Below are 140,164 nucleotides of genomic sequence, written 5' to 3'. Positions count from 1 at the left end.
TTCCACAGAAGCTTGTCTAAAATGTGTTCTGTATGGGTCCTTTAGTAGATGTTTCATTGAAATTTGCAAAACTTGTATGATGACACAAATCAATAAAACCATATTTTGTGTTTTAGAAATCAATTTCTATTTATCAGCAGCAATGTTCTAATGGTAGATAGATACAGATTTACAGATTTGGAAATGTGATCAAAAACATTACAATAACACCAAGCTCATCACTTACTTGATGAGGTTTGTACATATATAATGTCTGGAGACATTATGTATATATAATGTCTGGAGACATTATGTATATATAATGTCTGGAGACATTATGTATATATAATGTCTCCAGACCTCCTATTCCGACATTTCTACCTCCAGCTCCTTCTGCCCCTCCTCCACCCTCCATCCAGGAGATCAAGGATGATGTCGACCGCATCCTGGCAGAGAATTTCGGCAACATGGTCCCCATTGCCTGCAATGTCAAGGAGGAATTTCTTCCTGGAAATGTGCTCCTTCTTTCTCCCCCTCCTTCTCCTCCCGTCTGGCTTGGTCCCCCACAGCTCCACACTGATACTTTGGTCAGTCCGGGTGGAGCTCCAGATAACATGCACAAACCTTCAAGTCCATTATTTAGGTTTCAAAAAAAAAATTTAAAAATCCCAATGTTTACCAAATAGTAATTAATAGCTTAATTTTTAGTTTAGTGTGAAAAATGGTGACATTAAATAAAAATAACAATTCTAACACAAGGTGTGTGATCTTTGCTTGGTGCAGGAAGCTGGGTCGCAGTCTGGTGGTTCTGTGTTTGGTTGTGTGGCACCAGTAGCTGCGTTTCCATTACAAATTTAACCGAATCCTTCTCCATATTTATCAAAAATAAACAATTTCGCAATTGCTGTCTTTTCATGAACTGAGAAATACAGCAATTTGATGGGGCGTAAGACTGTTATGACTCTGTCATAAACATGACATAACATTTGTCATGTACATGAAGGAGTCTTTATGAATGTGCCATTCGGTAAATAATGGCACTTTTAATGAAAAGTGGCTTTAAACGTTTTATTAAAAGTCCATTAACGCGGTGCTGTTGTGGGTAAGGGGCAAAGCGCGACACGTGTACTGAGGCTTTAGTCCTGGTGGCGGAGGTCGCAGGTTTGAAAAAAAAAAAAAGACAACATTTTAGACAAAATATCTACTTTAGAATTTTATTTTACTTTTTCTATTGTTTAGGATTTAAAATAAAGAACATAAGAGGTTGTTTTCTTTTTATATATATATAAATAAAAACGCTCAGATTGTAACCTAATGTAATGAGGAAAACCTGCCTAAAATCATATTACTGATACTGTTAGTGTCATTCTTTCTGGACATTCAGTGCAAATATTGCAAGAAAACATTTTTTAAAAATGGCCCAAAACTTAAAACATAAAAAAAAAATCCTGCATTTGTTGCTATGTCTTTATTTGAAAACACCAACTGTTTTTTTTCTAAATTTTTTGTCAGAAGTTAACAAGAGCCATTGTGGAAGGTGTAAAGACTGGCACCAGAGCCGCAGGTTCCAGCCCCCCTGTCAGGGTTTTTGTAGGTTTCATCAACTTAAATTTAAGACTTTTAAGTTCATTATGACAGGAATTTAAGACTTGTGTCTTCGTAGGAAGGTATGAACATCATCCAGACAACTGGCGATAAGTCTGAACTTTCCCATGATGGACCCCAATAGAACTAGTGAGCTAGCAACGTTATGTTAGCACTTAGCAGGTAGCCTCCACTGTCTCAAAAACACAAAAGAAACTCCAATGGTAAATGACACTCCCCCTAACTCCAACTCAAATCCCCTTGTTGCTATTTTACTTATTATTATTATTATTATTATTATTATTATTATTATTATTATTTCTTATCAATATTACTTTATATTTCCATTTTGAAGAGGAATTTTTGAAATTTGATTGTGGTGCTGAAATTTCATATACTGTCCGTTTTTGGCTTCTCTCGCTGAGATAAAGCGTTTTTGGTCACTAACAGTAAAAAAGCTTAAAACTCAAAATTTTGACTTGGCTCCAGCTTCAAACAACCAGAACTACTGCTTCTCAGCATTTCTATGCTGTACCAAAGCAAATTAGGCTGAAAATTGAACGTAGAACTGAAAATTCACATATTGTCCGTTTTTCACTTCTCTCGCTGAGATAAAGCTTTTTTGGTCACTAACATTCAAAACTCATGAAACAGAATTTTGACTCTGTTTCACTTTCAAACAACCAGAACTACTGCTTTTTAGCATTTCTATGCTTTTCCACAGATAATAAGGCTTAAAATTGAATGTAGTGCTGAAATTTCACATATTGTCCATTTTAACATCTTTTGCTGAGATAAAGCTTTTCTGGCCTCTCAGCTACAGCCGTCATATAACAAGATTTAGACTTGGTTCTAGTTTCAAACACCCAGAAATGACGTTTTCAGCATTTGTGAGCTTTTACAAAGCAAATAAAGTGGAAAATTGATTGCCAAGCTGCGAATGTACAGATTCTCCATTTTTCATTTATTTATTTGCGATAAACCTTTTTGGCCTCTCAGTTGCTGCTCTCTTGAAACACAAGATTTAGACTTGGTTCTATTTTTAAACAACCAGAACTTCTGCTTCTGAGCAAGGACTGCTCTTAAGTTGCATTTTATATTTTACAGCACTTTACGATTTTACAATTTATAGCATTTTATATTTTATTTTATCTACAACTACTACTCTGTGGTAGTTGTTACTGTGTCTTGTCTCAATGCTGCAACTGCGAAGTAATTTCCCTGCTGGGATGAATAAAGTAGAAGAATAAACTTCTATTCTATTCTATTTCTGAGTGGTTACATAGATAATAAAGTTGAATGTTGAATCCAGGGCTGCAAATCTACAGATTTTCCATTATTTTGTATCAGCAGCTCTCATGAAACACAAGATTTAGACTTGGTTCTAGTTTCAAACCACCAGGACTGTTGTATTTCAGCATTTTGAATTGTTTCAAAATTTGCAGATTGAAGTCCTTCCTCTTACAAATACGGACCTTTCTTATGGAACGACTCAATCCCTCTCATGCAGCCCTGAGGGGAGCCTGTACTGAGGGTGATAACATCGGAGGTGTGTTGTCCGATCCGGACTGACTGAGGTCTGTCAGTGAGGAAGTCTAGTAGCCAGTTTCGCAAGGGGGTGCTGAAGCCCAGGTGTCCCAGTTTTCCTGCCAAATGTTGTGGGATGATTGTGTTGAACGCTGAGCTGAAGTCCAGGAACAACATCCGCACATGAGTGTTCTTCTCCTCCAGGTGAGCCAGGCTCAGGTGTAGGACGGAGGAGACGGCATCCTCAGTGGAGCGGTTTCGGCGGTAGGTACTGTTCAGTGCCTCGAACCTCCCATAGAAGTTATTGAGTCCATTTAGAAAGTTGGTATCAACTTCGCCCACTGGAGGGGAGGATGGATTGTAACCTGTGATGGCCCGTATGCCTTGCCACATACTCCTGGTGTTGCTGGTGTCGTGGAAAAACTCCTGTATTTTCTGACTGTGAGTACGCTTTGCTAACCTGATAGCACGGTTCAAGTTGGCTCTTGCTGTCCTCAGTGTCTCCTTGTCGCCAGACTTGAAGGCTGAGTTCCGTGCTTTTAGCATTTTCCGTACCTCCTTAGTCATCCAGGGTTGTTGGTTGGCCCGGGTGATGATGTTCTTAGTGATGCTGACGTCCTCTGTGCACTTATTGATGTAGGCTGACACAGTCATGGCGTACTCATCGATGTTGATCTGGTCGTTGTAAGTGGCTGCTTCCTTGAACATCTCCCAGTCAGAGCACTCAAAGCAGTCCTGGAGTGCCTCCATGGCCCCCTCAGTCCACACCCTCACCTGTTTCACTGTAGGTTTAGTTTTGATCAGCAGGGGCTTGTATGCAGGAATTAGCATGACAGATAGGTGGTCTGAAGAGCCAAGGTGGGGGCGGGGGAGCTGCTCTGAATGCTTCTTTGATGTTGGTGTAGGCCTGGTCTAGAGTATTCCCTCCCCTGGTTGGGAAGTCCACATACTGGTTGAAATGAGGGAGAACAGTCTTCATGTTGGCCTGATTAAAATCCCCAGCAATGATGAAAACGCCCTCTGTGTGTGAGGATTGCAACTCACTGATGGTCCGGTAGAGAACAGTCATAGCCTCTTTAGTGTTAGCACTGGGGGGCACATACACATCAGTGATGCTAACAACAGTAAACTCCCTGGGCAGGTAGAATGGTCTGCAGTTAACAGTCAGAAGCTCGATGTCCGGGGAGCAGTAACTGGCGACAGTCATGGCATTTTTACACCAGTTGTTGTTGATGTAAATACACAGCCCCCCTCCTCGGGTTTTACAACTGAGAGCGCTGCTCCTGTCTGCGCGGAATGTAGCGAGTCCCTCCAGGCTAACCACGTGTTGAGGTCTTGTGCGAAATTCTGTTCCCCTGTGAAAATCTGTTCCCCCTGTGTCGGGAGCGCGCATCGCAGCCAGAAAGGCGGATCTGAAAATTTTCACGGCGCTTCTGATCGATTTCTCGGTAAAACAACTCATATAATCATGTCAAGGTTGTAACATTCAGTTTAATCGGCAGCTGTTATTTACAAAATTGTAAAGTAATTAAATAAACGAGGTCTTTTAACGCTGTTTTGTGTTATTTTAAACGCCAAGAGAATCGGTCTTTCTTCAACTATTGTCACTTCAGCTTGACAGAAATAAAAGTCAGTCACCAAACACAATTTTTCAACACGTAGTATGTATTTATAATTTTTCATTGCTGATATAAGAGGATGGTAGCTGGCTGATAGCAAGGCACAAAAATTAAGACTTCCTGAAAAGATGAGAGTGTAGACTTTCTGGTAAGTCTTGTTCTAATGTAAAATATGACAGATCACTGGATTGAGGAAATTTCTAGTATACTACATGCTACCACACATAACAATTTTTGAGAATTTGGAAACAGTTGCTCTTTATTCCCCAAAGTTATGGGAGAAGGAGAGGAGAGATTGGATATTTCAGCTGCCTGAAATAATCCGTTCCCCCTCTATAAAATGTGAAAGAATTAACTTACCAGAAAATATTTTACTGTGCTTATTCCTTTCATCATCAACAATAAATCATGTAAGTTTGAAAACATGTGCTCTTTATTTGACAAAGTTATGATGGGGGAACCATATATTTTAGCCACCTAAAATAATCCGTTCCCCCACAATAAAATGGGAACAAATTAACTTACCAGAAAATCCTTTACTGTGCTTATTCCTTCCATCATCAACAACAAATCATGTGAATTTGGTACCATTTGCTCTAAATTTGACAAAGTTATGAGGGGGGAACCATATATTTTAGCCACCTAAAATAATCTGTTCCCCCTCCATAAAATGGGAACAAATTAACTTACCAACAAGTCTTTAACTGTGTTTATTCCTATTTTGTGATGTTGAACTGTATGGGTGCAGTGCAATAAAGATACATACCCTGTTTATGTTGCCAAGTTGCACTGGGAAGGGTAAATTACTGCCACATCCCAGTATAAACAGGAGGCTTCAGGCAGCTTCTGAATTTAAACAACTTGAATTAGCCAACTCAAATTGAGATCTTGTACAGAAAGAGAAACATTACTTACTATACTTACTATTTCGGATTTTGAGTTTGATCACTGCAAATTAACCAAGCAGACATTCAACTGACGTGTGACCAGATGCAGGCATGAAGAGAGAAGGCTAGGGCTCCCTAGTAGGGAGTCTGCCTTTATGCTCCCACCCACTCAGGTGATTAAGTGCCAGGTGACTTCAATCCTGAAGCAGGCTTCATCCTGCTACATTACATATTCATTTTTAAAAAGTCATTTGGTTCTTTAACATTTTTAGCCACAATTATTGTTACTATTGAACCTTGGAAGCACTAAAGAGACACTTGTGGCTCTGGAGCTCCATGCTGCAGATCTCTGCATTAGATCGTCCAAATTCTCTTAAAATAAGGCGTAGAAATACTCTTCCAAATAAAAGCCTTAATATTTCATTCCATCATATACATTGTTGCAAAAGTTCCATAAAACTAGAGTGACCAAACCTGTAATTAAGAAGATTTTGTTTGGACCCTAAGTTCTTCAGAAACCTAAAAACAAAGAAAATAAAAAATGATTTTTCACATCCACCACCAAGCAGGAAAGTTGCTCATCAAAGGAGCAGCTCTGGCAACCTGGAGGAGGAAAGAAGGAGGTGAGGAGGTTGAGAGAGACCATCAACAAGAAGATTCCTCAAACTTCAAGTCCATCCCTTACAGCGGGAACCAACCGGCGACACAAAACACATTAAACAGCAGGAAACCAAAACCTGAGGCGCTGAAGAAATCCATTTAGGATGCAGAGCCTTGAAGAACATAAAGTCCCTCTGCTGCCTTATCCCAAACAAAGACATGAGAGACTGAGCTTATCCAACCTGAGTGTTGTGCTGCCACGGACACAAAGCCTTGTGACCAGAACCAGGACTGGGACCAGAACCAGACGCAGGACTGGGACCAGAACCAGAACCAGAACCAGAACCAGGGCTGGGTCCATGTCTGGAACCAGAACCAGAACCAGGGCTGGGTCCATGTCTGGAACCAGAACCAGAACCAGAACCAGGGCTGGGTCCATGTCTGGAACCAGAACCAGAACCAGGGCTGGGTCCATGTCTGGAACCAGAACCAGAACCAGAACCAGGGCTGGGTCCATGTCTGGAACCAGAACCAGGGCTGGGTCCATGTCTGGAACCAGAAACAGAACCAGGGCTGGTTACATGTCTGGAACCAGAACCAGAACCAGACCAGAACCAGGGCTGGTTCCATGTCTGGAACCAGAACCAGGGCTGGTTCCATGTTTGAAACCTGAACCAGAACCAGGGCTGGGTCCATGTCTGGAACCAGAACCAGAACCAGACCAGAACCAGGGCTGGTTCCATGTCTGGAACCAGAACCAGGGCTGGTTCCATGTCTGGAACCAGAAACAGAACCAGGGCTGGGTCCATGTCTGGAACCAGAACCAGAACCAGAACCAGGGCTGGGTCCATGTCTGGAACCAGAAACAGAACCAGGGCTGGTTACATGTCTGGAACCAGAACCAGAACCAGACCAGAACCAGGGCTGGTTCCATGTCTGGAACCAGAACCAGGGCTGGTTCCATGTTTGAAACCTGAACCAGAACCAGGGCTGGGTCCATGTCTGGAACCAGAACCAGAACCAGACCAGAACCAGGGCTGGTTCCATGTCTGGAACCAGAACCAGAACCAGGGCTGGGACCAGAGCCAGGGCTGGGTCCATGTCTGGAACCAGGACCAGGACTTGGTCCATGTCTGGAACCAGAACCAGAACCAGGGCTGGGTCCATGTCTGGAACCAGGACCAGAACCAGGCCTGGGACCAGAACCAAGGCTTGGTCCATGTCTGGAACCAGAACCAAGACTGGAACCAGAACCAGGGCTGGGTCCATGTCTGGAACCAGAACGAGACCCAGGGCTGGGACCAACCAGTAACGAGTCCCATTGACCAACCTCAGGGTACAGAGGTACCTGATTTTTGCCATGAGGCTCCAGGTGGCGGCTCCCAGAATTGGACCCCGTACCAGGGAATGCCCAGCTCGGTGCCAGCTGCCTGGCGAAGCCCCAGTGACCTTCGTTCTGGGTACACGGTTCCCAGAACCCAGATCTCGTCCAGGGACCACCGACTTACCTTCTGCCAAGTAACCGTCACACTAAACCTGCCAGGTTTAGTGCACCCAAAGCCCACATGAAGCTTGGCTGGACCCCCTGGTTCTGGAGAACCAACATCGATACCACTGGTTCCACTGATATCTAGGAAACAAGAACTGTCAAACTCCCTGGTTGGTGTTAAGGCAGAGTTTAAAAATGCCTTTTCTCTGGGTCAGATATAGTGCAGCTTAGTGCACTTCAGCTGGTGGCTCCATTAAGGTCCATTAGGTCCAAGGGTTTCCCATAGAAATACTGCCCCCACAGCCATCAGACCTATCCCGATTCCTATTGCAATGTCTTGTAAGGCCATTATCACCTGTGGTTTAGCCTTAGCCTGTGATTTCTTTGATTCCACGTACTCCTCATGTTTTGTCATGGTCGCTTCCAGAAGATTGATCGATCGTTTATACATTTCCAAACTCTTCATTGAACGTCCAAGACTTGATGTTATTTTGTTGACTCTAAATCTGGCATCTCTAATTTGAAACCTAAGTATTTTTATATCGTCATCGGACAACGTGATCGGTTTTTTCAAAATGACTCTTATTTCATTTATCCTTTTAGTTATGCAATCCAACTCTCTCTCAGTCCACATCGGTGGCTCAGGGGTTCCATCCATTTTTGTAGCACTCCGTACGTTTTTAACAGCAGTCTGAATTGTCGAACTCTTCTTCACTGACTGAACGTGTCTTGTGGTCAACTAAAATTCCAGATTGCAGTTTTGTGATGTAATACAGAAAAGCGTGATGTCACAGATTGATGTCACAGATTGATGTCAGAACAAATGGCAAACTCATCAAGTTTGAATGAAAACAATTTGTGTGTGCTTTTTTTTTTTTACTTTATTTCAAATGAATAACATGAGCATACATACAGATGTTAACTCAAAGTCAAATATTAAAATATAATAAAAACAAATAAATAATAATTACAGATATTGAGGGTGTTGATGTTAAAGTCTAGAAAGACAAGAGTTAAATAAATATATATACATTGGTAAAAGAAAATGATGTGTACTTTTTCAGTTAGGTTTTCATAACAAAATGTCAAAAATATATTTAAATACATATAAGATTGTATATTATAGCAAAAAGAACAATAAAGGCAACAAAAGAAAAAAAACCTCTATAAGAAGTCAATTCTAGATTGAGTTGAAAAGCTTTTGTTACTCCAGGTGAATTGTATGTCAGTAGGATGACGATGTCTCCAAATATCTAGCAGGAATTGTTTTAGCAGGAATATTAGCATTTAATGAGGTGAGCAAAGGTGTACTTTGAGGTGCTTCTGAACAGGTTTTAGCTACTAAAGCAGCCCGGCCTTGTAAGGTAAATTTCTTCGACTGTATCTCGTCCTGCTGCAGCACGGCTGTGTGAAGGTCAAAACCACAGCCCAGCAGGAGGAGGAGAAAAGGAAAGAGCGGGAGAAGAAGCTGAAGGTCCATGTGTCTGCTCGGGACGCCTGCTTTTCCAAGGTGATGTCAGCAACACAGTTTTAAAACTCTTTTTTTTAATTATGCGTTTTTGCAACTTCATAACTCCGTAATGAAGTAACTCATTGCGGAGTAACTTCATCGTTTTAGTCCGATTTATCATTAAGCAAAACCCTGTCAGTCGGCCATCAATTAAAATCATGTGTGCTGAATTAGGAAATTATCTAAAACTTGCAGGGCAGTGTGCTTGGAGGACCAGTGTTGGGAAAAAACACAGGATTATACATTACATCAATACACATCAATAGAGTTTGACTAGAAAACAACATTGATTCAATGACATATTTTCAACTTTAGTTAATTGGCTAGAATTGGATGATTGTTTGAAAGTTTATCCACCATCAGTCATCAACCTTCGCCATAAATTGAACTTTTGGGATCATAATTCAACGTTGAATTACCATTGTGTGCTATCTGGGAAGTCTGTAGTTTTGTAGAAAGCAATTGCTTTGGATAAACTATGTAAATGCAGTGTTGAAATAAGCAGCAGAATCCTGGTGCTGTGTGTGTTTTTGTTTGGATTTTTTTTTTGTTTTGTTCTGGAATAAATTTATTTACAATGTAATAAATCCATGTTTGTACTCCTGTTTCTCCTCCTTCCCCGTCTCCTCTGTGTCAGAGGAAGGATGGTGTTTTGGACGATGAAGCCCTGCAGCTGACTCAGCAGCTCCTCTCTGCAAACCCTGACTTTGCAACTTTAAACATGGCCGTACATGAGTTGGACCTTGACAAGGAATAGGACAAAAGTGTGGAACATCTTAATAGACAATGTGATTAACCTGTAACTTTCAAACTTTTCACTATATGTCAAAAGCAAAAGCTGCAAGAGCAAGAATATTAAAAATTGGAAAAAAGAATTACCCAAAGTATCAGATTGATGGTCTTGCCAAGGCAATTTGTACTCAGCTGGCCTCTAATGGAGTTGATATAAAGTGTAGAAGCAATTGCATAAGCTTTTCTGTCTACAGAAGGAAAAGCTTTCCTTGGATGGTTACCTCGTCTTGGAAGTCACCAAGGTGTATTGTATTTGTACCTAAAACATTCTCACTGTATGATCTCTGTGTCTGGCTCATTTACTAACACCGACATGACACTACGCTTCCAAAAAGACCAGGATATTACCATTAAAAAATAATGCTTCAATGCTTTATTTTTTAAAACAGTTCAGTATTGTTCTTACTACACTTTGAACCCCTAACGGTTTTTCTTTTTATTATTTACACTAGAACAGTCCAGTCCAGTCTGGATGTGATTTTTATGACATTATCTGTTTTAAATATGCACCATGTATATGTAATCTTCTGCTCAGTCAAAATTAGGTTCAGATCTGGACTTTTCACCTTACTTTTTTTAATCCAAAGGGTTTATTGCAGCTTTTTCACAACAGGATTTAATTCTTATTTGGATAAATTGTTCAGATCAGACCATTGTGAAAAATATTACAAAATGTTTAGAAAATAAATTCAAATAAAATTTATTATCAAGTGAGAAAGACAAAAATTTTGAGCATGTTTCATATATCTGCAAACATTTTCCAAGTTGTCAGGATAAATAAAATAAAATAAAAACTTAACATTTCTATTAATGATTCATTTTATATAGTTTAATCTGGTTGCAATGATCTTTTTAACCTTTTTATTCCTCTATTGCAGCGACGTCAAACTCCAGTCCTCAAGGGCAGGTGTACTGCAGCTTACACTCCTGCGCCACACCTGAATAAAATAATTAGTTCATTAAGGCTCTGGAGAACTTATCTACACAAGGAGGAGGTCATTAAACCATTTCATTCCAGGGTTTTGTACATGTGGCACATCTATACGCTGCAGGACATGGAGGACTGGAGTTTGACACTTGTGCTCTTGGCACCTGTTGTGGACAGGCGGAGCGTGGGATCACGTGGGGTTATTAGAAATTATAGATCACCTGTTGTGCACCTGGTGGGAAATGAGTGGGTGATGGGGGAGGTTTTACTTTTGCTGACCGCTGCCGCCGCCGCGCCGCCACCTTAAGCTACTATGGTGTTTTTTTGTCCTTGATCATTATTAAACTGTCGGATCCGTTTATTTTTTGCCCTTTGGACACTTTTCTGTTTTTGGATGTTGATAAAATAAAACCCTTTTTAACTGCATCCTGCCTTGGCGTGTTGATCAGCTGGCGCGTCAACAAGATTTCCCCATTCAGCCGCTCAGCGACTTTATTTGATAAGTCGCCTATATTGTCAGCAAAAAGAAACTAACGACAATGGAGTCGCACAGCTGGACGTTAACGCGAGCCCACACACCACCGCCACTATAACTACGAAAGAGGATCGTTGACAGAGAAGTAGAAGACGACAGTGGTATGTAACCTGAATGTTTGGTGCTGCGTATTGCTCTTTTAACGCAGTTTGGTTCTGCCACGAGAAGCTGTTGTTGTGACACGCCCCCCGCTATGTTTTGCTCTGCGGCTGCGACATTTTGGTGTGCGAGTGTGTGCTGTGGCTCTGCGTATGTTCAATAAAGTTTAAGGAGTCGCTGTTGCCTGCAAGCTTCTTTTGTTTTGGATTAAAATGAGTGGATCGTCTGCTGTATCAGCTGTTGAGAAACCTGAAAGGAATAAAAGAGCGATCGTTCTCACTGAAAAAGCTCTCGCAAATAAAATTGAAACGATCCAAACAGAGCGGAAAAAGTGTGTAAAGAAAACGAAAGGTGTAATATCATCTCTTAAAGAGCTAATGAAAGATGATAAAAATTATTCACAAGTAAAATCATTACTGGATGAGTTAACAAACCTGTTTAAAGAGGCCATTATATTGCATGAATCTTTGCTGCCTTTAATTCCGCTTGATGAGCAAGATAAACAAAATACATGGTTTTCAAGTATCACTATCACTAAATACAACAAAGAATTTATTGAGGATGTTGAAATATGGCTTTCTGAAACAAATAAATGCTCAAGTAGATCATCCTCTGACATGTTAAGGACACAGGAAACTCCACCAGGAGAAGAAGTGGAGGTTCAAGAACAAATGGAGCCTCAGTTACCTGCTAATCTCCAGCCTGACGTTCAAGATGATGTGTTGCCATCTGACAGCGTTTCAAATCAAGGAAGCAAGTCAAGCTCTAAAATATCATCAACATCATCTGCACGTCTCAGGGCAGAAGCTGAAATGGCTGCCTTGCTCACACGTCAAAATATGCTCAAAGAAAAACATGCTATTGAAGAGCAAGAGGAGCAACTTAGGAAAAGGAAAGAACAGCTTCAACTTGAAGCGGAAATAGCTGCAACTGCTGCAAAAGTAAATGTGCTGAAAACTGGATCTGCAGTGCAAAGCTCAACTTCAAGAAAATCCAATGGTATGGAATCCTATTTTAAAACAAAGGACAATACTGTTAAAACTCTTAATGCTAATACCTTTGTTCCACAGACAAAGAAATGCAGTTAATGAAAATGCAGAGCTTCAAATAAAGCCAGTGCAACAAAATGTGACAAAGAAAAGGTTTGCACCTCTTCTTGGATCTTCTCATCCTGTAAACAGAACAATATCAAATATGCCTCTGCAGCAAGCTGCTCAGTCAGCAACCAATGAAAATCTGTTATCCATTATGGAGAAACAAAATGAATTAACTTGCATGTTGGTTCATCAACAAAGTCTCTCTTTACTACCCAAAAGAGATATTCAACCTTTTGATGGAAATCCCCTTCATTTTCAGGCTTTTATGCGCTCATTTGAACAGGTCATTGAATCAAAGGCTGGTGATCCTGACGATTGCCTGCATTACCTCGCACAGTACACCAGGGGGCAGCCCAATGAACTTATCAAAAGCTGTCAACATATGTCAGATGGTGGTGGATATGTAAAAGCAAAGACTATGCTGTATGAGCATTTTGGAAATGGACATGTTATTGCATCTGCTTACTTGAATAAAGTTCATTCGTGGCCATTGATTAAATCAGAAGACGGAAAAGCTCTTCAGGCATACTATTTGTTCTTACGTGGGTGTTGTAATGCAATGGAGGACATTCATGATCTTTCTGAATTAAACACACCTGCTAATATGCTTGCTGTGATTAAAAGATTGCCATATAAATTAAGAGATAAATGGCGAACAGTAGCATGTGACATCCTCGAGAAGCAGCATCGAAGAGCAACATTCATTGACATTGTTTTCTTTATTGAACGTCAAGTCAAAATTATTACAGATCCTGTCTTTGGAAACTTAAGTGATGCTCCATCAATAAATTCATCAGCCAAGAGCACAGATGGAGGGAAACGTTTTTCTCGTCCAAGAATTACAGGAAATAGCTTTGGCATCACTACCTCTGCTGTTGAGAGAAATAATCCGTCAGAGTCTCAAGACCATCAGACTGATGTGAAGATTTGTTTGTTTTGCAGAGGTGAACACAAACTGGAATTATGCTCTCTGCTTGAAAAGAAACCTCATAATGAGAAGATTTCATTTCTTAGGAGAAATGGCGTCTGTTTTGGTTGCCTGTGTACAGGGCACATCAGCAAAGAATGCAGACAACGCCTTTCATGTAAAATCTGTGGTTTCAGACATGCAAGCATTCTCCATATTTATAACAAGAAGAAGAATGAAGTTCAATTTGATGCTGAAGCAGTCAAATCTCTTGAAACAGTTCAGACTAGTGGTCTTACTGGGGCCGGTGAACAGGACTGCAAGCTTGCCATCGTGCCAGTCAAGGTGAAATCAAAGAAAGGTCAACGAATATTGTAAACATATGCCTTTTTAGATCAAGGGAGTTCAGCATCCTTCTGTACAGTGGGTCTTTTGGATAAGCTGAATCTCATTGGGAGAAAAACAAAGATTCTCTTGCGCACCATGGGACAAGAGAAAGTTGTGGACAGCTTCATTGTATCTGAACTTGAAATCGCTGGATTGGACAGCGACATGTATTATGACATGCCTGACCTCTTTACTCAGCACAAAATGCCTGTAGACCTGAGTAACATCCCAAAGCAACAAGATCTGGATATCTGGCCACACATGAAGCATGTTCATTTGCCAGAGATCAACGCACAGGTGGAGCTTTTGATTGGCATGAACATGCCCAGAGCTCTAGAACCTTTGAAGGTCATTAGAAGCGAAGGTGATGGACCTTTTGCCACTAAAACTGTGCTCGGCTGGACAGTGAATGGACCGATTGACCGAGAATTTTGGGAAAGAACGGATGGTCTGTCAACTGTCACCATGAACAGAATTTCTGCTGTTACACTGGATAACCTATGGAAACAACAATTCAAGATGGATTTTCCTGAGAACAGCCATGAGGAGCAGATGGGGCTGTCGAAGGAAGACTCCAAGTTTTTGGAGTTGACAAGTAAGACAGTAACCTTACTTGACGGACATTACAACATTGCATTGCCTCTGAGAGACCGAGACTTAAGAATGCCTGATAACCGCATAATTGCTGAACAACGTGCTTTAAGCTTAAAGAAAAGGTTAATCAGAGATAAAGACTTCCACAAAGACTACATTGCCTTCATGGAAGATCTTCTATCCAAAGGTTATGCAAAAAGAGTGCCAATCACAGACTTGGAGCGCAGTGATGGAAAGGTTTGGTATATCCCTCACCATGGGGTGTACCATCCTACCAAGGGAAAGATTCGGGTCGTCTTTGATTGTGCTGCATCATTCCAAGGCATTTCTCTCAATGCACAGCTCCTGAGTGGCCCCGATTTAACAAATAGCCTGGATGGCGTGCTGACTAGGTTCAGAAAAGAGCCTGTTGTTTTGATGTCTGACATTGAAGCCATGTTCCATCAGGTGCATGTGCCAAAGGAAGATGCGGACCTATTGAGGTTTCTGTGGTGGCCTGGTGGTGACTTCAATCAGAGCATGCAGGAGTACCGCATGGGTGTTCATTTATTTGGAGCAACATCATCTCCAAGTTGTGCTAACTACGCTCATGGAAATGTGCAGAAGACAACAAAGCAGATTTCAGCCAGCAGGTGATTGATACCATTTTGTATAGTTTCTATGTGGATGACTGTCTTGTCTCAATAGACACTGAAGAGGAAGCTATATCTCTTTATTCAGACCTCAGACTCATCTGCGCCAAAGGTGGCTTCCACTTAACAAAGTGGATAAGTAATAGTCGCAGCGTCTTGGCAGCAATACCTGAGGAAGAAAGAGCCAAAGAGGTTAAAAGCCTAGATCTTGATAGTGACATCTTGCCTGTTGAACGAGTATTGGGAGTATGGTGGTGTCTACAGTCAGATGCGTTCAAGTTCTGCATATCCATCCCAAACAGACCCTTGACCCGAAGAGGGATCCTTGCCACTGTTAGCACCTTCTATGACCCCTTGGGTTTCTTAGCTCCTGTCATTTTCATAGCTAAAAGAATCCTTCAAGACCTGTGTCAGAAGGGAATAGGATGGGATGATGCTATTCCAGAAGCAGTTGCTCAAGAGTGGAAAAGTTGGCTGGAAGAATTGCAGCTGTTGGACAAACTCAGCATCAAAAGATGTTTGAAATCTACTGATTTTGGGAAAGCAATCACCGCTCAGTTACACCATTTTGCGGATGCGAGTGAGAAGGGGTATGGTGTTGTTACCTACCTCCTGCTGCAGAACAGTTTTTCCCAAATGCACAGTTCCTTCATAATGGGGAAGTCCAGGGTGGCACCTTTAAAACCAGTCACAATTCCCCGTATGGAGTTGACGGCGGCTGTGTTGGCAGTTCGCATGGACATACTGTGGAGAAGAGAACTAAGGCTACCCCTCCAAGATTCAGTGTTTTGGACAGACAGCACTTCTGTATTGAAATACCTCAATAACAAGACTTCCAGGTTCCGTGTTTTTGTGACGAATCGAGTGTCAGAGATTCTCAGGGCTTCTGGTGTCTCCCAGTGGAGATTTGTGAATACAACAAATAACCCCGCAGACATTGCCTCCAGGGGTATGAAGGTAGAATCATTTCTTCATAATACTACATGGTTATCTGGTCCTGCATTTCTTACACAGGCAGAGGCAGATTGGCCTGTAAACCCAGAAAACATACAGGAAATTCCACATGAAGACCCTGAAGTCAAAGTGTCTGCTTTTATTGATGTTTTCCCTGCACAAGATGATGATCATCCTTTGACGTTTTTGATTCATCGTGCTTCATCTTGGACTCGTCTTCTCAGAGTGATGGGTTGGATTTTGAGATTCAAAACATTGCTCTTGTATTACAAAAGAAATAAAACACATTTTCAGTCTGCATCTGAAGCAACTCAGTCTGAAGGTGCTCATAGGATTGAGCTACGTACTGGTTTTCTGTCATTGGGAGAGATTGAGGAAGCTGAGATGCAGATAATCAAGTTCTGTCAGAATGAAAGATATTCTGAGGAAATCTCCTGTCTCCAAAGGGGAGAGAACATTAAACGAAGCAGTCACATATACAGGTTAAATCCTGTTCTGGTGGATGATGTGCTACGTGTTGGAGGACGTCTCAGCAGGGCTGTGATGTCTGAAAATTCTAAACACCCTATCATTGTTGCTAAAGATTTTCACATTGCTTATCTCATTCTCCAATACATCCATAAGGAGGTGGGTCATGGTGGAAGGAATCACATACTTTCAAAGCTTCATCAGAAATACTGGATTCCTGGTGCTGGTACATTGATTAGAAAACTCATATCAAGGTGTGTGATCTGCAGACGGCTTCATGGAGCTGCAGGCCAGCAACAAATGGCTGACCTGCCTGAAAGCAGAGTAACCCCTGAAAAACCCCCTTTTAGTTTTGTTGGAGTGGACTATTTTGGTCCATTTGAGGTGAAGCGTGGGAGAAGTCTTGTGAAGAAATACGGAGTTATCTTCACATGTTTGGCGATCAGAGCAGTACACATCGAGGTTGCCTCATCTCTTGATACAGACTCTTTCATCAACGCTTTACGGCGTTTCATTGCGAGGAGAGGTCAAGTACTAGAGCTGCGGTCTGATAATGGTACCAACTTTGTGGGCGCAGAGCGCGAACTGAGACGGGCTATCGAAGATTGGAATCAGGGAAAGATCTCTGATGCGCTTTCACAAAAGGGAGTGAAGTGGATCTTCAATCCTCCAGCTGGGTCGCACCATGGTGGAGCATGGGAGAGATTGATTCGTTCCATCAGAAAGGTTCTCACTTCTACCCTGCAGACACAGCATTTGGATGAGGAAGGACTTCAAACTGTTCTTTGTGAAGTGGAGTCAATCCTCAACAGCAGACCTATTACATTGGAATCCACCGATCCAAATGATCTGGAAGCTCTAACACCAAACCATCTTCTCCTATTCAAGTCTAACCCAAGCTTACCACCAGGCTTATTTCAGAAGGATGATGTTTACACACGGAAACGATGGAAACAGGTCCAATATATATCTGATCTGTTCTGGAAGAGATGGATTAAAGAATATCTGCCTCAACTTCAACAGCGTCAAAAGTGGATGAAGATTAGCCGCAACTTCGTTCCTGGAGATGTGGTCCTTATAATGGATGACTCTGCACCTCGTGGTTCCTGGATCATGGGCAGAATCACAGAAACTGTGCCAGACAAAAATGGACTTGTACGTCAGGTCAAGATTAAGACCCCAACCAGCCACTTATGTAGACCCATTACAAAGATATGCCTTCTTCAAGAGACCTCCGAACAATGAAAACAACACATTTGACTTAACTCAACTTTTGACTTGACCTTTTGACTTGACTTTACTACAACTAGATGTACATCGCAGACTGACTATGTTTAGGCTAAGTGCTGGTAACCTCTGGCCTATGACTGACTGACTATTGGACGGACAATTTTGAGGAAAAAGGAGAAAATTACTGTTTGACTATTTGAAAATGACTTTCATGGACTTTTTGAATGTGTTGTCTCAATGTGTGTTTAATGTAGTGTATATCTTGTGTTATGGTGTTATACATGTAATTATTACTGTGTAATGATGTAATAATTAGGGGCCGGAATGTTGTGGACAGGCGGAGCGTGGGATCACGTGGGGTTATTAGAAATTATAGATCACCTGTTGTGCACCTGGTGGGAAATGAGTGTGTAACAAGCAACCCACAAAAACAGGTTAATTAATTTAGTATATATATATATAGGAAGTTGGGCCTAATCAGAAGATTCTAAATTCGAGGGAACCCAGGTGTGAGCAACAAAGAAACACACAGTGTCTACAAGAAAACAGCAAAATTTAATATAATAAACAATGGTGGATCCACATTTAAAACAGACAAACAAATACTGCGCGCTTTTAAAAAATAATAAAAAAATAAATTGAATACTTCAGTCTCCAATGAGTCAATTGTTCAGTCTCAGTCTCTCAGCTGGTGACCAGTCGGGTCACTATCTACCCGTGCGCCTGGTCCTCTGGGCTGGGGCTCGCCATCCATTTGTCCTCTGATACATTTTGGTTACATACACCTTCACTATGTAGGTTAGGTTCACTTTTACAATCACTACCATGGGTCAAACGTTCAGTACTTGCTACTGCTTCAAACTTCTCTTCAGAAGGAACTACTGGGTCACTGCCAGGAATGTCATCACAATCGAGTACATTGTTGAACTCAGGTAGGTTTTCACATTCAGGTGTGTTGTCACATTCAGGTAAGTTGTCACATTCAGGTAAGTTGTCACATCCAGGTACAGTGTCACATTCAGGTAAGTTGTCACATCCAGGTACAGTGTCACATTCAGGTAAGTTGTTAGGCCATGTCTGTTTTGGAATCTCATAAATACGTGTGAATTTGATTGGCTCTGAGACAGGTTGTTCTCTAAGCCAATAGAGCTCCTCATTTTCAGGTTCAGGAAGATTGAATTCTTCATTTTGCTCAGGGGACTGCCGTGTTTTAGGTTTGCAGACCCGATTTGGCGGAGTTGGATTTTCTTCTGTGGGAGCAAGGAACCCGCAAGGTAGAAGAAGGTCACGATGGACAGTGCGCACTGACCCATCTTTAGTTTCAGACTTAATGGTGTAGACTGGCAGATCACCAGCTTGTTCTACCACAACATAAATGTCTGTCTCCCACCTATCGGCTAGTTTATGCTTACCCCTAAGACGAACGGCTCGCACCAAAACTCGGTCTCCGGGTTCTAGTTTGGATGGTTTTACATGCATGTCAAATCTGGCTTTATTTCTGGCAGCCATTTTGTTAGCATTTTGGGTTGCTAGTTTGTAGCTTTCTTGGAGAGTTGTTCTCAGTTTTTCCACATATTGTGAGTGGGACTTAAAAGTTTTGTTTCGGAGAGGTAGGTTGAATGCAAGGTCAACAGGTAATCTGGGTTGACGACCAAACATTAATTCATAAGGTGCAAATCCAGTTGTGTCATTTTTCGTACAATTGTACGCATGGACCAATGGTTTTACAAAGTTGCGCCACTGCGTTTTGTCTTTATGTTCTAGGGTCCCAAGCATACTTAACAAGGTGCGGTTAAAGCGTTCCACAGGATTCCCCCTAGGATGATAAGGAGTGGTTCGAATCTTGTGAATGCCCATGATCTTGCAAAGTTCTTTTATTACGCGTGACTCAAAATCTGGCCCTTGATCACTATGTAATCGTTCAGGGATGCCATAAGGAACTATAAAGTGATCCCAAAGACATTTTGCCACGGTTTGGGCTTTTTGGTTAGAAGTTGGAATGGCTATGGCATACTTAGTGAAGTGATCAGTTAGTACGAGCACATCCTTTGTGTTGCTTTGATCTGGCTCAATGGATAAGAAATCCATACAAACCAGTTGAAGCGGTCTGGTAGACTTTATGTTCTAGCGCTGCAGCTTTTTCCGGAGGGTCTTTCGCCCGCACACAGCGGTTGCATGTTTTGATTCTGTTCTCGATGTCAGCTGCCATAGGCCAATACACCCTTCCTCTGGCGAGATCGAGGGGACGCTCAATACCTAAATGGCCCATATCATTATGGAGACTGTGAAAAACTGCCTCACGGAGCTGCTCAGGTAGGACGAGCTGATGAGTGACATTGCCATCATCTTGGCGTGTACAATATTTGGTTGTGCAGCTCAAGACGATTTAGTTCTCGAAGCAACAGACTTATATTTGGAAGTTCTGTTCTGACTGTAGGTGGAACCTTTTTACCAGTCTCAATTTGGATAATGACCTCGCGCAAGCAAGGGTCAGCTCGTTGTTCTTGTTTGAGTTGTTCAGCTGACAGATGAGGCACGACTGGAAGACCACCACAATCATCTTCATTAACAAAGTCATCTGGTAAGGTGTTTACCGAGATGGCTAATGAGTGCACAAGAGGGGTAGGTTCATCGGAGAAACTACAACATAAGGGTCTCTCACAGATGGCTGACACCACCTCTTGGCTTAAACTGGTGTCTTGCTGTGCCAAATGAGTTTGGGTGAACTGCTGTATCCTGTCAAGCTCTTTTTGTGACACAGCATCATTTAATAACTCACCATGCGGTCGCCTTGAAAGACCGTCTGCATCAGAGTTGAGTTTTCCTGCTCTATATTGGAGCTTAAAGTTAAAGGTGGAAAGAGAAGCTAACCAACGGTAGCTCATTGCATCCATCTTAGCTGTTGTCAGAATATAGGTCAGAGGGTTACTGTCAGTAATGACAGTAAACTGGTTCCCATAAAGATAGTCTGCAAACTTTTCGGTTACAGCCCACTTTAGGGCCAAAAACTCTAACTTGTGGGCGGGGTAACGAGCTTCGCTCCTGGATAACCCCCTGCTGGCATAAGCAATGACCCTTGTTTGTCCATCCTGTTCCTGATAAAGGGCGGCGCCAAGCCCTGTGGTGCTGGCGTCGGTGTGAAGTGAGTATGGCAGCTTAGGGTCTGCAAATGCCAAGATAGGAGCGGAAGTGAGCTTCTCAATGATGTCTTTGAAAGCTTGCTCACAAGAGGGAGTCCACCGCTCACCAAAGGGTTTTTTCGGATCATGGTACTCAGCAGGCTTAGTTTTGGGTTTTGTGCTCTTACGCAGCGGTGGATAGCCTGATGTTAGATCAGTGAGAGGCTTAACAAGGCTCGAATAGTTCTTGATAAAGCGCCTGTAGTACCCCGAGAAACCTAAGAATGAACGAAGTTGTTTAAGGTCTCTGGGCACAGGCCAGCTACTCAGAGCTTTCACTTTCTCTGGGTCTGTCTCTACCCCTTTGTGGGATACTATGTGTCCAAGGTATCGCACCGAAAAAACTTGCATTTTTCAGGAGACAGTTTAAGACCGTACTCTTTGAGGCGGTTTAGAACCTTCATTAATCGAGTTTCATGCTCCTCAAGTGTCTTGGAAAAGACAATGATGTCGTCAAGGAACACAAGAACTTCCTTTAAGTTCTTCTTCCCACCTATAGCACCTTTGCCAATAAAGATTGGTGAATTGAAGTAGGTAGAGCTACTCTGCACAGTGGCACAGTAGGTAGAGCTGTTGCCTTGCAGCAAGAAGGTCCTGGGTTCGATTCCCGGCCCGGGGTCTTTCTGCATGGAGTTTGCATGTTCTCCCCGGGTTCTCCGGCTTCCTCCCACAGTCCAAAAACATGACTGTTAGGTTAATTGGTCTCTCCAAATTTTCCCTAGGTGTGAGTGTGTGTGTGAATGGTTGTTTGTCTTGTATGTCTCTGTGTTGCCCTGCGACAGACTGGTGACCTGTCCAGGGAGTTAGGCACCAGCAACCCTCCCGACCCCATTAGGGACAAAGGGTGTAAGACAATGGATGAGTTGAAGTAGGCATTTTACACATCCACTAAAGAAAATAGTTCCAAAGAACTTTGGAATAAGGAGGACGACACTATTTATTTATTTTTGTTTGAGCACGTTTTTGAGTGTTACATCGGTTTTACATTTGTTAAACCGATGTAACACTCAAAATTAATCTTGTGTTTCTTGGAAAACGTAAAATTAACTGCGGATGGATATGCGGTTTCACACTCCAACGTATTCTCCTCATCAGTCCGTTTGCGCGGAATCTGCAGGTTCACTGTCCTAAGAAACAATCTGTAAGTACCTCTCTTCTGTCTGTTTTACCTGCATTATATCAAATTTTAGGGAGATTTTAAATCGCCAGTTAAAGAAATGTGCTGCTCGTAACAGATCGGATGACCGGCGTACCCCAAAAGATTATTTATGTTTGGTTTTTTTATCCTTTCCTGTGACAGTTTTTTCTGATATTGATAAAAAAAAAACACACAATAAGTTCTCTACCATCATTAAGGTAAGAATATTTTGGTGCAGAGCGATTTCAAACTCCGTATTGTTTTGGGCCATAACATTTTCAAATATTGCGGCGCCATTATTTGCTGAGCATTTGAACGCTGACGCGGCAGAATAAATTCGGTTCACTAAAGAGTAACTATTGTGATTTCATTCGATGTACATGGGCTTTTAATAATCTTTCTCACAGTCAGTTAAACCAGCATGCATGGGTGGGTCTCATGCATGCTGGCTTGGCTGGGACCCGCCCATGTAAGGGTGCTTTTTTAAAATTATTATTATTATTTTATTATTTTAAATGAAACTGCATTGAATGTTTTGTTGTGGGCTAGATTGGTAATGATTGGGCATGGGTTTTATGTGGGTGACTGCATGAGGCCCATAAGGTTAACCTAAAATGGGAGCCATATTGTTGACCCATTTGGGCTAAATGTATGGGCCTTATTCAGCATTAATGTGGGCTAACTGGGAATGGGACAGAAATGGGAATACCATATGGGGCCCACGTCATTTCAGTATATTGGGCCTAAAAGCTTTTTTGTAAATAAAATAAAGGCATAGCAGTTAATGTTTTAAATCATGTTTGTTTTATCTTGTAAGTGACACTTTAAAGTGTTTTGTTCTCTCATACTTTGTTTCAGTCTGCAGTTGTTGTGTGATGGTCTATAGACTAGTCTTCAGTGGCGAAACCTGAGTCAATGATTGAAAGATGAAGAATTTCTCTGATGTTTTTGCAATATTTTGCTAGCACGTATGTGAAATATACTTATATTTAAGTGTAGCTCTTGTTCTTTTATGTGTACAATATTTTAGGATTTATTAGTGATTTTTCTAAACTACTCTTAAGATTAAGACTACTGTCTTAGTCCTGTCACAGTACCAAATAAATGAGGATAATTGCATTAGTGAAACTGTTCACTGTTTACAGCATAAGGTTTCAGTGATTAATCTATACAAAAGCTGATTTGCCTTAAATATATATATATATTTTTTAAAAGCCCAAATGTTATATTAGCTGCACTAATATATATTTTTGCAGACTTCCAAGAGCATCAGCCTGTGAAGATTGCCTTTTGACGATTTGAAAAAGGTAAATTAATACATTAGCAAAATTAAGCATGCTGCTGCAGTCTGTTGCTGCTGCAGTCTGCTGCTGCAGTCTGTTGCTGCTGCAGTCTGTTGCTGCTGCAGTCTGCTGCTGCTGCTGCTGCAGTCTGTTGCTGCTGCAGTCTGCTGCTGCTGCAGTCTGCTGCTGCTGTCTGCTGCTGCTGCTGCAGTCTGTTGCTGCTGCAGTCTGTTGCTGCTGCAGTCTGCTGCTGCTGCTGCTGCAGTCTGTTGCTGCTGCAGTCTGCTGCTGCTGCAGTCTGCTGCTGCTGTCTGCTGCTGCTGCTGCAGTCTGTTGCTGCTGCAGGCTGCTGCTGCTGCAGTCTGTTGCTGCTGCAGTCTGCTGCTGCTGCAGTCTGTTGCTGCTGCTGCAGTCTGTTGCTGCTGCAGTCTGTTGCTGCTGCTGCAGTCTGTTGCTGCTGCAGTCTGTTGCTGCTGCAGTCTGTTGCTGCTGCTGCAGTCTGTTGCTGCTGCTGCAGTCTGTTGCTGCTGCAGTCTGTTGCTGCTGCTGCAGTCTGTTGCTGCTGCAGTCTGTTGCTGCTGCTGCAGTCTGTTGCTGCTGCAGTCTGTTGCTGCTGCTGCAGTCTGTTGTGGCGCTTTGCTGTGATTTATAGACCAACAGAGGAGCTAATTGCACTGTTTCTACATTGACCACCAATTTCCAGTACGCAGCATGAGTGTTTATGACAGGATAAATTGACGAACCTGTCACTTATATAATATTCCGAAAATATCACCGGCTCAAAAGCAATTCTTATTTTCTTTGATAACTGGTAGAAAGGTTTTCTGTTTATATCAATTTTTCCTGGTTTCACAATTTGAAAACGAAAACACAAATAGCGGTTGAGTTTCATTCTTACATCTTTTTCTGGCAATATTCCTGGTTATAATTGTGATTCTTTAAATATTATTTTCTCAAAAGAGCTGGAGGACACCATGTTTTGTCTTGGTACTAAGTTTCCATCAGCAAAGGTTATTTTAGGGGGCGATTTTAATGTGGTCTTTGCCACTCAACTGGATAAACGTCCTCTAGATTTACAAATGGACAGAACCATCTTTTGAACTTCTCTAACCTGCTAAATTTATTAGATATTTGGAGACATCGTCATCCTACTGACATACAATTCACCTGGAGTAACAAAAGCTTTTCAACTCAATCTAGAATTGACTTCTCATAGAGGTTTTTTTTTCTTTTGTTGCCTTTATTGTTCTTTTTGCTATAATATACAATCTTCATATGTATTTGAATATATTTTTGACATTTTGTTATGAAAACCTAACTGAAAAAGTACACATCATTTTCTTTTACCAATGTATATATATTTATTTAACTCTTGTCTTTCTAGACTTTAACATCAACACCCTCAATATCTGTAATTATTATTTATTTGTTTTTATTATATTTTAATATTTGACTTTGAGTTAACATCTGTATGTATGCTCATGTTATTCATTTGAAATAAAGTTTAAAAAAAAAGCACACACAAATTGTTTTCATTCAAACTTGATGAGTTTGCCATTTGTTCTGACATCAATCTGTGACATCAATCTGTGACATCACGCTTTTCTGTTACATCACAAAACTGCAATCTGGAATTTTAGTTGACCACAAGACACGTTCAGTCAGTGAAGAAGAGTTCGACAATTCAGACTGCTGTTAAAAACGTACGGAGTGCTACAAAAATGGATGAAAGGTTTGACACAACGGAAGCGTTGACTATGATATATGAAGGGATCTGTAAAATACGTTTAGTTCATAGAAAAATATGTGAAATAATAAGAGAAAGAAGGGACAAAATATGCAGTCCCATTTTATTTAAAAAAATTGAAGTACTTGAGAAACAACTTGAATCTTTCGATGTGACTATAAAATCAAAGATTAGTACATTAACGGAAGTAGGACAAGAATGGGAACAGCTGGAAAACGAATTGGAAGAAGTAGAAAAGGCTTTGGTGAAACTTAAGGAAGAGGCAAAAAGGAAGGAGCAGCCTGAGAAACCAAAGGTGATAGATATCTTAAAAGGTTTTGGAAAAGGCTTTGCAGCAGGATGTGGCTTAGGTCTGATGATTGCGGGGGCAGTAAGTATGTGGACTCAGATTTAATGGACCTGGAGCACCACAGCCGAGATCAGGTACCTCTGGACCCTGAGGTTGGTCAATGGGGTTCGTTACTGGTTGGTTCCAGCCCTGGTTCTGGTTCCAGACATGGACCCAGCCCTGGTTCCGACTCTGGTTGCAGATGCGGAACCAGCCCTGGTTCTGGTTCCAGCACTGGGTTGTGTCTGTTTCCGGCCCTGGTTCTGGCACTGGTTCTGGGCCTGGTTCCAGAGATAGAACCAGCCCTGGTTCCAGACATGGATCCAGCCCTGGTTCTGGGTCTGGGTGTGGTTCTGGTTCCAGACATGGATCCAGCCCTGGTTCTGGGTCTGGGTCTGGTTCTGGTTCCAGACATGGATCCAGCCCTGGTTCTGGGTCTGGGTGTGGTTCTGGTTCCAGACATGGATCCAGCCCTGGTTCTGGGTCTGGGTGTGGTTCTGGTTCCAGACATGGAACCAGTCCTGGTTCTGGTTCTGGTTCCAGACATGGACCCAGCCCTGGTTCTGGGTCTGGTCCCAGCCGTGGGTCTGGTTCTGGTTCCAGACATGGACCCAGTCCTGGGTCTGGTTCTGGTTCCAGACATGGAACCAGTCCTGGTTCTGGTTCTGGTTCCAGACATGGACCCAGCCCTGGTTCTGGGTCTGGTCCCAGCCGTGGGTCTGGTTCTGGTTCCAGACATGGACCCAGCCCTGGGTCTGGTTCTGGGTCTGGTCCCAGTCCTGGGTCTGGTTCTGGTTCCAGACATGGATCCAGCCCTGGTTCTGGGTCTGGGTGTGGTTCTGGTTCCAGACATGGATCCAGCCCTGGTTCTGGTTCCAGACATGGATCCAGCCCTGGTTCTGGTTCCAGACATGGACCCAGCCCTGGTTCTGGGTCTGGTCCCAGCCGTGGGTCTGGTTCTGGTTCCAGACATGGACCCAGTCCTGGGTGTGGTTCTGGTTCCAGACATGGATCCAGCCCTGGTTCTGGTTCCAGACATGGAACCAGTCCTGGTTCTGGTTCTGGTTCCAGACATGGACCCAGCCCTGGTTCTGGGTCTGATCCCAGCCGTGGGTCTGGTTCTGGTTCCAGACATGGACCCAGTCCTGGGTCTGGTTCTGGTTCCAGACATGGACCCAGCCCTGGTTCTGGGTCTGGTTCTGGTTCCAGACATGGAACCAGTCCTGGTTCTGGTTCCAGACATGGACCCAGTCCTGGGTCTGGTTCTGGTTCCAGACATGGATCCAGCCCTGGTTCTGGTCTGGTTCTGGTTCTGGTTCCAGACATGGACCCAGCCCTGGTTCTGGTTCTGGTTCCAGACATGGACCCAGCCCTGGTTCTGGTTCTGGTTCTGGGTCTGGTCCCAGTCCTGCGTCTGGTTCTGGTTCCAGTCCTGGTTCTGGTCACAAGGCTTTGTGTCCGTGGCAGCACAACACTCAGGTTGGATAAGCTCAGTCTCTCATGTCTTTGTTTGGGATAAGGCAGCAGAGGGACTTTATGTTCTTCAAGGCTCTGCATCCTAAATGGATTTCTTCAGCGCCTCAGGTTTTGGTTTCCTGCTGTTTAATGTGTTTTGTGTCGCCGGTTGGTTCCCGCTGTAAGGGATGGACTTGAAGTTTGAGGAATCTTCTTGTTGATGGTCTCTCTCAACCTCCTCACCTCCTTCTTTCCTCCTCCAGGTTGCCAGAGCTGCTCCTTTGATGAGCAACTTTCCTGCTTGGTGGTGGATGTGAAAAATCATTTTTTATTTTCTTTGTTTTTAGGTTTCTGAAGAACTTAGGGTCCAAACAAAATCTTCTTAATTACAGGTTTGGTCACTCTAGTTTTATGGAACTTTTGCAACAATGTATATGATGGAATGAAATATTAAGGCTTTTATTTGGAAGAGTATTTCTACGCCTTATTTTAAGAGAATTTGGACGATCTAATGCAGAGATCTGCAGCATGGAGCTCCAGAGCCACAAGTGTCTCTTTAGTGCTTCCAAGGTTCAATAGTAACAATAATTGTGGCTAAAAATGTTAAAGAACCAAATGACTTTTTAAAAATGAATATGTAATGTAGCAGGATGAAGCCTGCTTCAGGATTGAAGTCACCTGGCACTTAATCACCTGAGTGGGTGGGAGCATAAAGGCAGACTCCCTAGCCTTCTCTCTTCATGCCTGCATCTGGTCACACGTCAGTTGAATGTCTGCTTGGTTAATTTGCAGTGATCAAACTCAAAATCCGAAATAGTAAGTATAGTAAGTAATGTTTCTCTTTCTGTACAATATCTCAATTTGAGTTGGCTAATTCAAGTTGTTTAAATTCAGAAGCTGCCTGAAGCCTCCTGTTTATACTGGGATGTGGCAGTAATTTACCCTTCCCAGTGCAACTTGGCAACATAAACAGGGTATGTACCTTTATTGCACTGCACCCATACAGTTCAACATCACAAAATAACAATTATTTGTACATAGCTTGTATTGACAAGTGGATCCTCCCGCTTTGGGGCCAGAAGGGGCTCTCTGGTTGAGGTGGAGTCATCCAGCTCTGGTAGGTGACCATGGTTTTCTCTGCCTTGTGCCATGTTCCCAAAATCACCTATTAACCAAACTTAATTTCAGGTCTAAAGCTGCTGCAGCTCGCTGGAAGCCCTGCTGCTTTGTTTTTACCTCCAGTTTGGCTGGGTGTGACTGCTGTGATTTTTTTAGACCACTTAATCAAACTGCTGATTTTAATAACTGGATGTATCAGAGGGTAACCTCATTTTAGCACCCCTGTGTAAATTGTAGTTTCTTTGTTTAACCCCACCCTTTTGTCTCCAGGCTGGGAGCTGAAGGCAGTGGGGGGGCAGCCAGAGGGACTGGACCAGTGTGCTGTGCGAGTGACCGGTGTCGGGATTTCTTCACAGATTGAATGTTTATTCACAAGTGCTTGGGGTGATTTATTTTGATTTATTAATTTGTTTAGGTCCAGTTCCCACATTTGGATTGCCCTCCCCCCTGCTGGTAGGCCCCAGCACTGCACTCCCTTTCCTATTGTGCTCCTTGAATTTTACTGTTTTTTTTTAAAAGAGAGAAACGATAAAGTTAATTATTTTTTGCTTTCAAAGAAGTCTTGCTCTCCTTGGGTACAAACCCGTCTATTTCCTTGGGTGCAATTCCCAAGGTGGCGCTGTGACACCCACTGGCTACCCTGCTTATCTATCGATATATATATATATATATATATATATATATATCTATCTTTGAAGGGCAGAGTAGCAGCTTCACCCACTCGTGCTGCCACAGTAATAAATCCAGGTATTAGAAGTTGATGTATACGTATGGAAATAATTGCTTTGTGTTTTTACAACAGAATAACATTAAAATAGTTGTTGGTTTTTTGTTTTTTGTGTTTTTTTTTCAGATATTCCCCAAATGTAAAAATCCCATAAAGGAAAAAATGGATCTATATATATATATATATATGTATATATATATTTATAAAGATATATATATATATATCTATATATCTATATATAGATATATATCTATATAAAGATAAAGATATATATCTATATATATATATATATATATCTATATATATCTATCCCGCAGCTCTAGCACGTAGGATCCAACTCCGTTTCTGAGTAGGCGGTTGACTCCGAGCAAGCAAGAAGCCATCTGATTCTTATCAGACAGCTGCATCCTTTACGCTCACATCTTCAGTCGTTTGGTGCCATCATTACAACCTTTTTCTTTCTTTTTTTTAAAAAAATACAGGGATTACACCTCAAGTAAATACAGAGAATACACATTTAATATTCAGCATTAATCAACATACAAGGCTGCGACAGTCTCTTAGGCCTTCTTATGATTGTTTTTCTGCATGAGCCTGGACAGATCTCACACACATACCAGATTTATTGACACCCCCTCCTTGAGATCAGATAGTGCTCAGCAGAAATCACACATTCTTACTCAAAGAGATCAAGATCATCATCCAGTCCATCATCACAGCAAAGAAATAGAATATCCTCTTCATGCCAGGATGCAGGAGAGGTAGACGGTGTCCACGCATCCACGACGTCGTACTCCGTCAGATTCGATGGTGGAGGGGGCCAGGTATCCGTGTCCATATCCTCACCAGACGTCAGGCAGGGCTGGGATGTAGGATGTGGTGGACTCAGCTGAGGTGGAGGAGTAGGGTTAGGGTTAGTGTGTAGAAATCCATGGAAGTCGATGGAAAGTTACCACACAAGCCTGTGTGTGTGTGTGTGTGTGTGCTGAAACCAGGTGCAGTGAAGTACCTGGAGTGCTCCGCTCTGACGCAGCGCGGCCTCACGGCTGTGTTTGATGAAGCCATCAGGACGGTCCTGCAGGCCCCCAAAGTCCAGAAAAAACGCAAGTGCCAGATACTCTGATGGAGATCCAAGTGGACCATGAGTCAGAATCCACACGAAAATCATCGTCTTTACAAACAGAGAAGATGTAAACCTTCATTTTCATGTAACAATAATGTCCTTTTCTCCTGCTCTGGTCCTGTCAAACTGATTTCTTTTTCAACAAACATGGTGACAAAACCTAAAAGAAAACTGGGAACAGAGCAGAAAACAATTCATGAAGATGGGAGATATTGCATCTGGTTGTCTGGGGATTGTGTGTGGAGAACCTGAAGGGTCAGTACTGGGTCCAGTTTTATTTAATTTGTATATAATCCACATAAGCAAAGTATTAAAATTTGTGCTATTTGCTGATGACACAAATATTCCAGTCTCTGGTAAAAACTTACCTCAGAAATGAGTGAATTAAAGAAATAGTTTGACAATAGTAAATTAACACTAAATTTGGAGAAGGCTAAAAATCATGATTTAAAAAAAAAACTGTTTCAAAAGTTCTCAAATTAAAGTTCAGACAGAGGGCGTAACTCTGGAAAAGGTTTCTGTGAATAAGTTTCTTGCTGTAATAATAGACGACAAAATCAGTTGGAAACTTCATATAAAACTTTTACAGATTAAACTATGTAGAAACATATCAGTCCTGGCAAAAACTTGATATATTCTGTATAATAAATCATCTCATATTCTGTATAACTCTCTGATTTTTGCCATATTTATTATATTATTCACAGATGTGGGGAATTAATTACAAAAGCTGTTTACAACCATTGAGAATCCTGGAGAAACATTCGAATCATCCATAATGTCGGTTATTATGAGAACACAAACCCTTTAGGATCTTTAGTTTATAAACAACAAGAAAGAGCTTTTGTATTTTAATTCATGGTGTAAAATTATGGAACAAGTTAAATGAAGAGTTAAAGCAAAGTTAAAAATGGAATAGAATTTAAAAAGAAATATGGGGAGATCATTTTTGCAAGATATAGAAATATGGGTGAGAGATAGCACTAAAGTGTTTATGTAAATTGAGGCTAATGCATATGAGTGTGTGGAGGTATGTTTACATATATATATATACATACATATAAGTTTAGAAGTTATAGATAGAATAGAACATTCATTAACCTGTGTTTATTTTTTATTTGATTTAATAATGAGGGTCCGTCTGAAAATATTACATGAGTTTATGGGATGGGAGTTTATAAGTTTCTAACTCCTTCCTGCTCCTTGTTAAGATTATTGTAGTACCAAAATGTCTTTTGCATTCCTTGTTCGTGTGTGTGATCTCCTACTTCTATAGTGTTTGAAATAAATAAATAAGTAAAATAAATAAATGAATAAACCTGCAGAGTCACTTTTTCAACAATGTTTAATGGAAGTTATAGTTTGGAAACAAACTGAGTTCAAAAATAATGAATTAATCCCAAAGGAAACTTGAAATGTTACTCATAGTATCAAGTTTCTTCAAAGGGTTGTTAAAACCAGGGGAGTAATAAGTTACCCTCCTCCGACACAGTTACTGGTAACCAGTAACCAGTTACTGGTAACCAGTAACCAGTTACTGGTTACCAGTAACAGATTACTGATTAACCAGTAATCAGTTACTAAAAACTAACCTATCATAAAATCTAGAAAGGTGTATTATGATAGAGAACAATGAAAAATTAAATTGCCACACAGAATCAACATGTTCACATCACTGTGTCTGATCAAACATTGGGCCACATTTGTTGATCTCAGTAAAAAATCTCTCATACAATAAATATTCGTACATCGTTGATCGGAACTGACAACTAATAAAAATCCCAAAATCATTATCACTTTTACCAGCAGCAGCAGGTCAGGATTCCAGAGATTCTCAGGTTGTTGGCGGTAAATCAAGAGGAAGTCCTGATGGTTCCTGTAACAAAATATAAACCAGAAACTCCACAACAGTTTACTTAGTTTGTTGCACACTTCAGACAACACAAGGACTCTGGTTTACTTCACCTCCAGGTCGTTTGTCCAGGTTAACTCACCATGAATAACATTAAGTGTGTGGTGGTGGGAGATGGGTAAGTTAGATTTTTATTCTGACTTCATTCAGTGTTTCACAGTGTGAGCTAGAATCAAAGTTAATGTGAATTGAATCACATTATTAGTGATTCAATTCAGCATGTTTGCATGGATACAAACCAAAAACATTTCTAGTCTTTGTACACAAGAAGACTTGAAGGAAAATTCTTGCATGTTCTTCAGCGTAGACAGTTGACGTTCTAACCTCCTCATAGTTTTACTTTGAGTCAATATTGGAACTGTTTTGCCTGAACTTTTTAATCATATAAGTTGATTTTAGAATTCGTTTTAAAGTTCTTGTGTTGACTTACAGAATTTTACACGGCCAGGCTCCTGATTATCTTTGCCAGCTTTGAACTAAATATTCTGCTGTTCATGGTCTTCGTTCTGAAAGGCTGAATCCTTTGGTTGTTCCACGAACACGGTTAAAAACTTAAGGGGCCCGGGCCTTTCAGTCAGTGGCCCCAAGGCTGTGGAACAGCTGGCCCTTGCAGCTTTGCTGACTCTGTGGAGGTTTTAAAAAAAACAACTAAAAACATTTTTTTTTCTCCCAGGCTTTTATCTCTTGATTTTCTTGTGTTTCCTCTGTTGGTTTTGTTTTGTACGGCTTTAATGTCGATTTCACTGTGTGATTTTATGTGTGTGAAAAGTGCTTTATAAGTAAACTTTATTTACTTACTTTTTCTTCATATGAATGAGCAATTTTGTAGAATAGAAATCTGGACAACAGACTGGACTGGAGACGCAACAGTGACTATGTAACCTATAAGTGCAGACAGACGAGTCGAGCCTCACAGAGCAGTTACTACTAGTGGAAAAAGGCCAAATCAGAGCGATATCCTTCTCACTCACCAAGGAGAACACTTGTAAACAGACTCCTAATGCGAGGCGGGGAAAAAAACAGATTACAGTTGTTTTTTTCCTCACCTGAAGAATTAAACATGAGCTGATAAATCTATGTGATTAGTATTACACAGACAAACACGTACAGTACTACTTCAGAATGGTCAGTCATCATTAGAGGACACTCTTTTTAAATGATAACTCTCATTGTTGTCTTATTTCTCTCCTCAGGTCTGTGGGTAAAACATGTCTGCTCATCAGCTATACATCCAGCGCCTTCCCTGGAGAATACATCCCCACAGTGTAAGTCCCACACAGCACCAAGCACAACCTCTGATCAGACGTGGTCATGTTCAGTAGAGAGCTGGGTGAAGTTTGAGTGAACAGGGCAAACAGAGATATAGTATAAGTGGAACACTATGTCAAAGACAGTTTGCTCTGATTCTAACGTTTGGCTGTTTTCCTCCAGGTTTGATAGTTATTCTGCCAATGTGATGGTGGATGGGAATCCAGTGGCCCTCTGTCTGTGGGACACAGCAGGACAGGAGGACTATGACAGACTCAGACCTCTGTCCTACCCTCAGACGGTGTGTGTGTGTGTGTTCAGGACGTCTGCTCACACTGGAATGCAAACAAATAATCGATTGTCCAATAATGGTTTACCACATTAAAGTTTATGACATTTGATTAGCTGATAACGTTTGCAAGACAAAACAGTGGTGGGATATTTGTAAAACACTGCATTCAGTACAAGTCCAACAGAGTTTTCAATAGTTTACATTGAACTGTAAAACTTTTGTGTTAATAGATTTTTAAGAATATTTTTTTATTTTGCTTCCTTCTCTGTTAGGACGTGTTTCTGCTTTGCTTTTCTCTCGTCGGTCCATCTTCCTTCGAGAACGTCCGTGCCAGGGTAAGAACAGCCCGCTCTGGGCAACAAGGCCAGCTGTTCACATCTGCTCACAACTACGTAGAAAAGAAAACCCAACGTCTACTTAAGAAATAAAGTTCATTTATATTTCTGTATTTGGTTTTAGACGTAAGAAAAGCCTGTAAGATACCGAAGGTTGGACGGAAAATGTTCTTCTTCTTCCAGAGCTTTTTATAACCTGTTTTTCCTCTGCAGTGGATCAAGGAGCTGCAGCACCACTGCCCTGAGACCCCGGTAGTCCTGGTGGGCACCAAGGTGGACCTGAGGAATGACAGTGAAGCTCTGGAGGAGAAGAAACTGACTCCAATCACCACTGTGCAGGGCTTTGCCATGGCTAAAGAAATCGGTCAGTTTTTGGTCCTCCTGTTTTCTGTTTAAATGTATTTAGGTGCTACAGACGTCCTAACAGGCCAGACAAAAAAACAAATGACAAAAATTGAAAGGTCCAATTTTTTTCTTTTCTTTTTTTTTTTTGGAAAGGAATGTTATTCATTGTAGATCCAAAACTTTCAAAGGATTTTGCACATTTGCTGTTCTAAAAAGAAAAGTATCAGGTTTTTGTTTGTTTGTTTTTTTACCATTTTAGACTCAGTTGAACAATTTTATTGTCAGTTGTAAAAATAGAATTGGAGTCACTTTCTTTCAAAACCTTTGACATATTTAGCCAAGTCGATAAATGAAATAAAAACTGATTTGGGTGGAGCACAGTTGGCATTTCATATAGATGTGTGTGTGTGGTGTGTGTGTGTGTGTGTGTGTGTGTGTGTGTGTGTGCTGAAACCAGGTGCAGTGAAGTACCTGGAGTGCTCCGCTCTGACGCAGCGCGGCCTCACGGCTGTGTTTGATGAAGCCATCAGGACGGTCCTGCAGGCCCCCAAAGTCCAGAAAAAACGCAAGTGCCAGATACTCTGATGGAGATCCAAGTGGACCATGAGTCAGAATCCCCACGAAAATCATCGTCTTTACAAACAGAGAAGATGTAAAACTTCATTTTCATGTAACAATAATGTCCTTTTCTCCTGCTCTGGTCCTGTCAAACTGATTTCTTTTTCAACAAACATGGTGACAAAACCTAAAAGAAAACTGGGAACAGAGCAGAAAACAATTCATGAAGATGGGAGATATTGCATCTGGTTGTCTGGGGATTGTGTGTGGAGAACCTGAAGGGTCAGTACTGGGTCCAGTTTTATTTAATTTGTATATAATCCACATAAGCAAAGTATTAAAATTTGTGTTATTTGCTGATGACACAAATATTCCAGTCTCTGGTAAAAACTTACCTCAGAAATGAGTGAATTAAAGAAATAGTTTGACAATAGTAAATTAACACTAAATTTGGAGAAGGCTAAAAATCAGGATTTAAAAAAAAAACTGTTTCAAAAGTTCTCAAATTAAAGTTCAGACAGAGGGCGTAACTCTGGAAAAGGTTTCTGTGAATAAGTTTCTTGCTGTAATAATAGACGACAAAATCAGTTGGAAACTTCATATAAAACTTTTACAGATTAAACTATGTAGAAACATATCAGTTCTGGCAAAAACTTGATATACTCTGTATAATAAATCATCTCATATTCTGTATAACTCTCTGATTTTTGCCATATTTATTATATTATTCACAGATGTGAGGAATTAATTACAAAAGCTGTTTACAACCATTGAGAATCCTGGAGAAACATTCGAATCATCCATAATGTCGGTTATTATGAGAACACAAACCCTTTAGGATCTTTAGTTTGTAAACAACAAGAAAGAGCTTTTGTATTTTAATTCATGGTGTAAAATTATGGAACAAGTTAAATGAAGAGTTAAAGCAAAGTTAAAAATGGAATAGAATTTAAAAAGAAATATGGGGAGATCATTTTTGCAAGATATAGAAATATGGGTGAGAGATAGCACTAAAGTGTTTATGTAAATTGAGGCTAATGCATATGAGTGTGTGGAGGTATGTTTACATATATATATATACATACATATAAGTTTAGAAGTTATAGATAGAATAGAACATTCATTAACCTGTGTTTATTTTTTATTTGATTTAATAATGAGGGTCCGTCTGAAAATATTACATGAGTTTATGGGATGGGAGTTTATAAGTTTCTAACTCCTTCCTGCTCCTTGTTAAGATTATTGTAGTACCAAAATGTCTTTTGCATTCCTTGTTCGTGTGTGTGATCTCCTACTTCTATAGTGTTTGAAATAAATAAATAAGTAAAATAAATAAATGAATAAACCTGCAGAGTCACTTTTTCAACAATGTTTAATGGAAGTTATAGTTTGGAAACAAACTGAGTTCAAAAATACTGAATTAATCCCAAAGGAGACTTGAAATGTTACTCATAGTAACATTTCAAGTTACTATGAGTAACTTGAAATGTTAACTGGTTGTTAAAACCAGGGGAGTAATAAGTTACCCTCCTCCGACACAGTTACTGGTAACCAGTAACCAGTTACTGGTTACCAGTAACGGATTACTGATTAACCAGTAATCAGTTACTAAAAACTAACCTATCATAAAATCTAGAAAGGTGTATTATGATAGAGAACAATGAAAAATTAAATTGCCACACAGAATCAACATGTTCACATCACTGTGTCTGATCAAACATTGGGCCACATTTGTTGATCTCAGTAAAAAATCTCTCATACAATAAATATTCGTACATCGTTGATCGGAACTGACAACTAATAAAAATCCCAAAATCATTATCACTTTTACCATCAGCAGCAGGTCAGGATTCCAGAGATTCTCAGGCTGCAGTTGGCAGTAAATCAAGAGGAAGTCCTGATGGTTCCTGCACTGTAAAAAATGAACTTAGGGGGTTATCACGTTAACTAAAGAATATCATGTACTTTTAACTAAATAATTTCATGTTTCAAACTAAAACGCGATTTATTCGTGCCATCAAATCAACGAACATGATCTGATGTTATTCTGAACTCGTACATCACAAATACAGAATAACATCAAAGTTTTGCTAATTGCTGTTGGCTAGTCTGAAGGAGCTGAATGTAGGTTGTAGGTCACAACTGCTCTGTGAGGCGGAAGCTCTGAAGTTAGGAAACTACAGCTCAGAGGAGGAGCTTCGTCCTAAAAAGGCAGAGCTAGGCCCACCCAGGCATTTTGCACACCATGGAGATTTAAGGATTTCTCCAATATTAATGAAAGAATCAAGACAACACTCCAGGTGTGTTTTTCGTGAAAGAATATGCCGCAAAGCTCAAAAACGTTGAGTTTACTTGATTGACACTGCCCCTTTGATGAGCATCACAGTTCAATGCTTGTCAGACATTTCGCTTTGTTCTGTGAACTGTACAGACATGTGCATGAATGAAATTCTTGCCAAAAGACAACACCTGAGCAAGATTCCAGAGATTCATCAGAGTGTTTGTTCCTGGTACAGGAGAGGAAGTCCAATAATTGGTGCTGCAGTCTCTCCTCCTGAAGCAGAGCATGGATGAGTCTCTCCAGAAGCGTTTCCTCCGGTCACTTCGCCTTTAGGACAACAGATTCCTGCTCATCCACCTTTTGTCCAGGCGGCCTGTTCGCTGTGTCTGATGCAAAATTCCATTAAGTGTGTGGTGGTGGGGGATGGGTAAGTGACTTTCAGTTTTCCCTTCTCACCTGTAAATCATAATGTATTTTAGCAACATGTTTAGCTATGTTATAGAAACAGAAGCCATTTTTCCCCTTCTCTAATATTTACTGTAAAAATCCAGCTGATTTGTATGTAAAGCAAAGCCAGACAAAAGGCAAAGAAAATGGTTCTCATATCTAATAATCACAAAGAAGCTCCAATTGATGTAAAATGTTGTATTTTCGCTCCTTATTAGATATTAAAGTGCCATTTCTGAATGTTTTCTGATATTAAAGAGCCAGAGAAAGAAAAGGCTAATTAAACTGTTTTTCTGGGTCACAAAACAGCGCTCATGAAAACGGTTCCTCCAGTCCAAACCAGTTTATCCTCCTGTCGTACAGTCATGGTGGAACAGGTTTCTTCTCTTACTGGAGGAGCCGGGCTGAACATTAATAGACTCCATTACCTGCAGCTCTTTACAAACATGCTTTAAATATTTTCTGTCAGGTTAGGTTAGTGACATCAACTGCAGCAACATTTGCAGCACAGACAACATGTTGCCTCTATTCAGTGACAACTGCATAGTTTTACTTATAAGAAAAAAAATTCAACTTCAAAAGAAAGATTTTACATACCTTCACGTTTTCTTATTCTTATTGTTTAGCACTAGTGGCCTTTGATGACGGGACTCAGACAGGAAGTAGGCAGACATAAGGTCCAGCCTGCTCTGTCACTGTTCCCTACAGCAAACCATAGTGAAAGTACAACAATAATCAGGTTCTTTTCAAGTTTTTGTGAGGCTTCTTCTATCTCACAAAATATTATATTTTGTTTGTGTATATATATATAATATATCACAATTTATATAATACCGTTTATAAATCGCGATATAAATGGTGCCATCAGTGATTTGATACTGCTGATGGTACCAAATCTCAAAAACAGAGGAGGGTACTTAGACTCTCTTTGGGACACAGAGTCTTGACTTTGGATTGTTTCCCACTCTCACTGTGGGACTTCCAGGCCATTTCCTTTGGCTTAGCGTGTAAAACTTTGGACATAGCAACAGTTTGTTTCTTTATCACATAGCGTTAGCATAAAACGGAGGCCATGTTTTTCTATCTTAGTCATGATCTTACCTCCTAGGTCATCTGCCGTGTTTCACAGCCCCTCATTGGTGTTTGGTACCAGTTTGTGGATGATAGAGATTATAACAAATCCTGCTTATAACAGAAAGAAACTCTTGTAGACATTTGAACACTAGGCCAGAAATTATTTTCAGAGTGAATCTAGAAATGTTGAAGCCTTCTGTTGATGTGCAAGTTTGTCCATCGCGTTCCTGTGCAGTTCCACTGGAAAAACTGTCTCGCTTCCAGCACAGTCTGGACTCTCTCCTCTTGATTCAGACCAATCAGCAAACAGAAGGGGAAGTTGTGAACAATGATATTGGTTTTCTGCGCTGTTTTGGAATTGTCTGGAGTTTTAGCAATAGTTTCTCAACAACCCCAACCCTTTGGACAAAGAGAAGTGAAGTACAAGGTGCTAGTTTTTACTAGGCTAGTGCTACTATTGTTTGTATTATCTAGATGTATGCTTCATATTGAACAATCTGTCTTCTTGTCTTCTCTCTGCCTCCTCAGGGCTGTGGGTAAAACATGTCTGCTCATCAGCTACACCACCAATGCCTTCCCAGGAGAATACATCCCCACGGTGTAAGTACCACACGGAACAAACAGCGCCAACTAGTGACCAGATGTGGTCACATTCAACTGTAATGTAGAGTCTGGATTATTAAAGACAATGTGCAGATTTTAATGTCTTTAATATTTTTACTGTTTTTGTATTGCACGTGGTGAAATGTCACATCCGAGATAAGTTGGATTAATTTTGAAAACCCCTCCCCTTCAGATTTGATAATTATTCTGCCAGTATGCTACTGGACGGGAAACCAGTGTCCCTGGGTCTGTGGGACACAGCAGGACAGGAGGACTACGACCGACTCAGACCTCTGTCCTACCCTCAGACGGTGGGTTTAAACATGTCTGCAAGAGAGCACACACAAACAAATATGTTTATTCTTTATTTTGTTTCTTAGGATGTGTTCCTGGTCTGCTTTTCAGTGGTCAGTCCAGCTTCTTATGAAAACGTCCGTACCAAGGTTAGGATTGATCCGCACATCACTACATATCATCCTTCCAGAGCATTCAGGTCTTTTCCTTAATCTGTAATTGACTGACACTTACATGTGAAGCCGATATTATCCATAGATCTTTTCTTCCTGAGCAAAGCTCTAAAAATCAGCCACTGTCCTCTTCTGAAAGGTTTAACTGATCGGCCCACCATGTCATGTCTGCATGTTTAACAATAGTCACCAAATCTCCAACTTAATTTCTTTCATTTCAGACCAAAAACGGATTTACCAAAATCAGAATTGGCAGGTCAGTGTTCTTAAAGAGCAGTAATCGGCGATCAGTCATGAAACAGTAGTCAGTACACCCCCACACCTGGTTCTGGTTCATTCTGCATTTCCAGAAGCAGAACCAAACATGGAGAAACAGCATTCAGCTTCTATGCATCACAAATCTGGAATAAACTACCAGAAAACCTCAAAACAGCCAAAGTTTTCCTTTAAATCAAGGCTCATAACCCTCCAGCTTAGAGTTTCTTCGATAAATAATTACCAGAACATTGATTCATTCATTTATTTGATGCAAATTTGGTGAAAGCACATTTGATTATGGTGTTATGGTTTTGTGATGGACCCGACTCAAACGAGGACAAAAAGAGTTCAAATTAGAAAAAGATTCAATTTAATTCTTCCAAAATAGCAAACAAATCATAAAGATTCAATGCAAAAATAAGTCAAAGAATAAATAACAATTTTGGGCCCAATTTAACTGAAATCAACTGAACACAAACAAAACTGACAACAAAGAACAAAAGGCTGCTTAAATAGGGTGGAGAAACCTAAATCTATCGCTTGAGGGACATAACAAAAGAATAAATAAATACAAAATTAACTAAAGCATTCTATAAAACAAACTAACTTTTACTTAACAGAAACAATAATAAGTGAATATTTAAGTGACAAAATTAACTAATTAAAAGCAACTTGAAACAAGTCTCCTCCTTCAGTCTTTCAAGACAAATGGTACGCTCCAGGTTTCCTCCTCCAGCTGTTTTGAATCAGCAGCACCTCAAACAAAGAACAAGTGTAAATAAACCATTCAGACAGACATTAACTAAAGTGTGCACCCATTAGAAAATATATGTCTAAATGAAATAACTAACTTAAACATAAACTGGAATATAATATAAAGAAAAATACTAACACGATGTGGTGGTGGGAGGAGCATCCACCACAGGTTTCATCATCTGAACCACTTTGATCCGCCTTGTTGCTGAAATGTTCTATATTATAAAGAACGAAAGGAAACAGATCCCGCTGCTGTCGTGTCAGTTGGTCTGCTAACGTCCCGCCGGCTCTTCCTGCAGTGGAGTGTGGAGCTGAAGCACCACTGCCCCAACACCCCCATGATCCTGGTGGGCACCAAGTCCGACCTGAGGGACGACAAGGACATGATTGAAAAGCTGAAGGAGAAGGACCTCTGTCCCATCACCTACCTCGAAGGTTTGGCCTTAACCAAGGAAATAGGTCAGTCATCCAGTCCACACGTGTTCAGAATAACCTTTAAAACACGAGCTTAGAGTGACTTTTTTTTAAAAACTGGTTACTTTAAGTTCATTAAAATGTTTGTATCCAGCATTAGCATGTAACTGATTTGAAGGCAAGCACTGTCAGGCATGTTATATATATCCAGTGTGATGGTTCGTAGTATGAAACATGCGTATGCAGTTGCCAGGGTGATGGAGAAGAAAATGTGAACATCCAGGACATCACACATGCTTTCATCTTGTATCTGCTTTCCGTCCCGTTTCTTTGGAAGAGGTTAAACATCTTTAAAAGAGTCAGGGAATAAATGACTTTGATTTATGCGTATGCATAAATAAAATTTTATTGAAGCATTTTGTTTGGGACCATATAATTTCATTTAAAACAATAAGTGTGTATAGATTCAGTGTTCACTGCAGTATAATTCATGTACTTATTTTAATTCATTTTGATGATTATTACTCAGAACTATTGAAATGTTTATTATTCCTGTCTAATAAAAATCCAAAACCCAAAATTTAGTGTCTCAGAAAATGCAAATAAAATGTTATGCTAAGGCTTGTATGTTCACGAGGAAGACGTGTGACCTAATGCAGGGGTGGGCAATCCTGGTCCTGGAGGGCCCGTGTCCTGCAACTCTTAGAGTCTCTCTGGTCCAACACACCTGAATCCAACAGCTGAATCTCCTCCCAAGTGCAGTCAGGTTCTCCAGAGTTCTGCTAATGACCTCATTATTTGACTCAGGTGTGTTGAAGTAGAGATACATCTAAAAGTTGCAGGACACCGGCCCTGGAGGACCAGGAGTGCCCACCCCTGACCTAACGCCTCTGCTGCACACAGTCACCGACCTCAGAACAGTTCTGTGTCCAACTGGAATAATAAAAAGTTTAAAATGTAACAGGCAAAAATGGACAAGCAACAGGAATTCCTGCAGAATTAAGAAGGTCGTGAAGCAGATTTAAGAGTTTGAAGTTGTTAACTGGGCTGGACTCCACCACACACCAGCTGCATTTCCATGAAAAATCTGCACAAATCTTTGTCTATATTCTGTTAATGTTGAAAAAACGATAGTTTCACAGTTGTAGTGTTTCCGTTAAATAAGAAATGAAATTTTGAATAAGCTTGTTGGATGGGAAAACAGACAAAAAAAACACCATCTTGCTACCACTTCCTGTCGTCTTCTTTGTCATCTTTGCCAGTAGCAACATCCGGCTGTTAATCACGAGACTCGTGTGATGCAAAAACTGTGTTTCTATTGCAGTTTTGCAAAATACATTTGTTTGTATACAGCTGAAAAACTACCTCAACCTAGCACCAAATAAATTTTTTTAGAAATAAGTGTGTTTCCATTAAGCAAATGTATTTTTGTAATTTCATTTTGCGCAATTTGATGGCTAGTGGAAACTCGGCTACAGGTTTGTGTTAGGATGTACAAAGACTTTTATTTCTTAAGTGACTTCATCTGAGTTACTGAAGTAGATCAAGTCTTTGGTGTTGATATTCAAACTTACTGAGATGCACATGTCATTTGAAAACTTGATTTGGCCCAGAAGCATGTTGGACGTACAATGAACATGTTTTCCTTGTTGGTGCCTGAAACCAGGTGCGGTGAAATACCTGGAGTGCTCGGCTCTGACGCAGCGTGGCCTGAAGACCGTGTTTGATGAAGCCGTCAAGGTGGTGATAAGTTCTGTGACCGCTCCCAACCAGAAGGTCAAGAGGAAGTGCACCGTGGTATAGTGAGATCCACAGAGCCGCTGTCACAAGAATACACTGTCAATCAACCAGCACTTCTCAGACAGTCAGTCTCAATACAAAGTCATCAAATACAAATATACAGGCAACAACCAATAATCTTCCGAAAACCCAATCGCTACTGTAGCTTTAACTTGAGGTTCCACCCGCTGACCTTTCTCAGAAGACTTGGAAAGGGTCTGCAGGGTTCGTGGGCTATGAGCAAATCTCATAAACAGGTTGGTGTAGATCAGAGGAGACTCCAAATGTGACCTTTCACCTTCACTAACTACCTCCACCCCCCAAGTCCCTTGAATATCCAAGGATACTATAAGAAAATCTCATGAATCTTTAATGTTTTTATGAACCTGAAGTGATCTCTTCTCTTAGTAGTGTCTGAATATCTGTCATAATATCTGAATATGAAGGATTATCTCATGTTGTTTTCTTATAAATAGTAATTATCCATGTTTGGTTGTAAATTAAAACAGTGATTAATGCTTTAAACTCTGAAGTGAGCCTGTGTTTTTATTGGTTTCATGTTTGAAGCCTTTCATGTGACGAAGAGTTTCTCTACAGTCCCCATCTCTCAGTGAGTCAAACGCCTGTAAATAAAATGGTTCTTCTTTTTTTTTTTTTCTTAATGGCCACACGTTTCCTCCAGCTGGTTCTGATTGGCTGATCAATCCCCTGTGATGACCCCTACACCCAGAAGCTCTTGGTTCAGAGCCAGCCAGCCTGTGCGCTCAGAAAATCTGTTTGTGATGAATGTTTTTGTTGGCACTGCACACTTTGATACATATTTTTTGTTCGTCGCACCTGAAAAGTTTGTTTCCTGCTGTTGATCGTGTCACTGATGTGATGTGAAGAAAGTGTTCCCATTGCTGTCTTGCGAAAACGTCATCTTAGTGCCAAAAGTCTTTACCGAATGAGAGTTTTTTCAACCACATTTATTTTTGATATGTGGTTTGATAGCAGTTGCTGTTCTGTTCAGTTTGCCTATGTCGATGTGCATCTGTCCCTATCAAATAAACTTAAATAATATGAATTAATATGTCAAATTGTGCAGTTACACGGCCCATGGAAACACAGCTAAGGAGCATTTCTTCCCTGTTTGTGTCAGTCAGATACAAAACCAAGGCAGGATTCGGTCCAAACATCGAAAGCATGAACCAGAGGAACCAGTCCCTCCCTGCTGCACACAAGTATCATTCATTCCTGTTTGTCCAGCTGCTGTGCTGGGAATTTCCCAGTAAACAACCTGAGAGATGAGCGTCAGAACTACAGGTTTTAGAGACAGTCTGGTTCATTGACACAAGATCCAGACCGCAGCAAGATGTTCTTCTTTTTCTACTGTTTTCCTGGTGCCAGTGAAAGTTGACTAAGGTGGTTCTGAAACTTTAAATGTTTCCTTTTCTCTTCTTCCTCATGTTGAAGAGGGCAGATTTCTAGTCCGCTTTCAAATTTAGGCTACAAAATGCCTGACTTTACTTTAAACTTTAAATAAATGTTAACTTAATGTTCACTTTTTTTTGTTCATGAAGGTTCCTGTCTTAGCTCTAGAAAGTGGTTTGTGGAATTTTTTTTTTTTTTTTTGCACTATTCTTTTTCCCCATGTTTTTTATTGGAATCTTCTGAAAATAAGCCATAGCCTAATATGCACTAAATCCTTTTTATCACATAATTTGTTAGCTTTCTGTAGTATTTTTCATGTAGTTTTGATGGAAGTGTAATCATATCACTGATGCAGAATAAATCTTAAATCTGAGACTTTGTCTGTTTTATCTTATATTTATTTTCTGTGTTTTGAAAAACTTTTACTCTTCTTGAGTTGGAGAAACACACAAGGATTCCAGTGTGTTTGTACTAAATCTGTGCAAATGGTAATAAATTCTATTCTGAGAAACAAATTCATCCTGTTTTGTAGACTTCTGATAGATTATTCGAATAATTAACCACTAAAAACACAATATAGTAAATTCAAAGGCAGCCAATGCTGACAATTCAGCTGACTGGATGCTCTTCACCTCCACATCCCCTGCAGACATCGAACCTTCTGTCATTCAGAAACATGGACATGGTCAGTCATGAACGTTAAACGTGTTTTTGGATGGATGTGTTCAGCTTGAACGCTGCCTGAAATGTGGAATGAATAAATACTTTCAGCAGAACCTGTCAGACAACAGAAGGAGGCGGTCTGAAAAAGTAACGCACCACACTCCCGCGTGAAGAGATTTGAGAACAGACGGAAAATGTCCCACATCTACTCCTGCGTTTTTGGACTCAAACAAACCGTAGTTATCCGTTTTTCCACTAAAGATCACGGAACAGTTAACCTTCCCTGGTTTGTTGGACAGCTTCTGTTAAGAGACTAAACAGAACAAACGAAAACAAACACAGTGGCCTTGTCAAAGTCTGGGCTACAATCAGATCATCTTGCTTCACAGAAGTGAGGGCTCAGTTCTTGTTTGACATTTGTCCTGGTGGTGTGCCATCTGCTCAATCTTCATGAATCAAAACAGAATTCCAGACATTCCTCAAAGTGTTTCTGCTTCAGGGAGAGGAAGTCTGAAAACCCTGCTGTAGTTTCTTTGCAGAAGAGTATCTTCTGTTTCTGCTCTTGAAAGAATTTAGTGTATTCTTGCATCTGTACTGCCTCCTGTGTTAGGGCCTACTGTCATTTTTACTTACACTCCAATGGTGTAAGTGCTGTGGAGCCATTCTCCAGCTTCCTCCCAGTCCAAAAACATGACTGTCAGGTTAATTGGTCTCTCTAAATTCTCCCAAGGTGTGAGTGTGTGTGTGTGTGAGTGTGTGTGTGAATGGCTGTGTGTCCTCCATGTCTCTGTGTTGCCCTGCAACAGACTGGCGACCTGTCCAGGGTGACCCCACCTCTCGCCCTGAACGTACACTGAAAGAAAAAAGCTGTTCATTTTACTTAATTTTATTGTGTACATCGGTCCCACACAATGCAAATAAGTAGAACCGACATATTTTCCCTCTTTCCCTCAAATACTTAAAGCTCGTCAAATCAACATATTTTATTTACATGAGATTACTTGAAAATATTAAGTTGAAACTACAAACATTTTATCTCTTACCATAATGTAAATATATTATGTATTATCAATAACTTTTTTTATGTCCCAGCAACACTATTGTAATGAATAACACCAGCTTATTTTTCACTGCCAGTATTACTCAATGAAATTGTGTTGGGTGAACACAATTCTATCATGTTAATGGAACACATGTTACAGCTTTAAATCCTACTTAATTTTTTCAAGTTCTCTATATGCTGTTCTACTGTAAAAAATTAAAGACTGATATTTGACAAGAAAGACAAAGAAAGTGAGTGCTACTGAACAAATTAGTTTTATTTGAAAGAAAATTTAAATCTCACCATTTTGTACTTAACATATTTTAAATTGAAGAGACATACATTTTTTTAAATTTAGTAAATACAATTTTTATGAACATGAAGGAAAACCTGAGACATATTTCTATAAAAGATGTACAAGATTATGAAAAGTATGTCAAATTTCTACAAACTGTTTTTGAACATGTATTCAAATGACATTAATTAATGCTGCAGTACATAGCTTTACAGACTTTTTTTTAACATATTTGTTAAAACTATCAGTATGTTATGTCAATATGAGACAAAGCTAAACTTTTTACACCAATTATCTGTCACATGTCTTACTGATTACTATGTAATACCATAGTGATAGTCTAAACAAATGTGTAAAAACAAGAACATTTTTTTACAAGGGAAACACTACATCTTAAAATTTTATCTATAAGATATTAATATGAAAGACAAAATGATTTAGAAAAGTATGTCAAATTTCTAAAACAATTCTGAACATGTAATTTGCATGACAATAAATCAGTGTAATGTAACTTTTATAGCAAATTTCTTTAACATATTTGTAACACTAAGTAGCAGTAGTGTTATAAGTAGCACTACATACTGGAACGTAAAAGCTGCTGAAGCCCAGTCTTTCAGGTGAACGTTCCTCATTAAAAAAATACATTTGTGTCCTCCAATAAAGAATACAACAAGAAATACAAAAACTGAACATGAGAACATTACCAAATTAAACATGAGAAAATCTCTATTCACTCATAGAGGTGGTTTTTAAGGGACAATGCCTTGTTTGACAGTTTACCTCCATCCAGTTCCATTAGTATTTTCTGTAATACCTCGAAAGTGTAGCGGAGGTCAGCAGGGTAGGCGAGGTTCATTGCATATATCAGTCCAAAAAGCATTGCAACAGCTGTTGGCACACTATCCAAATTGGAAAACACTTTGATACCTTCAAGAACGACCCCGATGTCTTCATCTGCTGAAGAACAGTCTTTAAGATGAAAAACACCGATGGTGGTGGCTCCAATACCCTCTTCAATATTAGCTTCATCCACACCCTATGTGAAGAAATGACAAATTAATCTCTTTCTCTAGACCTAGCTGTATCTAGTTCTTGATATATAGATATAGTTAACATAACATAGAGAAATAAATAGATATATAGATAGATTTATATAGATCGACAGTTTTAGAGAAATAGATAGTTTTAGATAGATAGATATCTCTAGTCCTTTCTCTACAGATATCTCTAAGTATACCTACATGTAGATATAGACAGATCTATGTGTCTATTCATGTAAAGATAGATCTATCTCTAGATAGCTAGAGACATCTAAGTCTATATAGATACAACTATATGCAGATCTAAATCTATTTCTATATTTAGATTGATTTATCTATCACTAGGTGTAAATACACATTAAGATACATACCACATATTTATGGATGAGCTTGGCTGGATCTTCTCCCATATATATGCAGACTCCCTTAATGACACACTCCCGTGCAACATCAACATCTTCACACTGAAGGAAATTCAGTATGAAAAAATTTGAATTTTTTTCAAGCCTTGTGCTTCACAATGAAGTTTAATAATGTACTTTACCCAAATGTTTTTTATGGTGAAGAGATAGAAACTAATAAAGTTAAAAGTAAAGTTTTAAATGAAAATAAGCAAGAGTAAAAGTCCAAGTTGACAACATTTAAAACAAGAAAAATGTAATTTTCTATATTATTAGTTGTGTTATGGCTACATCACTTACATCATCTATTTGTGCAACAATTTGTCTAAGCTTTTGTCCGAGCTGTCCTCCTCTTCTTTTGAAGAGCTTCCTCAGGTTGTCACAGTGGAGATCCAGTTGAGAGAAGAACTTTGAATGAAGCGGTATGGTCGTAATTCTCTTAAACTCAGCATTTATCTGAAAAAATGAGCACAAAGGAATGATTTTCAAATTATAAACATCTGGAAGAAGGCCACAATCACTCGTGTTGCCAAAGTGAACAGTGAAGTAAATGTGCCTAGACATCTTAGATTAACACAGTATCCAAAAAAACATGTATGAGACAGGTCATACCTCTCTGCATGGACAATGCAGGTATGTACATGGGAAGTGGCAATGACGTCCAAAATGTGGATGTTTTAATTTGTAGTGATGCAAAAGCTTGGACCTACTTGACACTTTTTCTGAGCACCCCTTACAACTCCACATTACCAGCACCACCTAAACCTGTAACACACAAAGATAACCTTGAGTGAGATAACTGAAAATCCAGCAGGTAACTTCACATATATAAAAAAAAAAAAGAAAAAAAAATCTAAGCTCTTCACCAGATTACCAAAACTCAATGTCCTGACAAATATCTGCCATCAGCATAAAATTCATGGGTGCTAAAGTTTGGAAGGCACATTTGAAACTTAAATTTGTTTTTTTATACTAAATCATCTTGGCTTACAAAAATGAATTAAAAAAGCAATTCCTATCTGGGAGCCATAATTAATTTACATCTGTTCTACAACCCAAATTTGTAAACACTTTACATTGAGTCTTCCCTTAAGCTATTGAAAAAGGGTGAGCTCTCAGACGCCGCCGCCGCTGGAGGGGCTGACACTTACGGAGCGGCGAGAGACAGCGAGCCAGAGACGACTGTTGGGCTCACAGTAACAACATCTACATGACAAACATTCTACCTGTCATTAATAAGCATGTCACATTCACAAAACAGTACTGTTCCGATGCAGGTGGTTCATAAATCTGTCAAAAATGTTCCTAGCACACTATTTTTCGAATATTTCTATACATTTTTTTTAAAGAAAAAAAAAATGTGTTACCATATATTGCAGTTATCAGTAGATATTTACAAAGGACACTTTGCATAAGTCTTGAGAATTTGGAAAACATTCGGATTTTACTCATACCGAATACTGTGCTCCAGCACTCCGCTGGACCATTGCGCCCCCAGCGAACTGTGCTGGATGGCCTTGGCATCCATACAGCGGCGCTGATGCAGTCGAACCATTACGTTAGCAAATTGAAATATGAAGATGGAGGTGATCATTAATGTTGCGCAGTGCACCACAGATAAGGGAAAATAACCCAGAAACCCGTCGAAGTACTCAAAATCCCTCATATTCTTATTTTGTCGTTCTGTCAGCGACGCTACATGCAGAATTGTTACCATAATAACGAATATCGGTTCTGTTAGTGTATCATGTTTCCACAAGGGTATAATCCCAGAAGAGGTGGCTCATTTGCTTGACAGTGCTAATATGAAAGAACAAAAAACATGCATTTTCTATACGAACAGAACATTGAGAAGCCAGTCGGTTCTAAATCGTCACAGTAGCCATGAGGGAAATAAAGTAACGGACACTTCTCCTAGTGGCATTTCACTGCTTGGAAACTATTGAAACCACCTCGTTGATCTATCCCAAGCACACAAATTAAAAATATGATCGGTAACAACCGTCTTCTGTGGACAACTTTGATGGACTATAGCATACTGTTCTGTACTGCTGTATTTAGCTACAGCTATTAGCTATACTAATAAGAATAGCTAGCAAAATGAAAACCAAAGAACATGCAGATAGTTTAACAATGAGCTATTATACAAGACAATAATCATGTGGAAACATTCTGAACTACAAAATATATATATATTTAGATCACTTACCTAATCGATATTCCTCTAAAGATTTGTCTTAAACGTTCTTGTCGCTGAGGAGTCGGAAGAAACTGGGCGGCAATCGCGATATCTTTACAAATATCTTGTTTGGCTTCTGATTGGTTAACATTAAAAAGACCGCTCTCATTATTATCCAATCATATTTGAGAGTGTCTTTTGATATATTGCATCATTTCCGGTGATGATAAAACATGATTACAATGGTTTTAGTAATGTAATATAATTACGTTAAACCAACGTAAAGAAAATGTGTAGTTTCATTATTGTTGATAATTAAGTAAATGATTCTTTATTCAATCGTGTAAATACAAGAGACATAATTGTCTTGTGTAGTATTAACTTATTTTGTTTGTGCAAAATGAAAGACCCCTCAATTCTCATTTTTTCAGTGTAGCTGGAGAGGAACCAGCAACCCTCCTGACCCCATTAGGGACAAGGGTGAACAGAAAATGGATGAATGGAATTGTAAGTGTGGTGACGCTAATTTTATGTTAAAACGACCTGCCATAGACATGGACCCAAGATAAAAAAGTATTTTTTATCTTCCCAAATGTCATGTTGGGTTGTATGAACACTGTTTATTTTAGACATGTCCGCCGCCGTTCAACCGGGGCTTGTAAGGCTGACAAAGAGTGGGTTACCTTAAAAGACGTGCACTGTGAAATTCCCAGAAGCTATTAGTGTGGTCTTGTTATTAACATTCCTGCTGAGATATACAGCACGCGCATCCTCTAAAAAAATTAATACAAACTCACCTTTATGGCGTTATATTCCTGCCAAAAACAAACAAACAAACAAACAAAAAACCCTCCGAGGAGCTTATAAAAGTCATAAAAGCGTATTAATAAATCGAAAAAGTGCGCTGCTCTGACGACGGCCGCATTTCCATTTATTCATCGGCCCATAAACGCAGCACGGGAGTAAATGAAATGAAAAGTTGTTTTTTCCTTTCATTTTTCAAAACATCTTATTCTTTATCCTCCTCTTCCTCTTCCTCTTCTTCTTCTTTTCCCAATATTAGATCAAAGTCTCGTGGTTGCTGTCATCGGATTTGAGACGAAAATCTGACCAATCAGAACATATACCTTGTCCAAGTTCTCGCCGTGCTGCGTTCATGGACCCGCCAACAAATGGAAATGCGGTCGGAATCAGTGTTACGCTGCCTTGATAATTTATTGCTTAATAAACTCCTCGGGGTTTTTTTTTCTTTTACAGGAAATTGACGCCATACCGTTACACAATGCAGACGGTAAAGTGTGTGCTGCTGGGGGACGGGTAAGTCAATGTAAAGTTTTCTTCCAAATGTATCTATATTACCTTATATTTTGTCTATAAAAGTAAGTGTAAGTGTTTGGGTTAATCTAGAAATCACCAGGTGGCTGTAGAGCTAACATGCCAGCAGAGTTTGTTGTCAGGTTACCGGTGATGAAACTCAGTACTTTTGAGCAACTGGAGCTGTTTGGTTCCCCTTTTTTTAGCGCTAAAAACTGTAAATGGCTTTAAAACGTTATAATCACACACATATTTTCAATCAAATTTAAATGTTGTAGAAAGCTCCCAGAAATTCGCAGCACCACTGCGGTGGAGGTGCTGCTAAAGATTAAGAAGCCTGAGAGGAATTGGCTGTTTACTCTGTCTTGGCACAGAATGAACACAGTTATGTCTAATAAAAATATCTCAGGCTGCTTGTCGTGTACGGTAAGCCTCTGGTCAAATGTGATATGTAGTGACTGTAAAGAAAAATAATTATTTTTAGTGCTTAACACAGCTAATCTTACCCCAGGTGTAAAGGTTATAATGAATAGTCTGATTTTGAACAAATTTCTTAATTTTGTGTCAAGGATTTACAACTAAACTATCCAACAGGGTAACTATCAGAGGTCAGGAACTACATCAAAAAGATTCTTTAGGAGTGTTATCAGGGCCCAGGAAGAAGCCATAAAATTAGCATTTATTGCAGGGCAGAAGCCTGTATGGTTCACAGAACATCAATCATTAACATTTAATTTCTAAGACATTTTTCTAAGTATTAATAGCAAGTTTTTAACCAAAGTGTATTATCTAAGTTTAGAATGGTGAATGCTGAATGTATTTGAAAATTGTACTGTCTATGATAATTTCTGAATCAAATGGAAATTGTTTCAATGAAAATGTGTTGTTTAGTATTAGAAAATTGTTCAGGATTTATGTGATAAGGCAAAGATTCAAATCTTTGGAGATGCTGAGTGCAGACGAGCAAAACTAGTTTTGTGAAGGTAATCTTTCCTTAAACTAAATTACTTGATTTGGCTTTGTTCTGAGAATGTCTGTAAGGACAAGATAACGGGAGGCACTCCGAATTTCACAGGTATATGTGAAGTCGTATGTTAAGGGTCTATTTGATCAGGTGGCTCTAGCAGCTGCTTGCTCTTTTGTCTTACAGGAGACAAAAGGGGCTTTTTGATCCTGGCGTGAAATTAGGGGAAGTTCTAAGTTTTATTGGCGTCCAAGGTAGCGTCTGATTGGTCATACAGAGCTACGCCTTAATGAATATATTAACAAGGAGAGAAACGCCTTCACTATAAGAGATCGAACATGATAATAATAATTCAGATTGCTGTGATATTCTGCCGTTTTGGCATCAGCCTTCTCCAAAGACATGTCTTTGCCTTTTCTTCCTCTGTCTTTGTTCTTTTTCCTTTTAATTTTTGTCTCAGGTAAAAGTGTATATTTCTGTAACTCTGCAGTTTTCTTGTTAATTCATACGTTGCTTGTTATGAGAATTAAAACTCTGTGATGTCATCACGCATTGTCTCCTTGTCGCCACACGCAGCTCGCAGAAAGAACCTGGGACCGGAGGAAAAGAGAGAGCCAAGCTTTTTCCAAATTAAGCTAATTTTTAAATACTTTTCCTCAATATGACGCAATTATTAGTAACAAAAAACTTTTAGAAAAGTTAGATTTCAGGTGACATTTTGTCCCTGTACAGGTGAATTTGATTTACAGGGATGTTTCAACAATAGTTGTGTTTTAATGTATCTTTTAGGTGTAACAGTATCTGAATGTTACAAAAATGTATTTGGACCAAAACTTAATAAAAACTTCACACTGGCATGTTGTACATGATAGTACATAAGGAATAACCAAGGCTATCAAACAGTGGTACAGAACTAGCATTACTTTGGTTCTCTCAAGTGGAACTCCACTGCCATTTTGGTGTCAGTTTCTTAAAAGGTAAATGGAAAGCCCATAACTGTGACTCAAACAACCAGATGTTTGCTTCAGATAGAAAGTGCTGCGGCTGGCGAACATCAAAACAATCTGAATTTAATTGAAGTAACCCAAGAGCAAGTGCTGGTGGCAACGTATTTATAAGATGGAACTGGGAGAAGTGTTAAAGCTAACTTAGCTAACTTAGCTTTGCTAGCTCATATTAATGATGCTTAAGCAAATGGTGGTGTGTGTGTGTGTGTGTGTGTGTGTTATTTCATCCTGCATCAGTAAACATATTGATTAAAATCAATGATTCTGAGTGATTAACCATCACTGAAAAGGTTTCCCTCATTGATCCTGTCAGGGCTGTGGGTAAATCAGCCATGATCATCACCTACACCGCAGGCTTTCCTAAGGAGTGGACCCCATCAGTGTAAGTCACACACAGCAGCACTTTAGGAGACCTTTTGGTCGTAGTAACTGTGAAGGGCACAGGTGTAATTCTTTTGATAACATGACTGAAGACTGAACGAAAGTCATCCGTTTTGAAAGTGAATGTTTCTGCCTGCAGGATGGAGAATTATAAGGTCAGTGTGACGGTGGACGGGAACCAGGTGAACCTGGAGGTGTGGGACCACAGCGGATTATCGGACTATGACCGGTTAAGACGCCTGTCCTTCCCACAGACGGTGTGTTTCCACTACGGTGACCAGATTTGGGTTTCTGAAAAGGAGGACACTTCTTTTTTTGTTGGCGCCAACGAGGGGGGGTAACACTATGTAATGTGTTTTGAGGCAGTTGACCAAAATCCCGGACGATTTTGAAATTCCCCCCGGACATTTTTTTAGGTCTGAAAAGTAGGACATGTCCGGGAAAAAGAGGACGTCTGGTCACCCTAGTTTCCACGGAGACCCACAGCAGCTAGCCACTGATAGCACACACCCCATTTCATTCAGTCAACTGTTGTGGAACCAGTAGCAGACATTGTGTTTTCATTAATATGATCAATACACATCAAATATGTTGGTTCATGTCCCATTAGTTATGGTTCAAAAGCAGCAGGTGGAACTCTGCGCTCTGGCTTTTTTAGTTTTCTGGAAGTTTGAGGTGCATAGAAGGGGAGTTGCGTTGTGCTTCTGTTGTTGTGTTTTTGTTTTGATTTTTGTTCGGTTTTTTGTGAAGGGTGTTAGAGTAATAGCAGCCAAACATTAATGTACCGTATGCTTTTTCAGATTTTAAGGTGAGAAACGACTGAAATTATTCATCGCTCACCTGCAACTCCACAGTTTTACTCTACTTTGTGTGGATCTATCACAACGATCCCCATTCATTTTCATTTTATTTCTATTCGCATGTCATGACAAACAAACTCAGTTCATGAATAAATATAGCCAGTTCAGTCAAACCATACGGGAAGATTCTAAACGTTTTTGTTTTTTTTATTTTTGTTTATTTTGCACCCGTAACTGATTCCTTTCTACCTGTAGATCACTGGTATTGTTGCCAACATCTGATGTGAATTAACCGTGTAAATATTTGCATGTTGTACATGGAATTTTGACTTTGGTTGTTTCTCTACCTTGTAGGATGTTCTCCTGCTTTGCTTTTCCCTCACCAGTCCGTCGTCTTTTGAAAACGTGCGGAGCAAGGTGACTCTATACTCATAAAGCCGTCCTTCATACATAACATGTTAAAGACATTAAACCAGAGATCTGCATCCGTCATGATCCAGAGAGACATTTTGACCCTCCTGCCAGCCAAACAGAACACATTTAGAGCTACACGCCATAAACGAAGTTTGGAAAAATCGACAACTTCCTTTGTGGCTCCGGAGCCGCAGGTTCCACACCCCGGGGTTAAACCGAAGAACACAAAAAAAGATGTACAGTTAGAAAAAAATTAAAATAATAATCAAAAGTTTTACTGTCAGGTTTAGGATCTTACTTTGATATCATAAAAGAATAAACAATGTAGATAAAACTCTAAATGTTTTGGATGAAAGTCGTCATGCAACAAGCCTTCACAGTCCTGCTTGTTGTGAGAATTCACCAATAAAAATGCTGCTGCCATGCCGTGAACACTGATCCAGTCTCCGTGCTCCTGCTGCAGTGGATTGAAGAGGTCAGACATCACTGCCCCGCGGTGCCGGTCGTCCTGGTGGGCACCATGTTGGACCTCAGAGACGATAAAGACAGGATGGAGAAGCTGAAAAAGGAGCATCTCTCTCCTATCACCTATGATCAGGGCCTGGCCATGGCTGAAGAAATAGGTAGATATCTGTTCTCTGATCTACTGGATGTTTTAGTTTGATTTCAGTGAAGCTCTTGTTATGAGAGGGAACTGGAAACAAGTCATCTTTTCTGAACTCTTAGGAGTTTCGGCCTCTCTGGTCATGTTTGCATCAGTATAAAAGGGTTGCCCAGTCGTCGACATATTGCATGTTGTTTATTATGTGTACATAGACAACAACATGCTCGCTATTTTTTATTTATTAAAACTTTTTCCTGACCTTGTTATCTAGTTGTTGTAGTGTTGACTGTTGGCAGCAAAGCATTGTGTCCCTTTTTTCTTTCATACATCACACGTACATTTAAGACTTAGCAACTTTATTGTACTGGATTTACTTGAGGGGTATCAGAGTAAAAGGTGGCTAAGCTTTTCAGGTCTTTTTTTTTTTTTTTTTTTTTTTTCTTCCTCCAGACCCATTGCATATCCGTTTCCTTAAACCTGTTGAATACTACTGAATCGTTCTACTTGTGTTCACCATCTTCCTGTTTTCTTCTGAATCCCAGGTGCGGTAACATACCTGGAGTGTTCGGCTCTGACTGCGCGCGGCCTTCAGGCGGTGATCGAGGAAGCCGCCAGGGTGGGCCTGAACGCCAAACCCGTCAAAAAACCGAAGCAAAGCTGCAGCCTGTCATAATGCAGACGATGCCTTTTACATATTCATGATTTTAAAAACAGGGACGTTGTCGCCGAGGCCAGCAGAGTGGAATGATGAGAGCGAGCGTTCTGAGAGAAATTTAACCCCCCACTGCTTTATATTCCCCAGAGATTCTTTTATTCTTTGGTGTTCTACAGTCACTTTGTATGAAATGAAAGTATCACAGTGAGAATGTGTGGTAAAGCGATGCTAGGCAGACAGAGTATTAGAGCCACATTGATCCAAAAAATATTTATCAAATAAAAACAAAATCAAGTTGTAGCATTACAAGAAAAAGTCTGAATTTTATGACTTTTTCTTGTAACTCCATTATTATGACTTCATTCTTTTATGATTTATTCTCATAATATTATGACTTTTGTTCTTCGTGATTTCATTTTTCTTTACTCTGTCGAAGGTTACAACCAGGTTCCTGGGAAATTTCCCAAACTAACGGTTTCTGTTGATGTGGACATGTAGACGTTTTAATCAAAGCCATTCAGCTCACTCCAGTTCTTCTCAGTTCAATGGTAGAATTAAGGCTCTCTGCCCAGGGCAGCCCAACCTGTGGGGCGAAACAAGAACTCAGTGGGGACACAAGTCATCTCACAATTGAGCCCCAAACTAGTTTTCTGTTGCTTGTTTATATGAAGTCTGGGAAGAGGAAGAAGGAAAAGGCTCTTCTACAGCGTTCAACACAGAAAATGAAAATAAAAATGTATTTTTAATGCCCTTTTACACATCTTGATCTTGAGTGATGTCTATACACGTCTGGCATTGTTTATTATTTTTGTTTTATTTTTTTTCTTGCAGGATTATTTGTTTCCTTTTTGGATTTCAGTTTGTGAAATGACAAAAATTAATGCTTTTTTTTTTCTTTAAATGAAATTTAATTCAAAGCAATAAGTGTGCAGTTTGTGCTACACTGCATTTTTATTTTGTCAGGGAAAATATTTCTCTCTGACTGTAAAGTTCCAGCTGAAACGTCAGAAATCAAGAATGAGTCTCGTGGTTTCTTTAGCTGCCCACTGGTCAAACACCAGCTGAGCAGACACTGCATCCTCCACTCCCATTCCTGTCAGACGGAAAACAAGAAAACACATTAAGGTTAATCAAAAACGACAACAAGGTGATATAATTATATCATCCAACACACCCAGAGACTTGAAGACGGTCGTCTTCTCCCTTTCGGCAGGCTTGGTTCCGTTGATAACGTCTCCCAGCTCTGCAAACACCTCGGCCTGAAAGACACAATCACAGCGATTCCAGTTCTGCTCGCCTTCAGTTTCCCAACTGGATTAAAAATCGAATCTAAAGACAGACGGACCCCTGAAAGGATGACATCACCAGACTCTGACAGCGCCCCCTCCCTGCTGTCCACGTACACTACAGCGCTCTGCATCAGCACGTCGTCCAGCTCCCTCCAGTCTGGCCTGCAGGCTCCCACAGCTGCTCCGCAAAGTCAACGCGACCGTCAAAGGGCAAACATTTATTTGTGACTATACTGGTTTTCGTGACTGACTGGACCTCACCTGCCACGTGTGCTCCTGCTTTGACCCACTGACCGAACAGCACCGGCTCCGTGGATCTGGTCACCGTCACTATGACGTCTGCTCCCCTCACCGCCTCCTCCGCCGAGCCGCATCCTCTCACACCGCCTCCCGCTGAGCGGACGAACCTCGCCACTTCCTCTTTAGTCCGGCTCCAAACGCGGACCTGAGGAAGAAGGAATTCGAGCGCGTAGAAAGACGCCGAACCAGAGGATTCAGACCGTTACGAACCAAAGACATTTTTAGTTTCGGTTCGGCTAAACAAAATTCGCTGATAGCAGCAAATGTTACATGACCTCTTATGGAAAGACGACATTAAAACAAAGCTTAATGAATATCAGCCGTAGGGAATTTGTTGTCACATTTAAAGAACAGCCATTTTGTTTCTGTTTTTAGGTTTTAAAACTAAGAAGAATGTAAAATATTTACAAGAGGATTGACACATTTTCTTCTGTGGGGCGTTGGACGCTTGTAGAAACTGATGCAACCAAAAAGGGGTTTATTCCAAATAAATAAAAAACTGCTCAAATCTGAATTTCCTATATCAACTGAATCTATTTTTATAAACAAGAAGCAGCATGGCAACCAAATCAGCAGCATTAAGAGAGTCGAGACATTTACTCCTGAACCTTTAAGATATCAAAGCTAACAGGTGACAGTTATCAGATGTATGCTAGGTTGTGTCAAGTCTCTGTAGCAACCATTAGACACTAGCTCCATGCCAACAAGATGGAGATGACAGTAAAATTCTTTTTTCTGTCCTACCATCACAAACATAAACAGTTTGCCGAACTTTACTAGTGGAGCTCCTCAGACTCTCCAGGTGAGTTTAGCATGAAAAACAGGATAATGACTCAACACATACGACCCAAACAATTTAAAGAAATGTTTTCACCCTTCATATTGTCAAGTACCTCTTTAAAAGAAAACATCTCAGTGAAGACGTTAAAGTGACTCAGAGCCTGTCTGCCGGTCCCCAGGATGGCCAGAACTTCTGCTCCCGGCGCCATCAGCAGCTGCACACACACACACACACACACACACACCAAACAGGTCAGAGTTACTGCAGAGTCTCACTACATAGAGAGGCTGACGTGTGTTATGAGGTCAACAGCAGAGATGCCTTAGCAGAGATGGCTGAGACGGCAGCGGTCCTCATGGCCGTGATGACCTCTCCACCCATCACCTGCAGACGGAACGTTCCAGCAGTGTTTACATGGTTCAGAGTCACACACACACACAGCCTTTAAAAAGTACTCACACCTTCAGTTTGGTCACACAGACTTTAATGTACATTCAGAAGAATGTGTTCTGCTCAGAAGAGACCAAAGTAGAACTTTCACTCGTATAAACTACACAGGAAACTAGCTCTGTGCATTGTCCTGACACACCGTCCACTCAGTGAGGCATGGTGGTGGCAGCATCATGTCACAGTGACGACGCTTTTCTTCAGCAGAGGCAAGGAAGCTAGTCAGAGCAGATGGGAAGGTGGACTGAGTTATATAAAGGGAGGGAAACCAATTAGAAGTTTAGGATGACTGGTTGTGACAGGCAGCGCCAACTGACTGGACCTCTGTTGAATTAGATCACTCATTTTGAATGGGGTGGATTTTTATGCAAGCATTTATTTTATGCTGCACATTTTTATTTCATTGTCATCATTTCACTTTAACATCAAAAGGGGTTTTTGTCTCATTTTTTGTCTTAAAAAGTTAAATTTAGCTGATTTTGATCAATTTGTAAAATCAGTAAAAACAATTAAACATCCAAGGGGTTGAGTACTTTTTTTCAGGTACTGAATACTGTTGACTGCAACAACATATATGATTCTACAAAGTATTACAGCATGCAGGGTGAACACAAATGCACGCCACACTTTTCAGATTTTTCGGGCCTTGTTGAAAGCCAGGGGTCGTTTCCCTACAGTCATTGCAGGTTAAAACAGGGTTACATTTCTACCAAAAAACTTGGAAATTAATCTCTCTGAAACTTTCTACAGAAAACTCAAACATGTCAAGAATTTGAAAAGGTGAACAATTTCTGCAACAAAATTTTGAACACAATAGACATTTTCTTGAAAAAAAAACAAACAAAAACAAAACCGTCTGTGTTTGAAAACTTCCCTCCCCCCTCACAGCCATGCACAACTTTGTTTTGGTTCACCTCATAAAATCCTATTAAAACAGTCAGGTTTGTGACTGTGACGAGACAAAATCTGAAAAAAAAATCTACCAGGTGCTTTAATCATTACAGGCCTGTTCGACTCACAGCCTTGACGTTCCCAAGTTCTGGGTCCAGCAGAACCACGGTGGCCTGAACAGCCGGTAAAGTGGACCCTCTCTCTCTGTTGTAGTAACAGACAAACTTTGTGCTCAGCACTCCGTCGTTCTCCATGTATGTCGGCATGAGCCCCATGAAGCTGGAAGGAGAAGCAGATTGAGCCGCTGTTCTGGTGGCAGTCTGTTAATGTGTGCCGAACCGGAGCGGCCGCGGCAGAGCAAGCCTACCCGCTGTGCTTCTGCAGCGGCACCGCGGTGCGCACAGGCTGGAGCACCGCGGCGCTGTCCCGTCGGGAGAACTTCCCCAAAGCGTCCTCCAGACGGGGGACCAGGTCCATGTAACGGAGCACACTTTTAACTTCCTCCTCCCAGATGATGACAGGAGGCTCGGCCATGGTCTCTGCTCAGCAAAGAGGGCAAAAGTTCAATCCTCCTCACTGCCCTGGAACCTGAGCTGCGTTCAGAGCGGGAAACAGGCTGCACCTTGGAAAACGGTGCTGCGTTCAATGTAGTTACACTGTCGTAAACGGCAGTTTGCTGTTAATTTGCAAAGCTTTCCTTGGTGAACAACGGGCAAGAAGAGAGAACATCTTTAATTACAGAGGGAGTAAAATCCATCTGAGTTAGCATTAACTCAATTTAAAAAGGGAAACGGAGTGAATGATATTAAGATGATTAGATCCCAACACAGAATGAGGCCTTAAACTGAGATGTGTTTGGGAGAGATCTTCCACCTAAACCCACTGCAACTTTTAAAGACTGACAGGGGGAAAAGTTCGTTTGTAGACGAGCATCCAGAGGAAAGGACTTCACTCATTCATCAGCACAGAAACAGAAAACCTGCCTAAATACGAACAGAAACGATTAGATTTAAAATTCAATTAAAACGCCACCATGTATGAGTTTGTGTGGAATTTGAGAATATTTTTACAGTACTAAATAATGGATAAATTCAAGTAGCCTCATTAACTGTTTATAAAACTGATCATTAATTTCAAAAACATGCACCTAATATCTGATAAAAGTTTATTGAACTTTCCCAAAATGATTTGACGTTTTTTTATTATCTACATTACTGCTTTAAGACAAACTTTCACCTTGTTTTTACTTGCATTAATTTTGTTGCATTCATTGTCAAAATTGTTTGCTTAGGATTTAATAATGGACTCATTGTAACATGTTTTTCGGTTTACAGAAACAGATTCAAACCGATCTGATCCCTGATGGTCACATAGTGTCTGTCATAATTAGACATGTTTCAAAAGAAATCAATCAAATTAAGCAGTAAAGAAGGTCGTAAAAACGTTAAAGGGCAAAGGCTATGTGAAATTTTTATAAAATTTAAAATGAAAGGCTAGTTTATTTGTGCTCTGGTGGCCAAGAGATAACATGTCACTGTGGTGTCTCTGTGAAACAATAAAATAAGCCTAGGTTTAGTTAACACCCAAGAAAGAAAATCTAAACAGGAAAGTTCTTTCAATACATTTCCAAATATACACCGACTTCAATATTTAATGTGAAAAATTATTTGATTTTCACATTACATATTAATTTTAACTTATGTCATGATTAAGAAATGTAAAAAAATAAAAACCATTCTGACAAACCTTGTTTCTATTGACCCTCTACAACATAATGAGGGCCATTGTAAAATTTTGAGACTTGTCTCAGAAGAAAATAAAATAAAGAATTCTGAATTTCCAAAAGTTTTACATATTCCAACTTTGAAATTTACAAGTTTTTTGTAGAAAATTTCTGAGATTAATCCAAAAGTTTTGGGAGTTTTTCAGCAAAAATATATTCCATCTACAACGGCCTTAATATTCTGCCGTACCCACCTGCATGGAAGAGTACTTTTGATTTATAAATGCAACATTTTTAGTTAGGCTGACATTTTAATTAAAAAAATAATAATTGAAACAAGATGTAAAAAAAAAATAATAAAATTTATTAAGCTACAGTTGATGGTCCTACAAAATAAAAAAAAACCATGCAATACTCTTAAAAAAATGCCAAATGTTTTAAATAATCCAACATAAGGACAGAGTGGATGGACCCATCAACCAGCAGGGCTGCTGTCAGGTCACACCAGCAGTCTCTCGATGGCCATCTGAACGGACTGAATCTGAGGCTTGAGCTGGGAGCCCTCCTTTATGGTGACCGAGGTAGCAATGACGGGCCGCGACACGCCACAGGCCCGGCCCAGCGCCTGCTTGGAGCGCACAAACACATACGGCACGTTCTTGTCCTCGCACAGCAGCGGCAGGTGGAGGATGATCTCCAGCGGCTCGGCGTCGGCTGCCATGACAATGAACTCGGCGATGCCTCTGTTCAAGGTTTTGGTGGCTGGGGAAGAAGAAATAAAAACATTTTTTAGAAAGTTTATAATCACATGAACGTACAGAATCCTACAAGAATAAACAGCGACACCCCCAACAACAACATGCATGTTTTAGAAATCCTCTCCCTCTCGGCTCCTTCAGACTAGACAGCAGCCATTAGCAACTCCTGGTGGAACGGTCATCACATTATGAGACCTACTTCTTAGTTTAACACTGGTAAAAACGTTAAAGGGTTAATAGGAGCCATGTTGCCATAACTTCCTGAAGGCGGAGTTTCTGAAAGAGCAGGAGTTTTTAAAGAGACAGACACTCAATTTCAAGGAATCAGGAAGTAAAATCTCTTGCGTGTTATGGATTGCAGTTCTTTAACAACTGAAGGTAGAATTTATTTATGAAATTGCATGGAATGTGTGCCTGAAAAACACAATACTGCCCCTTTTAGCCAACTTGTTGGTAACTACCTATATTCTAAAAAACAATGGATTTCATAAGCGAATAAAATTTTTCCTGACCTGAAAACAAAATAAGCATTGTGCAGATAAAAAGTCTTAATGAGTGGGAATTAATATTACATTCTGATTCCACACCACATGCTTTGTGAAACACTTTAACATTTTTGAAGCAGACTTATGCTACAATGTTCTCTTGTACCGTTTTTAAATGGGGATCGTTTCCATTTCTACACAGTCTAAGGACTATTGAGATTCATTCAAATAAATCACGTGTATTTCAATAAAAAGATCAAAAGACCCACTTTAGAATATTTACTATCATTTTAGAAATAAATAAATTTTGAGATAAATACCTGATTTGGGGCAGTTGGTCATATATTGTAATGTTAGATCTTTTTTCACTCAGTGTATGTTGCCATCATTTGGATGTTTAATGGAAAGATGTTTCGACAACTTTGTTTTACTAACATATCTGTTGGAACCGCGTCGTTTGAAGCTTTCTTGATCTGACAGTAGGCTCCATATGAGACGGATCTGGTTGTGCATTTCTCTCACCCTCATTGGCTCCCTTCCTCAGCTGTTTGTAGTTGGACGCTTGCTGCACCAGGTCCAGGATGGTTTTGGTCAGAGTAGCGTCGGCCAGCGGGTAGGCCTTCGGGTTCACTTGTGGTTCAGTCTTAATAAAACACAAACAATAAGTCCAGATAAGACACAAGAGACACGTGTCGAACCGAAATAAAAACCTCAGCTTCAACTAAAAATGCGCTCGTTGCCATTACACATGCTTGCTAACAGTTAGCCGGTGAGGTAGCTTGTTAGCCGAACAGAGAACTCACCATTGCAATGTATTTCAAGTTTTCCGGCCCTCTCGGCGAAATGCTTCACGGAGGACTCCTTGTTTCTCTTCTAGCTCTGAGAAAGCAGCAAAAAACCGCAGGATATGTTTCTTTTTACCTAATATTTAATAGCGTCCCTAACTCTGTAAGCTCTACAGCATGCAGTCAGTCAGAACGTTCACCACACGTGCGAAAAGTACTGCACATGCGCCCTGACTCATTAGCTGAACGCTAGCGTTCGTTCTGTCGTCATTATAGGGCGGAGCTTTTTCCTCTTCCTTTCTATTATGGCAGATCGCAAGCAACTTTCAAGTGCATACCCGAGTATGTAGCAACACTACTTCACATCAATTAAATTCTATTTTTTTAATTTTGTATTAAATAATACGTTCCTTAATCTACTTAATCCATTTGTTTCATTCAGTTCCTAATATTAATTTAAGATTTAATTCCTGTCTTGTATTTGCTACTGTTTCTCAATATCTCCCTTTCAGTCTCATAAGTTTTACAATTCATCAATACATGTTCTACATTTTCATTCTTTCCACATCCTTCACATGTATCATTATTTTTCCTCTCAATTAGACGTAAATGTTAGACATGAAATGTCATTTAAATATGTATCTAACCTTATCTTAAAGGGTGGGGCTAAGAACTATGGAAAATAACATAGACATTATAAATATTACACATTATTAAGTAGTATAAGTTAATTTCACTGAAGGTGAGAGAAGTAGGGTGTAAAATATCATAAATAATGTTTTTACCTATAATTTTGAAGTGAAAACGTTATTTACAGTCATTTTCGTAGAAGTTTTCGTGTTTTGTAGGTTTGAAATTAGATGTTTATTTTTTAACATTTCATAGATAGTTTAGCACAAAAACAAACAAACAATATTAGCGCAAATAAATTCACGCGTCTAGAAACACATTGAACTATCTTGTTTTAGGGTTAAATTATAATTAATATTGTTTATTCATTACTTAATACTGGCAAATCTAATGGAAAATCAGTATCTTAAGCGACATGTGATTCAAACAGACAAAGGACAAAACGAACACCACAAAAACATATAATTTGGACACAACTCACAAATTTCACGTCAACACCAGAGGGCGCGCGCTCGCCCTCACACTGCGTCTCTGCCTCGGGACTCGGGAACGAAGAACGCGCGGTTCATTCTGGGTAGGGCACTTTGAAGGCGGACATATTGGTTTTTCGTCCTGACTGAAGGAGAGAGATGAAGGGGATCCGAGGAATCAGTCAGCTGTCGGTGAGGGCTCACTTCGTGGAGTTTATATGTCTGAATACTGGGGGAACTGAGCTCTCTTGGTTTATTCTTGAATGAGGTAAAAATAAAAACTGCTGGGGTCCTGTTGAGGGAGGCTGTGTTGAAGAGCAACCGAGTAAGCTGCTAGCTAAAGTCTTTAACCTGGAATGTTACATACCGTGTACATTTTAGCTTTCATTAATACGTTTAAGTTTAATTCTTGCTTATAGAACAGATAATCATTTATTTGTGAGCATAAAGACAGCTAGCTCGTAGCTGCTAGCGTCTTGTATGTTGACTCGTTTCATATGTTGTGTTTGTATTGAGCTGTCTTTGATAAAAGGAATAATACTTTTTGCTCAACTTACTATCAGAATGGTTTATATAAATGCTATTTAAAAGGACTTTGGTAACATTTAGTGCAAATTTACCCTCATTGTACTTCAGTTTCCCAACTCTACATTTAGTTTAGATTTTTAGAACTTTGTGGTTGATTTTCCATCCTTTGGTTTTTGTAAATCTTCTGAATTATTAGCTGACTGCAATATCGTTCTGTAGTCTATATGCATTTATGAGAACAACATTCAATATACACTCCAGACCTTTTCGCTGTAAACGGGGATAAGTTATTTATAATCAAAACAGAAGTGACTATTCAAATTGTAATTAGGCCCGTTCCTGTCACAAGCCAAATTCAAGTGCATTGATATTTTTAAACTGCTGCGTGTTTTGTTTATATATACTAAACTGTAGATGAAAACTTAATTTAGGGCCTGCGAAGCATTCTTTTTTAAAATTCAGTACATAACCATAACCATTTGCTCAATATTCCTAGCTGCAGGATCAAGTGAATGTTTTTCATTGTGGGAATGTGCTTCTCTTGTCTGTCATCTACTGTATACAGTTACAGATGCATTAATCACACATTTGTTTTTGGGATTGACTCATTTTTTTTCTCGACTTCTTGCTGTGATATGTCACTTATTTTTGTTTATTTTTATTTATGGTAACCTTTATTTAACCAGGTAAGTTGATTGAGAACAAATTCTCATTTTCAACAGCGACCTGTTCATAAAAAGTTAAAACAGCAGAAAGCAGAATGTCATGCTTTACATATATTAGAAGGAAATACAAACAAGACAACAAACCAAAGGAAAGACAAAAAGGTAAAATTGTAAAACTACATATTGGTTCCCAATGTTTAACAATAATAAGTAATTTGTAATTTCTAAACTCGTAAGGGTTTCTCTGGATTCTTGATCTGATAAAACAAGATGTTGGTTCTCCATGTTGTATTCTATAAGGTTGATGGAACTTTCTTAGTTTGTTCTAGATTTAGGAGTTTCTCTAGGTCGGTATTAAAAAGTTTAATGCTGAATGTTGATCTCAAGCTGCGTTCAGCCTTAGAACAAACTGGGTCGCGTTCAAAAAGAATCCGACCTGTGTTGTTCAGACTGTCATGAAAAGATCAGCATAACGTAAAAAGTTCAAATAAAAATCGGAAAAGTTCAAATAAAAATCGGAATTGGGTCACTTCAGGCTGCTGTGTGAACGCAGCCCAAGGTTATGAGTAAGTAGGGAACAGCTTCCTTGTAGAAAGCTTCTTTAACTTTTGTGTGATCACCCCTCAGTGAAAATATGGCAATTTGTGTGTTCCACACTTCCACACTGAAGAGTGTTTTTCTTAGACATGGTGGTGTGTAGTTTCAGATAAAGATCAGCTTTTTTTTTAAAGTCTCTGACCGTCTGGCCAACAACAAAAAAAAGCTTGTATGGTCACCAGCTGGGTTAGGGTCTTCTCCACAGTAGGAGTTCTCTGTGGTTCAATCTTCCGCCACAGAGACAGAAACACATTAGCTGTAATGTCCCGCCTTCCTATGTTCTCTGTTTTTCCAGACGAGGCTTTACGCAGCCCAGGCTGCCCGTAAGGTGGAGGTGACTGGGTTTCAGCTTCAGGATGTGCAGGTCAGTAGGTGTTGACGTGTTTCTCTCCTCCACAGAGACGCTTCTATGCCGCGGGCCAGTCCCTTACCGAGCTTCTGGTTGGTCTGAAGCTCTCTCCGGGGGCTGCCCACTCCTACCAGGACGTTCATGTATGTTGGGACGTCTCGACGCATTCTGTGCTCGGGTGGAATGAGTGTGGCGGTGGACTCATCCTGCTGTGTTCTGCTTTCGATTGAATCTGCGGATTTGTCCACCTAAGCATGCAGACCTTTCTAGAAGCTGGAGCTTATAGGCAGACACCGTGGTGTGTCACAGTGCAAACAGCAGCCCTGTCTCTCGCCCTGCTCAGGTCAGCAAGCTGCCCAGCGGACTGGTGATCACGTCTCTGGAGAACTACTCCCCAGCCTCCAAAATTGGGGTCTTCATCAAGGCCGGCTGTCGCTATGAAACCCCTGACAACCAAGGTGTCACCCACCTGCTCAGGCTGGCCTCCAACCTGGTATGAAGCTACATTTAGTGCCAGTGTTTTATTAAGTTTTTTTTATTTATGCTTTTTCAGTTTGTCAAAAATCTTACGACCTAGACTTTTAATTTTAAACCTTATTGGGATAATTATCGAAAGTCTTCAATACTGAAAATGGCTAAACCTTTTTTTAGTCCATATAGTGTAGCTCTAATACTGTAAATATAAAAAAAAATAGAACTTCATGAAGTTGTCCAATGATTTATTTCACATAGAGTGAAATAATATATCAATGCCTTTTTCTTTTGTATTTTTGAAGATTATGTAAAGAAAACACAAATCCGTGTCTCAGAAAATTCTAGTATTGTCAAAGAAGGTTGTGTGGAAGGAAAAAGGTGCCAATATGGCTGTATAAATATATCACTTCAGCAGCTGCACATTCATGTATATGTGTGCATACACCGTTTTTATTTGTGTACTTGGTTGTATTTTATCACTTCTTTATAATCCTTCCAAATACTGTCATTATATTTAAAGGTGAATTTTCTTTTTTTTTTTTTCTTAAGTGTTTCTTGTTTTTTAAAGACTTTTTAAAGAACTCTGTAAGTCCTGAGTGGTGCTGCATTAGCAGAACCTTTACTGGTATTGTCATATAATATTCTGCTTATCTTCTTCTAGACAACCAAAGGAGCGTCAGCGTTCAAAATCTGCCGCGGCATTGAGGCGGTGGGAGGCAGCCTGAGGTCAGTGCCCCCCTCCCCTGACAGGAAGACAACATGACCAGAGTCACTCAGCGCTCTTATCTTTGGATGTTTCTCTTGCAGCGTGAGTTCGTCCAGAGAGAATATGATGTACGTAGTGGACTGCCTGAGAGACGACATGTAAGTGTTTCCATCTGGCACGTCCTTCAGAGGCCGGCCATGAAAGCTGCTCACGTTTCCCTGCCTCCACCTTGATTGTTCCGCAGCGACACAGTGATGGAGTTTCTGATCAACGTGACGACGGCTCCCGAGTTCCGTCCCTGGGAAGTGTCTGACCTCAAGCCCAGGGTCAAGCTGGACAAAGCACAAGTGGCACAGAACCCCCAGTTAGGTGGGCACTGTGGTGTCATTACACTAGAGGGATAATGTACCTGTGTAGAGTAGATGTGGAAACCTGTAAGAGTTCTCAGGTTTCTCCAGACAGTAAATCCAGTTTGTGTGTTTCTGCTCTGTTTCCTTGTCCAGGTGTGGTCGAAGCTCTCCATGCAGCAGCTTATAAGAACGCTCTGTGTAACTCCCTGTACTGTCCTGACCACATGGTTGACCACATCCATTCTGAACACGTGAGTTAGTTCACACTCTCTCACTGTCTGTTCTGAAACCCCTGACCTGAAAGGCCTTTCCCTCATTCACTTGTTTCCTGTTTCCTCAGCTTCACCAGTTTGTCCAAAACAATTTCACAAGTGCAAGAATGGCTCTTGTAGGACTTGGTAAGATCGTTGTCATTTAACCCAACGCTGTTGTAGAAGTCAGAATCTTATAACAGGAACATAATCTCACACTGAGAAATGAAAAAAAAACAACAAATTCTTTAGGGGGACGAATCCCACATTAAGAAATATCATCCATCACTTTTATTTTTTCTATTCTATTTATACTGAGTTTGATGAGGACCCATCTTTAGCTTGCTAACACATGGTGAGCAAGACAGCAACTAAGGCGTCTGTCCTTTCATCACAAATATTAAGGTTTTCTTAAAGCTGCTGCTTTTGAGGAAAATATTGAGTTTGAGCCACAGAATCTCATTCCCTCTAAGTATGATTACCATGTTTGATTTAACCCTCAAACACGGTGGAAGGAGTAAAAGAAACAAATTAACACACTATTTACTGTCCAGCCAGACAATGCTCTGTCTGGAATTGAGTGCCAAGGAAGTATTTATGGGGTTCATTTCCTGCCAGAATGTTGCAAACAGATAAAACATGTTTCACAAACACAACACACCTTCTGCTCACAAACACACTGCAACAAGTTTCTGCAAAAAGTCATGACACTTATGACAGCAGGGGGCGCTATCAAGACAACTGAAACCAGTGGTTATATGGAATAGATTTTACAAAGTATGTAGTTCCGTAGCATATGGCAGGTTTCAGTTTTCTCGACGGTGCCCTCTGCTGTTGAAAGTTGCTGCACATTGTTTTATATGCAAGGACAGTTTGTGAAAATTTTTTATTTGTCTGTAACATTTTGGCAGGAAATGAACTCCTTTAGTAGTGTCACCTCGTTGAAGGTTCTGTGATGCTGTGGGCTCGTTTTTCCTCCAAGATTCAGGATTTCTTTTTATGCGTCTTTACCAGAGGTGCCGGCCTGTAAACGGCGTCTTCACAGCAGTTGCAGGTTTATGGTTCTCTCCCGTCCAGTGCTGTGACTGTGCTGTGGTCTGGTCTCTGGTCCTGCAGGTGTGGAGCACTCTGTGCTGAAGCAGGTCGGGGAGCAGTTCCTCAACATCCGCGGCGGAGCCGGAGCCACCGGGGCCAAGGCGCAGTACCGCGGTGGTAAGCTCAGCACCACAACGGCATGATGGTCCATTTGGACCCCGTGGGGGCTGTAGTTCCTGTACAGACCTGTAACTGTGATCCACAGGAGAGGTCCGTCTGTCCAGCCTGAGTGGACTGGTCCACTCTGCCGTGGTGAGCCAGTCGGCTGCAGCCGGCACTGGGGAAGCCATGGCGTTCAGCGTGCTGCAGCACATCCTGGGAGCCGGCCCGCACATCAAGAGGGGCTCCGGCGGCTCCGGCAAGCTGGTCCAGGAGGTCGCCAAGGCAACCGCTGACCCCTTTGATGTGGGTGGCAGTCACTTTGTCATGCAGTCTTTAAAGAGTTGGGGGATAAGACTTAAAAATAAAAACAACATTTTTTTTTTAAATGAAGGACTTACAAATGACAGAAAATCTTTTCAAAAACTTGTTTTTATTTCAGTCATCTCCTTGGAGAGTTGACCTGAATTCAGCCATCAGTAAAACAAGATGGCGGCCGATATGCTGGCAGGGTCGGAGCTCAGGGCTGTTTTCCAAATATAAATTCCTCATAAACAGCAAATCTGATCAATCGATTTATCGCCCTGAACTTAAATCTACGATACTTTCAACGTATGTGTGTGTTTATCTGCTTTTGATTTTCTGTCATTTTTAACTTTTCCACACACAAATCAAAGAGACAAAACTAGTACAGAAATAGATGTGTAATATTTAAATTTTATGTCAGTGGTACGAACACAAAATGTAGACTGAAAAAGTGTGTAGAAGCACAAGGTTCTGAAATCCTCATTTTGTTAAACAGAACATGGATCAACATGACTGAAGGTCTTCATCTGTGGTCATTAAAGCAGATTTTTCTCTTTTTTCCCAGGTTAGCGCTTTCAATGCCAGCTACTCTGACTCCGGTCTGTTTGGAGTCTACACCATCTCCCAGGCTGCAGCGGCTGGTGATGTATGTTTATCCAACAGAACAACATCTCTGAGGATTAGCGCCAGACTAAGAAGGCCGAATTTAACTACAAGAATAAAGACACAATATTACCAGAAGAAAAGTTTTAAAGTTATTAAGAAAAAAGTCATTTTCAAAGAAAAGAAACGCTTTGATAAAGTTGAGATTGGTAAAGCTGCAGTTCTTTAGTCAAAATTTCCTTATTTATCAAACCAATACCAAAGTCAAGCTTCATTAAATGCTTAACGTTTCTCATTTAACTCATTTTCATGTTGGAATTCATCTCAAATGTGTTCGCCTAATGTTCTAACTTTATTCTTTGAATTAATATAGTTTTTTTGCTTCCACCGATGCTCCGTCCTGCTTTCTAACGCGCTCGCTGTCTGTTGTCCTGTCAGGTGATCAGGGCCGCCCTGGGCCAGGTTAGGGCTGTTGCTGAGGGTGGAGTCACAGCTGCTGACCTGACTCAGGCCAAGTAAGAAACATAGCTGGACAAAAATAACATACTCAAGGAAAAGTACAGTTACTTTGATTCACTTAAGTACAAGGAAAGTTATAAGTGTAATATGTTTTAATAAGTACCGCATTAAAATTTTACTTTAAGTAAAAGTAATTTTTTTTTTTTTGTTTCAGCCACATTTTACATGAATCCAAACTCTGCATCTGATCCTGTTTTCTACTTTAACTAATACAAATTCTAATCAGGAGTATCAGATAAAGCTGATATTATTTACATTTGTTGTTAAAATAGTCACAGTCGTAAACATAAACCAGACTCAGTTTACACTGTATGACAAAGATGTTGCCATTCTTGTGCTTGTGGTTCAGCTGGTCCCTGAAGTACAGCCATGGGTTTTCTTTTTCTCCGAGGTGAACTTGAACTACACTTGGATGTCGTCTAACTGATGGAACACCTTGTGATGTTATTAGTAACCCAGCAGATGGATCAATGCTGGTTTTTTTTAAATATTCTGTTTATTTTATTTTTATTCTTTCCCATCAGATTGTCAGTTCCCAAAACCACCCAAAAAAAAAAAAAAAAAAGAGAAAACATTGTAGAAAACTTGCAGGGTCCACTTGACCCGATCTCTTAAGACAATAGGAGGGTTAAAGTAAAACATAACTATCATTTTTTTCCCTCTAAACTAGTAAACATTTCTTCTTTTCCTCTTCAGGGCTAAGCTAAAAGGTCAGTTCCTGATGTCTCTGGAAGCGTCTGAGGGTCTGCTGGAGGTCATGGGCTCTCAGGCTCTGGTTGATGGATCCTACCAGACTCAAGAAGAAATCTCCAAGAACATTGACAACGTCTCCCTGACTGCTGTTGCAAATGTAAGACTTTGTGTTTTATTTATTTATTTGTTTGTCTATGATGGGTTAAAATGTTGCAGGTCAAACCTGTTGGTTCAGCTGCTGCTTCATCTTCCAGTTTTGGCTTTAAATAAGAATAATTCCTTAGAGCAATTCTGAATAATGCCAGTAATTTAGATCAAAACGACCAAATCAGGGCACCAATTTATTATCAAGAAAATAAAAGCCAAATAGTTCAGTCTCAGTTATCATTCATAAATATCTGCTACCCACTGATGAGGCTCAGGTTTTAAAATAATTGATGAAGATGTAAGTCCAGTGCAGGTCTTATGTGAACAGCAAGAAACTACAGATTTCTGAAATTAGCACACAGCACTTCAAAATATACAAACTAGAATTAGTAAAGGTAAAAACATACAAATAGAACCAATGAAATTATTGAATGATGTCATATTTCAGGAAAACATTTGGTCACCTTTGTTCCTGTTTTTGCTCTCCCTCTGCCCTCAGGCTGCCAAGAAGTTTGTGACGGGCAAGAAGACGATGGCGTCTTCTGGCAACCTCACAAAAACTCCCTTTGTGGACGAACTTTAAAACGAATTACTGTACCTTTCAGTTGACATCAGTGTTCAAGTTATTTCCCCACATTTGAATAAAACCATTTTTTTTAATGCTATAAATCTCTGAACATTGTTATGGTAACACCACTGACTCTTATCTGTGCTGTGACAGGATGTTGTTTGCTCTCTCTGTCATCTGTTCACACGGCAACTGTACAGCTGATGTAAAATAAGGAATAAAATCTATCTGCCTTCTAAATGTTTCAGGCGCTCTCTGTCCTTGATGAAAACAACCAAAAACATGTGGCTGAAATCTTTTGTGCTGATGTGTCGTTACTCCACAGTCCTTTCTGATTTGCAAGTAGAAGTGATCCAACATGTTACACTCTGGTCCATCAATGTCAAACTCATTTTTAATTTGGGCCACATAAAGTCTATGAATGTCTTAAAAGGGCCAGTTGTAGTTAAATGTATTAATGAAACTTGTTAATAAATCCCTTGAATATGAATAAAATACTGTCTTTGCACTCAATGAGTACTTCTTAGAGTTAAATAATACTGAACATCATTTCACATTAATGTAATTTGGCAGAATGCATGTGAAAACTACAGAAAGGTTATATAGCTACTGGAAAAATGAAAGAATTCTGGTTTTAGTTTCATGAGGTCAAAAGTCAGAATTCTGAGAGGTTTTTTTCTATTTTTCAAATTCTGACTTTTTCCCCGAATTCTGAATTTTTTTCTTAGAAATTTCATTTTTTATTTTATCCAAGAAAAGCTTTGGCCCCGTACCTAAAGCAAGGCGTGCCGCTGCGCGATCCGCCCCGGTGACTTGCAGTAGCAAACGATTGCGGATGTCAATAGTTGAAAAAGCTAGCTTGGCATTACGTGATGCTTCTGACAACACATCCTGAAAGGGAAAACAGAATTTGGCCTGGATTTTAAATTGAAGATAAAAATACAAACGAAATCAAATTTAATGCTTCACACATTTTTGAAGGTACAATGTTGCATGGAAGGTCATATGCTTAAAAGAACTTTTACTCAAACTTAAGTAATGGGTCTTTAGGGAAAAAATAAACAAAAATTTCTTTCCTGGCTTCCGTAGTTCTTCTGATGCCCCAAACTCTATCCGAGCCTCCAACCCTGACCTCATGCTGACGGAGAGCGCAGGCCTTCATTTGCATGTTTCGCTGCCAGGGAGGTTATATTATTCATGTTCCCACGTCTCTGAAAAACATATGGTGGTGGTGGTGGTGGTGGGGCGGGGGCTTCGTTTCTGAGAGAGATGTTTACAAAGCCGTGAGTTTCAGGATGGATGCCAGCAGCAGAAATCTAGTTGGGTCAAAGGTCGTTTGGTGCCACTCAGCCCACAACAACAAAGTTCAAGCATCCAAACTCACCTTTGATCTAAATGCTGTTACTCAAACTCTCTTGTTTTCTGGTATATGAACAGCTGCAAGGTTGTTTTTTTTTTATCCCAACGTTAGATGATATAAGCTTTGATCGCTGTGCGGTCCAAAACTAACGACGACGTGTCAGGGCCGCTGCAGATAGAAAAAAATTAATAAAAAATAGGAGTAAATCTCCACCAAAAAAACCTCAGACATTTTGAGAATGTCAGAAACGTCTGAGTTTGAAAATTCTAAAATTTGCGAGAAAAGTCTCAGAAATGCTCTACACAAAAAAAGGGAGAACTTTCTTAATTTCAAAAGTCTAATATGTTTTGACTTTTGAAAATCAAGAAAATGAGTCAGTTGCTTTTATTTAAAAAAAAAAAAAAAAAAAAAAACATTTCTGAGATTCATCTCAAAATTTATTTAGAGTGTTTTTGCAGAAATGTACTCCTGCCCCACACTACAATGTCCCTAATACACCATCGTTGGAAACAGAACCTGATAGAACTTTGCAAAGGTAAGTGGCAAAGAAACCCAGGGTGACTCTGGAGGAGGTACAGAGATCCACAACTCAGGTTGTGAAAGCATACTGTTAGTCAAATGTCTCTCAAATGATCCATTTTTGAAAATGTACATTTTCTAAGAACAAGCCATTTTATTCATAACATAGTTTTATTTTCATAGTTTCTATGGGTGAAGTATGTATTTGTATTTACAGCAAAAAAAAGTATATATTTTGATCAAATATAACATTTCAATACATAAATGTCAGACACCATGTAGTTTTTTTTTGCTACATACAAATGTTGTATACATTGATAATGCATTGGTGTTACTTGTAATAACAAAAGAAAAGGAAAATATAACAAACAGTAGAGGAAAAAATGTTGATTAGAGTTGCTTTGGTAGGAACAAAATCCTAATTTGTCATTAAATATAACAATTAAGGTAACAAATTAATTGTAAGCAACACTTAACTATCAACATTAACTAAAGACAAACAAGCAAGAATAAACCAAGAAGAAGGGAGCGCACCGTAACCCTCCTCTTCCTCTCTGCTGCTCAGTGCAGCACAGAGTCGCCGTGACGAGTGACGACAACAGACAGAGAGCAACGAGAATCCTCTCTGTGCTCATATCCAGCCCTTTCTTAGATATGTTTTTAAATTAAAAAGGATAACAAGACCTACTGGAGTGTGAGCAGAGCATTGTAAACAAGCAAAGTTAAAAATGTCTCTCACTGAGACTCGAGTTAATCGTTCATTCCTGAGTTCACTGGTTTGTTTATAACAGTGGCATTATTAGGCCGTCAGTTTGGATTTACAACTTAAAGGTACACTTTATGCAATATTAATTATAGTTTTCTTTAGAATTTATTTATTAGAATTTATTTATTTATTTACATATATATATATGTATATATATATATATATATATATATATATATATATATATATAGATATATATATTTATATATATATATATATATATATATATATATATATATATATCTGTGTGTGTGTGTGTGTGTGTGTGTGTGTGTGTGTGTGTGTGTGTGTGTGTGTGTGTGTGTGTGTCACATACTACATTATGAAGACTCACTGCTCCTTTTGGGGCCCGAAGTCTGGTCCCCAGGAAGAGACCAGGCTTTGGGGCCTCGGGCGACTAATTCAGTCTCCAGTAATCACACCATCAGGATTTCCGACTCAAGGGAGCTGAGTACAAATGGAGGACACAGTTTTTAGAGTTTTATCATCTAAAAAAAACTACTTTTAAAAAAATCCATTGATGTTTGTGGTTGCAACCCAACAGTTCATAGAAAGGTTAAAGTATGAACACTCACACAAATCACTGTACAGTAAAGTGAAGACCATCTTGAAATGTCAGAAAGAAGGAGAAATGTTGACGCTATGATACGGAAATTTTTAAACCATTACATGTGACCAAACTGTATAATAATTATTTAGCACTTTTTACATAGCAACACTTTGCTTTTGTTATCCAACTGAAAACAGCAAATAGGACTCATAAACTGATAAAAACAGAGGGAAGGTTTGCAGAGTGGACAACTTTACAGATTTAACTTTTTACATATATACTCAAATAAAACACCATTATCAACAACTCCAAAATGAGAAGGGACCTCAGTACACACCACAAGGGGGCACAATTGTTCACACCTCAGTCACTGTCCCAGTGAAATTCTTGCCCCACCTGGAAAAAAAATAAAATAATAAAATGCAAGTTGTCCACACCGTTGTCGCTTCAGTTTGTGTTTGGGACGTTCGGGGATCGGCGTGGCGGGCAGCGTCAGGCCTTACTGGGCCCTCTCTGCCGTATCCTGGCCATTTGTGCGGCTATGAGCAGCAGAGTTCCGGCGAGCAGCTCCAGGCCGTAGGAGAGCCAGGCGAGGCCCAGAGACCAGCCGAAGGAGGTGTGGATGTAGGCCAGGCCCTCAGGCCCCACCAGGCGCTTCGTCTCCGCCAGCGCTTGGTAGGAGTAGACGATGTAGAGACTCGCACCGCAAAGAGTCAGCAGGCCTGGATGTGGAAGCAAACAGAAAAAAATAGAGGAATATCACTTTTTAGGTTTCCAGATAAAAAAAATGTTTATTTTGGGAGAGAGCAGATCTTCTATACAACAAATAAATCAAGTACTTCTCATGAGAAAACCTTCACCAGGCTGATGCTGCAGGGCCTTTTATCACAGCGACCCATTATGATCCATTAGTACTGCCAGATAAAGTGCAGCCATAGAATTATTAATTCAGTTCTAAAATATTTATGGAAGTTTTAGGAAATAAAAGAAAAATCCTTTGTAGAAGTATTATTGATACAGATCAAATGTGATGTGTGGATTTATTGACTTTTAATTGATCTGAGTCTACATGGAAATAGGTTTATTTATACATTTAATAGATTATGTAATCATTACGAGAGTCTCTAATGCCTCATTCCAAAGCGTTATCTTATCCCAATCTATGCTATCAGTTATGATGCTATAATCTTAGCATGAAGGACAAACTGACTGCTGTTCCTCACTTTCATCTCCAGTTTACATTGTCTGCTGATATTTAAACTGTTAACTTTAAGTTTTCTCTCACTTTATTCACTTTTCCCCTCCAAAGAAGCTACATCTGCTCTGACCTTCTGTGTAGCAAAGGAGTAGATTGAACTGATGTGACTTCAATTGAATTCAGTGGGCGTGGCTAGCACTGCTGTAAGCTAATTGGTCAGATACAGACTGCTGCTCAGGTCCAGGAATCAGATCAATTTAAAGAGACAAAGTCAAATTATTCCATAATGTTCCGCATCCCAGGACCTGGGAAATATTTATGTACTGAAATAAATTTTAACACACAATCAATATTGATTTTTACTTTTTACGTTGAGGTTATTTTAAATTAGTCTTCAAAAAAGACTAATTCAGAGGTTTTTGCTTATTATTCCATCAACACAATAACCCATATATGTGATTTAACATTGAAAACTGTGGAAGCTCCACATCCTCTAGTCGAGACCTTTTTCAATCAGTTTGTGGACTCTGACATCACCTGGACCTGGCAGAGAGAGCGCTAATCTGAGAGATAAGAATCAAGCTGGCAAAAATCTCGTATTGAGAGACAGGAAATGCACTGATGTGTGCGATATTAGCCTCCCTTATCTACATAGAAAGAACAAAGACCCACCGGTTTTCACTGTGTTGCTATTGGAAACCATTTTAATTTTGACAGCGTGCTCCCGGTTTCAGTGGATGCGAGTGGAGCTACCCAGGGTGGTGACTAATCAAGATTTTATTACAATTACACCCTGAGGCACAACAGAGAGGGGGTTGTGATGAGGATCCGACTCTGATGTCTCATTGTTATGCTCTTGACGGCAATGAGTTGGAGGGAGAGAGAAAAGGACGAAGACGCTGCTGGGAAGCAAACAGGAAGGACAGAAGTTGACTGTCTTCCTCCACTTCAGAAACAAAAGTTGCTATCGATGTGGGTTCAGGTCAGTCTGGTCAGTAAGACGTCGTTTTGTGTTGGGATGTAAACAGTATTTCCCATCAGCTGGTGTCAAACTCATCACATCTCTGCTCATCAGGAGGATTGTTGTCATATAGTCTATGATGTAAGGAAAACTGTTGACATTCCTGTTAAAGTTAGATGGTTCACCTTTACCTGTCAAATACCAGAGTTATGGCCTGGATTCCAACGACAGAATCTTATAAAAACACCTGACAAAGGGGAAGGAAAAACCGATATATTGTTTTATTTGTACTTCTTGAAGACCAAATGTTTTCCTGTGCGCACTAGACAGTAACTCTGGCACATCAGATACTTTCTCCTCCCCACCAAGTTATTCTTTATATTTACAGAGAATGGTTACAAAAAAAATTCAACTTCCTGTTTGAGTTTGTTGAAATTGTTCGGCTAGCATCCGGTGCACAAGTAAAGGTAGGAAATTTGAGGGTAGTTTGTGTTTATTCAGTTTGAAACAATGTACTTCACATAGCTCTGTTCAATCAATCATCTGAAAATGGAAGAAGAGTCACTTTTACAAACCTAGCAGGACGTGGCCGTCCACCTGAAAGGACAACACGAACCAGGAGGGTCGCTATCGGAAAAGCAGCTTTGGATGAGCTGCAGAGATCCTCGGCTCAGGATGGAGAATTTCTCTTGGACTCCACAAATCAGGCCTTCATGGAAGAGCAGGAAATAAACCCAATCCAGTCAGGATGAGCTGTGTTGGAAACCCAGCAACCGTGAGGATGAACGAACCAAAACCTGAGCTTTCTAACTTACATCCATCACACTCTATGACCAAACACTAACACTCCACACCCTTGGACACACCGTCCTCCATTCTTCTACTTGTAGTCCCAATGAATTTGTAGTCCAAGAGCAACAACTGTCATGCTCCGTCTTTGTGAAGAACCATGAGATTTTTATCTGTGAAATGTGCTTTATGAATATGTTTGTATTTATTTACTCTCACTCACAGCCACAATGGAAGGGTTCAGATCCCAGCAGGTTCATGTTGGAATAAAGATGTTGAAGCTGTGACCTGACAAAGGTTATTTGTTATTTGTATTTGTAATAACAAGATGAATCAAAGTTGGTAACAACACGGCTACACGCATGCTGCAGTCTACACAAACACAAACCTGCTGCCTGGATCTTAAAATGCTCTTCTTGCTCGGCGACTGATGATTGGTGAGGAGTAGTTGCATCATTCGCCTCGTGGCACCAAAATAACGGGGGAAGCATGAAACCACAGCAGCGCCACAAAACCAGGAGTCCAGGGCAAATCATTTAAATCCTGTAATGTTTGGACGCCTGCTGAACATTTCCTCCTCTCCTGTCTGACGGTAACCGTCTCAGACTTTATTTGTAATAATAGCAGACCGTTATGATGGCAGCCAACAAGCTGTAATCATGTCTCTCTGGAGAGGTTAGATGAGTCTCCTGGTCTGATGATTTGATCGCGCATTGGTTGCTGCAAAATGTGCATTTTTTTTTTATTCATATTGTTGCACATTAAAAAGAACTTCATTACTTTTTATGACCGTCTTATTGCATGACATAGTGCTTCTTAAAGACCAAAAGCCAAGTATACTGCCTTTATCCTGATAAATTCTGGATGAAGCAATTTAAAAATGTATTCAATTATTGTTGAACAACGACTGACTCTGGTGTTTTCTCCTAACTATTTCTGATGGAGTCCCATCAGAAAAAGTTAGGACAGATGATCATGTAAACTTCTTGTGTGGGTGAAAAAAAAAATCAATTCCACATCAATTTGAAAGGCTAACAAACAGATCCATAAACACTAACGCGAAGGATATTACATCTATAATTTCAGTGTTCCTTAGTCAGTTTTATAAGAGCTTGATAAGGTTTCCCCCCCCAACAACAATACTAATGTTTTAACTCAGGAAGAGATCAGAAATCAATATTTGGTGGAACAATAAAATGGTTCAGTGTTCATGTTTGCCAGAGTTGTATGTATCTATTTTCCAGGTTTATGTTTGGTGTGAGCCGGTTAAAGGAGGGTCTTACCCAGGTGGCCATTCAGGAAGGAGCTTCCACCAACTGGGGGTGCCAATAATTGTGGATGGGGCCGTACGCATGACTGTAAAGCCATGCAACTTTTGTTGAATTCTGATCTTGTTTTCTTTGATGTTTAAACACAGAGAATGAGTATTTTTTTAAAGGTTATTAGGAAATGCGAGCTTAAAAATAAGGAGCAACCGATCGAAAAAAACATCATCTTTCTAAATGTTGGACGGTCAAGAAGTTCACAAAAAGGTTCTAATCGGATTCAAACCTTCACCCCATCCTGCTCCTCACCATGTGCTGATTATTAAGGGAAGGCTACAAAGAGTCTTTGTAGGTAAGTGTCTGTCTGTCCGTCTGTCACAAGGTCCTCTTTATGGAGGTCATGAGGCCTTGGCAGGAGAGATCAAGCTGGACGAGGTGTGCCACAAGCTCAGACGATTGCTTTATGAGTCCAATAGTAATCTGATTACCAGAAATACCCATATTAACATAACAGCGTTAAGATGATTTAGGGTTAGCTAACTTTACCAACAACCAAAACGTAGGAATCGGTCAGCTGTTCCAAAGCAGTAGCTTGTAGAGACAGCCACCGTCCTGCTGGAAGATTCACATCAGTTCTTAAGAACAGACTGAAGTTAGTTTTGCTCGTCATCCTGATTGTGTTTGTTCTGACTGAGGTCGTCATGGTGATAACACAACCCAGGAACTGCTATGTGTGGAATATTATCTTCATCCTGTGAGACGCTGCCAGTGCTGGATGCAACGTCTTCTGTGGTGCCAAACATCTGACACACATCCATTCCTGCAGCTAGCAGTGGCACCTGGGTCATCAAAAGGCAAGCCAAAGAAGTGGAAGCCTTTACCAAGCAAAGACAAAATGAAGTTTACGAGGGAGGACGGCAATGACAACAAACTATCCGTTTGCATCGTCCGGCATTCAGACAGAAACCTCCCCCAGTTTTCTATCAACTCTCTGAATCTCACCACCCACCGGAACAAAAAACATTCAGTCACTAAAACCTTGCGGCGCCGAGTCGAACAGATCCCCACAAGGACGGAAGTGAAGGAGGAGAAACACACTTCAAACCTCGAGAAAACACACAACTCACTCTAACGAAGGAGAAAAGAAAAGGAGAAGGAAAGGTCATCATATGATGAGGCTGGAGATTCTGAGAAACTAAGGAGGATATTTTCCAAGCATGACATAAAACCCAACAGCTCTCTCAGAATGATTCATTTCAAGGATAAGACACCCAAACACACACTCATTGGTGTGACACACCACTGCAGATTGGAGAAACAACAGCAGCTACACAAACGGACAAAGGACACTCATTTAAAGATATCAATGTGCAAATTTAGGACAGGGAAGAGGAGATGGATCGATGGAGGAAAACCAACCAGAACTAAAGAGAGGTGTTGGTGTCAGGTTTCACCTTTCAATCACGTACTCTCGTCTCCACAGGGGGCTTTATGCAGCACTTCACACACCGGGGTGTGTGATCAGAACAGCTTATATCATTAGAGACACGTTTGGATCAAACACTGAGCAGAACGGAGGCATAGAGCCACGTGTTCTACCGGCCCCCCTGCAGTGACCTTTAATGACCTCTCGGCCTGCTACGTCCATCCATGCTCTGAACTGAAGAAACCTTTGGGAGCAGCTGGACTCGTTCCGTTGACTCTACTCCACAGTGATGTGAAGCAGAGCTGCTCTCATGCTTATTGTGATGTTATTGCTGCTTCCATGTGACTTGGTTGCTCCCATAAAAGCAACAGGGTGACAAATGAGGCAAGAATCTCTCATCATACAAGGTGTAAACTTTACAACCCTACAGCCTCAGTTTGGAGTTATTTAGTCTGTAGTGCAGATTTTCACTGTTTGGCTTGTTAGAATGACTGAACCATTAAAATACTTTAGTTTTTTACTGTCTATGAAGATTCATTTCAGTCACTATGTCTAAAAATGTTCTCTAAACGTTAACTTCTTTCACAATCCAATTAGAAAGTTTGAACTTACTGTATGTTATAGAGGTTCATTACACACATAGTGATATTTCAACACAGTCTCACTCCCGACTCGTCATATATTGACGCATGGGCAGGTTCCCTTAGCGTCACATGTTGTGGCGTTGGTACTACCAGCGTCAATAATTGACGAGAAGGGTTCTCTCTTGAATGCTGTACCGCTCCTAAGCGTCCAGAACCGACGATCTAGGAACAAATAAGATAACACAATTCGTGCATAGCTGATGTATTTGTAGGTTCTTAACAATTTAGTTAATTTACTTCTGTTTTAAAAGATCCTCCGGTTCTCTGAAGCGCGATTTTAGCACCCGCTTGGATGTTATCATCCCATAGAATGGCGATTATCAGTGGTTATCAGCCCCATTGAATGGCCTCAGTTGGTATATATATATATATATATATATATATATATATATATATATATATATATATATATATATATATATATATATATATATATATATATATATATATATATATATATATATATATATATATATATATATATATATATATATATATATATATATATATATATATATATATATATATATATATATATATATATATATATATATAAGCATATAATGAAATTAAAAGGTATATCTAGAGTTATGTAGTGTTATGAGTTGTCCAACCTCATAGCCTTCCACTAGGTGGCTGTATGTACATCTGTAGTTGCTTGCAATCTTATCAATAATGATAAGAAGAAGTTATCTTATAATTTTATTTTTAATTAAAAAAGTTAAAAATAAAAATACGGATGGATTTGCTCATATGATTATATGAAAATCTGTGTTTGTACCATATGAAAATGTTTAATATTTGTATTAGTAGTAATAATAATAAATTACGGATTGCACCGACAAAACATTAGAGAAGAAGAAGAAGCTTACGTCATTCGACGACACTTTCCACGGTCGGAGCTGGTGAGTAGCCCCTGAATCTGTCAAATAAAAATGTAGTAAAAAAACCCTCAAAAGACCGAAAGTCTACATTTATAAATCTGCTGACGGTAGTTCTATGAGTTAATGTTAGCGAGTATGTGGCACAGCATGTGTTTGTACAGATTTAGACACGTTTTTAACCCTACTTGGTAGCAAAAAAAGGCTACTTTAGCTCGCTAATGTAGCGTTATTAAAGCCAGTCAGGTTCAATAGCTGTCCTTCATACCTTTAATAACAATGTGCTAAAATTTTGTTTCATATATCTTAAAAAACCGTATACTTTTCAGTATACTAGTTTATATCAGTATATTGATTTAATGTTAGGATTCTGTCATACAGTTCATTACATTTCATCGTTTCCCACAGTGTATTATAAACCCTGAGGCCATCATTCTTTATTTGTTGCCCCACCAGGCTAAGCATTGTTTATTTATTTAAGTCTTTGTAAAACGTTTGCATTTTCTGTGACTTTATAGTTATTGTTCATGCTAATTATACAAGCTATGCCAATATAAAGTCTTTGTTTTCATTTTTAGATCCGGATCACATACACAGGAGTCACTCATTGAAGATGAATCACAGTAAGTGACAGAAATTTGTACTCTTCTATATTTGAACAACAGTTCTCGCCTCAAGTAAAGAAACTGTGCATTGTTTTCTTGTTGTTGTAGTGGTTAGGCTGGACAGGGATCTTCGAATAATTGAGAGACACCATGGTGTAAAACGAAGGTGGCTCCTTCGGATGGCATTTTCCAGAGAACACTGAGAGATGTTGACCAGGAACTTAGAGGTCAGCTGATACGAGCACAAAATGAAGCAAGGGAGAGGGCCACTCTTCTCAACCTGAAAAGAAGATGTAATGGTAACACTACTTCTTCTCTTGACTGTATGGTCATTAGCAAAATTGAAGCTCAAAGGTCTTGTGGTAAACCTAAATTTAATCTTTATGTTATCCCTGCACCATGCATATGTTCACTCTAGGTACTTAAGCGTCTTTATGCAGTGTAAGAAGTGACTGGTTTATTCCAACTTGTCCTTTGTCATGGGTATGTGCTTTTGATGTGTATGGTTATTTATCTTTTGAATATGTTTCTTGGGTGTATCCTGTCTTTCACCAATGCCCGTTGTAAATAGGCACAGATAAGTGAGTATTGTAATACATCCATTTTCTAATGGACATTCAATGATCTTATACATTACGGCAGATATTAAGTCTTTCAGAGAAGGTGAAACATTAACATGTTTAACGTTGAAAAATTGTCTTATAGTACTACTTGGTTCTTTGCTGGAATAATGACATGGTGTCTCACTGTCCAAAATGTTCAAATCTGTATGTTCAAGATAGTGTCTAACATATGATATAAGTAGTTTTTGGTTTTTATAGCCATGGATCTCCATTGTGCAACATCTTCAGGTCTGTGAAATCATTCACTTCTGTTTTCAGCAAAATTGTAAAACAAGCTTTTATTGGAGATGTATTTTTGTGTTGTGCTATCTGTCATTAAACATGTTTTTTTCAAAATGTATTATGTATCACTGGGACTGCAAAAAAGACACTTCTAATTTGGTCACAGTTGTGACATTTGTTTATCCGAAAGCTGTCAATGTTAGCATTTCCTGTAGTTTGTCTTAAACAATTGATAAATGTATAATGCATCAATAAAAAGCTTTTGTATTGAAAAGATATTCTGTCAAATGTGAGTGCTTTACATAGTAACAAATATTTGGGTATCAAGCGAACACATCAGTAAGCATGTTAGCTGAACTAATTACTGTTGCACTTCAAAAATTTCCACATGGTAGCACAAATAATACCCTTTAGCAAAAAAAAATGAGTAAGATCTTTCCTTTTAAATAAACAAATTGACCAGGTTAGAAGACGACACGTTCAGGTAAAGGCACTTTCTCCCTTCGCGAAATCGTTGGGACAGGCATGTTGATAGGACACAGCTGGAGAAGATTCCATTGTGGGATGCAGTAGTTCCACAACGTCACATGTTACTATTGGTTATCAATGGGTGACACGCCACGTGACCAGTTACACACTTTTTGCCGCTTAATGAAAACTATTAATACGATTTGACATTAGGATTTCATTCTGTCTGATAAGTTCAGTTTATGACTGGAAAATGTGATTTACTTACTTTAACAGAATTTGCTACCCACTCAGACTGGTGAGTTTAATCATGACATCGCCCGTGTGTCAATGATGGGGCGCATTCCATTTCAAACATTGAACGTTTGCCGCGACAATAAGGCCCCGTGTGTCAATGATGGGGCGCATTCCATTTCAAACATTGAACGTTTGCCGCGACAATAAGACCTTGTGAGTTGTAAGTGCGAGGATGTTATAAAGTAATGTATATGGTCATTGAGAGTGTAATTGTAGTGTATTAAACTATGATCAGGGCTTCACTTTTTCTCATATTTAGTTTAGCTGCACTATTACAGATAGTATGTGTTAACAAGGAGGCGCTGTATGGGAGAGTGATGCAAAGAAGCCTTTTTCAGCAATTACGCCTCAAACAGAGCCGCTTGAGGTCTGCAAAGCACATTTGGACGAGCCAGCTTCATTTTGGAATAAGGTCCTGTGGACTGAAGAAACAAAAGATTGAGTTGTTTGGTCATAAAAAGGCATTATGCATGGCGGGGAAAAAACAAACAAAAACAGCATTCAAGAAAACACTTGCTACCCACTGTAAAATTTGGTGGAGGTTCCATCATGCTTTGGGGTTGTGTGGCCAATGCTGGTACTGGGAATCTTGTTAAAGTTGAGGGTCACATGGATTCCACTCAATATCAACAGATTCTTGAGAATAATGTTCAAGAAGCTGATACAAAGTTTAAGTTATGCCGGGGATGGATATTTCAGCAAGACAATGATCCAAAACACCGCTCCAAATCTACTCAGGCATTCATGCAGAGGAACAATTGCAATGTTCTGGATGGCCATCCCAGTCCAGACCTGAATATCATTGAACATCTGGGATAATTTGAAGCGGGCTGTCCATGCTCGAAACCATCACACTTAACTCAACTGGAATTGTTTTGTAAAGAGGAATGGTCAAAAATACCTTCATACAGGATCAAAGAACTTATTAAAAGCTACAGGAAGTTACTACAGGCTGTTATTTTTGCAAAAGGCTGATCTAATAAATATTAATGTCACTTTTCTGTTGAGGTGCCCATATTTTTGCACCTGTCAAATTTTCTGTTAATGCATACTGTACATTTTCTGTTAGTCCAATAAACCTCATTTCAATACTGAAATATTACTGTGTCCATTAGATATATCAAACTGAAGTAGCTTTTGCAAACACCCAAATATTTATACATAAAAACGATTAAGATTAATAGGGGTGCCCAAACTTTTTCATATGACTGTATGTTGCCACTTTCTCAGGTAGGTTACAAACAGTTATGTCATGATGCCCCAGCCGGCATACCTAGGTGGGCCCCATAAAGGGAAAAAAAGAGGGCAGACATTTTGGTCCCAAAATGGTTTGTGACCATTTTCCATAGTGGCCCATATATTTTTTTTATGTAAGCAGAGACAAATCACATAAGACTACATGTCAGAATTTTCTGACATACAGTTGGTGTTATTCAGACTCTCTGTCTTTATATTCCTGCCTGATCCGTCCTGCTGTGTGCTTAAATTTTAATGTAATATCTGGTGTGAAGGATGTCAATATTCGTGTTGCCCTCCAGAAAAACGCAAACATCAACACTAATATTAACTGCTCTATAACATTTTAAACAACCAGGAATGTACATGTCCTTACAGTTGCAAAACTAAATGCAAATCTAACAGTAAGATAATTCTCACTAGTCTGTGCAGCCATCTGAGTGGTGGAGCAGTGGAAGGAGCGCTTAAGACACCAAACACTCAACCTGGATGCTGGTGTGAGGGGTCTCCTAAAAAAGTAGCCAATCATCCAACTGCAGATGATACATTATGGTGCTGCTGGCATTCTTACTAAAACCAGGAAGGTAAATCAAATCATCCAGTTTGTAAGTCCCTACACAGGCTACAAATAGTCCATATTGTAAGTTTTGAAATCTGTCTGAAATATCACAGAAACACTGACATAGCTCTTAATGAATTTTTAATACAGAGTAGTGCCCTTCAAAATAATGTAATTCTTGGATAACAGTCAAATATTTCTCAAATATCAACATCACAAAATTTTTGTCCACTACGTTTTAGTTATTTCATTGTTGTGCTCAAATTTAAAGATATTATGTAAAGCAGATTATGCAGCATCTCAAGATTAAGAGTTAAATTCAAACTGTAAATAAAGTTTAGTCATTAACAATGTCATACTGAACAAGAACATTAATAAATGTGAAAAGACTACAAAGCTGTAATGAGTAAAATTAAAATGCCCTTGATTATATATAGCTTGACTTAAAAACAGATATGTCTCAACAATATCAAAACAATAAACTGAGATGTTAGAACAAAAGCTTATATGAAAATCATCAATGAACTTTTATACTGGAATATGTGCTCTTCACATAGAACAGTAAGTGGCCATAAATCATGAAGATGATTCACAATCTATGCTGTTCTCTCCTTCGTCAACATTGTGTCATCATCTGCTTCATCCTCTCCATCGTCAATGCTTTCATCATAGTCTATGTAATATAGATCTGGAGACATAAGTGCTTGAGAATAAGAGTTAAACTCTGGTAGGTGATGATTTGGAGGAGGGCACCAACTTCGATAAACCTCTTGAACATGTTCATTGCACTGTACATTTTCTTTTCTAACATGATAATGTTTTGATGAAGTACAGCTTTTGAACCAGGATCTGCAGTATCATTTATAGCTGAACTTAAATGTCCATGTTGTTGATGAAGGTGAAGAATGACAGTGTTCATCTCTCTTAAGTAGAAGCTTTTCTTCAGTTGCTCTAGTCTTCAAATGCAGGGCTTCTATTGCTCGACTTTTTAGGTTCTTTGGAACAACACCATGATCTTCAATCTTTAAAATAAGAGAACAATTGCAAGTGGAACCTTGTTAAATGTAGTAGCAACATAAAGTGAATAACAGCATGTAGAAAGTTGAATAAAACCTTTAGATCAATTCTACTCACTTCTTCATCAAACAATGTGTACAGCTGGGAGGAGGCATCACACAATTCTCAAAATTCTAAATGTGATGGAAAGATGCCAGTTTGTGGAGGCCACTGCAGATTATTGTACTCTGTAACAATCTTCTTCAGTTTCCTGTTACAGGCATTCACTTGCTTGGACAGCCTTATAACAACTCCCTGTCCATCTGTAAAGAAAGAAGAAATATAAATACTAGTAAAAATAATACAATCAGCACAATATGAAAACATGATACAGTAGTCATTTATGGAAGTATGTTAAACATAATAAAAGGTTGACATCTGAAATAGTGTTTATCTCAATTTGGATGTTGTGAACACAAGTAGTGGCAGCCAATTCTACACAAGATATTCAACATGACACTAAAGTTCGCATAAGGAAATCTCAGTTTGTAGGTCAAAATCTATTACTGCCAATAATTGAATGATATTTTAATTGTACTCTTAAAAAAGTTATCCTCAGAATATAAAGACTGATAGTTCTTACAGTGACTCAATATCTGCCGTAATGTATAAGATCATTGAATGTCCATTAGAAAATGGATGTATTACAATACTCACTTATCTGTGCCTATTTACAACGGGCATTGGTGAAAGACAGGATACACCCAAGAAACATATTCATACACCAAAGATAAATAACCATACACATCAAAAGCACATACCCATGACAAAGGACAAGTTGGAATAAACCAGTCACTTCTTACACTGCATAAAGGCGGCTTAAGTACCTAGAGTGAACATATGCATGGTGCAGGGATAACATAAAGATTAAATTTAGGTTTACCACAAGACCTTTGAGCTTCAATTTTGCTAATGACCATACAGTCAAGAGAAGAAGTAGTGTTACCATTACATCTTCTTTTCAGGTTGAGAAGAGTGGCCCTCTCCCTTGCTTCATTTTGTGCTCGTCGTATCAGCTGACCTCTAAGTTCCTGGTCAACATCTCTCAGTGTTCTCTGGAAAATGCCATCCGAAGGGAGCCACCTTCGTTTTACACCATGGTGTCTCTCAATTATTCGAAGATCCCTGTCCAGCCTAACCACTACAACAACAAGAAAACAATGCACAGTTTCTTTACTTGAGGCGAGAACTGTTGTTCAAATATAGAAGAGTACAAATTTCTGTCACTTACTGTGATTCATCTTCAATGAGTGACTCCTGTGTATGTGATCCGGATCTAAAATGAAAACAAAGACTTTATATTGGCATAGCTTGTATAATTAGCATGAACAATAACTATAAAGTCACAGAAAATGCAAACGTTTTACAAAGACTTAAATAAATAAACAATGCTTAGCCTGGTGGGGCAACAAATAAAGAATGATGGCCTCAGGGTTTATAATACACTGTGGGAAACGATGAAATGTAATGAACTGTATGACAGAATCCTAACATTAAATCAATATACTGATATAAACTAGTATACTGAAAAGTATACGGTTTTTTAAGATATATGAAACAAAATTTTAGCACATTGTTATTAAAGGTATGAAGGACAGCTATTGAACCTGACTGGCTTTTAAAAGGCTACTTTAGCGAGCTAAAGTAGCCAATTTTTGCTACCAAGTAGGGTTAAAAACGTGTCTAAATCTGTACAAACACATGCTGTGCCACATACTCGCTAACATTAACTCATAGAACTACCGTCAGCAGATTTATAAATGTAGACTTTCGGTCTTTTGAGGGTTTTTACTACATTTTTATTTGACAGATTCAGGGGCTACTCACCAGCTCCGACCGTGGAAAGTGTCGTCGAATGACGTAAGCTTCTTCTTCTTCTCTAATGTTTTGTCGGGTGCAATCCGTAATTTATTATTATTACTACTAATACAAATATTAAACATTTTCATATGGTACAAACACAGATTTTCATATAATCATATGAGCAAATCCATCCGTATTTTTATTTTTAACTTTTTTAATTAAAAATAAAATTATAAGATAACTTCTTCTTATCATTATTGATAAGATTGCAAGCAACTACAGATGTACATACAGCCACCTAGTGGAAGGCTATGTGGTTGGACAACTCATAACACTACATAACTCTAGAATATACCTTTTAAGTTCATTATATGCTTATATATATATATATATATATATATATATATATATATATATATATATATATATATATATATATATATATATATATATATATATATATATATATATATATATATATATATATATATATATATATATATATATATATATATATATATATATATATATATATATATATATATATATATATATATATATATATATATATATATATACCAACTGAGGCCATTCAATGGGGCTGATAACCACTGATAATCGCCATTCTATGGGATGATAACATCCGAAGCGGGTGCTAAAATCGCGGCTTCAGAGAACCGGAGGATCTTTTAAAACAGAAGTAAAATTAACTAAATTGTTAAGAACCTACAAATACATCAGCTATGCACGAATTGTGTTATCTTATTTGTTCCTAGATCGTCGGTTCTGGACGCTTAGGGAGCGGTAGGGGAGACCGGGTATGGTTGTAACATAGGGAGAGTTGTAACAGCACCATTTACACCAATCAGGGATAAGATAGGAGTCACATGATCATTTCAGTGTTTGCCCGCTTCCTCCCCAATCCCATATTGTCATTGTCAAGGCTGGAAACAGGCACATGAAGATACTAAGGAGAAAAAACTGATTTTGAGGTAAGAAAGTAAATTTTTTGACCATGACTATATTTTGTTTGGTACTTATACTGTTGCAGATAAAACCATATGACTTACATTAGATGAAAGTGTAGTTTCTCAGGCAAAATGTGATGCATTTTCCCATGCTAATTTCAAACCACTTTGCTACTACAGCTAGCTAAACATGGCTGACAGGGTTGGGGTGGGTTGTAACACATCTTTAAAAAGTGTTACAACCATCCCCTTACATACAACCTTTTGATTTTAACAATTTTACAGAATGCCTAGGCAGTGGATACGAAAGACTGATAGAGGTGTGCCTGCAGATGTTTTAAAAAAGGCATCTAATGAGGTCACAAAGGAGAGCAAGTCAGTCAGATCAGTTGCGAAGGCGCATGGGATCTGCCATGTAACACTGAGCAGATACTGCAAATCACTGCAGAAGCTGAGAGAACAGGGGTCCAGTGATCTTCCCAATGTAGGTTATTGGAGCAGCAACAAAGTCTTCTCTGAGGTGCAGGAGGAAGCGTTGGCTGACTATTTGACTCAGGCAGCAGACCTGTATTATGGACTGACCCCACGTGAGGTAAGCATATGACTGGTTAGTCACTGGAGACAAGAGAAGAATTGAATACCAGCGTGCTAGACAAATTTAAAAACTTTTTGTGTCTATGTACTCTAATTTTCTATTCCTCTTTCTTTTAGGTCAGAAAGTTTGCATATCAACTGGCAGTAACATATAACATCAAACACCCACAGACATGGGATGAGAAGCAGATGGCAGGGCCTGACTGGTTCACATTATTTATGAAGCGGAATCCTAGCCTGTCAATAAGGAGTCCTGAGGCAACCAGCCTTACACGCCACAAGTTTTAACCGCCCAAATGTGGAAGGTTTTTCAACAAGCCTTGGACAGGTCATTGAGAGATACAACTTCGACGGGAGCGATATATGGAATGTAGATGAAACTGGTGTAACAACAGTCCAGTCACCAGACCGTGTTGTTGCTCGTCGTGGTGTCAAGCAGGTGGGTGCGATGACATCAGGTGAGAGAGGTGTGCTCGTGTCAGTAGCATGCGCTGTGCAAGCGCTGGGAAATGCAATTCCTCCCTTCTTTGTATTCCCCCGTAAACGTTACAAGGAACTCTTCATTCAGAGTGGGCCAACAGGGAGTGCAGGAAGTGGTAACGCCTCAGGATGGATGCAAGAGGAAGACTTCCTCTTATTCCTTGCTCATTTTGCAAAACACACAAAGGTGAGCCCAGAGAAGAAGGTTTTACTTTTGCTGGACAATCACTGTTCACATATATCTGTTAAAGTTATTGATTTCTGCAAAGAAAAGGGAATAGTGCTACTTACCTTCCCCCCCCACTGTAGCCATAAACTTCAGCCACTGGATCGCAGTGTCTCACGGCCCATTTAAGAAAATGGTGAACACCGCAAGTGATGCCTGGATGAAGATGAATCCTGCCAAGACGATGATATATGATATTCCAAGTATTGTGAAGACTGCTCTGCCTGCAGCTGCAACACCGAAAAACATTCAAGCTGGTTTCCAATCCACAGGTATTTGGCCCTTCAATCCTGACATTTTTGAGGAGTGTGACTATGCACCCTCACAAGTCACTGACCGTCCCGACCCAGGTACATCACTGACATCTGGAGCTTTCCAGCTGCAGTCTCCACCTACACACCTGGGGATTGCCTCCTCTCCTCCAACTCACCTGGAGACTACTACTTCTGGCTCCTCTCCAGTTAATGATGTGACCATGTCCTGTGCTCCAGATGAGCCAAGCACCTCGGTGGTGTCTCCTGGTCAGGCATTCAATCCTTTGGCTATGCGGCCATTTCCAAAAGCAGGGCCAAGAAAAACAACTGGCAGGATCAGGAAGAAAAAGAAATCTGAAATTCTCACTGACACACCAGTGAAACAAGCACTGGTGGAAGAAGAACAGAGAAGAGGAAGCAAAAATGTAAGGAAGAGTTTCTTTGCAAAGAATAAAGGCAAGCAAAAGAGGAAGGAGAGAAAGCCTGCCAAGAAAATGTTAAAAGCAAATGCTGAGGATTCTGAGACCTCAGACAATGAATATTTTTGTGTTGTCTGTATGGAGCCATTTGGCAACTCAAAGCCACAGGAAGTGTGGTTAAAATGTGCCCTATGCAGTCTCTGGGCCCACCAAGCCTGCACTCCTGGGCTACCATCATTCATTTGTCATCACTGTGACTCTGATTAAGGATACACACATATAGACACAAACACACACATTGACATTGTTTTTTGTTAGATCTACATGTTTGTTCAGTGTTCATTAAGCATACATCATGCATGTTAAGGAAGTTTGTTCTAGTAGAATAATTTACACACATGCACACACACAAACAGAGTATATTTGAGTTATGGTCAGTCACAGAGAGAGAGACATTGTTCTTGTATTGTTCTTTTAATTCAGTAAACCTCTTTTTGAAGCATATCACATGGTGTGGCCTCTGTTTTTGCTTCTTTTGTCTAATTGTTACAACTTACCCCAGCAGGTGTTACAACCTACCTCGGTAGTGGGGTAGGTTGTAACAAAGGAACACCATGTATTTGACATGAACTCATGAGGTCTGTGATATTCTTGCAGAGGTTTGAATTGGTGCCATTTGTAGTAGACAAATGTGGGTATTTTGTATAAAAGTTTGAAAACTCTAGCTCAAAAATTCTGTGAGTTACAGGTGCTGGAGCAAAAAGTGTTTCAACCATACCCGGTCTCCCCTACAGCATTCAAAGAGAGAACCCTTCTCGTCAATTATTGACGCGAAGGGGGTACCCGACGCGTCAACATGTGACGCTAAGGGAACCTGCCCATGCGTCAATATATGACGAGTCGGGAGTGAGACTGTGTTGGATATTTTCAGGTCCTAAGTTATGTTCATTTTGATGATTTCGGTTTAGAGCTACTGGAAACCCAAAATATTGCTTCTCAGATTCTACAAATATTTCATAAGACTGATGAGAAAGGATTTTTAACACAAAGCTGTGGGTCTACTGAAAGGTATATCATCTCAGCGCAGACCGACATGGATGCAGTGAGCCAGAGCTCTGCTGACCAACAGGCTTCAGCTTGTCTGCAGTATTGGCTCTCATCTTCCTCTTGACATGTTCTCATCAAACTGTCTACACTTTTTCCTTCCACCCAGTTTTCTATTAATATGCTTGAATATGGAACTCAAAAACGCACTCTGTGAAATCTCAGCATCTTTAGGAAGGTCTTTTTGTAGCTAACTTAGCTGTCATAAAAATGTATGCGTTTAAAACATCCCCGCATAAATTAGTGTTATTTAATATTCATTTTCTGAGAACCTGATTTTCTTGTTTTGTTTTCATTAGATCTGAGCCGCAAACATCAAAATGAACAACAGACGTGTGAAACATGATGACCATTTCATAAACAAAATCATGAAATTGTGTTTATCCTTCGGAATAAAACAACTGTTTGTTGATGTTCCAGTTTGTTGAGCTTCAGCTCTTTAAGTCGTAACTTACTGCTGATGAAGAAGTAACAGGCCGTGCCGGTGAGCAGGACGGGGCTCCGAGCCAGGGCGCTGACCAGTCCGCAGATTCCCCCAAACAACAGGAGAACCAGGCTGAGCGGCAGCATCACCACGATGACTCTGTGCATGTCTGGAGCGGAAACACGCGGATTGAGCTAACACACACACACACACACACACACACACCCACACAAACACATAGAGTTTATGAGGAAATAAAGCTGAAGTCTTACTCAGCATGCGCAGTTCGGTCTCAGTGTATTTGGAGGAATCGGCTGCAAATGAATCAATGGAGTCAGGATGAATCTTCCCTCCTGGGTGAAAAGGGAGGAAAAACAGCCACACAATTCTTCCCCTGTGATTTAACTAGACCTCCCGGACGGTGCGTTTAAAGGCGCAGCCTACCTTCGTGGATGCGCCACAATCCTGAGTGAGAGCTCATGTCCTCAGACTCGGTCGCGTTCATCGAGTTCATCTCTATGATGTACCAATAATCGGTTGCGAGGGAAGTCGCCAGAAAGGCGAAGCTGAGAACGCCGCAGACCCCGGCAGTGATGACCAGAGCGCCAAAGGTTACCTTCATGGTGCGCGGCTGAAGGCTCGGCTTCGTGCGTAACGCGGAGTCCCCGGCGGTGATCCAAAGCTTCCCACCGTCTCTGCAACGCACGAGAGCGTTCAGGAAAAGAAAAACAAAAAAACCCCAGATATATTTCCGAACGACTGTAAGAAAATTCTGGCATCAAACTGGAGAGGGTCTCTGACGGCAGTGTTCCTCTCAGCTTGTCTGGGAGGGACTTGACTTCACTCACTCAGTGAGCGCGTTTACGCAAAGGCTCAGGAGAGGAGAGAAGAGCGCAGTCTGGCTTTGCATTTCTCCACTTTTTTTTTTATATTACACCCCTTTTCTAAATTGCATTACATGAATCTCTTTCCTCAAAATTGAAGAAAACCAAGAAATCACATTTTTAATACAATTTACAATCTGACTGTATTGTAACAAAATGTGAAAACAGCAACACACTGAACGGCACTCTATTCAGGATTTATATACACATCATTTATTACAAGATACTGAATCCATCACTAATTTATTTCATGACAACAAAGAAAAGACATGAAAAGTATTAATGAAACCAGAGCTGGTACCACAAACCAGCACATGGTACAAACAACACCAAGAGCAAGAAACATGAACACAACAACACAGAAACTAAAAACAGAAAATCCTCAGTGAGGGCAGGATCCTCTCTTCATCCTGGATCACTCCTCTCCCATGGCCGTCTTAATGATGGCCGCTCGCCTCAGGCTGGCTGCTTCCTCAAACTTGGCAATGGCCTCGTTTCCAGTTTTGTTCTGTGAATGAAAGGAAACAAAGTTCTGAATCGGACCAAGAACAGTAGCCTGGAATCAGGCATTGCGGCGAGCCGTGAAGAAGAACGTACAACTATGAATTTGTGTCTCTCCTTCTGGAGTTTGAAGAATTCTTCCACGGTCAGATCCTCTACTTTTTTCTTCAGGGCGATAAAGTGGCAGGATGACGAATGGGATCTGTGTTCCTTCCTGATAAAACAGAGCAACCTTAATAATCATGACAAATATTTCTGATTTTTTTTCCCCCCCCTAAAAAGTCACTAAGTTGGTAGAAGAGAAGTTGACTGTTGGGCAGATGTATGAGTCTCTCAGAGCAACGTAGGACAGTGGCTGATTTTCAGAGCTTTGTAATAGTAATCCCAACTTGGAAAAAAACTAAAACCAAATACCACATGTTTCAAAATTCTAAGGCAGAATAAAACAACAGTCAGACATTATTTTTTTGTAGTAGGGTAAAAAAGAAAAATAACCAAGCTGATTTATTTGTTCAGATTGTTTGTAAAGGTGTATTTGGCTCTATCTAGTTACATTCGCTAACAGTTTGTTAATGTAAAGCCAAACAAAGGAAGAATGTACATATTGTATACTAACAGACTTGGAAAAGAATTACAGTATAGTTGTAGGCATGGTAACCACACACGTGTGGCCCAGTTAAGTGCAGTTCTTACTCTGGGTCGTCCTCTGGCTCCCAGCCTTCCAGCTCCTTGAGGCAGAAGAAACACATGGCCGTGTCTGGGCTGTTCTCGGACGGCGTGTGGATGAAACCGGCTCTGGCCATCTACACCAACACATGAGCACACAGAGAGCACTGAGACAACAGCTTTTCATTTCAATATTCCACACACATCCAGGCTCAAATTTTCTAAAATGAGAAAGGTTTTATCTTTCCCACTTAGTGATACAAACAAACACTTTTACCTGGATATCAGAGGCTTTTCTGGCATAACAAAAAATTCACATTTCTGCAGGTATTTGCTAGTGCAGTTAGTACCTCAACAGTTCCAAGGCTATCACTGAAAAAAACAAAACGATTTAGGAAGTTGTGCTCCTACATTTGGGACCCACTACTCTGTAACCAATAGTGTAAACCAATAATACTAAGAGGTAGAGGTTAAAAAGGGATTCTGTCTAAAGAACTTTGATAGCAAACAGAAGTTGTATCTGTGTAGTTATGGGGAAGATTTAGTGATATACAAACTGGTAGAAGTGAATGCTTTTTCTAAAGAAGCCATATTGGATTGGGGTTAGTGAAAAGCTTAGCTCCTCCCTTTAGGAGGAATTCCCTTAGGAAATTCCTGTTTATTTTTTATGAATTGGAAACTTAAAATGTTTTACTCAGTATTAACCAAAAAAAATTATATCAATGACAAGACAACGCATGCCGACATCCCAACATCTGCTGCTTTAAAATGTCTCGTCAGCTGACTGTAAAATTTACTATTTAGTAAGCTGTTGTTACTTATAAAATCTTTCAAAACCAGCCACCTAAAATAACAACAATAGTATGTAACCTCCAGCTAGAACGACCCACGGAACAAACAAAAAGTTTCATATTCCAGCTTCTTATATAGTTATTTTGGGTCATTATGTTAACAGTAACATAGTGACTGTGCGGTACTTCACTGTTTCATACTCACGTTCTCAGGAGTGCACGCGCAGTCTTCGTCAAACGGCCACCCTTGAAAGGTTTTAAGTCTGTTCTCAAAAAAATAGAACTTGATATCCTTTTCGTCCAACGGGTCCATTATGTGTTTCACAAGCTTAGCTCAAACTTCTACCTGCTATCAACTGCTAATCTAGAGGGCGTTTTCAAATTTCGGCGGATGTTCACTTCGACTGTTTTGATTGGGCCTTGGCTGCCTTCTTCTTCGTAGGTGGTTAAACAGCTCGACACGTTGACCGGACGCCCCCTAGTGTCATACAGAGCTCTGGCGTTGTGGGAACATAAGTGAGGTAATTTTTCTAAATGTCAATATTGTTTATTTTTAATTGGATTAATTGTTAATGGAAATATTTTAAACCTACTCGCCCTAGAGCCTCTAACCTCTGTAAAACAAGAGGACAGAGCGAAAAAAAGAAGAAAAAAAAAAATCCTCGGTCTTTTTTCCCCCATATCATTTCCGTCTAATGGTTATGGGTAATGTAGTTCATGACTGTCATTGGTTAAAATAATGAGGCGCGGGACGTCTGACGTCTTCCTCTTGTTAACAGCTGGTCACAGAGTTAACTGGTAGCTCTTGACTACTAACCCTGCTGATAAATTAGGTATGTAGGAAACGTGGCGTCCTGAACAAACTTTTTAGTCATGATGGAAGGACGGTGTGCTGCTGAGCCTTGGGCTGAGTTCGGCCTTTTAGGGAAATCTGGAACACCGCTGGTCAAGTGTGGAACTGGGACGGATGTTTTCATCTGTACTGGTGGTGAGGAGGTTTTTGTCTTCACTGCGCAGGAGAAAACGCTCAGGGTAAGCAGGTTCATGTTTGAAGTCATTAATTCACAGATGCTAGCTGGAAAGTTTCTGTAATTCAGTTCCTAAGGTCCTTTGTATACTATATAGATTAATTTCAAACAAACTGTTGAAATAAGTATTTGATCATTTTGATGGTAATGAAAATACACGATTAAGTTTCTTAGGAAATTCTAATATTACATAAGATCAATAAAAATATCTGTTAAAAACAGAAATGTCAACCACTGAAAAGTATGTCAATTTTTCATCAACACAACACAGTGACCAGTCTGCTTCTTTAGCTAGCCTTCTGTGGGGGTTGTGCCTGTCTGCTGGTAAGGGAGCTCACGGGAAAAGCTGACAAGGCAGCTTTTTAATGTTTTCATTACAGCTGATGAAAACACAACTCCTTCCTGTTACTTCCTTTTTGGTTGTTGTGTTGCAGGCGGTTCTTCAGATGCCTGCTGCTGTGAGGGATCTGGCTGTCAGCCCTGATGAGCAGCTCCTGTTTGTGGCATGCTGGAGTGGAGTTTACAGTGTCAAAGTCCAGCTGCTGGTACCCAGGTACAAATCACTTCCTGTCGCTCAGTAGCATAAACTATGGTCACTCAGCAGGCAAACGCAACACAAATCTGCTATTTTTTTGCCGATCTTTGACTCGTACCCATCTGAACGACCCAGTTCCGATCTTTTCACCCACAAATAAAATCAAATCTGAACCACATGAGAAACTATTTTGGATATGTATCGAATAGTTTTCAAAGCTCCTGCAGTCTGAACCATAATGGTCATTTTATCCAGCTTTTATATCATTGATGTCAGACATGCGTCATACTTAGTTGTAAACTGTTCACACAGAGGTCTAATTTTCAGACAAAAAAAATTGGAATTGGCCAAAATCAGATAACGGGTCAATCAGGGCTTCCCCCCAAAAAATCTGCTATGGCCTGTGGAAGGGGCCACCAGTAGGAGGTAAAGCCTGATAGCCCGCCAGGCTGATAATACACTGGGGGAATCCTCTGGCATTTTGACGATGGATTATCGACTAGAAAACTGCTGTCGGTGCACCTCTAATGTCTGTAAATCTGATTTGACCTTTCATCTGTTTGGGGGTCAAAGTTCCTCCCATGATGCAGGTTCTGGTCCCACTGAGGTGAAGATCTCTACCGAGTGTCTCGTTGCCGTCGCCGACAGAGTGTCGTCCCTCCTGGTCGTTGGTTCCGTGCTCCTGACCCTTTGCCGGACCGACTCGTCCTGGTCACTGACTCTGTATCAAACCCAGCGGGCGTCCCAGTCCGACCCCTGCGACCTGCTCGCCTCCTTCTCTCTGCCGCTGGTCTCGCCTTCCGTTCAAGGCGACACAGAATCCAGATGTGTGTTGGTGTGTGTGTATCCCGGCGACGTGTTGCCTGCCTCCTCTACTCCTCGTCCGTCTAGTTCCCACTTCCCCCTCCAGCCCCTCCTCTTCAGGCTTCTGTTTGGGGCGGAAGCGGCGCTCTCCAAATCGCCAGTTGTGCTCTGCGGCCTGCCAGACGGACGCTTGTCCTTCCTCCCTCTGCGCATCCCGGGATCCAGGCTCCGGATCCTCCACAGCCTCGAGCAGCCGGTCGTGTTTGTCGGAGCATCTGCTGTCATGGAAACCGATGCAGGTTCCGCGGGGTGTTTGATAGCTCTGGGCAAACAAGGCAGAGCCGTTCTGATCAGGGCTGGCCGGGCCGGGTCAGAGGGAGGCGGCGGCGCCAGGTTTACTCTGGGGTGCGTCCCAGGTCCCGTAGAGTGCGCCTGTATGGATCAGGGCCGTGTTTACTACAGCACCGGCTCAGACCTGCTGTCGGTGGATCTATGGGACGGTTCTTCTGGGACAGCAGGAAGACAGGAGGACGAGGGGTCCCGGTCCAACCCCGCTGCCCTCCTCACACCCGTCAGTTTAAACGTGAGCAGAGTCGCGGCTTTGCACCAGCCTACATGCAGCTCTGCAGGTGAATGGATGACGCCTCACATGCAAAAATATTCACACCCCCTGAATGTTTTGTCACATTTCCAGCGCAGGATTGAATGTGTTTCATGCAGAGCAGGCCCAAAGCACATCATCACCCTCTGAAAAAGTTCCTAAGTCTTTTGTTTTATTTTATTTTTTTGCCAAAAATTATTTTGGAAAAAAAAAAAAGTAAACAAATCACCATCTATTCTTTGTCAAAAGATGATTCAGGGAAAAAGAGAGACTTCTGGCAAAAAAAGACTTGGACAGATGCAAGTCAAGGGGCTGCTTAGAGCCCTCCATACCACCAGGAGGCCCTAAAAGCATCAAGCTAGCATGATAAAAAACATATTTTTTTTATGTAATTGAGTAATTCAAATTAAATTCTATTTCACACGGAAAATGATTTGTATATCATTTTTATAGTTATTACACATATAATAGGTCGATTTCTTCTTGCTGTTGGTTGCTGCCTCTGTTAGGAAAATATAAGATATCAAACTTGTTTATTGTAGCGTTTGTCAGCTGATATTACGTTCACATTTTTTAAATGATATGTCACACTTAAATAACACACACAAAAAAAACAATATTGTATTTTCTTTAGTTTGCTACTCCTGTAAGTTTAAAATCAGCAGCCATAATAACATCAGTACGATTTAAGCTAATTTCAAATGATGCTAAAGATAGTAGGCATGTTGGTTAGGAATGACCAATCTGGTGTTGACATGCTGCAAAGGGGCCCCCAATGAAAATCTGCTAAGGCCCCTAAAAGCTTGGGCCAGCCAAAACTGGTCAAAAAGTATAGAAATTTTGTATTTAAAACTAAAAAACTTTTTTGTATGTTCTATTTTAGCTTTACCTAGTTCAAATTCTGTAAATAAAATAAAATACAAAAAAAAAATCTCCCATTAAGCACCTTTTGCTATCCAATTATTCAAAAAATAATAATCAGCAGATCAGCCCTACACTGTACTGATGTTCAGTCCAGCAGAAAGATCTGAACTTTTCACATGTTAATGTTAGAAGTATTTTGTAGCTGCAAATCCTTCACTACAAATTATGAAGCGTTCACTAAATGAACGCTGTTATTGGATTTTAAGAAATAAAATGTTTCTTATTTTAACAAAGGAAGCAAATTAGTTGTTTCTTTTTAATGTTGTGTAAAATAAGTTTAAATCTTCATAATAAGTCAACTTTTTGATCTGATTAACTAATAAATTGTCAAATAATTATTAGTTGCTGTCCTATCTCATCAGCAATAACCAGTTGCCACCATTTTGACTTTGCCTGATGAAGTTACAGTGTAACATGCCTCAACTATCAACATGGTAAATGTAGTGCAGACTGTGTGTAGTTGATCAAAAATAGGTCAGGAAAAGGCATAAATTTCTTTTCTGTTATAATAATAAAGTGACTGTCTGGTCCGGAAGCCTTTATCTTAAGTTCTTTAGAGTCTTTAATCATATTTAAGCTGTGAACTGTTCTGTGTGACGTCGTGAAGGTTGTGAGTTGGTAAAGTGTGTGACCTCCACCCCCAGGTGAAGGTCAGCTGCTCAGCCTGTCGGTCAGAGGGCGGCTGCAGTCCATCCGTCTCCCTGTTAGGACACAGGAGGACGGCTTGTCCAAGCGTCCCTCCTCCCAGGTTGGACGCAGCGTCGGGGACATCCTGTCTGCCATTGGGGACGTTTGTGAAAGGTACACCAACCGAAGGACGTCCGTTTGTTTTAGAATCATGAGCACAACCAGAGATGAGTTCAACCAGCTGCGTTTCCTTTTACCGTAAAACTGAGCAAATTGAAACTAGGAAAATAAATTTGCTTAATGGAAACATGTTTAGGAAAAAAAAACACGTTTTTTCGATAAAACGTTTATGTGCTAGGATGGAGTGGTTTCTCAACTGTAGCAAAGAAGAGGTTTTTCTTAAGACTGCAATGGAAAAGTTTATTTCGCATCACAGGAGCCATTTGATCAAAAGCTGCATGTTGACCACGTACTACTGACGAAAACGACGAATAAGACGACAGGAAACAGTTAGAGGATCATGGTTTGTTTGTAGGGGTTTTGTTTTTTTGTTTTTGAACTATGTGGAGCTGCCTCATTCCTCTCACAACATCACAGTTCATTAAAAAGTTGTGTGTAATTCCAACATGTTGAATCCACAGCTCTAATGTAAAATGGCCGACTATAATTCCTCTCCATACGTAGCCGCTCCCACGTAGGAGGGAGCTTGTCACTCCAACAGCTGAACAAGACATCTCCTCTGATTGGCTGATAGATAATGAGCGCTAGCACCATGGCTGAATTATGAATGAATCTCACTGTTTACATCCATAACTGCCATCATTTTTATTGTCTTCTCTCATGAACAGGTTGATTCACCTATGATTTTAATTTCATTTCTTATTTAATTGTGAAACTGTGTTTTTTAGCAAAATATAGACAAAGATTTGCGCACATTTGTAATGGAAACGTAGTTACTGAGTGGAAATGAAACTCTTTCCAAGTTTAACTAAATATCCCCCTTAAGGATATTTAAATTGTATCTTCAGGGTCTTTTACTTTCTGTCCCAACTTTTCCAAACCTAAAGTGCTTTCAATCTGTTTCCCTTCAGAGCATCAGTTTTGAAAACCATCATCAGATCCAAGAATCAGGTCCTGAAGCAGCTGAATCAGGTGATGAACATCAGCTTCCTGCTGACGAACCGTTCAGAGTCGGACTCGAAGCCAGTCAGGTGTCGTGGTTTGGTTCGGTGGAGCAGACTGCTTCAGAGAGACTCCCTGAACCTGACATGCGTCCTGGAGAACTTGAGTCCTTTCGTCCTGGAGCGGGGCTGGACGCTGAGCGTCGCTGTCCTTCCTCTGTCCTGTCCTCTAGAAGCAGGAGGGGAAGCCTCGTCTGTGAACTACTCCTTCCCGTTCGGCGGTCTCGGCCCGGGGGAGTCGGTGGAGGTGTCTCTGCCGGTCGCGGCGGAGGGCGACGCCTCCTTCCCCGTTACCGTGACCTGCTCTCTCCTGTTCTCCCTCTGGAAGTTTCTGGGACAGGAGGAGGCGACGGCCCCTCTGGACTCACAGAGGGCCTGTTTCAGTTTGCCGTTGAACACCCTGACGGTGGACTGGCTGCACGCCCTGCGGCTCGGCGACCCGCCGGCTCCAGCCCGGTCCAGCAGCAACCCGGCAGACCTCCTCCAGGGTTTTATAAGCTCACGGCAGCTCCGGTGCAGAGGAGGAGGCCAGACGTCCAGACCGGAGGAGTATTCTGCTAGAGTCCGCGTGTCGTCAGAGTTACTGAGGGACGCGCTGGGGTTGACCCCTGGGAGCCCCCGTGTCTCTTTGCTTGAGTGGCTGTTGTCTGAAGGCTGTGGTGGCGTGAAGACGGAGCGCAAAGGAATCAAGACTGACGGGAGCAGCTCAGTGATCTGTGGCAGGGCACCAAATAACGCCGCAGTCAAACTGACTGCTGTAGAGGTGAACACTCTACCGGAGAGACCCGGTTACTGCGACAGGCGTTTTCTGGTTTAACCTGAGCATCCGTCTTCTGGTCAGCAGGTAAACATGGAGGAGAAGACGGAGCCCCTGGTCACCATGGAGGTTCAGGTGAAGAGCTCGTCAGTTGCGGCCGTGTGCGGCCTGCACCACGCTGTGCTGCGTCGCATTCAGGTAGACACCCTACACTCTGAAATTTACCAGCAACCTCCGAGGAGCTTACAGGTTATTCTCAAAATTTTATTCAAAATCTGCCAGTCAAGAGTTTTCTAGAACTTGTTAAAGACAACCTTAAGTTTAGCTGTTGTCTCCTCCCTTTAACCTGGCAGGAGACGACAGGAAGCAGATGAAAGCGTTCCAGCTCGTGTTTAACACAACCGAAGTCAACAAACAGTCATGCCCAAATGAGTTGAGATGGACTGAAATCTTGTTTTTCATAAACTTTACCACAGAATTATGTTGAATGTAACTCCAAGTTATTTCTGGAAGTATCGTCTGTTCTCACTTTTTCTCATGGAGGATTCAGAGATTAACCAATCGATCGGCTCTGATATCCTTAATTCTATGTAATTGTTTTCAGATTCCCATCAGCCTTTGCTAAACAAAACAGATTACTATTTTTTTCCCCTAAATAAAGTACAAAAAATTATAAGACACGATTTACTTTTATCATTATATTTCTAGAGCATAGCAAAATCTCTACAAAAAAAATCAAGTAAACTTAAGAGTTTCTTTACATATTTTGTAGCACTGTCTGTGGGGGTCATCAGCTAAAGGTTAATGTGTTTGGGGGGCCATGGCCTGGACAAGTTTAGGAACCTCCGATTGAACCTATTTGCTGTCCTGCATTGTCAGATTTCGACCTTCTTTGTGTCTGTTTGGAACAAACGGCTCTGTTCTCTCACACAGACTCTGCTGCAGAAGGCCGCTTCCTCCAGAACAGTTCCCATTGCAGATTTGAGGCTCGCGCTACAGCAAGCTGAGGTAACATTAGGCTTTATTCTCAATCCAGTGTAGAACAACAGAGACATGTATGAGTCTTAAACCTAAGATGTCCAGAAAGCGACCAATGGCACGGCTCCTCTCTCTCTCTCTCTCTCCTCTTCCTGCGCCGTCAGGTAGAGCGAGGTCAGGTCTGGGAGGCCAGCGGTGTGGGCGTGTCCTCTGGGCAGACGCAGACGCTCCTCCTGCGTGTTTACCAGCAGCTCAGAGGCGGCCCTCTGCTCATGCTCTGACACCCACTCAGCCGACCTTTGACCCCGTGCTGCCTTCTCCAACCTGAGGATGAGGATGATGAGGAAGCTACCTAATCATCTTCTCGTGTTGCAGTTCCTCTCAGACAACAGAGGATTCAGGGCCTGGCTGGAAAGTTCAGATCACAAATATTCCAACTGAACTGCTTTGACTTTTAGAACCACAGAGTCAATAGATTTTATTGGATTTTAGGTGTCATATCGACGCAAAGTGAAGCAAAATCTGGAAGAAAAATGAGACGCCGATTCCTGTTTTTATTATTATTAAGAAAAGACTGAAAAGTGTGGTGTGCCTTTGTATTTTCTACCAGCTTTTTACACCTAGAGATGGAAACTTTTTTTTTTTCTTTTTTTTGCAAAAAAGTCAGATTTTAGCAAAAAAAAAAAAAAATCTATTAAATCAATTGGCAAATGGATTTAAGTCTGGTCTTTGACTAGGCCATTTCAATGCCTGAATATGCTTTGATCGTTCCGTCTCTGGATGAATGTCTGGTCGGTCTACTGGAAGGTGAACCTCCACCAAAGTCTCATCTCCTCTGCAGGTTTTCCTTATCCACCGATTTCCTTTAGGGGTAACAGAGTAAAGCAAGCTGAATCTGAATGCCACAGAGGATTTGGTCAAAATAAAACATTAAAAGTCAATGCTTATTTTTCCTCCCTCTTCACAATTATGTAATACTTTCTGTTGGTGTTTTATATAAACTAAAGTTTAAGTTAAAAAAACTAAAAAAAAACAACAAAACAAAACACGGAGTGGTTTTGTAAAGCAATCTAGATTAAATACATTTTTATCAACTCCACTTTCATGGTTTTTAGCATGGCTTATTTACAGTTTTTTAGTTTGAATTGTTTTTGTTGTTACGTTTTAAAAGTCAGCTGAGTTTTGTGGGACTCTGTGATCAAACTCTCTTCCTTAGTTGTATATTGTGAAGAGAGAGGAAGGAATAAATCCTGTCTAATTTACGTGTGGTTGGTTGATCTGTAGCCTCTTGGAGCTGCAGGAAGTGGGCAGATGAGATGAATCTTCCTCTGGTTTGGTTGTGAATGCTGACGGGTCCACATCATAAATGTGTTGAGAACAGAAACATGTCATTTCCAGGTTAACTGGGCAGCAAAAAGAGAACATGAATAGAACCGGTTTATCTGTTGAAAGTGAAACCCTCTGGGTCTCAGTGAGGTTTAGCTGTGTAAAAGAAAGTTGTATTATTTTTGACTTTCTTACTAGCTGCGCTTTTATTGGCCAATTGGTAATTGCTCAATTTGACATTTCGAACATAAATTAGCTTAATGGGAACGCTGCGGTTTCAAAAACTTTCCTGTTTGATTAGGAGGTTTTGGCGACAGGATGAGGTTGGGTTTTCTTTTGGCTGCATTGAATTGGTTTATTTCGGCAAACTGCAATGGAAACACTTTTTATCGCGTCACACAAGTCGCATGATGCACAACCAGACGTTACTATGGTAACTACTGGCGGAAACCACGAAGAAGACGACGACAGGAAGTTGTAGGAGGACAATCACGTCTGATTTGAATTGTGTTTCATATTTAATGGAAATGCCAAAATAGCAAAATTTTGTGGTTTTTCTTTATATTAGTGGAATATTGACAAGGTTTTGCCAGCATCTGTAAAGGAAACGTGGCTAGTGATGCAGTTTAAACTCTACAATCATAAATTTGTCCTGGACTTTCTCTAATCGGATCAGAATTTGGGTTGTATGATGAAGGACGACCTCTTCAAATTCTTTGACTTCACCGTGAAATAAAAGCCTATAAACACATGGGGAATGGACAGTGGAGGTTATTAATATGACCCAAACCTCAACCTTATCAAAAATGGATGAACTGGATGTAAAAGCTGGTTCTTTGGCAGGAAGCAAACAGATTTAAATGTGAACTACCATTTCCACTAAGTACGGTGATAAAATATTCAAAGTTCTCCTGGAAGCTTGCTGTTGGATGCAATAAGGGGGCTTTCTCAGCAACAATATTTTGAAACTTTGAAATTACAGAAGCTCTTCCGTTCATAGATTCTTGTTCTGAAAAAACATTGGAGTTTGTAATGATCACACCAGCCTGAAATACATTACTTAATCCCTAAATTAGTTTGAGATTTATTTTGTACCCATGATAAACTTCTTCGCCTGTCAGTGCCTGATTTGAATAGCATTAAGTGAAGGCAAAGAAGAAAAAATTTCCACTTCTGACTGAATGCCTTTAATTTCTACAGTTTCAGACACGAATTTCTGCTTGCATCAATTGTCTACTGGAAAACAATCTAAAAGAAAAACACCAAACTAATGTTTATTCAGGCTAATTTTGAGGCAACAGATCTTGAAAATACTTCTGTTGGCTGATCATACTGCCTGGTCTCTTCTTCAGCTGAACATCTGTCTCCTTCAGCACCAGGAAACTTTAGAGACTTCTCTCCTCAGTGAATCTCCGAGCCTGGCAGAACGGTTGGGTCTCGTATTGGTTCGCTCTAGAACTCCCACAGAGCCGAGCTGCTGAGGCTCAGTCCGTCTCCCTTCAGCGTGCCTCCCTGGTCTCCGCGTAGGTATTTTCCGTTTTTCCCTCTGATGGCGAGGCGCCCGCGCTCCTGGAGCTCCAGGGTGAAATCCTCCGGAGCCTCGCCGTCTGCACACACCAGCCCGCTGCTGTTCACGTACCAGAACCGCCCGTCCACACCTGCAACGGCACAAAGGAACCAGTGAGGGGCAAAACCAGTGACCTGCTGTGTGGGCGCTTAAAGGGCCAGTACAATGTGTTTTCTGGGCACAGGGTGCCATTTTGTAGCACCGTCAAGTAACAATGTCACCTTCAGTTATTAAAATGCCATGTATGACTTAAAAGAATTTTTACTTTGTAATTTAACTTGTTGAAATTGGAGCCCTGGACAGCCCATAATTTGTTGTGAGTCATCACAACATGACTTAAAATAATTTTTACTTTGTATTTTAACACCTTGAACTTAAACCTCTGTCTCTTTAAAAACTCCTGCTCTTTCTAAAACTTTCCTTTCAGAAGGTCATCACAACATGGCTCCTCTATTAACCCTTTCACAACGTTTCACCAGCCTTGTACTGAGAAGTCGCTCTTATAATGAGCTCGGCTGATGCAGTTCAACCAGATGTTTGCTAATTGCTCTCGGCTAGTCTGAAGGAGCTGAGTGGGGGAGATCTGCAACATTCAGTTTTTAAGCCACACTTTTTCCAGAAAACTGCAAAAACAGCCGAAACACTGAGTTCCTTTAAATCCAGGCTGAAACCACAACCTGTTTAGAGACACTTCTGATTAGTAATAAATGTGCAAAATGTTTATTGCTTGTTTCATAATTGATGACTGTAAGATGTCTTTACGATGTAAAGCACTTTGCACTGCCTTGTTGCTGAATGTGCTGTGGTATTAAACTGAACTTGACCTTTAATGTGATAGGCTCCGCTGCTGTACTGCAGGGTGAAGATGTCATAGACTGATCTGCTGGCGTCCAGCGTGTTGGAGTTCTTGTGGTGGCAGATGAAGCCGTTCTCCCCTCTCAGGATCAGCATGGGCCGGTTGATCAGTTTCAGAGTGAGCTGCTCGTCCTCACCTGGAGGAAAAAAAAACCCAAAACAAGTCGGCTCAACGAGGATTAGAGGAGAGGAGATCCGCCAGGAAAGAGAGGAAAAGTCACCTATGGTGTCACTGACTGCCAGTAACTGGCCATTCTTCTTGGTGCAGATGTATTTCCCATTGCTTGCTTTTATCGCCACCTTGTGGCTGAGCCATTCCACTGAAAACATTGTGTTTTCAGATCTGTGGACAAAAAAAAATCCCTGTAATTATTTCTAATAGTAAAAAAAAGTTAGATGCAACTATTAGGGTCACCATAGATAGAGAAAAAGAAGGTTGCTAGAAAAACTCTCTATTTTATTTTATTTTTTTTACATTTCAGAGCTCCACAAGTTTTTTCTAGAAAATGTTTGCGATTAATCTCAAAATATCGGTGTTTTTTTTTTTTTCAACTTTTCAAGCTCACAATTTTTTGCCCCTCCAAATTTCTGAGTTGTTCGGCAGAAATATGCCAAGTTTATATGACTAATGCTTTCATAATGAATCAAAGCATCAGTCATTGCATTTCCTCACCTTAAGGTAAAATAATTCCCCAACATAAGAAATAATTAATTTCTCAGAAACTATGTTTTAGTGTTTCCCGCCCACTCACATCTAGTAATAGTGTAAAATAAAACCTATGCTGGTTCTTTCGAGACTATTTGAACGCTTCACGCGGCCGTTCACTCACATTTGTGTGGCGGTGCTTTGGACGCCGCCGTGGGCCACCAGGGCCCAGTAGAAACCTTGGCTGGTGCGGAAGGTGCACATCTTGGTGTCCCGGTCGATCTCCATCTGAAACGTCTCCATGTCAGTTTCATCTTCTTGATTAGCGGCGAGGCTTACTCCTGGGAGGGCCACAGGAAAGACACATGTCGCCGTTAACTCGACGATAAAATGGGGGTGGGGGAGAAAGCTATTTATTAGCGCTTCTAGAGGTTCGTAGAAGCGCTAATACGAACCTCAAGACAGATAGTGCAGTACAACTTCTGTTTCTGAATATGTTCCTTGAATACAAAATGGAGAGAAATGCCTTACTGTCGTCTGGTATTACCATTAGCAACATAACAATTAGCATAAAGAAGCTATTTTATAACTTAAATCCTAGACGTACTCATCTCAGGTGCTCTACTTTCAAACATCGAACTCACAATTAAATGAAGAGTGACTCTGCTTCTCATTGTCTAAAACCCAAATTCAACTTTGTATTTAAAGCTATATTTTTCTTTGGAATGGGCTTGGGGATTTTAACCCCACAGAAAACCTTTTGTGGATGTTCTCAAAATTTAAACATACAAGCTCGCATATAAACATACACTCCAAATTTGTTCACTTTCAATCAGCTACGTGCTAGCTTAGCTCTGGTTGGACAGAAACAACCAAAAAGGGGTTCATGCTCTCTGAGGTTATCCAAAGTTGCAGCTGGGAGTAAGGGTTATAGAAATGTACAAAAGGTGTTCAGTGAAAGAATTATGAGAAAATAATTACAGAAAAAAACACTCCTGCTTTAGGTTTTGGATTGAACCTCAGGTTTGAAACAGAACAGAACCTAAGCAGGTTGGTACTTTCAGTTTCAGAGTCGACCATTATGAAGAAAGTAAAGAGTAGCAATATTAAAGAGAGGTAATATTAAAAACATAGAAAGTAAATACAATAAAAGAGTCAGTGCAGGAAAAATAAGCCTGATTTGATGCAGGTTTCTTGTTAGCATGTAGCAGCAATTACAAACAGCAGTCCTCCTTCGTTTACACCTGATGAAAAGTCACACCTTTGAAATACTTTCAGCAAATCTCTTGGAAGGCAATTATTTATTGCCTTTCCGTTGCTTAGGCATCGAAGATAAACACAGATGTTTTCGACAAACAAACGCTGACACTCTTCCATCCACGGTGTGACATCCTGGTGAGGGAGAAAACATGAAGCTTTACGATCAAACCTGCTCTTCTACCAGCTCTACCGGTTACTCTGAAACATTTCAAACTGTGTTTCACATGTTTTCTGTTTTAGCCGTAAAGACAACCAGCATCTCAAACAGGTTATTGCTTCGGTTGGGATAAACGCTTGGCGCACCACCAGATTGCAGAGGGCCAAATCCTTAATTAGATGCATCTCAAAATATCCCCCAAACATTTTCTTAATCCTTTAACAACGCTAATCTCCGTGTCTCTCATCTCTTCCTGTTCTTGTTAGCCGTACCTGTTCCCTCCCCCCTGCCCCCTCGTCTCCCTCAATACCCCTAACGCCCTAAAGCCCCGTCCCGAGCCATTACCCCGCCCGGAGCTCCGGCTGTCTGCTATCTTCACAGCAGGACTCAGATATAATCAGCTTTAGAGCAATCTACGCTTCTTCCTTTAAAAAGAAAAAAAGAAGAAAGGAATAAAGACAAAAACAGGAAATGAGCAGAGGATTGTATGGGTCAAACGTAGCAGATAATTAGCAACCAATCCTAAACCATACGGCAATAAAACTACAGCTGATCAAACATTAGGGAGAGGATGTCACACATAAAAATAATAATAATAATAATAATAAAAAACAAACTAGTTTGCTGTCAGTTGCTTTTGCTTACCTTCAAAAGTATGTGAAGTTAGTCAAAGTTTAAATTTTTTATTTCTAGAACAGTTTAAACAAGCAGGAGCTCCACCACTGCAGTGGTCAGCTCAGCCTCCAGGACTGGGAAACAATTCAAGATTAAATATAAACCGAGCCACGAAATATTATGAAAACACAATGATAAGGTACTGAAGATAGAAATCAGTATCGAAACATCATCAAAAATCAGAAATTTGAAAATGATTCCAACTTGAAAACAGTTTTGATGGAAGGAAACCTTTAATTAATTAAAAAAATTGTGAAATTGCCACAGCATCTTGTCAGTGAACACTGACTGCATGCCAGACTTTGCTTTGGATGGCCTTTGACTATGGACGCTATAAATCATCAATATTGGAAACCAGTCTTTATTTAGAGAGTAATATAAACAACTAATGATCTAAACATGCTGACTATGACAAAAAGTCCCTCGCTGCAGTGATTATCCAACACAATGTTGTTATATAGCAGAATGTAACGAAGACATCTGTTGTATTTCATTAGAGTCAACTGGTTGAAACGGGAATTAAAACCAAAACAAATGTGAAACATGACTGTAATATATGGATAATCAAGTAAATTAAGTTATATGATCAGTTTTATGTTTTTGACAGCATGTTTTTGTATGTCAAAAAGTGATTAGTACATTTGACATTTGACGCAATAACTCAAGAAAGTTTGATAGCACTACTGTTCTGAGTTGTCCTAGCAGCTAGCTGTGCTGTAAAATTTTAAAAACACTCCACAATAACTCTGCACTGTGCTTTCAGAATTCATTCTTAAAGGGGCAGTATTATGCAAAATCCACTTTTATGAGGTTTACATGATGTTATAATGTTATTCCCTAAACAAAACCACTGGAGTGTTGCCTTGATTCTTTTCATGCAGGTTTGAGAAATCCATTAATCTCCATGGTAACCATTCAACTTTGCAAAACACCTAGGTGGCCGTAGCGCTGTCTGCAGACGTTTTGTCCTCTGAGCTGCAGTTTCCGAGTTTCCGCCTCACAGAACACAGAACAGCCCCTCCCCACTCAGCTCCTTCAGACTAGCCAGCAGCAATTAGCATTATGGGAGTTACTTCTCAGTCAAACGCTGGTAAAAACATTGTTAAAGGGTTGATAGAGGAGCCATGTTGTGACGACTTCCTGAAGACAGAGTTTCAGAAAGAGCAGGAGACATTAAAGAGACAGAGGCCTAATTTTAAGGCGTTAAATATAAAAGTAAAATGTCTTTTAAGCCATATTTAGTATATGTAGCCTTTTTATAACAACTGAAGGTAACATAGCTACTTGATTGTGCCATAAAATGGCACTATTTTCCTGGAAAAAACTTAATACTGCCCCTTTAAATTGTCTTCTTGCAGCTGTAGGTTGGGAGTTCTTGCAGTTTGTTCTTGACACATTTACCTGGTCAGAACTCGTTCCCTATTTGGTGTGCAGCCATTATTATACAAACCCTGCAGTGGGACTGACCTGTGAGACTTTCCCAATAGTTCCTGTGAAGTATGGAATGTCTTTGCCTTTTGTTCTCATTCTTGTCCCTGTTGTTCCAGATCATGTGTTAACCTTTAGCTTGTTTCTAATCAAACAACATGCCAGAGCTGTGCGATTGTTATTAAATCCAAATGAGTAAAATCTACATTCTAAACCCCGATGAGCTGAAGAGCACTTTAACAGGTGAGAGGAAAAGTCTGACTTCTTTCAAGCGACAAAAGAGCTGCAGACGACTTTTGTCGGTGTGAAATCTCTATACTAGATGCTCAGCGTTCAGCGGCTCGTTCGTGACAGTGTTAATCCAATTTGTTTGAAATATTCTTTTGGGGCATTTGAAAAGCGACCGCGGAGATAAACCGGGGAGGAGAGGGGATGATACTCGACAGAGATGTCACGCTCGCTGAGCTGCTGGGATGGTTAATCACATCTTATTCACACTTGATAAACTAGGTATCATTAGGTCGTACAGCTGGTTAAATTATCATTGATCTTAAGTGCATCTGAAGCATAAATTTAAGCTCTTCCACTCCGTAGCGACGCCTGGGGGCCTATCACTCCCATTCTCTCTCATCCCAGCTCAATGTCATGCTTAGTCTACCTATTCCGTGTGTCTATTTCACACTAATTCAACCCAGAAATGATCTTCAGACAGAGCTCAGCTGGGACCTTATAGTTGCTGTCTGACAGATGAGACAAGAGCCGACAGTGGAAGGAAAGGTGGAGGAAGAAGGAAAAAGAAAGCCAGAAATAGGGGGAAGGGAGATTGGATGTGCTCTAATCCGAGCTGGCATGATTATTTATTGACGGGATTGTTGATGAGCATCTTTGACACACTTGATGGTCAAGAAAAAGGAAAGGAGGAGAGAAACAAATGGATCAGTGCACTTCCAGGAGCTCCTGAATAACACACAGGTTCTAGTGTCTTATTTCTGATCGAAGCCCAGATCTCGCTCCCCTTCCTCAGGTTGTCCTACCTACAAGTCTGGAAGTGGGGCAGACCTAACTAATCCATCAACGATTGTCGGCCCTGACATCAATTATTAATAGTAAGCCAATGCCACTATCCCTGCGTCCCTTATTATCCATGAGCTCCCAGCTTTTCATCCATCACGACTACACTTTCCTTTGTTTATTTTTGTACTTTTTCCAACACATGCATGGATGGAGAAAGTCTGTCGCTTTGGAAAATACAGAGCTTGTTTCTTGGCTTTAGTCATTTTTACATTGGCTCTTGTGGAAATTTTTAGCAGGAAAGTTGTGACTGGCCAGTGAAAGATCATGTCCTTATGAGACAGTTAATCTGTGAAAAGATCGATCTCCTCCACCTCGTACCTCAGCTGCTATTGCCGTCTGAAGAAATACTTCACTCTCAACAAAAAACAACCAATCAGAGCCAAGAGGAGGCTATATAATTAGTTATTTACAATTTATGTTTTATTTATTAATCAAAGCACAAAACGTTCATACAATCAACCCAAAAGTTTCATGATCTGTCCAGGGTGCATGCTGCAAAAATTCAAAATGTCCAAATCCAGAATCATATTTTCAATCAACTTTTATGAATTCATTGGTGTTTTTAAAGAAGTTTTTGTTGAGGTGTGAACCTCTTTGCTGGCAACCACAGCTGAGATGTGTGATTCATTGGTAACATCTGTTTCAGTTAAAGGAGCAGTATGTGTTTTCCAGTCACATCGAGCCATTTTATGGCAAGTAGCTATGTTACCTTCAGTTATTATAAAATATGCAATATTTATAAAATATGACTTATAAGAAATTTGGCTTTGTAACTTAGAGACTTGAAATTGGACCTCTGTCCCTTTAAAAACTCCTGTCCTTTCTGAAACTCTGCCTTCAGGAAGTACCAACATGGCTCCTCTCTTAACCCTTTAACAATGTTTTTACCAGCTCTTCCAAAGAGCTCAGCAGGTGTACAGTTCCATTAGATGTTTGTTAATCGCTGCTGGCTAGTCTGAAGGAGCTGAATGGAGGACTGCTGTTCTGTGTCCTTTTTGAAGGAGCTGCGGCTTCTTCAAGAGGACTGAGCACTTGAAGGTGGTGTTCAGTCCACCCAGGTGTTTTACACAGCTGATTGGTTACCATGGGAAATACAAGAATTTCAAAACATTCATGAAAGAATCAAGGTAAAAGTTGATTTTATGCAATACTGCCCCTTTAAGAAACAAACATTAGTGTTAGCTTTCTCGCTAAACTACCTAAAGCTGGACACAAACCTCTTGGACTAACACAGGAACTTTGACCATTACTTGGACTAACTGTGTATAATGCACTGTCCTCCAAATGTGTATAATGTGTATCATTCTCAGGAGTGGCCGGCCCCCCAAAATTACTCTCAACAACTTATTTAGGAGGTCAGAGTAGAGCTCATGTAAAGCACTGTGGACCTCAGTTATAATGTGTAATGTGTATAAGGCATATTATGCATATTTAGTTCTTAATGTCTAATAAAATCTACATAAACCCATCACTCTTAATGTTTACAGGTTAGATTAGTGGGTTAAAGCCGGACTCATGGGGTGGAAGTTTTGGCTGCAGGTCAGAGGCAGCTTGGGTTTCTGAAAGCAGATTCGCCTCCCACCCCCCCCTGCCCTCCAGGAACGGGGGCCAACTTCATCAATAATTCAAAACAACTCACCACTCGCCTCAGCAGGAAAGGATGATTGTGAGTGGGCGAGTGCTGCAGAAAAAATATGAGGCTTTTGTTTGTGGATAGAGAGTGCTAAAAGAGTTTAAAAAAAAAACAGGATGAGGAGCAGCATGTAGCCAAAAATAATCAACATGCTTAAATGTACATAGCATGGTATCCCAAATGTTTGTTTTATATGAAACCAAATGTACAGTATTTCCAGCAATTTAGTTCCTGCTCGGAGCGGCCATTGCTAACCAGGAACAATGAGTAAGGAGATATTCAGTTACAGCATCCAGGGTTGTAGCAACTTGAGCCTGCAGACTAGAATCTGCCTGGTGATGGCTGACATGATCTAATGTGCTGACAACCGCCATTGGTCTATGCTAATCTACCTCCAAATCCATTCTGAAATCAGACCAATGGGCCCTTTGACCATGGCGACTGAAACTCTAGGCAAGTCACTCTGTGGCAACTCAACTAGATGAAACTTGACACTCTAATTTAGAACTGCTCTGGTTTTTACACTGATCAAAGAAATTCAACCTTGGTTTTGAGAGGAAACTACTTTGGGGTTAACGAGGAGTCCATCAGCACAATGAGGTGATGTCATGCCTAACACAGAGATCAAATAACGCCTGAAGTTCCCCTATCACAAGACTGAAGAGTGAAGACATAATTCAATATCAACACATGCACAGGCAGCTGCATCACTGAGACCATAGAGCTAAATGAACCGGAATAAACACAAAATTCATTTTAAGCAAATGATATAGCAGAGATGTAAAACAATTAACGCATGTATTATGTTGAGGTCGTTTTATAACAAAATCTCAGTTGCTTAAATCACAAATTAATTGTAATTAATTAGATTTCTTGGACCGCTATGCCCAGTTTTACTTGTCACCTTCTGGCCTGATTACTGCCAAACTGTAAAATCACAAAATAACTTCAATAGAATCTGTCATGCAACATGAAGCCATCAACAACACTTCAAGCCCCAATCTAAGGATTACAAAGTTGATTCCAAAGAACCATATAAAAAGCCACTATCCACAAATGGAGAAAACATAGAACAGTAGGCTACTAAATATTCTCAGGAGTGGCCGGTTCCCCAAAATTACTCTCAGCAACTTATTCAGGAGGTCAGAGTAGAGCCATGTAAAGCACTGTGAACCTCAGTTGCAACACTTAAAGCTGCAGTATGTAACCTTTATAGAAACATGTTTTTTACTTACTTGTTAAAACTGTCACCATACTGTCACCTACATCTGGCATAAAACTAACAAAGCATTTCAGAGAAAGAACATCACATTGACAGTCAAACGTGGTGGTAGTGTGATGGTCTTAGGCTGAGTTGTTGAATTCATGGAGCCATGAATTTTGCTCGTTACAATAAAATCCTGAAGGAGAAAGTTCCCCTATCCTTAAGCTAAAGAGTTGCTAGTTGTGTTGTTCAACAATATTTAAGTGAACATTTTGGATCGACATCAGCAAAGCCTGGACTTAACTCTGACAGAGATGCTGAGGTGTGAACTTGAAAAGGTCAATCATGCTGGAAAGCCCTCCAATATTATTTAAATAAAAGAGTTGGCCAAACATCATCCATACGGACTCCTTCTCAGCTAATGCCAGTGCTGGTTGGCAGTTGGTGAAGCCAGTGGGCGTAGTCTCAGACAAAGTCCCATTCCAAAATATGCCATTCCCCTCTGGTGACTTTCATGAGGCCCACACTGTGAATCAGTCTTATCTGTTTTATTTTAAAGGAAAGATGCATCTGTTCACTGTAACTTATGCATGATAAGCGCAAAGGGCATCACTCATAATTACCATGCACCCTTTACCAATCATCAGTTTCGGCTTCATTATGAATGCAAGCAGGTCAGCATGTGTCAACAAAAGCTTGCGTAACCATCAGCAGTGGCACTGAAGGTCAGTCTTACTTCATTCAATCAGCTTGTTGGGAGCCTGTGCAATGTTTTTGGAAGACTAGCCAGATGACCTTGGAACAGGAATTCAATGAATCTAAGGATTTTAGAGAGAAAACTGTTTTAAAGATGGATCTGTGTTTTCTTACCTTGTCTGTTGGAGACATAACGGCCATTAGCTGCTTTCAAAACCACTTGTGGGTGGCTCTCCTCCAAGTCAAACAGTTCATCTTTGCCTGGCTTGGAGCATCGTCCTGACCTCAGGGTCCCTGTGGGGCCCATGGGAGACAAATACTTTCCCTCACTGTCTTTAAATGCAAGCTTCCCACACTTCAGCTCCAGTGTGTATGCTGTGGCCCTCCCATTCTCTGTCTGCAGCTTCCCATCGCTGCTGAGGAAGCGGCTGTCACAGGTCTTTAAGCAGTATTTCCCATCCAGGTAGACGAGAGTCAGGAGTGCCTCGACACCCCATGGAATGTTCCTGTCCACGGCGATTTCCCCTTCCTCCGTGGAGAGGTGGGCATACCGCTTACGGGCGACAGACAGCAGGTTGGCTTGCGGATGCAGAGCCAGGTGCATTGCCCAAAGCTCGGCATCTGTGATAATCTGAGCGAAGCAAGACAGGTAGTCCCGAGAGCCACCGAAGAAGCGGAGGTATTGCTCAGACTGGAGGGCCCAGCGGCCGTCTGACTGCGGTACGATGAGGAAGCGGCAGTTGGAGTTATGGCCATCTGCCTCGCAGGTGACTTTGCCATCCTTGTCAGAAGCCAAGTAGCGTCCCAGATGACTGCGTAAATACACAACTTGGGTCTCCTGGGAGTCTTGCTCTAGAGTCCATATCTGCTTCTTCTTTAGGCTTGGAGCTGATGCATTCAGCTGAGACACAAAAACGGAGTCCTTGTAATACATTATGTCTACAGATGACATGTACCATCACCAAAACAGTTTCATTAGCTTGGACTGTTTACCTTGTAACCAAAGTTTTCTGCAGTGAGGTAACGACCCTCATGATTGATAAGACCAAACTGTAACTTCAAGGGATGGTTTCCGTTAGCAGGCATCTTCACCTTTGGGTATGTTGAGTCCAGAGAGTAAGGAAGGACATGTGACAAGAGTTTATAAAGAGAAATAAGAAGTTAAAATCTGGGGACAAGAGATACAGAAGAAATAATCTGATTAGACTAAAGAAAGAGGAGAGGTTTTTAAGCTGTGAAGAATAAGAGAAGCATCAAAGTGAATGGTGAAATGCAAACGCTGTAAAAGCAGGAAATCAATTCATTAAGGTGCAGTACATAAAGCACTCCGAAAACCACAAATTCTTTCCCCCGCCCATGACTTCATTATACATTTTTCCAGCCGCAGCCTCCTAATTTACTTACTGCGGTTTTGTGGCTTCCCCTCTGCAGTTCCTGCGGCTCCAATTCCTGCTCCCAGATTTAAGAGGCTTCTTTCGTCAGGCTCCCTCTTGTAATTCCTTCTCCTTTTTCTTCTTTTCTTGCTGGCTCGTACTTTCTGCTGATCGGGTCTCCGAACTCAGCTCCTCCACCTCTCCTGTTCTTCCTAATCAGGTTAGAGGCAGCAGAGTCTTGAGTCAGCCTTGATCTCTCTTCTGTCCAGTGTCAGCCCCTCTTTCTCTGTGGACTAATTTTGCTCTGGACTGCTTAGCTTGCCTTGTGAAGCCTATATCCCTCTTTCCCTCGTCTCTCCAGCTGAACAGCTTCACCCCTGTTCTTGCATGACTTGTTATTTACCCTGAAGGCTCAATCATTTGGTTCCCCAAGACTTGACTTCTCTTGGGTGTTGTCTGTTCCCCCCTTTGGCTTCTTTGCCTATACTTTGTTTGGATCAATCATATCAACTGGTTTTGCACTTTGCTTTACCTTTCTGTGTAGCTCAGACTTCTAGATTGTGAAAAGCAAGTTTAAGCAGGGTTGGAGAACATCCTCAGAGGCCCTAGAAAACTGGAGGACCGCTTCAATCGTCTAAAAGCATAAGCTGTCTATCACAACTCAAGCCAGCTATGAATGATGCTCTCCTTTGTAATCTTAAGCCTCTCCCTGACGATTTTTCTTCCCATCCTCTTCTTTTCCCTCTCTGCCTTTCTCTAACCTGCAAGGTATCTAATCCTGCCTTTCTCTTTTTCTTCACCTCATTTGGAGCTCTGCTCTTCACCTCTTTCTCCTGCACATAAATAGAAGTGAGTAGAGACAATGCTCATGTATGCTCCCAGAGCGCCGGGTAACCAGAGCACTGCCTTTGGGGTACTTGCCTGACTGCGGCTCCCCTTACCTGCCTGTGCTGGGTTTGGTTACACACTGTCTCTGATTGCAAGCTCTCTCCATTCTAAAGAGAAGTGTCTCTGAGATGAAGGGTGAGGCAGACTTTACATCTAAATTTAGGAAAGGAGATGCTGGGTATAAAGGCAACTACCTAATAATCATGCAAGGTTTTGAATATGTGTGCTTGCTTCTGTGTGCGTGTGCGTGCGTGTGTGTAATCAGCCTTGCCAATCAACCTATTATAGGTCGCCTTTGAGGAGTAAACAGACGTGTCTGTTCCTGAATCCATCTAATCCTCAACCCAATCATCCCAACCTGGCTAATCTACTGCCGACCCTCAAACACACACACACACACACACACACCCCGCCACTCCACACACACACGCACACGCCCGCGCATCACACATGATGACGTTTACTCTGCTTGTCAGTGGAAATGAACATATACATTGACTCACTGACATAGAGTAATGTAGATGTCATCACCAAGCAGAGAGTTGGGGCGTCGCGTGGCATAGTAGGTACACCAGGTGCCCTGTATGTAGAAGTGATAGTCCCAGTAGTGGTTGTTCCGTGTTCGATTCCCGACCTCGGTACCCTTAGCGCATGTCTTCCCCTTCCTGCCTCCTTCTTGTCCAACTACAGTTGGAAAATGGAAAATAGCCACTAGTCCCGGCCTCACACAACACAACAGACGACAAAGGTTTACTCCTGAAGAACGAGGACTAAACTGCTGCATAAACTAGAATGGACAATGCATGTCACACAAATACTGACAATATAACTCAAAGACTTGCAAATCATTACCTTCCTAAAATAATGGCCTGTATCATTTTTTGCCAAAAGTGATTTTTTTTTTGGCCTGCGACATCTTTTTGAAAGGAAACGATGGTGATTTTCTTATTTTGGTAAAATTACTTTTGGCAAAAAAATAAAATAAAATAGAAGACTCAAGCCATTATTTTAGGACGGTGACGAAATGTTATAGCCATCCACCTTGCATATGATGGCAAAATTATTCCATTTAATAAATGTTAATAACTTGGGTTTCAGTGCCTTAGGATTCTGAGCAGGAATGATGTGTGATTTCAGGTTAGAGTCTCCAAAAGCTTTTATTGACTCATAAAAAGTTAAGAGGTTTCTCCCTAGCTAATTTAGTTATTTTTCAAGAGTCATTGGATTGGTCTGAGAACTTAAACATAGCAACAACGTTACTGAGTTGACAATACTGGCTAATAAACACTTGGTCACAAAATTTATATAGACAGGCCATATCTTTTACAGTTTTATATAGTGAGTGTGGGTTTTGTTTTCTAAATTCAGTTACTTGCCGATATTTATTATTTAAAGATTGTTGCTGGCAGTGTTAGTTGTGGCTATAAACCTGGGTCCAGGGTTTGAATTTAATTGGGCCTTTCTGTGTATGCATTGGTTCTCTCTCACTACTCCCCACAATAAAAAGACTAATCATGCACTTTATGTTAATAAATTATAAGTTGTGTGTTTGTGTTGCAGTATGTCCTGGGAAACCGTTGGAGTTTGGCGTTGTAGAAAGTGATTAATTCATTACCACAAAATTACTTATCTAGTTACCATGTAACATTAGTTTTTTTTCAACTGACCTTATGATAGTTTTACTGTCAAACATTATTTATATCAATCAGATTTTTGAAGTGAGAACACCACCCAGTAGTTTGGGTCAAACTGATAACCAGCCCTAATGTGTTAAATCAACCCATGGCTCACTTAGCAAAGTAACCTAGTTTTTGGGGGAGTTGAGTGTAAATTAAAACAAAGAGAAGGATCATCAAGTGAGCAGATTAGAAAGGCACATTTGTAGCACCCAACAATACAAATACTGCAGTTTATTTTATCCAAATAAGCTTTGTAATCTGTTCTGTCAAATTCACACAGGCGTGTAGCGGCACCGCTTTTCTAGTTATGTGAGTCAGCTAGCTATGCTGCAATGCTTACATTAGCTTGCATGTAAACAGGAGCAGTAACAGGAAATTCTTTTTTTTCTCCAGAGCAACAGCTAATATGCTTTCAGCCTTTGATATTACAACTGTCTTTGCTGTTAAATGTGTCAAATTCAGCTGCTATGCTAATGTCACAGCATTAGCCCTGACACACCAGAAACAGACGTTACGCACCAAAACACACACGATACTTTGATGAGGGGGTTGTTTATTTTTGAACATTTAAAAAGCTAACATCATTTTCTCTTTATGTTTGGGCTACAGGTAATGTGAGCTAAGGGAACATAACTAGTAGCATCACCTAGCTAGTCAAGTTAAGTAAGCTTTATTATTCCCAAGGGGCAGTTTTGTTGCGCAGACAGCAGTAAAAGCACACAAAGACCCGCATAAAAGTTTACTCCTTTGGTGGCACCTAAGACTCAACATTTCTACATATTTATAACCAGAAAGTTCTATTCTTAATTTATGACTTGCCACATTTCATTCACAAACACATTTTTTTTTTTTCAAATTTAAAAGTTTGAAAATGCTGCTGGAAGACTTGAGCACTAATTACTTCCATTAAGTAGGAAAGTAAAGCATAAAAATAAATAGCATAACCACAAGCCCTGATAATGCAAAACTATAATAAGTGAGGAATTTAATATTGCGAAAATACAAAAAGCATAATAAGTAATAATGTTAAATTTATACTCTGACATCAGTGAGATCAGAATGATTGTAACTGTGAAGATGCAGGGGGATAAAACAGCTGAGTTCAAATGAGTTTTGTGGAGATTTACTAGTGCTAAATAGAAAACAGGAGAAAAAAATTGAACATTAAATCCAGTTGGATCCAGCTGGATTATAAAGGTTATAGTTTTGGACTGGAAAACTGAGAATTATGAAAATTTATGATATAGAAATTCAAAGGGCAAATTTTACTGTCACCTCTCCAAGGCTGGAAGGGATATAAAATATGTTTAAAGTTTGAAACTGGTTAGACCTTCAGTAAATAATTACTAATCATGCCGGTGAAAAGTTTACACCCACTCATCAACAACCATAACAACATTGTTTTTCAGCATTCAGTTTTTTCAACTTCAGTTTATTTCAAGTAATTTTAGAAACAAGAATTGTGTGTACAGATTTGATTGTGGGTTTTTGTGTTCCTGGCCAGATGGTGTAAACTTTAGATATACAGGTTCAAATATAGACCAACACCCCAAATATTAAGGTTGAATGTGCCTTAGGTAGTTATATGGAAACATATTTTTGTGATCATTAAAAGCTTCTCGCATGCCTCTGTCTGGATGTTTACTTCTTGTAACAGTAAATTAGTCGACTTCCTGACACAAACGCTGCTTTTAACGCAGAGCCCACAAGTTTTCAATACTCTTAAATTCCAGAAACTTAATGTTTGCTGTCTTTATTCTTTCCAAACGCTGTTTTGGTGTGTGTTTGACTCACGGTCCCGCTGGAACACCAAACTGTGTCTTGGTTTGAACCACCTGAGCTGAAATGAAATTGAAGACCATAGAGGTAGTCCTCCTCCTTCATCTCTCCTTCCGTCCATCCAGTGGCACAAAATGTAGGTACGTACCGTATCTGATACATAGAGGGGGCGCCTAAACATGGTGGAATAATTATTTCTATTGGCATTTTTGTATTTAACAGCTGTTTGTACACTGAAAACTGCTAGGGGAGTGTGTATAATGTATCTGCATACACCTCAAATAGAACTTAGCTGTGCTCCAATGTCTGTCTGTCCGTCTGTCCATCCATCATGTCGGAGGCAACAGGCGAAGCAGAGAGGCCTAGACTTTCTTCTACCCGGCCACATGGGCCGGCTCCTCCAGGAAAAGGATTCCAAGGCAGCCACCATACCAGGTGGAGGGGTTTGAGAGTCCCAGTGATCCAAGGATCTCATTGGTCATTGGTTGGTAGAATCATCCATGGCAAACAGGTCCTAGCTTAACGATTTCTCCTGGTGAACAGTGTTCTCTCGCCTGGACACAGATCACTGTCCAAAATCACCGGTAATCTTCACACATGGTGGTTAATGTTTCATTTATTATGGTTCAGCCGCTCTAATCAGGCGGGTTTTTGGTCTAGATTTAAAGAAACTCGGTATTTCAGCTGTTTTGCAGTTTTCTGGAAGTGTGTTCCAGATTTATGAAGCATAGAATCTGAATGCTGGATAAGAAAAAAAAACAATAAAACCCTGCCAACTAGTTCCTGTTTTCCACGATTCTGGAAAAACACCAATTCAAATGGTGGTTTAGAAGTCTAAAATCATTATGACATGCAGGCCTAATGAGTGACAGTGTGTTCATGTTACATCTTCATTCATCTTCAGGTTTTTTTCTGCTTTTGCCTTATTTTTCAGGATGATACAGAAAAAAATAATTAAATTAAATGGCTGCTTAGAATGAGCTGTAAACAGGAGGAACTGGATTCTAGACCAGCTGAAGTCGTCCTGCCTACTGCTGCTGTCTGACCTACAGAGGGCATCGCTGTTCAACACATAGACGGTCCAGTTCACAGCGTGTAAAGCTGTAGTTTCACATCTGTTTTAAATGTCAGAAATACAGTAGTTTTCTTTTCCTCCTATTAACGTTCACCTCTCTTCTTTTGTTTTTTGTTTTTTTTTACTTGATATTTAAGCGACGGGCTCCGTGGCGGACATGCGTGTGCATGCATGAAATTCATTGTCAGCTCAGCATCTTCAAAAAGAAAAAAAAAAAAAAAAAACAGATATAAAGGAATTAAAATGGAAATCAGATCTTCGCTTTTGCATCCTTGAATTTCTAATCGTGGATCTCCTCCTTTCTTTTCCCTTTCTTAAATTAAAGCAAAGAAAATCTTCAAAACGAAGGAGGGGGAAAAAAAGAATGAGTGTAAAAAGAGAGAGGAGGAAAAAAAAGTGGTGCATGCATGTGGAAGACAGAGTCAGACATGGTGCTAACAAATCAGAAAAGTCACACACTGTTACCATTATCAGCGCTATTGTTTTCATTACTCTCTCTATTATCACTATTACTGTACTTGGTCCTCATATGTATCCTATCCCACGCATCATTAGCTCGCTCTCCGTGGCCCCTCGGGGCCGCGTCATCATCTGCTGCTGCTGTCGGCACGGCGACGCCTGTCTACAACCAACCAGATGTGGTTTTTTTTCTTTTTTCTTTTCTTTTTTCTACCCTCTTCTTTTGGGACAGGGGCTGTGCCAGGTTCACTGTGACAACCGTGGGATGTTGCTTTAGAAGCCATTACAGCGATCCTCTGATGACACTCAAATAGCTATCATTACACCTCCTCCTAGGAGAGGCCGGGGGGCGGGGGGTGCAAGGAGTGATGGCGAGGAAGAGGCAGGAGAGAGGAATGGTTAAAAGAGAGGTAAAAGAGAAGAAAAGTGTGTGTGTGGGTGGGCGTGCGTGTGTCTGTGTGTGTGTGCGTTTCGGAGGATGCACTGGGGGTGGGGGCACAGGCAGGCAGACATGGATGGGAAGAGTTAAAGATACACAAAGTGCACAGAGAGACGGAGGAGAGGGAAAGATGGAGAACGGGGAATTTAAAATGACCGTTTGTGAGTTAACAGCCTCCAGCCTTTTTCTACCCTATTAAGTTCTATTCTGCCATTACTAGGAACTGCAGGGTGCTGCCTCGTACCCCACAGTGAACCTCCCCCCGTCTCCTTCACCAGCACACACACAATCACCACATAGACACCCCCCACCTACCACCTCTTCCTATTCAGACTCACACTCTTCCTCTGTCTCTTCTTCTAGTAGTTCTCATCTCCTCCGTTTCTGTTTTTTCTTTTTTTTTTTTCCCTTGTAAGTCCAATAAGTCAGCCTTCCTCCCCGTCCTTCCTGTCTGGGCTTCAGTTCATTTCCACAGGTTGCGAACTGAATGAAAGTGGGATCAGCCGGATCTATGTCTGAGTCCCCCTCTTGTCCGAGTTGTCGCTTCTCGCAAAACAAAAACAAGCCGGAGAGAGTTTCACCTGGAGGCTTTCAGAAGTCGTTCACGGCTTTTTCTGTTTCCTGCAAACTTCCCACACATTAACAATGGAAATTAATTTCAACTTGGAGTACCAAACTTTGACTATATAACAGTGTGCGTGTGTATTGCAATGATTGCATGACCTCTTCAGCAGGTCATGAGTCATTTGATTTAGAAACTGAACGTCCTGCAGCGAATCAGGACGTCCAGCCTTCCTCAGGAGCAGCTACTCATCATCATTCAGTGCTATCATTCACCCTGTCTTGGGTTCATCCATCATCCACCAAACAGGACAGGTCCAAACTGCAAAGAACAGTTGGGTCAAAGCTAACTGCCCTGCATACAGGTATACGGTCAGGAAAGGGGCTGCTAGCATCTCTGCAGACCCCACACGTCCTGGACGTTTACCTTCAGGTCGGTGCTACCAGCCGCCTCAGAGACCGTTTCTCCCCCCACACTGTCTCTGATGAACACAAAGAACCACTAACAGCCTGGGTAAGTCAGCTTCTCTGCTGTCAAACAAGATGAACATATTTGCACTACTTTCAAAAAGGTAATACTAGCTGTGTACATTGATATGTACATAGTGTTCCTTTAGTTTTCTTTTTTAACTCCTCTAAAGTTTACATGTTTGTATTTAATGCTGTGAGCATGTGACGACAACTAAAGCTAATTCTGATTCTTCTGTTTGAGGTAAAAGAGACCAGAAATCGGTTGTAAATATTTACTTATGAAAACAAAACCTAAGATAAAAAACAAATAATCTTTCTATGAGATCTGATATCGGGTTTTTCCACAACGCCCTGGCAGCCGCGCACCTGACTGTTTTTTCTTTGATTCTAAGAAACTGTGAATTGGTTAATCGGAAAGGTAAGACCTGTTTTTTTGTTTTCCGGGAAGTTAAAACAAGAGGTGCAGCCGGCGTGAATGGGTCTGAGACCAGCCAGATGAAGGCCTGGTGTAAACGAGGCAGCGTGAAACGCCTCGGATCTGGAACAGAAAAGAGACTCACCGGTTGTTTTTAATGGAACCTCTCCTCCATGTCCATCAAGCTGAGCCTTTCATCTTCGGCCTCATCTCTGTTTTTTATTTTTTATTTTTTTTTATTTCCCTCCCTCTATGCTCCTTTGCCACACTTTAGAGATGTGCAGAGGGAAGGGAAGTTCTCCTGGTCTCTGCTGTAAATTCTGATCACTTTTTTCCCACCACCAAACGTCAATCAGTTGTTACAGAAATACATCTGGAAATATTCTTTCTCCATTTTCATTCTATAAAAAAAACTAATCATTATCAAAGAGAAAAGAAATAAAATGTGGTTCCTTGGAAAGTTAGAATGCTACATAAAAAAATAGGCAAATTAAAATAAAAAAATATCTGATTTCAAAATTGATAGGAACATTGCTGACTTGGCAGTTGTTCAGCAGACAGTCATTGAAACGTTTCCCGAGAGGGAGCCGTAAATCGCCGCTGGTAAAGAAGCTGAATGTTCACAGAATTCTGTATCCAAATTCATTAAAGGAAAGTTCTGTGAAAGGAAAAAAGTACGATAGAGATTCAGGGAAATTCCCAACGAGTGGATTTCCCTGAAGTCAGTATCCAGAATGGTAGCATTCTTTTAAAGTCTTCTGGAACCAGAGGGAACACAACAACCTCTTTTTCTAAAATATATTTTAGGAGAAAGTAAAGTTTGTGTTTTGTTTGAAAATGGAAATATGAGTCCAGAATTCATGATGCTTCTGGTTCTGGGTGATATTTTCAGTCAGTAGCTGCGTTTCCACTGACCCCATCATTGAGCAATTTGATATTTCGAAAATAAACTTCCCAATTTCAAAGAAACTTGTTTTTCAATTGAAGGTTTTGGCATCAGGATGAGGTGTTTTCGGTTTTGGCTATGCTGCCATTTACGGCTCCCTCTCATGTTGACACTGGCTCATTTCAATCTGGATAGACTCACAGAGAAAGAGAAGCAGTTAGAAGATTACACGTCTTCCGCTCGAACCCGGCGGAAGACTTGTGAGCTGAGGATCACCAGGCAGGTGATCGGTCCAGGTTTAGTTCAGGGTAGTCTTCCCCCCGGTCCGAATACTGGTGGTGGAACGGAGACTTGAACGAAGGAGCAGAGAGGGAGCTAGGAAGATGTCCCTGGGATGATGGTGGAGATGGGGAGGAGGTGGGTCGAAGCACGGCTGACGAGCGAGAAGATCCGGGGAGGCTTGTCCTTTGAAGGGATCCGTGAACGACGATTGGCTGAAGCGGTGCGGCGCACCTGTCCTGATTGGCTGCGACAGGAGCGTGGTGAGTGTCTGATGTGTGACGGCTGTGTTTTGTCTCCCAGCTTGAATTTTCGCCTAGGCTTCATTTCTCAAAACTGCAATGGAAACAGTTTTTGCGCATCACACGAGTCACATGATCAACAACCAGATGACGCCGCTGGCGCAAACCACGAAGAAGAAAACGACAGGAAGTGGTGAGGAGGATGCCCTCACGTGTTTTTAATGACATTATCGTGTGAACAAACTTATTCACATGTGATTTTAATTACGTTTCTTATTTAATAGAAACACAGCAATTGAGATATTGTGTTTTTTTAATGTTTTTTATTTTTTTATTTTGGTTGAATGTAGACACATTTTTGCGCACAGATGATGCTTGAGATGATGTGGGATGCTGGTGTTGGTCTGCTGGGTCTTATTGAGTCCATAGACATTTTAGAACACTGACCCTCTATGCTGACAAGTTTTATTGTGAAGCTGATTTTATTTCCCAGCAGCCTGGACACCTAGCCGTACAGCTAAAGGTACTAAAACTCACTTTAGTATCTATGGAATCACTGTGAGTGACTGGAGAAAACTCTAATGACCAAAACTAGACCCCACAACCAACAGGGACTGATCTCCTCCGTGTCACGCCGCATTGATGCAATAACTCCTCCAAAAAACGAGACCCAACCAAGTTTTGAACTCTGTACAGGTGCATGGAAATACTTGCATTTCTGTGTTAAAAGATATGCTTTATTGATGTCAGATTATAATTTTTTTTTTAAAACCAACCACTAAAACCAAACAAAATCTTAAAAATCAGACTGACTTTTAAATTGGATTTGCGGGATAAATAAACTTTTGCATCGTATCCTGGCCTACTGAGATGCGCCTATCACGTCGCTTATGTGGGGCACGTGCCCGGAATCCAGTGACACTATAGAACTACGACACAAATAACTCAAAAGATCCAATCTAGATCAAATCATTCTGTTCTCTCACACACGCTGACCGTTCTTTTCAATACACAAAGCAACCACAGAGAGGCGATGTCGGCCTTCTCCTGCTCCTTCCTGATATGACTACCTTTCCTATATATTTTTCGGAGGTTGCAAAAAAAAAAGGGAAAAGAACGAGAGAAGATTGATGCTCGGTTTGTCAGTGTTGGTGCCTGTGTGACTGCATAGCGCTGAGGGACGAACTGTAGTGTTATTTAAAATGGATGCGTTAATGTTTATTGCTTTTTGGGGTGTGTGTGGGGGGTGTATGTATGTGGGTGTAGAGGGGGGGACGTTGCATAAAGTGAAAAGAGCTTACGACACGTGAGGCGTCATCGACTATCAAAGATCAGTGCAGTTATTCTTAAAATAAGAAGGATGGACTGGAGAGACTGTTCTCTTTGTTCGGATCACTTCCAGTCAATGCTCAGTGCCTGATTCCGCTTCTCTTGTGCCCAGTTTGGGGAAGGAGAACAATTTTAGGCTCTGGATATGTGGATGTGGGTTAAACCTCACTGCTAAGCATGGCCTTCTCATGTGCTTTTAATCTCATCGTTTTCTTGCATGCTGATTTGATTATGATCAAGTCAACACGTTAAAAAACAGAAAGCTGCTGCACTAATCTGCTGCTCCACTACAGTTCTTCACCATGTCACCCTTGGTTTTCTTTGAATATGTCTGAAACGAGGCTTTGAATCAGTCCGGACTAACTTATGTATCGCGTTTCTAAAAACAAACCGCTTCTGAGTCATTCATTAATTCACATTTAGCTATTACAGAGCAGGTTTGTGCTTTATGGGCAGCGCCATCCCGTGTGGTAGGAAAGAGTTAAAAACGATGGGCTAAGCGTGTTGAGTGACGGGACTCTGTAGAGAGAAAAAACAGCGAACCAATCAGCGTCGAGATTAACACCTTTCGGGGCCCTGATTGGCCAGAATTCTTCTCGGTGTCGTTCGGAGCTCAACACCCACGTGGGGTTTCGGTGCTCTTCGCGAGCTTTCACTGGTTGAGACACCGCCGCTCAACCCCGCCCACCGCTGGTCTGGACGTGTGATTGGCTCCCTCTCGCTCTCCTCTCCGCGCCTTGTTTGTCCGTCCGCGAGGGAAAGAAATCTCTCTGCTGCCGCCCGCCGCAGCGTCACATCTATCAGGAGGTAGCGGACTCTCACCGCTCGTTTCACCGTTCTGAAATTATAAAAAACAAGAACAGCACAAACGATTATCTGACATGATATTTAGCTCGGCGTCGACAGCTCTGGAGGAGGACTTTCCATTTTTAGCGCGAATGTCTCTGACATGCTGCTCTCTTGTTCTCCTCTGGTCTTCAAAGGAACCATCCGCCGTTTTTTCAAGCCGTAACCAGCACACTATTTCATTGGTCAACCCCTAGTACAAGTAAATATGTACACACTCTGAAGTGTCTTTTAAAACCCTACCCATTTACCAAAGTAAACGGCATATTCATTTTTGCCTTTGCCTTTATGTTCGTTGTGAGAATAAAAACTTGTCATTTTCAAATCTGTCCAAAACTAACGGATGCATGTGCATTTTTCAGATAGATAGATGTACAATGGGGTATCAGGGCCATTGTAGATGGAAAAAGGAGTAGTACATTTCAGCCAAAAAAGTCAGAATTTTTTAGATTAGTCTTAGAAATGTTCTAGAAAAAATTGAGAAATTTCTGAGTTTCAAAAGTCGAAATTATGCGACTCAGAAAATTTCCATTGGTCCTAATACACTGTAGATAGACAAATAGGTAGATAGATAAATAAATTGATAGAATGATTAATTGATTGATTGATTCAGCTGTACATGCAAACTGTGTTTTAGAGGAGCCAAAATGGGTTTAAAATGAGTTTAAATTAAAGTGTTTAAAAATTTTGCCCTCACATATTCATGTGCACAACAAATTCATGTGAAAACGTTGACATATTAGCCAAACCTCTAACCTCATCTACCACCCCAAACGCATCATAATTGTAACCATTGTGAAGTTCTACAAAACTCCATTCACGCCTTGCTATTTGCCGTTCCTGTTTTCTATTCTTGTTTTCTTGTCCTGTTTACTGCTAACCTTGTGTGGAGGCTTTATGTGCATACATACTCCATGTTTCGCACCACTAACACATCTGGGGGAGTAAACAGCATATTGGGCTATCCTTGGTGTTTCTGTGTGGGTAAAAACATTTCTTGAAACTGGCCCAGGTGGACACAATTGTTTTTGAAACTGTCAATCTGTTTTAGGAGAAAATGTTCCCATGTGGACAGGCCCTAGATTTTAATCTCATCCCAACCAGGTAAAGTCCCAGTGGTGTTCAGCAAATCTTTAAGTTGGTATGGTAGAACATAAAAATTACAACCAATTGGTAGGTAGATAGCACATAATCCCTACCTGATACTACAAGATTTTTAGGCTGATTTTTGCCCTGATTTTCCCCTTCTGACAATTGTAAGAATGCCCCGATTATCAGGAAGGTTGTAAAGGTAATCTTTGGAGATATTCCTGCAGTGTGTGGAGTGTTAAGAGTGATCTGGTCCGCTCGGAAACACATTTGGACCGATCCGATCTAAAGTTGAGGATATTCAACATGTTGGATTGTTTTGGCCCGGTGTCTCAATGTGTGGAGTGTTTCGTTGGGACAAACAGAAGCACAGACTGTTGAATGTGACGTCTTTGTTTTGTTTTGTAAATATAGTCCACAAGCTATCGCCATTGCTTTTTCCCATGTTTACTTACCCTGAACTCAGGTTAGATGGTGACAGGTTTTGAGAGATTTCCTATCTGACGTCTGAATGTTGGTGAGTGAAATCAGCTTGTGTGTGGTGTGTGAACCACCTCCAAACCTGTTGTACCCGAGCGTTAGGAGTCACATTCTGTGCATCATTTATATCCTGAAGAAACTTATTTCCAAATGGGAATTGTGCAGTTACCTAGAAATACTGAAAAGAAGCTACAAATACTTTCTGAAAAGAATACAAATACTTATATATATATATATATATATATATATATATATATATATATATATATATATATATATATATATATATATATATATATATATATATATATATATATATATATATATATATAGACCATAATAATCATATATATATATATATATATATATATATATATATATATGATTATTATGGTCCATTTAATATCCTGACATCTTAACATATATGAAAGTAAAAAAAGGGAGCAAATTCAGTTATTTAGAACAATTAATTTAAATAGTAATACTTGAGGTAGGTGTAGTCATGGAACAATTTAAACTATTATAATAGAAGTACATTTCAGCCCATGTGGGAAATCATTAATTAGCTATTAACAATCTTCAACAGTTGCAGGAAGATCACTGATAAATGTGCATTTTAGTTGCTAAACAGTCTAAATGAGCTGTTTTCTTTTTATCTGTTGGGGTAATTTTGAGCTTTAGATTGTGTATTAATTCAATTAGCTGCTAAATAATGTAAAGTGAGCACCGTCAGAAGCTTCCGCAACAGCCATTACATAATGGCGCTTCTGGGTGCCAAAAAAATGCACAGTGTGCTCGCGTTGAGGAGAGCAAAAGCTCCGACTCTGGCACGCCGTCAAAGCCTAATGGGAGCTCCAGTGGGAGGTGTTGGATGTTAACAAATAATTGTTGCTTCTGGTTTGATCCAGATGATGAGGTGTTTAGATTTTAGCCCGGCATCGGCTCAGGAGATGAGCTGGTCTGTGCTTCGGGTTTCAGGGAAGTAAATCAAAACCTCCACCGTCGAAAGACACTGAAGGGAGGCGAGCGGGGATGAAGCTGAGTGGCAGTGGGAGCAGCGTTAGTGGCTGCTTCGACTTTCAGTTTGGAGACGATTTTCATGAAGAAAGACTGATCCGAGTGTTCTTCAGCGTAGAGCTGAAACCCCCCTTTTGGGTTCTCACCCCCTGCTGGGTGTGGCTTTCTAAGATGTAGTTCTGATAATAGTGATATTATCAGGTCCTGAAATTGAAGAAAAATCCAAAATATCAATGATGACGTACTCGATCCATAGAACACATCATGCTTTATTATTTATTTTACATTATATTTTGAATCCCTAGTTGTACTTGCTGAACCATTTGAAAGGTTTGTTGTGATTTATTTGTTATATCTTCGACCAAGGTAGTCTACCTATTATTTTCATCAGTTTCAGTTTCTTTATTACTTATTTTACATTGGCTCTTCTACTACTAATTGCACTAATTGAACAAATTAAAGTTGTGTTGCTTTTACATGTTTGACCAAGATTTCTAAACTAATGGTGTATTTAAGTGTGGCATACTAGTGCAGCGTTATCAAAAAAATTTCTATTTCAGTACATTAATGTCTATGTTAAAACAAACATTTGTAAGTAGGGCTGTCAATGGGCATTAATGGGCATGCTTTAATCTAAAAAGTTTAACGCCTTAAACTTTTTAGATTTAAAAAAGTTTATATTTAAAAAAAAAAAAAGTCCATGCCCGGACTTTTCCTTCCGAACATGAGTTTTTGCAGATGGACTTTCCTCCCGTCCTTCCATCATGGCGTCCTCATCCCCCGGCCTCCTCTTGAAACGCTGAATAACGCTGCTAACCTCGGCTCAGGCTGAATCCCCCCTGTCCGTTCACATCACCTCAGAACGGGGATCAGCCAGCTTTCGCTCACCTCATCCTGCGCCGGAGCCGTGCTGGGGATTTAGCTCGCCTCTGATCCGGCAGCAGCGGGCGCGGCGGCCCTCGCTGCGTGACGGGCTGTGGGGGGGCGTAAAGGGTGGTAGGGGAACCCCCCCCTCACTTCCCCACCGTAGCCTGTTTGAGCTCGGCATTTGTTGTCCTGGTGATGGTGGCCGTAGTGGTGGTTGCCAGGGAGATGGCGGTTGCTTGTCTGACCCGTCCCCCTCGTGCTGTCACCGGTGTTATTGATGCACGCCGCTGCTCGGCATTGTGGGAGTGCAGGAGGGAGGGCGGAGAGGACAGCGGTTAATGAGTTCAGGAGAAACGGGGGACTCACCGCGCTCTCCCTCTCTACTCCTTCTATTCTCTCTCGGTCTGGGTTTCCCTATCACCCTCCTCCCACCGCCCAAGCCTCCACCCTCCCCTCTTTCTCTCCTTCATTTCTCATGGGTGTGTATCCTGTGCGAGTGTGTCCTACGAATGTTGCTCTCTCATGATCCATCATGCCAGAATACAGCTTCTGTCCTTTTCAGTCATCACACACAAACTTGCACGTTGCAGCAGCGTGAACACACCTTACCACATGAGCGGTGCTTTCCCCTAGAACTCACACTTTACTTGAATAGCATAACTGACTCATTTGCAACCACTCCTTTCACTCTCACTAAAACACACACACCCACACGCACACACACACACAGAACGATGCTGCCCTGCTGTTATGCCTGAAGGTAGAGGAGGCAGCAAGATTAATAATGACCCCTGACTCCCCACAGACTGACCAAAATACACACAGTTTGTAGAGAGGAAAAGAGCAGTGGCAAAAGGGAAGGAGTGGAGGAACAAGCTAAGAAATATGTATTTTCTAAACAAAATAAGGGGAAATGTATACAATAGACCTCCATCTACTCATAGTTTAGTATTCATGGATTTTTTCTGTGGAGCGTGATTCCAAACTACTTGCACAAAATTCATCCGATTATGTCGTCTGAAATATTGCAAAGAAAGTGCAACGTCAGAAGCTGAAATACCTGGGAGCTCTGCTATATCTGACATGTCTTGGGTGGAATTTGCAAACAGCCAATCCAGAAAATGTATTTATTTTCCCTGACACTGACTGGCTGTACCCAAGAGATGAGAAAATCTTTAAATGTTAGCTTGTGCTAACATCAGTTTCTGCATGTATGTGTTGATGCATATTACTGAATATTTGGCGTTTGAACTAATAAAACAGTTATAAATGTTTTTAGAAGGAGTCTCCAAGCATTCACTGATTTCAGCCATGAACAGGCCTCTGCAGTCCCAAACCCCTGTGGAGATTTATTTACGCCAGAGTTCTCCAAGCTTCTTGCCAAGAGAGTTGAAATCACCAAGTTGCAAGCACTCAAAACACTGTAAACCAGCCTTAACCCCCCCCACACAAAAAAACTAAATAAATTTTAGTCTAATTTTTTTCTCAAATAATAAACTAGTCATACAGTATTTTATGAGAAACATAAAGTAGTATTTTGTTCTGTAGAAACGAGATCAGATGTAAAACACAAGAAGGGGCTCTTATTGCACTTGTGCATTAAAAACAGGAATAGTTTCCGATTGTTTCTGTTTTCATTCAGGAAAATACTTCCTTCGAACTGGATAAGGGTCACTCTTACTCTACCTCAGCACTTGCTGTGTTAGGCCCTGTTTAATGAACGGGAGTTCCCGAGAGTTTTTGTACCTCGTGTTTTACATGATGAGAAAATTTTGTTTGTGAAAATATTTCTGTATGGAAAAAAAAAGAAAAATAATGTGCCCATGTGTCTCTGCTGTTGCTGTTATTGTGGTCGGGGGACACCTTAAATCAACAGATGAGCCCAGGCTGGGCTTTGTACACACATTACCTTTATCCTTCGTATACATGTCAGATATATGTTATGTTTAAACAGTCAGTGTTTATGAACAATCTTTATCATTCTTAACAATATTTGTCATGATGAAGACTAATGAAAAAAATATTAAATGAACCATCAGTGACTAAAACAAGCTGATTGTATAAATTCAGCTCTATGTTGTGCATTGACCCATGTTCACTGGACAACAGATTGTGTGTTAAGAAACATGAAGATTACAGACAATGAGGTTATTCGTCCCCCATCTTAACCCGATATTTGTTCATCTCGAATGGCTGTGTTTTTTTTGTTCAAAATTAGGCAAGCTAAAAGTGAAACCATGTGAGTTTTTAACATGGCACTTGCAGCATTTTAATTGGTTGCTTGGAACATTCTTGGGCCCTGATAATTACGACTCCTTCTTCTGGCCCAGACAAAGACTGGATGGTAACATGAAGCCAGTTTTACTGGCCTGGAGTCGGTGCTTTTCCAGTGGAAACATAAATACCTGGTCTCAGGCAAACAGCAGTCCCACAAGCAAAATGTAGGGTTAGGGTTAGGATGATGTTGCCACATGTCTAACTGCGGTTAAAAAGTGGTTGGAGATGATCAAATGGGCTAACCAGGTCTGACTTTGTAATGTTTTTGTTTAGTTAAAATTTGGATGAGACTTTGAAAGTTTCAATTTTCAGTCTGTTTTTCTTGGCTAAATAAAGACAAGAACTGACCAACTTTACATAGCCATAAGAAAGATGTCCAGTGTTTTGAGGCCAGCATCAATTTAGCACCAAGAATTATTTTGGTAGTGTAAAAATCCATGCTGAGTTTATAAGAGTTGGGTTAACCGTTGATGACTCAACACATCAATCTGATGCAGCCTTCTATGTTTTACATTTCTGAACATTTCCGTCAACAATCTGGAGAAAGATCTCTGCTCTTCCACACAGCTTGTTTTGCAACATGCCTGGAAATGTTGAATACAGAGAACATTTTGGGGTGGAATCCAAAGGTTGATTGTAAGCTGAAGTTACAGATTACCCTCATCTTGTTTGTTTGTGTGTGGATTTAACATCTTACTGTCTGAATTCATTTATAATTGTAAAACCATTTAATATTTGTGTTTTTACTATCAAGAAGAGTGTTCAGCCTTACATAGCAAATACAGTAGACATAAATTCAGGTATTTAATATGCAAATGACTCAAATTAGACATATTTGGGTAGGATATTGACTGACAGATGGTGACAGTGTTTCCAACATGATTATTGATATGTGTAGAATATTATTCACCAGCTGGGATTAGTGATGAAAATACTTCACGTTGACCGTTTTTTGGTTCGAGGCAAATTTGCGACAACAGTATTCTAGTAAAACCAGCCCCTGGTTTGATGCTATTTGAACTCTTAGCTACTGAGAAACAATTGTTTCAGGCTCGGAGGCTTGGACTCTGTTGAGGGTTTAAATTTTACCCGTGACGTGTGTAACGTGGCAGTTTGACGCCATAGTTGAGGATTCTTGTGATTATTTATCTCCATAATGAATCACCAAATCCTTTACTGTCAACTGATATTAATTTAAGTTCAGGGGCTTGAGGTCTTTTGTTTACTTTCATGAAATTTAAGTACAGTAATTCCGCAGTATTTTTGGGAGTTCTTCAACCGCCCTTGAATAGCTGAAATCTCCAAATACTTGAGACAATGTCTAAAGAAAGTTACATATGCCTATTTTAATTATTCAAATATCAAATGTACCTTCATATGCATTTTTACACTCAGAGTTAACCAACTTGGCTGTACAGCAGAAGCTAACATTCCCAGTCTTCCTTATCTCAGCTCTTAGGGTTTGGCCAATCAGCGCTGGGGAACATGAATGGTGCATCAAGATTGGCTGCTTTGTGAAGAACTACCTGCTGGTCAGTTTTACAAATATTTCCTTTGAGACTTTGCTTACTGGAATGCTAACGTGTCCCCACATTGTTTTCACAACTATCCCGAGCTTTCTGAAAAGGCAGGAACGATATTTGCATTGGCAATGTGTTAGCATCTACCACGGTCGTACGCTGTGACAGACTTCTCTTTTTTCCATCAAACATACTGAAACATACATACAAATCGAGACCATGGCTTCCAGCCTGCGTGACTAGACAGAAAAACACAGATACCCGCAGCAAAGTGCAGAGAAATACGCAAACAGGGACGCATACACACCCACCATGTAAAACACACACACACACACTTTCTGACGCGGCGGCATGGATTAATGTGGTCGGCCCAACTATTTCATTTATTACTGTCTGAGGCCTTTTGTGATGAGGGCATTTTTCAGGTTGCTAACCATTATTCCCTCTAGGCCCGAGGCTCCTCAAAAGACTGTTTCAGTGTGTGTGTGTGTGTGGGGGGGTGGGTGTGTGTGTCAGTGTAAAACCTACCCAGCCTTATGGTTATGGGCCAACCAAGTAGTCAGATTTTTTTTCTTGCTATTCTTCAGGGGATTCATGTAGCCATTTCTGACTGTACTTAATGCTCCTTCTCCATTTGTCAACACATGCCTAAGCTGCTCGAAGCCTGTTTGTTTTGCCATGAAAGGTTTTTTTTTTGTGCCCCTATCATGCCTTGAAATATTGCTGAGTGTGCTGCATCCATCAACGTAACAGCTAAGAGAGAGGTAGAGGGAACAGCGGGGCGGGGGGAGGAACAGGAAGAAGTCGAAGAACGCAACAATGTCAGGCGTTTTTTTTCCCCCTTCATTCCTTTGGGTATTAAAATATGTTTACATAGTGCTTAGATCTACTACTGCACAAATTACATACACATTGATCTATAAAGTCCAACCACATTGCCTTTGCATCTTCTTTGATTTATGGTTTGTGTTTGGATCTGTTAGCAGGAGCTTGAATCTAGAATTTGGTTCAGGAATAAATGTGCTCTGTGGTTTCTTTTGATTATATTTCTTGGTTGAAGGCTTGAGGAGATTTAAGACACTGACAGAATATGAGAAGGTTGATCAACCCGAGAAGTCTTCACCATTACGCCAGTCAAATGTTTCATAAGAAGAATTAAAGATACATAAACAATGACATTAGGAAAGTCTATACGTTCCTCCAAGGAATAGTGAAGACAAGCTGCTGAAGAGACAAATTACCAAACAGAGCTGGTTGCTTTCTACATGCAAGTTTTTAAGCATTTCTGGTCCAAATGGTGAAATGACAGCTCTTTCTCAGGTAAACATTTAAAATATTGGAAAAATTTTTATGTGCGGTAAAATTGTAAATTTTTTTTTCTTTTTTCAGGGGCAGGGAGTGTATGCTAAACAGAATTGCAACCCAACACTCAATCTTTGGGCTTTACTCACACTACGCAGTCATCAAAGCTATTTCTCTCATGCCACTAACCTGACAGGAGGTATGATATTCATGCTCTAGCTTGTGATAAAACTGTTGCCTGGGCAAGCAGGGATATTAGCACCAAAAGTGTTACCAAGGTGATGAAATGCTTTTCACAGCTATGTATCTAGGAGGATGCTATGTTGCTTTGTCAAGGGAACTTGTAATTAGTGAATGGTTATTAACAGGAGGAGAAATTTTAGATTCACATTTTGGTTTTTTTGTGAAATTTTTTCTTTGTGTGCTTTAATGAGAGTGTGTTGTTTTCCACCGGCGTGTTTGGGATTCAGAAGTAATTGCTGCCAAAGTGACAGCAGGAACGTGACACAACAAAACTGGATCAAGAACACGATGATTCCAGATGAGCACTAAGACGAAAAGACAGAAGGAAATAAAGGAAATAATAAACTGCAAAGGGAATTCAGTCACACCAGTTGCATCAAGCAGACCTGAGGAATCGCAAACATTTCCTGGATAGAAGCCAGATATGTTAAAAGATCTTGAAAATCCTGCTCCAGAAACTAATTCTGGTGTTTCAGTCCGGAGAGGGTTATGAAACCATGTGGCTCTGCTGAGCCACACTGAGCCATTATCCACAAACAGAGACCAGAGGCCTGTCTCAGCCTGTGACTGTAAGCTCAAGTGCGCTTGGGTTATACGACAGGACAATGATACACAAGTCACACCACTGTGGATGCTTTAAACGGAAAAAAAATAAGGGTTTTGAATGGCTTAGTCCAAGTCTAGAGTTAAAAATAATCAACATACTGATGCACAACCGCAAACAGGCCGTTCATGTTCTTCACTAAAACATTCTAATGTGACACACTATTAATAGTCTCAGGGGCAGATATAATCATATAGGTCCAGGTTGCCTTGGATATTTTTTCCTTTAAAGCTGCAGTATGTAACGTTACAAAATATGCTTTTTACATATTTGTTAAAACTTTCACCATGCCATGACAGTATGCTATGATACAGATTATCTGTGAAAAAATTGATTTCCATGGTGCTGTGGTGACGCAGAGGTAAAGCACAACCCATGTAAGAAGGCCTTAGTCCTCGATGCAGATGTCACAGGTTCGATTCCCAGCCTGATGACTTTTGCCGCATGTCTTTCTTCCTCTCTCAAAACCCATGTTCCTGTCTAACATCTCTCAAATAAATTCCATTAGAACCAATGAAACCTTAGAAAAGAATAAAAGACCAAGAAATTCATCTCTCCTGGTCAAAAGCAACCAATCAGAGCCAGGAGGAGGAGCTTAGCGCGGTCCATTAACCTTATGAAGCTAAATGTGCTAATCAGAGGTAATGGTGGAGAAACAATGTCACATTCCAGGAAAACTTTTTATCCGCTGGCTATGCTAACTATCATAGCACTGGTGGCAGGCTACGTTGTGGTGAACCAGCTATAGTGAGTGATTGATAGCGCTAAAACCCTCCTCCTGGAATAACAGAGAGAAAGTTCAATTTCTTCACAGATTATCTGTCTTATACTGTCACGACATAAAGATCGTTTAACAAATACACAAAACCTTTTTCTAAAATAAAAGTTGTCTACAACAGCATTAATGAGACAACATTGCCAAAGCAGTTGAAAAACTGAAGGCCTTTAGGAATCACTTCTGTTTAAACCTGAAGACTTATTTCAAATATATTGCAATTCAAGTTTATTTGAATCTCAAAGAAACATGAAGTGGGTGGAAGTTGTCTGCATGGTGCTGGAGTTGTTTGCTCTGCTGCCTGCAGCAGGACGTGTCTGAATGCTGCCACTCTTCCTGCCTGTTCTCCCTGTGCATGCTCGGCTTATCTCCAGGTATTCCAGCTTCCTCCCACAGCACAGATCCAC

At 40.4% G+C, this 140,164-nt stretch overlaps 12 protein-coding genes and 3 long non-coding RNA genes across 23 annotated transcripts in view; 8 read left to right on the top strand and 7 right to left on the bottom strand.

Moving 5' to 3' along the window:
• LOC122823716 (calcium homeostasis endoplasmic reticulum protein-like) overlaps positions 1-135 on the top strand; it is a 3,385-nt gene extending 3,250 nt beyond the window's left edge. The window contains exon 6 of the mRNA XM_044103630.1: positions 1-135. This exon is cut by the window's left edge and continues 307 nt beyond it. The gene's annotated coding sequence lies outside the window, so the exon portion shown is untranslated.
• A 26,755-nt stretch (positions 136-26,890) lies between these two features.
• Positions 26,891-28,672, top strand: LOC122823724. Its single transcript, XR_006369383.1, has 3 exons — positions 26,891-27,764; positions 27,843-27,922; positions 27,990-28,672. It is a non-coding gene; the product is annotated as an uncharacterized LOC122823724 (long non-coding RNA).
• Positions 28,673-31,764: 3,092 nt separating this feature from the next.
• LOC122823722 (ras-related C3 botulinum toxin substrate 1-like) lies at positions 31,765-35,984 on the top strand. The gene is made up of 6 exons (XM_044103638.1): positions 31,765-31,947; positions 33,023-33,094; positions 33,261-33,378; positions 33,642-33,704; positions 33,918-34,068; positions 34,507-35,984. Exons 1-6 carry the CDS (start codon positions 31,913-31,915, stop codon positions 34,632-34,634), a joined length of 567 nt encoding a protein of 188 aa, XP_043959573.1. The 5' UTR covers positions 31,765-31,912; the 3' UTR covers positions 34,635-35,984.
• Positions 35,985-37,092: 1,108 nt separating this feature from the next.
• Positions 37,093-43,211, top strand: LOC122823718 (ras-related C3 botulinum toxin substrate 1-like). 2 transcript variants are annotated; one of them, XM_044103634.1, is made up of 7 exons: positions 37,093-37,315; positions 38,938-39,009; positions 39,206-39,323; positions 39,393-39,505; positions 39,701-39,735; positions 40,793-40,952; positions 42,574-43,211. In XM_044103634.1, the coding sequence occupies exons 1-7, from the start codon at positions 37,312-37,314 to the stop codon at positions 42,708-42,710; spliced, it is 639 nt and encodes a 212-aa protein (XP_043959569.1). In that variant the 5' UTR covers positions 37,093-37,311; the 3' UTR covers positions 42,711-43,211. The 2 variants fall into 2 exon arrangements, with proteins under 2 accessions (XP_043959569.1, XP_043959570.1); XM_044103635.1 differs by lacking the exon at positions 39,701-39,735 and having other exon boundaries at positions 37,102-37,315; positions 39,393-39,455.
• A 2,427-nt stretch (positions 43,212-45,638) lies between these two features.
• On the bottom strand, positions 45,639-50,153 carry LOC122823717. 2 transcript variants are annotated; one of them, XM_044103632.1, is made up of 5 exons: positions 49,750-50,153; positions 48,153-48,305; positions 47,841-47,996; positions 47,511-47,603; positions 45,639-47,135 (listed from the first exon to the last, which is right to left on the bottom strand). In XM_044103632.1, exons 2-5 carry the CDS (start codon positions 48,285-48,287, stop codon positions 46,830-46,832), a joined length of 690 nt encoding a protein of 229 aa, XP_043959567.1. In that variant the 5' UTR covers positions 48,288-48,305; positions 49,750-50,153; the 3' UTR covers positions 45,639-46,829. The 2 variants fall into 2 exon arrangements, with proteins under 2 accessions (XP_043959567.1, XP_043959566.1); XM_044103631.1 differs by lacking the exon at positions 49,750-50,153 and having other exon boundaries at positions 48,153-48,949.
• A 769-nt stretch (positions 50,154-50,922) lies between these two features.
• On the top strand, positions 50,923-56,674 carry LOC122823720 (ras-related C3 botulinum toxin substrate 1-like). Its single transcript, XM_044103637.1, has 6 exons — positions 50,923-51,036; positions 53,318-53,386; positions 53,525-53,642; positions 54,540-54,602; positions 55,063-55,222; positions 55,746-56,674. Exons 1-6 carry the CDS (start codon positions 51,002-51,004, stop codon positions 55,874-55,876), a joined length of 576 nt encoding a protein of 191 aa, XP_043959572.1. The 5' UTR covers positions 50,923-51,001; the 3' UTR covers positions 55,877-56,674.
• A 44-nt stretch (positions 56,675-56,718) lies between these two features.
• Positions 56,719-60,876, bottom strand: crym (crystallin, mu). Its single transcript, XM_044103629.1, has 8 exons — positions 59,934-60,876; positions 59,695-59,845; positions 58,550-58,612; positions 58,341-58,442; positions 57,409-57,592; positions 57,204-57,325; positions 57,033-57,117; positions 56,719-56,951 (listed from the first exon to the last, which is right to left on the bottom strand). Exons 1-8 carry the CDS (start codon positions 60,098-60,100, stop codon positions 56,863-56,865), a joined length of 963 nt encoding a protein of 320 aa, XP_043959564.1. The 5' UTR covers positions 60,101-60,876; the 3' UTR covers positions 56,719-56,862.
• Positions 60,877-61,635: 759 nt separating this feature from the next.
• Positions 61,636-63,584, bottom strand: LOC122823723 (NHP2-like protein 1). The gene is made up of 3 exons (XM_044103639.1): positions 63,336-63,584; positions 63,055-63,175; positions 61,636-62,051 (listed from the first exon to the last, which is right to left on the bottom strand). The coding sequence occupies exons 1-3, from the start codon at positions 63,336-63,338 to the stop codon at positions 61,789-61,791; spliced, it is 387 nt and encodes a 128-aa protein (XP_043959574.1). The 5' UTR covers positions 63,339-63,584; the 3' UTR covers positions 61,636-61,788.
• Positions 63,585-64,478: 894 nt separating this feature from the next.
• Positions 64,479-72,607, top strand: LOC122823713 (cytochrome b-c1 complex subunit 2, mitochondrial). Of its 2 annotated transcripts, none has more exons than XM_044103628.1 (14): positions 64,479-64,609; positions 66,503-66,571; positions 66,900-67,049; positions 67,692-67,756; positions 67,838-67,894; positions 67,981-68,105; positions 68,240-68,337; positions 68,427-68,484; positions 69,454-69,549; positions 69,638-69,837; positions 70,403-70,483; positions 70,879-70,955; positions 71,656-71,809; positions 72,299-72,607. In XM_044103628.1, the coding sequence occupies exons 1-14, from the start codon at positions 64,577-64,579 to the stop codon at positions 72,380-72,382; spliced, it is 1,347 nt and encodes a 448-aa protein (XP_043959563.1). In that variant the 5' UTR covers positions 64,479-64,576; the 3' UTR covers positions 72,383-72,607. The 2 variants fall into 2 exon arrangements, with proteins under 2 accessions (XP_043959563.1, XP_043959562.1); XM_044103627.1 differs by lacking the exon at positions 66,503-66,571 and adding an exon at positions 66,607-66,699 and having other exon boundaries at positions 64,506-64,609.
• Positions 72,608-75,784: 3,177 nt separating this feature from the next.
• tmem235b (transmembrane protein 235b) lies at positions 75,785-94,843 on the bottom strand. The gene is given in 5 exon segments (XM_044103626.1): positions 75,785-76,284; positions 94,096-94,233; positions 94,337-94,417; positions 94,509-94,803; positions 94,805-94,843. Coding segments are annotated over 5 exon segments (783 nt in total). The 3' UTR covers positions 75,785-76,054.
• On the top strand, positions 82,727-83,508 carry LOC122823712. The gene is made up of 3 exons (XR_006369382.1): positions 82,727-82,750; positions 83,305-83,349; positions 83,440-83,508. It is a non-coding gene; the product is annotated as an uncharacterized LOC122823712 (long non-coding RNA).
• On the bottom strand, positions 86,861-89,662 carry LOC122823711. 2 transcript variants are annotated; one of them, XR_006369381.1, is made up of 5 exons: positions 89,620-89,662; positions 89,024-89,068; positions 88,739-88,933; positions 87,871-88,055; positions 86,861-87,758 (listed from the first exon to the last, which is right to left on the bottom strand). It is a non-coding gene; the product is annotated as an uncharacterized LOC122823711 (long non-coding RNA). The 2 variants fall into 2 exon arrangements; XR_006369380.1 differs by having other exon boundaries at positions 87,871-88,933; positions 89,620-89,649.
• Positions 94,844-95,138: 295 nt separating the features above from the next.
• Positions 95,139-97,351, bottom strand: birc5a (baculoviral IAP repeat containing 5a). Its single transcript, XM_044103625.1, has 4 exons — positions 97,112-97,351; positions 96,143-96,252; positions 95,546-95,663; positions 95,139-95,456 (listed from the first exon to the last, which is right to left on the bottom strand). The coding sequence occupies exons 1-4, from the start codon at positions 97,217-97,219 to the stop codon at positions 95,364-95,366; spliced, it is 429 nt and encodes a 142-aa protein (XP_043959560.1). The 5' UTR covers positions 97,220-97,351; the 3' UTR covers positions 95,139-95,363.
• Positions 97,352-97,491: 140 nt separating this feature from the next.
• faap100 (FA core complex associated protein 100) lies at positions 97,492-105,282 on the top strand. 4 transcript variants are annotated; one of them, XM_044103621.1, is made up of 8 exons: positions 97,492-97,938; positions 98,369-98,487; positions 99,043-99,902; positions 101,443-101,599; positions 102,517-103,369; positions 103,448-103,561; positions 104,297-104,371; positions 104,510-105,282. In XM_044103621.1, exons 1-8 carry the CDS (start codon positions 97,780-97,782, stop codon positions 104,642-104,644), a joined length of 2,472 nt encoding a protein of 823 aa, XP_043959556.1. In that variant the 5' UTR covers positions 97,492-97,779; the 3' UTR covers positions 104,645-105,282. The 4 variants fall into 4 exon arrangements, with proteins under 4 accessions (XP_043959556.1, XP_043959557.1, XP_043959558.1 ...); XM_044103622.1 differs by having other exon boundaries at positions 97,494-97,938; positions 103,451-103,561; XM_044103623.1 differs by having other exon boundaries at positions 97,495-97,938; positions 104,506-105,282.
• A 1,582-nt stretch (positions 105,283-106,864) lies between these two features.
• Positions 106,865-118,476, bottom strand: fscn2b (fascin actin-bundling protein 2b, retinal). Of its 2 annotated transcripts, XM_044103620.1 has the most exons (7): positions 118,267-118,476; positions 117,856-117,954; positions 117,037-117,763; positions 108,920-109,076; positions 108,311-108,432; positions 108,059-108,226; positions 106,865-107,325 (listed from the first exon to the last, which is right to left on the bottom strand). In XM_044103620.1, exons 2-7 carry the CDS (start codon positions 117,946-117,948, stop codon positions 107,120-107,122), a joined length of 1,473 nt encoding a protein of 490 aa, XP_043959555.1. In that variant the 5' UTR covers positions 117,949-117,954; positions 118,267-118,476; the 3' UTR covers positions 106,865-107,119. The 2 variants fall into 2 exon arrangements, with proteins under 2 accessions (XP_043959555.1, XP_043959554.1); XM_044103619.1 differs by having other exon boundaries at positions 108,059-108,432.
• Between the last annotated feature and the right edge of the window lie 21,688 nt (positions 118,477-140,164).

Source organism: Gambusia affinis, linkage group LG20 (genome assembly GCF_019740435.1).
Source record: "Gambusia affinis linkage group LG20, SWU_Gaff_1.0, whole genome shotgun sequence".
In the NCBI taxonomy this organism is placed as follows: Eukaryota; Metazoa; Chordata; class Actinopteri; order Cyprinodontiformes; family Poeciliidae; genus Gambusia; species Gambusia affinis.
Note: the sequence above shows the minus strand (reverse complement) of the source record. Positions and strands in the feature narration are given on the sequence as shown.

Excerpts from the sequence above, each read along its gene's own strand:
- birc5a (XM_044103625.1), bottom strand. The coding sequence starts at position 97,219 with ATGGACCCGTTGGACGAAAAGGATATCAAGTTCTATTTTTTTGAGAAC. Across the intron at positions 96,253-97,111 it reads GCGCGTGCACTCCTGAGAAC|ATGGCCAGAGCCGGTTTCAT; the intron begins GTGAGTATGAAA and ends GTGTTGGTGTAG. Across the intron at positions 95,457-95,545 it reads AGAGACACAAATTCATAGTT|AACAAAACTGGAAACGAGGC; the intron begins GTACGTTCTTCT and ends TTTCATTCACAG.
- fscn2b (XM_044103619.1), bottom strand. The coding sequence starts at position 117,948 with ATGCCTGCTAACGGAAACCATCCCTTGAAGTTACAGTTTGGTCTTATC. Across the intron at positions 109,077-117,036 it reads TTATGTCTCCAACAGACAAG|GAGTAAGCCTCGCCGCTAAT; the intron begins GTAAGAAAACAC and ends TGGCCCTCCCAG. Across the intron at positions 107,326-108,058 it reads CGGAGCCTATCACATTAAAG|GTGTGGACGGGCGGTTCTGG; the intron begins GTCAAGTTCAGT and ends GTGCCGTTGCAG.
- LOC122823718 (XM_044103634.1), top strand. Across the intron at positions 39,010-39,205 it reads GGAGAATACATCCCCACGGT|ATTTGATAATTATTCTGCCA; the intron begins GTAAGTACCACA and ends CCTCCCCTTCAG. Across the intron at positions 39,506-39,700 it reads CATCCTTCCAGAGCATTCAG|ACCAAAAACGGATTTACCAA; the intron begins GTCTTTTCCTTA and ends CTTTCATTTCAG.
- LOC122823722 (XM_044103638.1), top strand. The coding sequence starts at position 31,913 with ATGAATAACATTAAGTGTGTGGTGGTGGGAGATGG. Across the intron at positions 31,948-33,022 it reads TGTGTGGTGGTGGGAGATGG|GTCTGTGGGTAAAACATGTC; the intron begins GTAAGTTAGATT and ends TTCTCTCCTCAG. Across the intron at positions 33,379-33,641 it reads CTCTGTCCTACCCTCAGACG|GACGTGTTTCTGCTTTGCTT; the intron begins GTGTGTGTGTGT and ends CTTCTCTGTTAG.
- LOC122823720 (XM_044103637.1), top strand. The coding sequence starts at position 51,002 with ATGCAGACGGTAAAGTGTGTGCTGCTGGGGGACGG. Across the intron at positions 53,643-54,539 it reads GCCTGTCCTTCCCACAGACG|GATGTTCTCCTGCTTTGCTT; the intron begins GTGTGTTTCCAC and ends TCTACCTTGTAG. Across the intron at positions 54,603-55,062 it reads TTGAAAACGTGCGGAGCAAG|TGGATTGAAGAGGTCAGACA; the intron begins GTGACTCTATAC and ends CTCCTGCTGCAG.
- LOC122823717 (XM_044103632.1), bottom strand. The coding sequence starts at position 48,287 with ATGTGGAGTTGTAAGGGGTGCTCAGAAAAAGTGTCAAGTAGGTCCAAG. Across the intron at positions 47,997-48,152 it reads TGCATTGTCCATGCAGAGAG|ATAAATGCTGAGTTTAAGAG; the intron begins GTATGACCTGTC and ends TCATTTTTTCAG. Across the intron at positions 47,136-47,510 it reads AGCTCATCCATAAATATGTG|GGTGTGGATGAAGCTAATAT; the intron begins GTATGTATCTTA and ends TTCTTCACATAG.
- LOC122823723 (XM_044103639.1), bottom strand. Across the intron at positions 62,052-63,054 it reads GAGGAAGGGAGCCAATGAGG|CCACCAAAACCTTGAACAGA; the intron begins GTGAGAGAAATG and ends CTTCTTCCCCAG.
- LOC122823713 (XM_044103627.1), top strand. The coding sequence starts at position 64,577 with ATGAAGGGGATCCGAGGAATCAGTCAGCTGTCG. Across the intron at positions 70,484-70,878 it reads AGGCTGCAGCGGCTGGTGAT|GTGATCAGGGCCGCCCTGGG; the intron begins GTATGTTTATCC and ends TTGTCCTGTCAG. Across the intron at positions 70,956-71,655 it reads GCTGACCTGACTCAGGCCAA|GGCTAAGCTAAAAGGTCAGT; the intron begins GTAAGAAACATA and ends TTTCCTCTTCAG.
- crym (XM_044103629.1), bottom strand. The coding sequence starts at position 60,100 with ATGGCCGAGCCTCCTGTCATCATCTGGGAGGAGGAAGTTAAAAGTGTG. Across the intron at positions 57,326-57,408 it reads AGCAGGAGCACACGTGGCAG|CTGTGGGAGCCTGCAGGCCA; the intron begins GTGAGGTCCAGT and ends TTTGCGGAGCAG. Across the intron at positions 57,118-57,203 it reads GTGATGTCATCCTTTCAGGG|GCCGAGGTGTTTGCAGAGCT; the intron begins GTCCGTCTGTCT and ends TGTGTCTTTCAG.
- faap100 (XM_044103621.1), top strand. The coding sequence starts at position 97,780 with ATGATGGAAGGACGGTGTGCTGCTGAGCCTTGGGCTGAGTTCGGCCTT. Across the intron at positions 103,562-104,296 it reads CTGTGCTGCGTCGCATTCAG|ACTCTGCTGCAGAAGGCCGC; the intron begins GTAGACACCCTA and ends TCTCTCACACAG. Across the intron at positions 104,372-104,509 it reads TCGCGCTACAGCAAGCTGAG|AGCGAGGTCAGGTCTGGGAG; the intron begins GTAACATTAGGC and ends GCCGTCAGGTAG.